This window comes from Miniopterus schreibersii (assembly GCF_964146895.1).
Source record: "Miniopterus schreibersii genome assembly, chromosome: 2".
Classification (NCBI taxonomy): domain Eukaryota; kingdom Metazoa; phylum Chordata; class Mammalia; order Chiroptera; family Miniopteridae; genus Miniopterus; species Miniopterus schreibersii.
In genome coordinates, this window is record NC_138102.1 from 162,892,090 (window position 1) to 163,036,268 (window position 144,179).

Genomic DNA, 144,179 nt, shown 5'->3' on the forward strand with positions numbered 1-144,179 from the left:
ACTAGCATGTGTGCACCAGACACTGCTAACTCCTTACCTGCTTTCTTCTTTCTCCTTAAACCGAATCTCATTGTCTCCTTGTCATTGTAGTTTTACCTTTTCAGACTCAATTTGTGGTGAGCAAGTGAGTCATCTCTCACTAAAAACTGAAGCCTTTGAATGAAACTCCCCCAAATAAAAAAAATAGATTTTTATTGTGAAATGTAATTAAGTAGAATAAAAACATAATTTGTACACTCAGTTTAAGAAATAATTAGGAAGTAAGCACCTGGGCAACCATACCTATCAGATTTTTTACATTGTGTTTGGAATAGACATCCATGCTCTTTTTGGTGGTGGTTGTTGTTAATGCTCGCTCAAGGGTATTTTTTCCATTGAACCCAAAACCCTTCGACCCTTCGGTGCACAGGCCAGCGCTCTACCACTGAGCAACACCAGCCAGGGCAATGTTTTTCACATAGCTTTAGTTTATTTCCTTTTGTTATAGCAAGGTGTTCCATTGTATGAATATACCCAGATTTGTTTATTTACTTTATCTACATATAATTTGTTTCCCATTTTGCTTCTTATTACATTCTTATGTGTGTATGTTGGCACATAGAAATCATTACGTGCACTGATTAACTCCTATGTTATATACCTAAGAGTGGAATCGTTGGATTAAGGAGCGATCCTTAATTAGATGATATCAACTTGTTGTTCCAAACTGAAAGTGGTTGTCAGCAGCATTGATGATAACTCCTACTGCCCTGCATTCTCATTATTAATTGGTGATCTGGCTGGTGTGTAGAAATAGATCATTATTATTTTAATTTGTCGAATTATTGGTTTGATCACATTTTCCTAGGTTTATTGACCACATATTAGTTTGCTAGAGCTGCTGTAACAAAGTTCCACAAACTGGATGGCTTAAAGAGATATTGATTATTTTATGGTTCTGGGGGTTGGAAGTCTGAGATCAAGGATCAGCAAGGGTGGGTTCCTTCTGAGGGCTCCGAGGGACAATATGTTCTGTGACTCTTTTCTCTTCTGGTAATTCGCTGGCAAATCTTTGTCTGATTTCTTGCTACTTTAAGAGGAAGTTTGAAACCAACATTAAAAAAATTACCCGTGGAGCTCCAAAGAGCAAAGTAATTTGCATGAGAAAAATTGTCATTGAAGATTCCTAGAAATATAGCTTTTGCATTATTAAAACATTACAGTATTAAAGCAATGGCTTAAGAATGCAAGGGTCTCTTCCCATGACAGGAATGAAAGAGTTTTCTACCAGCCCCAGAGGCCTAGATTTGCTTCATTAGGGAGAAGATTCCAGAAAAGTGAGTGATGATTTGTGTTTGATTCCAGAAGCAACCAATCACCTGCTGAATGACTGTGCCACTGAGCAGGGGAGTTTGCTCCAATTTTTTCTCTTTTCTCTAAGCTTCCTCATGAGCTTCCAGCAAAGGGCTATGGAAAACAGCTCGCAAATATATATTGATTTTTTTTTGGTCTGAGGCCTCCAGTTATTTCAAACTGATATGTTAGCTGAATTCAGCTTATTAAATAAGTGTAGGCACCAATCATCAAAATCTACTTTGCAGTCAGTGTAGAATCATCTACAACTGGAGTAATTTCTCTTTAAATGCCTTTTCTCCCCTAAAATGGGAAATTATTAGGGCTAATTTTATATACAGATTCAGTAATATCAAAACTCATTTATTTATTCATTCATTTAAAATCTATTTAAAAATTCATTGTCTGCCTATTTTCTGCCAGGCATTGTTCTCATTGCTCCTAATACTCTTTCCCAATATAGACATGACTCACTTCTTCAGCTACTTCAAGTACTTACTCAAATTTCACTTTCCCGGTGAGACATTCCCTCGCTCTTTGTAAATTGCAAACTACCTTACTCCTGATTCCCTTTCATGTTTTATTTTTTTAAATATCCCACCTATTCTTTAATATGCTTGGTAATTACTTTTTTAAAATCGGGTATCCACACATAAGAATGTTTGTTCTTTGAAGAAATATATGCTTGTATGTTTGGGTATTGCTGTATCCCAAGGGTGTGTGTGTGTGTGTGTAATAGATCCTGTGAAATCTTGTAGTTTATTATAAGGGTCTTGGAATTAAACCTATTTAGATGAAGAGCCATTGGAGAGTTTTGACCAAGGAGTGGCATGATCTGAGGTATATTTTAACGGGATCACTCTGACGGCTTTACTGAGAATAAGCTGTGCAGCATCAGAGTGAATAGTTAGAAGGCTGGAAAAATAATTTAAGGAGAGAGATGATGGTGGTTTATACCAGAGTGATGATGATGGATGTGGTTATCAGTGGATAGGCTTTGAAGGCAGTGCCAACAGGCTTGGCTGTGGGGTGTGGGACAGAAGAATTGGCAGTAGGGCATAAGGCAGAGGAATGAAGGGTGACCAGAATTTTGTCGAGTGCAAAGGGAAAGGTGGAGTTGCCATTCGCTGAGATAGGGGAGGTTGTGGGTGTAGAAGGTGTAAAGAAGAAGATGAACAATTAGATGTTGAACACGTTTTTTAAAAAAATGTCATAAGATATCCCGGTGGAGCTATAAGTAGAATATAAAAGTCTAGAGCCTGCAAGGGAGGTCTGGGCTGCTGTGGGAATATTCAGAATAGAGATAACATTTAAAGTCACGATGCTGGATGAGTGTAGAAAGAAGAAACCAGGTGTAGAGAAGAGAAAAGTTCTAAGAACTCAAGCTCTCAGTTGCTCTAAGGATAAAAATGAGGGAGACGAAGATCCACCAGAGAAAATGTGGCCAGTGATTTGGGGAGAGAAACAAGGATGCGCGTTCTGGAAGCCCAGGGAAGAAAGTGTTTCGGGGGGACAGAGTAGCTTGAATAGTGCCAATTCTGCTGCAGGGTAAGCATGCTGACGGTTGGCCGTGGTTTGGGCTTAGCAATATGGAAGTCATTGAGAGAAGACTTAGAAGAAAAAGGGAGAGAGGAAATAGCGATCACGGGGAAAAACACCACCTTGGGAAAGTCTTGAGAGAGAAAAAATGAAGCAGAGAAATAACATTTTATGTGTAGAGTGTTTAATCATCTTCAAAGTGATTTCTCAATTCTTTTTTTCCTTTGAAACTCTGCGTAAGACAGGGCCATGATTTTCTACTTCATACTTATAAAGTTAAATCTCAGGGAGGCCAAGTGTCCTGGATGTTATTATGCAGCTTGCAGGTGACAGAGCTGGGGACAGAATCCAGTTCGGACTTCCAGTCCACACTGTCTTAGAATGCACAGTGCAGATGCCGCCCCCGGTGAAAACAGACTCCGCTGCTTAATGGCCCTGCTTGGGCCTGTGCTCAGCTGGGTTCATTGTACCTCTCAGTCCACTAGCTGATGCTTTGCAGGTTGATGAAGTAATTTGTTTGTTCAGTTCCAGGAACCCTGTGGGTGTTCAATATGTGTTAATTCATTGAATGATTTCTCGGAGGAGAGTTGTAAATCCCCGCATGTTGTCTTTATTGATGAACATAATCACAATTCACACACAATCACTATAATCACATATTTACTCCGCAAGCTAAGATCCTTTTGATTTTCTCAGTGACAACTGGGGACCTCATTTCAGTTGGTGCTTGTGGTGTAGGATCATCCAAAGGCCCATTATTGTCATAACTAGCATATAAATTTAATTTAATGTTTATAGCCTGCAGAGGAAGTTATTCAAACACATAATATTCTTCCCTGGCCCCATGCAATTTATTGTTACAGGAAACCAGTTAAGTCCAAATTAATGGCCATCAGAGATGGAAGGGATGCTTGCTAGAGATATGTATAAATGTACATTTATGTTCTTATGCTGCAAATGAGGCATTTATGAGAGTCTGTCAGACCACCATGTGAAACTGCTGCCTGAGTTTTCATGTTGCTAAACTCCAGCATGGAGAGGGGAAGCAATATACTAATATACTCTTGGAACAATGGGGTCAGTTACACAGGAAAAATGTTTAAAAATGGTACACAATAATGCTATAGAAAAATGAATGGAATTATCCCCAAATCTCCCCCCCACACATACACACACAAAAAAGTATGGAGAATAAAGGATTAGAGAGAAACACAGGCAGAGGGCCTGTAATGAGCCTATAGGTTCTCAGGTGCTGAGATGTGAGGTAGACCTCACAGTGTCACACAGATGTGTAGTCTATCCAGAGAACCAAAGTGGAAATATTTTAAGGGAATTGCAGTATGAGCGGGATCAGAGAGCTGAAATCAAAGTGGTCTCCTCAGCCACTAAGTGGTTGGAGAGCTAGGAGAGTAGGGATTAGAAGTCTGGCACACAAGTTCGGGAAGAATTCCTGACCATGAGTGATGTTCATGACACTTAAAAGGGAGACACATGTGCTTGAAAGGATTTCTAAGGTGCACTTGTAATTAACAGGTGTGATGTTTACGTTGACTCTATATTATATATATATATATATATATATATATATATATATATGTATATCTACAAGGTGCCCCAAAAAATGTATACACACTTTAACAGCTGATAGCTCAATTTTGAAAAGAAAATGTATTTTAATAAACATTACCTTTATAATTATTCAAAGTGTGTGGATACATTTTGGGGGATACCCTATATATGCATATATCGTGTAATTATGTACTTCCCCGTTATATGTATCTCTTTATATTCACAGTACTTGTAGAGTGGGTATGGGTTTCCTGTGCAAGAACTGTTGCATTGCCTCTTTTCCTGAAATTAATTGAAATCTAACTCTAAGCTCTTGGGCCACCAATCTTTCTCCCTAAACCCTGAACAGTTCCCCAGGGTTGTGCAAAGGACCTGGCGTTTTATGTAAAGCAAGTATTTGAGAAGGCAATTCCAGCAGGGGATCCACAATGGTTCCTGTTCAGATGCCCATTGTTTCTAGGCCCTCATGGCCCTTTGAAGTCCAGGGCCCTGGTGCTCCTTTACAGGGTGCAGCATGGGGTCTTGGCAGGTGCAGAGCCCCGGGGCCTGGGGCACCCCCAAAAAGCAGCGCGTTCCCGTTGCTCCCGCTTACTGTGCTCTATCCTCTCTCCACCCTGGGGAGACTCTGGGTTCCTTCTTCTCACCCTTGCTTTCTTCTTGCAAAGAAACTGCTCCTTCTTCCCTCCACGTTCTGGAAGCACATGATAATATCCTTAATGAGCCTGGGCTTTCATGAGGCACAAGATTGATTGGCCCTTACAGTTTCCACCATCCACCAGTTCAATTACAAACTGCCAGTTTGGAGGCAAGGGGAGATCAAATCCACACGGTAGAGAGAGGAAGAGCATCGTGAGTCCAGAGTAGCAGATGTTCTAGAAATGCTTGGTGAGATTTCCAGGTGAAAGGAATATCCCAGAGGCCAGTTGTGGGCTCTCTATGGCAATCATATTTGGCTCAAAGGCTGCTGGTTTTGTTAATTCTTTCCCAATAACCTTTACTTTTTTCTTTGGTTGTTTGGTATGGGGACAAGAAAGGGAAGAATTCCAAGGAGACAGGCTGTGAGCATAGGAGAGGGAATGGTAGGCCACAGGGAGGTTTTGTGTCCACTGGCTGGCAAAGGGCAGGTGGAGAAAATGCAAAATGCTGTAAAATTAGAAGGTGAGAAGATAAAGGTTTCAACCTCTCTAAGTCTTTTGGAAAAAAACGTGAGCTGTCTCTATAGCCTTCTTCTACCTCCTCCCGCTTCTCTCCCCTCCTCTTTCTTCGGCTACACACACGCACACACACATGCACACGCACATGCACACGCAATCTCTCTTTGCTCAGATCCTCCCTTTTGCACTGCTCTCTGTCTCTGTCTCCCCTGATATCTAGAATCTTCCAACGATATTAAGTATTCATAGTTTTACTGTGATATATCTCTGAACACGAAACTGAAAAAGAGAACATAAAATAAATTATTATCATGTCGAATTCCAAATACATTCTCTATTTGCTATGCTTTGATTTCAACGAAATCTTTCACCACGTGGACAAGAAATCCAAATATAAGGACCCAAGTGTTTCTGGGTCTTTGTTTTATTATCTTACTGACAGATAAATTAGCATACTTCCTCCTTGGAGAAGAGAAAACTAACTCCAAACTAACACCGACCAAAAGCCAAATGTGGTTGAGGGAAAGGCAATTCTTCAGTTCGTCCTTAACAGAGCAATTTCTTGTTGGTATGTATTGAACCACTACAATCACACTGAGATAAACCCGACTGATTTTAATTCACTTATCTTTATTTTTGAATTAGAAGATTTTCCAACAGATTTCACTCAGAAAAATGTGTAACACCATTATATAAACATTGTATTCCTTATTTCTCTTAACGCTTGCTTTTTCTAATGCAAGCAAATTCACTAATCTTTTTGAACATTTTTTTAAAGAAAGAGGTCTTATATAATCTATGAAATGTTTGACATGAAAAAGTGGGAAAGCAATTTTATTATAAACCATAAAGAAATGTAGGCAAAAGTCAGTAATGCATGAAAATTTTATTGAAGATCATGATTCATGCTGGGACGCAAGAGCATTGTCATTTAGGAACCTAATATATGTTCACTTTAGTTTAAATAGCATTTCAGGCAACACAATTAAAGAAAGCAGTGATGGTTGGCAGAATGGTGATGAGGAAATTGGCCAGGTGGGTGGGGAAAAAGTAGGTGCACAGAGCTGGGTGGCTGGCGTGGGAAAGAGAACATCAGTGGGAGGGAGAGCAAATTATCAGCTAAGAGAATCAAAGTTGTGGAGTTGAGCGTTTCTGTGCTTATTTTATCCCGCACCAATTCATACAATAAATTTCAGGCAGTTTATAGAGAATATATAATATACATAATATAGAATGCTTAAATTATTTGTGTAAAGAGACAAGTTTCTGTCTCTTCCTCTCTTCCTCCCCTTTCCCCTCTGCCTGCTCCCACCTTCCCCTCCCCCCCACCCCTCCTCTCTTCTTTGTTTTCCACACCACCACAGTCTGCTACTTTTGAAAAAACAATAAAAAAGAATTACCAGAAAATGAAATATGAAGAAAACACCAAACAAAGCCTCTTCCTTTTTCAGCAAGATGAGCTCACTGATTACATGTCAAGTTGCTCTCAGTTCTAAATGCCTACCATCAGTGTCTGCACGTGTTCTCTCATGGACCATGCTCTTAAGCAGCGCTGTACTATTCAAACATTAATTAAAACAGACAGAACAAAGCAAGCCAACAAATAATAAGTGCAGCGCCCACAAAGCCACATGTAAGAACAGGAAACGTTCCTGCTGAGTTTGCTCTTACACTTGACCCTGGGGTCTGTTTGCATTTATCTAGATCCTCGCACATGAAATGTAGTAGGGTCACTGTTTTCTGGTTTCTAAGTGATAGAAACTTAAGTTGGAAAGGTATTAGTTTACATAAATCCTAAGAAGACTGGAGTCAGAAGTGATTTCGGAGATCCTTGGGACCTCGCGAGGTGGGTGTTGCATAAGCTCCATGTTCCTGTCTTCAGCCCTCCTATGCAAGCATCAGAGTGTTAGGGCGGGGAAGCAGGTGCGAGGAGAGCCTGGCCATTCGGGCGCAGTTAAATGGGAGCTTAGCCAGTGTTTGGCCCTGTGCAGGGTAACAAGGGTGTGATGAATTAGAGGGGAGTGCACCTGAGAGCCTCCACACCCCTCCCCCGTAGGTTCCAGTTTCTGAGATGTGAGGAAGTTGGATCTCACAGCTCCCTGTAGAGGTACTAGAGGTTTGGAGAAGGGATGGGATTGTAGGCTCGTCAGGGCTTGGGCATGTGCCATAGGAATACAGTGGAGAGCTGCTGCAGCAGGGTGACAGCCAGCAGACACGGCTGAATGTGACAAGGAACTGCCAGTGCTACCACCTGGCCCCTGCAGGTCACGGGCAATGAGCTAGGACATCAGATAAGGATATGACTGTGGCCTGCAGAGGTCGTCACAGAGGTGAGCATTCTTGACCTTTCCTCAGATCTAGAGAGGAGGGAGTCAAAAAAAGCAAGAAGCCCTCCACTCAGAGCCACGTGAGCCACAAGCGCCATGTGGGCTGGTGGGGTGGGCAGAAGAGGTGAACTGGGAGTGGGGGTGAAAGTATTCAAGTGAGGAGGACTGAGTCTTAGAAGCTGAAGGAGATGAAGTGATAAAAAGTGACTAAAAACTTAAGGAATCAGGAAGATGCTACCTAGCAGGAACAGTGGCTCAGCAACAAAAGAAAGCCTGCTTTCTGTTTAGATCATAGGAGTTGAGACACCTTCACAAAATGGTTACATAATTAATCACTGTGGCTGCTATGTTGAAAGGTTGAGAAAGGGCCACCGTGGATTTGGAGAGGTCAGTTAGGGCACTCTTTCAATGTGATTGTGTCCCAGACAAGAGTTAGTTATGGGGATACGAGAATGGATTTGCTGTGTAATTTGTAGATAGAATCAGCAGGACTTGCTAAAATATTAGGTGGCCAAGATGAAAGGAGGGAGAGGTCCCTCTTGGTTTTCTGGCTTCAGAGAGGAGGTAGGTGATAAAGCTTCGTAAAGAGGTGGGAAGGGCTGGAGGAAGAATCTGATTAGTGCTGAGGTGCTACAGTCAAATTTTAAACCTGCTAAGACAGAGATGCCACCATGGCCAGTGTTGCTCAGTCGGTTGGGTGTCATTCCTGCGCACCAAAATGTTGCCAATTCGATTCCCTGCCAGGACACATGCCTGACCGGGTTCAATCCCTGGTAAGGGATGTGCAGGACTCAGCCGATCGATGTTTCTGTCTCTCCCTCTCCCTCCCTTCCTCTCTCTAAAAAAAATCCAAAAAACATAGAGATGCTTACAAGGCATCTGAATGTGGATATCAAGTGTTCAGCCTGATATTGAGTTCTGCCTAGAGCCCTGGCATCTTCACTCCCAGGTACGTCATAAAACTGCAACCATTCTTTGGAAGGGTCTGAGCCCACTTGGATAAAAGTAGAAAGCTTTATACTTCCCTCAGCCTGTGCTTTTTTAACTCCTTTCTGATGAATTATTCTTTCCCCCTTCCTCAATGGGGGGATCTCATGGGGTTGTTTTTTTTTTAGATCAGTATCAGACAACATAAAACTTCATTGTAGTTTTTGAACTGTTGAGGTTCTAGATGCTCATCATATTTGATATCTGTGCTCTTCCCATCTGTCCCATAGTTGGACTCTGAGCCCCACAGTGGGACCCGCCCTCAACTCTCCCAGTACCTTATGGTTGGTCTGGGTCTCTGCAGGATTCCAAAGGGCTCAGGAAACAGAGGAAATATAACTGGTATGACTGAAATGCACCACAGGTGCCCTCTGGGTAAGCAAAAGTGAACAGCTGCTATACTCTGAGCCAGTTTCTACAGAGGTCACCTCACTCATGGCAGGAAGTTCTCCTGAGAAGGACCTGTTTCAAGACAGCTCATAAAGTACACATTTGACACCTGGAAAACATACATCTTCACTCTGATGTATGTTTTCCAGGTGTCAAATATGGACTTCATAAGCTATCTGCTGTCACGTTCATCTTGCCATGACATCTAAGGTGTTTTCTGTTATTGTAGACTTCTTGGAGCCTGCAGTCTTTCCCCCATGTTATCTTTAAACACAGTTGGTCTCCTGATTCTTGTAAAACAACTTGCAACTCTCTCTACCACCACCTTTTTTTCTCTCTGTCTCTACAGTTCATGAGTCCTTCATGAGAGTCTGATACTAGCCCTTGTGTGTTTCAAAAGTTGTCCTGGTAAGCACTAAATGGTTCTCACAGACCCTGACTCAAATGACAGGGGAGTGTCCCCAACCCTAATGGCTGAGTGGAGAACAAGGGAGAAATCTATCCACAGTGACAGTTTCCTCCAAAGAAACCCATACTGTTGACTGCTGCAAACTCCCACAGACCCACTGCCCTCCTTCACAGACCCTGAAGGCAGGGAATGGGCTAACGCTGGTAGTGCTGGTTTCACAGTGCCCCAGCGTGACTTCCCCAGGTGGTTTAGCCTTTTCTCTAGGGTGTGGAGCTCCTTGCAAAGCATCGTGTTGTTCTCAGTCTCTGGGGCCTGGCAACTTCACAGTTCTCATAGTGTTTTTAGGCATAAGCATCATCTGAGCAGATGTAGCATTTAAATCAAAGAATTGCCTGAGGAAATTTAGAAAGAGAGACAGAAAAAAGAGGGGCCCATTTAAGGCTCCATCTAAGCAGTGCCAATATTCAGAGGTAAGGGAGAGGAGGAGCCTGCAGAGTTCAGGAGGGAATGAAGACAGAGATGAGAGGAAAAGTAGCATCTCATCAGAGTTACCATCTAGATCCTTCCTACCTGAGATGAAGTTTGCTTTTGCAAACATTTATGTTGTTCTTTGACAGACATAAGTATCTTCGTCAATGTTGGGGATGCACTGTAATTTATAAGATTAAAAGCATTGGTGAACCCAAATATGAAACAGCCTTTAAGTAAATTGCTTTTAGTTCATTTGATCAGTAATAAAGTCTAACCAATAAAAAGCACCAGGGAACACATTTTAGTTTTCAAGTTTTGTAGGATAAGAAGAATTGAAATAAAAAGGCAAAAATGAAATGAAAATAAAAACAAACAAAAAAATTTAGGAAAGCAGCCAGAATTCATTTTCATTCTCATATCTAAACACTAGAACATAATAGCTATATTTTTATTTGGTTTTAAAAGTTGACATTTGAGCTGAGACACCCATTTCTAGGCAGAAGTAGAATAAACATATTGCATACTGACATTTTTTACTGTTCAACTACATTTAAAAGAAATGATCTTTAAAATGTTTGTCTGGCACCTGGCATGCGTGAATATATAGATAAATTAAAGAGTGTATGTAATATGCACTGTTGACGTAAGAACTTCCAAACCTGTGGAAGCTTTTTTATAAGAGTTTATTTGAACCAAAGAGAGGGTAGGCCTGGAAGCAAGATCTCAACAGACTGAGAAAAAGTCTTCCCAGAATGACAGTTGGCAGTTTCTTTTATGCATTGGGACTTAAGGAGGGAACATAAGGAAGATTACAGGAAGGCGGGAGAAAGCAAGGTGGGGACTGGATACAGGGTAGTTAACAAGATTATGTGCTCTCTTAAAGGTGGTTGCTGCTTCCAACGGGTCTTAAAGGAGGAATTTCAAAGATGTGTTAACCTAGATGCACAGGAACAGTGAACAGAGCTTGTTTAAGGCAAAGATAAATCTTTTACTAAAGAAGTTATATGCGTGGAGCATGACTACCCACCATGATCTGCTCAGTTAGAAATTTATGATCAGATCACCGCGAGGTTACTTTCTGTTAGATTTATTACAGCACCCCCTTTTAATTACAATACAATACCCCAAACAACACAAAGAATTTGAAAATGTGTGAAAAGTCAAATTAATATTTCTCCTGCATTCCAAGCAGGGCATCACGTTCTAGTTAAGAAATATGCTAAAACTATTATAGGTGGAAATTAGGCTCTTTCACAGGGTCGAGAGAAAAGCATTTCGAGGATCCATGTGTGAGAGATTGTGGTGTAGCAAGATGATTTGTTTGTGATACAAAACCAAAATGTTTCCCTCCTGGGCTTCCAATTTCCCATCTTCCTCCATCCCAACATAGAAAAACTCCAGCCACGTTTTCAGCAAGACCAAGACTAAGGCCAGTGTCCAGAGTTTCTCCTTCATATTAAATGTAGTCCTTTTGGAGCCCACGTGGTCCGCCATGGCCCAAAGCTGCAGTGACTGTGGGTCATTGTGGGGGAGGACCTTTTGTTCCCCTGGGGTTTTAACCAGGAGAACAAAATAACCAATCAACTTCCCAAGTTTTCAAGGCTTGCATTGGGTTCACCCCCTAAACAATGATCTTTATCCAGGGTTAGACTGACAGGCCTTCATGGTCAAGCACCTCCCCCTGCCCCATTTTGACTTCTGTTGCACCTGTGCCCCCCTCCCCCTGCTCCTCCTGACCATCCAGTACCAGAGGGGGGAAGGGAGAGGTGTTAATCCGTGGTGAGGCAGGCCAACAGGCTCACGCTCCCCAGCCCTTAGGCTCAAGAATGTTGGACTTCCTTTGCTTCATTTCTTTCATTAATATTTAGCTAACTATGGTAACATCTCTTATCCTAATACAGTCTATGCTCTAAAGAGCTCTTCATTATAAATTTTGTTTTGACTTTCTAGTTCAAATTATTTTAACTTCTGGTGGAGACAACAATTGTGAATATAACTTTAAAGGGACATTTGGCAGTTAGACTTAAGAGTTAATTTTTCTATTTGTTTAGTTGCAGTTTCTCCCTGAAAAAAAGACTCAAAAGTAAGACAAGAGGACTTGAATAATATTTTCTGCATCTCTTGAACAAGGATTATTGTCTGTCAAGCAATTTGGAGTAAAATATAATTTTTAGCATTTTCTGAATTCTAGTAAACAACTTTAAACATTGGAATCGAGGAATCTCCACTAGCACATCGGCTCTCTTCCTGAGCAGTGGTAATCAGAATCTTGCCAAGTAGAAAGGGGCTTTCTGGCACAAAGGTGTGCCTTCTTGATCATTGAAAGCAGTCATTATTTTCATTAAAGACTATTTTTAAGTTGCTTGCACCTGCTTCCACGTTTGTGAAAACATGGCCACAGTAAAGCTTGACCTAACTAGATAACTGGCATAAAAATTACAAATGATTTGCTCTGATAAACATGAACAAAAAAATGTGAATCCTGTCTTCTTTAAAATTCTTAATCATAGGAATTCACGTTTGAAATGTCGTTATCCTTTGTTCTCAAGTTACTGATTTCCCAGTGGTTCATCTCGGTTTACGGCTGCAGATTTCCACATGTGTGCTACACTGGGCCAGTCATCCAGAAAGCCTGGCTAGACTTTCAGTCTCGAGAGAGGAGACCCAGGCACAAGCAGTACATTTGGGGGGGGGGGGGTTGGTTGGTGCTTAGTCCACCTGGATGGCTCAGTTGCCAAGACACGGGGAAGCAGAACCATGCTAAAGAGTTGTTTATTGGCAGTGGAATCAGGGTCAGTGTCCCCTAAGATTGCCAGGAGTTTCAAGCCAAAGAGAATCAGGAATGGTATACTTGCAGGCCACAAGACAGCCAAGGGTGTGTGTAGGAGTTCAACACTAAGGTTTTCTCTCCAACCTGGAGAAAGATTGCCAATTCTCAATGGGTTACTTCTGATCACTTTTTGTAGTTTTACTTAAATTTGAAAATTTTAATAGGTGCAAAATAAAATAGTCTAAAGATATAAATAGGTAAATAATGAAAGGTAAGTACTTCTTCAAGTCTTCAGTTCCCTTCCCCAGAAAAACAGTGGTACCAGCAGCTTATATATTCTCCTTCCAGAGGTAGCCTATTTGTGCATGAGTACATGTGTGTGTGTACAAAGACATTAAAATATGCAAATTTTATCATATCGGTTTGTTCTTTCTTTTCTATTCAATAATTTATCTTGGAGCTCATTCCTTATCAGTACATAAAGAAGTTATTTATTCCTTTTAATGACTTCTGCTGTCTTTTAATTCTGTTAGGTGGGGCTGCAGCTTAACTTTATTTCATCTAACTCATTTCACTTAAAGAATCTTTGCCTTCTATTTAAATTAAATCATATGCATTAAGCATCTAGAGAAATATCTGGCATGGAACAGGTTCTTCTGCTTCTATTTGTGCGACATTAAGGAACTTATTCAGTTTCTCATCTGCAGTTCTCTTATTCAGTTTAAACTGCAGTTTTCTCATCTGTATAACAGGGATACTGTCTACCTGGCTTTTCTGACCAGTATGGCTGTCTGCCTATCAAATGTGTGTTCTTTCTTTCAAAGTACAGAGTTATTTCTTTTTTTTTAAAATATCTTTATTGATTTCAGAGAGAGGAAAGGAGAGGGAGAGAGAGAGATAGAAACATCAATGATGAGAGAGTCATTGATCGGCTGCAGCCCGCAACCCGGGCATGTGCGCTGACCGGGAATCGAACCCCAATCACCTGGATCCTAGGTCAACGCTCAACCGCTGAGCCATGCCTGGCCGGGCTAAAGTACAGAGTTATTTCTGGGAAAGGGATATCCAGCCAGAGGCTGCATTTCCCAGCTCCCTATATGCCTAGTTTTACCATGGAACAAAGTTTTGCCAATGGAAGATAGGAAGAAGTAGTAATATGTGTCAATTCAAGGCAATTAAAACTATAACTATACACTAAACATATCATTGCTGTAAAGGTTAAATTTAAAATGATAACATAAAGAAAGCATTAAGCTATAGTAGTGCTAAGTAGTATCTATTATTAATATTGTGACTCATATATGGCTTTCCATGCGAATAACTTATAGTTTTTCCCGTATCAAATTTAATTATGACTCAATAGTTGGCCATGTGCTCCAAGTTAAAAGGCATTTCACAGAATCATTAAGGAGCATTGCAGATTTTAATTGAAAAAATAGAGTGAATTTACATTGCACACCTACCTCATAGCAAACAACTTCATAATAATCTCCATTAGGTTTTTTTCTCCAAGCGTGATTCTTTAGCCAATAGGTGTACCATCCAATAGTCTTCTTTTCTTGATATTTCTCCTATAAATTATTCACTAGTGTGCCCCCAAATTCGGATTCCACCTCACTTAAAGAACTACTCAGGGTAACTGGACCCACTCTCTTTAAAGGGCAATTGATCAACAATCCATTGTACTCAATTTGCCTTTTAAGAGAGTCTCAACTCTTTCCTAATCATATTATTAAAATAGTCAACTAACAAAAGTGAGTCTTTACCTAGAAGAGGATTTTTCTGTAAAGAAAAATAAGATCCATTTCTCCCCCTTCCAATTTCACTGGAATTATAAAGAGGCTTCTCATTTGACTAGTTGCATTCAGGAGATTGAAAATACTCTCCTCTTTCAGACTGGAACAGACAGTCCCAGAGAAGGCTCTCAAGGGAAGCGCTGACTTACCCCGTTAAGGCAGCGCCTGTCGGTCAGCACACCTCTGTGCCACAGCTGTTCTGAGATTCACCATAGCCTTTGCTAATGACCCTCTCTTGGCAGCCCTTTACCCTCCTCTGTTGCATATAGGTCATGGATTCTGTCCCTGCACATGCAGAATTTGGTCCCAACAACATAGTCCCCCTTCCTTTCCTGCCTTGGGCAACTCTGGTTTGTACCCTTGCTCAGGTTCACCTCTTCGCCCCTGCACTGGAATTCAGCCTGCCCGTTTCCCTGGACTTGTGGAATACTTGATTTCAACCCCTGTCCCCTGACCACCAGCCGTCTCATGTAGTTGATGAGTTGGTTCTTTCAGTGTTACCGCCTTCCTAATGTCAAATGTATCTGGATCTATCAATACATTATAGGACACAAAAGATAGGTGGGAAGACACACACTGTGTCCATGACTAACCAGGGTTAGTATCTGGTGTCTGTACCAGGAGAATGGGAGTGTTATACGGAGAGTGGCAGGGAAAAATAAGCTGGTACAGTATTCTAGAAATGCCGTTATCAACGGCTGAATTCCTTTTTTTCTTGATTTTTTAGAAGATATTGTTTCAAATGAGGAACAATGTTTTTCCAATAGCTGGATTTGCACTGGGGCAGCGATCTTGGCCTGCCCTGGCCTGCCTTGGCCTGCCTTGGCCCCATACCTCAGGAGTTACTGCCCTCAAGATTGTATCTGGGATTTCCTAGAGATGTTTTTGTTGCCAGAGTTGAATAGGTTCACCTACCTGTAGGGCGTAGGCCTCTTCTGGAAGAATCTATTCGGCCAGGGGCAAAGATTATTTCTGCCTTTAATTTGCCAGTAAGTCTCATTCCAGGAGCAGATGAGGAACTCGGGCACATATGGAAAGCTGTGTCTCAGGTACGTTTTTCCCATTTCACAGTCCGAAGTTTGGAGAAATGGCTTTTGTTGGGCTTTTCCTGAAACCCACATCATTAACATCTTTTCACGAGGCAGTTTTGTCAATCTGGTATTTAACACAAGGTAAGTGGCTGCTGTGTTGATTAAGAAGTCAATTAGTCTGTTGCCCACAGCTAGGCTAGGGTGACCCAGGGTCCTGTGGGAGTGATGTTGAAGGAGCCCTTGAATTGTAATGAAGGCCCTGGATGCCATCACTCTAGATCACTCTCTGTGATCTGGGGCATTTGTAGTGCATTCTGGCTAGATTCTCTGTCCCAGATCCTAACTTAGGGTCAGGCAAAATTTTTTTTTACAATGTCCTTGTTTGCAATAGGCGCATTGGTTGGGACTTCATTTGGGGCATCCTCTGAAATTGGACCACTTAGGTTGTGACTGAGGGGCATTGTTATTTACCTTGTTTGTCGTCGTCTCATGTCATCCTAGCTTCCAAGTGGTAGCTACGTTTGGATGTAGCTTTATTTCTTGTCTCTATTCCTTCTTGGAAGCCTGGTTTTTGAAGACCTTGAAAGCAATTTCTACTAATCGTGATGTAGGCATCCCATAAGCCCCCTCAACCGTTTGGAGTTTGCTCTGAATATCTGAAGTGGTCTGAGTATAAGGTCATGCTAACAACCTTTGGAAGCATCAGGATCTAGGTCAGTGCACTGACTGTGGCCCTCACATATCCACTCCAAGAATTCTGATGGATTTTCCTCGGCTCATTGCTCGAGCATTTGAACTTCACTGAAATTCTTTTGTTTAGGTGCTCCCTTCCTTAACCCGGCAAGGATACATTCTCCGTAATGTTCAAGTTTTGGTAAATCCCAGCCATTAACATTCCAGCTGGAGTGGGTTGTGGGGGTGGCCACAGAAGCTTCAGCTCTAATTGGGTCCTTAGGGTTCTCATTGTGTAGGTCACTAGCCTCTCCTCTAGCTCTTTCTAAAACGATCGGCTGCTCTTTGGCAGTAAGGAGAGTATTCTATATTTGCTGAATGTCTATCCAAGCTGAATTATGAGAGGTGAACGTAGAGGCAAAAGGCTTTTTATCCTTTAAGGGTCCTCTCTATATGCTGGTTCAGTACTTCCCCAGTTCAGGAGGTCTGAGGTGGAAAGGGAGTGTATATCCATGCATTCCTGCCAGCTGGCCATTTGCACCCAGCCTTCGTATTGGCATCTGTCTTAGAAGGTATTGTGTGCCTGGATTGGAGCAATTATTAAGTTTTAGTTTGATGATGTGACTTAGCAAAAGTGACTCCATTTTGGCCTGTTTTTTCTTTTCTTCTTTTTTTTTTAACATTATTAACTTTGTATATTTAGACAAGATACTCTTTGGGCCTCACCTTCTTTATCTCTAAAATTAAGCTAATTGTAGAGTAAAAGAAATTACAATATCATTAAAGTGCTATCCAAATGTTAGAGGTTATTCTTTTTATTCAAGTGGGCAATATGAGGTTGATAATCTGGTTGTCATAGTCTGAGGTTATCAATCAGCTGGAAGTTTATAACATTATAATAAAAGTAATGTATCTCAGCGACTACTTTCTATAAACTCATTTCCTGGCTTGCTCACCCTGATACGCTAGGCACAAGAGACAAATCACTTATTTTTATTCCTTACTTTAAAAATGAGGAGAATGCATATCTGCCTCCCAGTTAGGTTGCATAAATTAATTCAAGTACGTGTGTCAGTTCATCTATACTAAGATTTTTCTTCTCTGTGGAGCAAGAAAGTGTCCATGGTTGGAAGAAACAGGCAATTATTTTAATCTGATTGTTACCTGTGTTTTAGATTTTAAGCCTGCTGTTTTATATCAAAATGTAGAAATAACTTTAACATTTTATGAAGTTTATCTAACGCAGAAATGAAAACTCAAAATTAAATCGTTCAGTATTTGTTCTTGCTGTTAATTAATCCTTGTTATTACTCTCACGAGTAAGATATATCCTGAACTAAAGCAACATAAGCATATTGTCACAACATATTAATAGAAAAACCTTGTAATGGTTTTTAACTGTACGGGATAAGCTTGAGGATACTTCTGTAAGTTCATAAGTAGCTCTAAAGTAAAGGTCACTTTGCTATAAAGTGAAGGTTTAGGTTAGTAATGAGCAGTGTCTTCCAGGAGGCACTCAAATCCCAAACTCTTTTTATTCCAGCAAAATTGCTAGAGACTTTTCCATCCCTGATTAGCTTCCCTCACCATAGCAATGAAAGGGAGGGTGGAAGACCTCCCTCCTCATAACTGTGAAAGCTTCGTGGAAATAAAATGCCCCAGTCTTCTAAGACTCAAGGTCATTCCTTAAAGAATGTTTCAAGGTAATGGAAAATGATGAAAGTCAAATTTCAAAAGTGCTTCTTGAAAGTTGGTGTTAAAAAAACAGAATTCAACTGAGTAAATCTTAAAGATCTTATTTGCTGTACTCAGCAGTTCCTGAATAGGACGCATCCCAACTAACAAACAGAAAGGAGCACCAAGGAGCTGTACAAGGTGGAAGACTTTTATAAGCAGAAGGGAACAGAAAGAGGAAGTTAAACAGGGGAAAAACAGATTGGCTGTGTCAAAGTCACCTTTCTTTAGGGATGGCAGGGGTCTACCAGGCAGATTACCTCACTAGTGCTGGCCAGGTAATTTCAGATTGACTGGTTTAAGATTTCATTCCTGGGGGAGGCTGAAACTGAAACCAAGTTAGGTATTAAGTCTTCGTTTGGTGATGTGGGGCTTAGTATAACTGACTCCATTTGGGGCCTGTTGTTTCTTTTTTAACACTGGAGATCCAGAAATATAGTTCTGTGAGGCAATAAGCTAGGCTAAGGCTCTGGACAGGGCCTCCCTGACTCCAACACAGGGGGGAAGGATGGGCACTCTAGACACTGTGTCTGCAGGATACACAACTCTCATACCGTTTTATAGATTCAATAATTATTTAATATGTGTGGATATTTTCTTCAATAAGTCAATCTTATGTTAGTAGTGTCTCTGCATAATAAAAAGTATGCTTATTTAAATATGCCACAGAAAAGGAACAATGCTAAAGTTGGTATCCCAACCTTTACGTCATGGGGTGACCACAACAAGGCTCCTAGGTACACAAGCAGCACTGAGGAGTCCCGTGGAAAGCTTGGGAGTAAGGGAAATAAATTCACCTTCTGCAAGTTCAATTAGTGAAATCTGCAATAGTAAATAATGCATGTGATAAGAAACCAGTCGATTGTATATAACTGGATGATGATAGGATTTTGAAAAGTATTTTAACTCCAAACTGGGTATAGAATTTGATTGTAACTTAATGTCAAACTGCCTAATCAAATTTATTGTGTCCTCTCCAGGGAAAGAGAACAGAAGAGAGTAACGGAGAGAAAAAGAGAAGCTGGGTTCTCTTTACTGGGTATGCAGTACATTTTAAATATACAGGGAAATCCCTCTTATTGCATATGCACAACTGGCACATATTTCTCAATTTAATAAGAAAGTAATGCAAAAACATAACTAAAAATGAAAAAGAAGCATAATTTGCCATGGTCTACTCCAGAAAAAATGTTCCCTTGGGCCAATTTTATATTATTTAGAATCCTAGTGAATGTTATTTTGCTCTCTAGATATACAAGAAAGAGAGTGACCTGAATGGGGAACTCAGACTTTCTGGTCACAGGAAATTAAAATTTGTCAGCCTGATGTACGTACTTCAGTATTATATAAGTTTGAGTAATGTGAGTCAGCTGAGCTCAATCAATTCTGAGAACTGAAGTCCAAGAACCAGACCATGGCTTATTATGAAGTCTAAAGGTAATGCCACCCTTAGAGGCCTCTTCGTAAGCTGGTAACTAGAGTTCTTTTGATAACACCCTTATCTCAGGGTCCTCTACCTTTTTTTTTTTTTTACCTTTATAAACATGTGAGTGGTATTCAGATTCTATTACATTCACCAAATACCTGACACAAATGATCAAAGACATAGATAATTCACCAATCTGAACTAAGGCTCCTGCTCTATCTCTATAGAGGAACACAGGTTGGGAAATACTCCCAACTTCTGTGTGGTCTAGAAGAGCTACACGACAAGAAATGGCTTCTAGTTTACATTCAAAATCTGCCCATGGAAGTTTGGATAATGTAAAGCTAGCTCTAACCATCCCTGCCCAATTCCACTGCTTTGCCAGTCTACAGCCATCTCGCCAAGGTTGGGAATGCTGATCTGACCATTTGAGATTTCCCAGTTCTTGCCCTGTTCCCAGTCTATTGGAATTTAACACCTAATGTGCCTGAGGCAGCACCCCTATCTCACAACTGAGGTTCTGGTTTTGAGTTTGAGCATCAGTTCAGACTTTCTCATTCCTTACGGTGTTTCCTCTCAAGAGTCTGATGAGCCTTACTTGCCTTTTCAGTGTATGGCCTCTGTGAGGTCATCCCAACATATCAGGCAGCTTCGGTAATTTTGAACTTCAAAAGGCATTAGGCCTAGCTCATAATGCAATTCTTCCCTGAAGGTTCAGTTCCTTCTATTTTAAATTCATGGATGCAAAGACACCTATAGGGAGACAACCTTTATATTCCTGAAGGACAGTAACTAAACCTCAGGCACTTGACAAGAAAAAACAAACAAACAAACAAACCAATGAATTCCTCCCCTTATATTCTTTCCCTGAGACAATGCCTTGGTTTCTAATAATCAAAGGGCCTTTCAAGTGGTTCTTCCTGGAACAGAAGGAATCTGCCCCACTGACGTCTCTAGAAATAGAATACTATTACCAACTTCTACCCCTCCAAAAAAATTAAATTTTTATCATCATTCAGAAATCAGTCTCATAACTTACCTAATGCAATCCTTACAAGAATCTTATAAAACAAGCATTGTCATCATTTTACAGATATAACAACCTATAGCTCAGACACACAGCTATTAAGTAGACAAGCCTAGATTACGACCTAGGCCATTCCTCATTTTATTCATGATGCCATTGTCCCAATTAACAACTGGCAGGAATTAATTTATCAAATTGCTCTGTCACTGAGCAAAGAGCTAAGAAATTGAGACATCAGGCAGGTACATTTGATGAAGGTATAAAATGAGGGAAGGAAGACCGACAGAGATGAGCCTGCAGGTATCCTGCTCAGAAAACACAGACTCAAAATACAGCACGGTGGACTTGTGCATCTGGGAGGAAGTGGAAAAGTGGATGGAATTCCTAAAATGAACAAGTGTCCAGCAGATGCACTTAGCTCGAGAAGTTTTGCAGTACGTTGTCTCTGGGTCCCAGATTCTTGTTTCCGTATCTTAGCTTTAATAAGACCTGCCTCTCTGTCCCTCTCTCTTTTGAAAACTCCCCAGGTTCAATATCTGCATATTTTTTACCTTGTCTTGTCCTGGCAGGTCTATGTAACCCCAATCCTTACAAAGGTTTTTTGGTTGGAGTGGAAAATCAGTTAATACCAGGCCACTGCTTCCCCAGGTTTTTGTAGAATGCTATAAGAATACGCACATGCACAATATAAGGGCTTCTCTTCAGGTTCATTCCTCTCCCCTTCTACCAGCCAGGATCAGCACACTTCGAAGCCTCTAAACAGCCAATTGGTCCTTTCCTGCTGTGCATTCATCAGAATATATGCTGCACAACAACACAAGTAGTTTGTAGTTTTTTAAAAGTTTAAAAATAGTTTACCTAAGAGGTCTGCTTACTTGATTTGCAGAATCTTAACAAGATGACTGGTGCGGTTTTACTTAGTCTGGTTCTTTGAGGAAGTTCTTCACTTGAGACTTTGAGGCAGAAACAAAAATAGGTAATCTGAGAATTAGTATTTTATGTTGTGAACTCAGGAATATTTGCACACATTTGCATATATTGCACAGAGTCTTTTGACATTACTTTGCAATTTATTCCTGTTAGAGAACCAGTAAAGGTCTTAGTGGTAGCTTGGCTTAGGAAAACCAGTTCTTTGCTCCTTGGTTTCAGATTTATTACATAATCTACATTCTTCTGCCCGTATTAGGTTATTCTTCTTCCATTGTCAGCTGTGACCACCACTTCTTTGTATCAAAATTAAAGAATTCTCAGTTCTTGAATTAGTTTAAAGTTTGATACAATTTTAATTAGCTAGTTACTAATAATAGGAAAGAAACAGGGAAGGCCAGACATTATAGGCATGTCATTTGGGCAGCTTCACCTGGAAGCTGCAGTTTTGCACTCCCCAGGGAACCACTGGCTTATTCCCTGCAAAACATTGGGGGAAGGGGACCAGACAAAGGAAAGAAAGATACAAGTCCGGAAAAAAAAATAGCTTAAATGTTTCCTGTTCCTTTGATAGTCTTTGGGAAGTCATTTCACCTGACTGAAACTCACCCCCTCATCTGTGAAAGGCTGGTAATTAGGATACTAGTGCTTACGTCAAGGGAGGTAAAAACATCAAATGAAATGAGAGGTGAAAGCAGGTCTAGCACAGCAGAAAAAGTAATCATCTTTGTTAGGTTTGGAGCATGACTTTGGTTCAAATATTGTTAGTGCTGATCTTGCACGGAAAATGTAAAGCTTTCAGAACTTTCTCAAATATGTAACAAGAAATTTCAGTTGAATTCAGCACGTATGTCCCTCCTAGCATCTCTCAGCTTCCAGTTCGACCTGGACTTCATTTCAACAAGATACTAGCTTTGGACAAGCTGTCGATCCTCTCTTTCAGTTTTCTCCTGGGTACAGCGGGGGTAATTGAACAGCCCTCAAAACGTCCGTTAAAGTCAGAAATCGAAAACACCTTTCATGCGCAACATTCTTAGTAAGGGAAGAGGTCCTTGCGCGAGAACCTAGAGGCTGGGAGCGGAGCGAGGGGAGCGGGGAGCCAGCTCGGGCGCGGCGTGGAGAAAGCGGACGGACAGTCCACTCTCCAGGGGTGAGGCGCGACCCCTGCCCAGTAGGGGGCGCCCAAGCGTCGCACTGCAGCGCCGGCGGCGGAGCGGGCTGCGCTCGCGTCCTGCCGCAGTCCCTCCGCCGCTAGTCGGGGCGAGCGCGAGCGCGAGCGAGGCGTCTCCCCCCGTCCGCCCGTCCGCCCGTCCGCCCGTCCGCCCGTCCGCCCGCATTTGCTGCCGTTGCTGCCGCCGCTCCCGACCGCGATCGCAGCCCAGCAGCTCGGAAGCGCAGCCCGCCGGCTGGGCTGCAGAGCGCGGGGGGGCTTCGCGGCGCGCGGGACTGATCCGAACTTGCGGGGACCGCGCTTCTCCCGGCCTGGGGCTTGCGAGCAGGTGAGTGTCACGCACGTGCCCAGGTGGCTCTTTCGGGACGACTCCCCGCAGACCCGCCCGTGTCCCTGCACGCTCGGCTTCTGGGTGGGTCCTCCGGGTCCCCGGCCCCCCAGGCCGGCCCGGGGGGTCGCTGAGAAGGAGCTGCGGGCGCGGGGAGCCGGACAGCGCCCCCCTGCGAGCTGGGGCGGGGACGCCTTTGGCTCCGGCCGCGCTCCTCTCTCGGCTGCGGGCCAGTGGCCTGCGGCGCCGGGGGCTGCGTGTGCCCCGGGCTACCTGTTGCGGCCGGAGCCGCGCCCTGGCCGGGGCCTTGCACGATTGTTCCCGTCGCTGCGGGTGCTGCGCCCCCAGACGGGGGAGAATTCCCGGGGATGAGCCGAGGAAAAGTCGATTTCAGAGCTTGAGCAGGGGCAGCCCAAGGCGAATCTCATTCCCACGCCGGGCTGAATTCCTTGCTTTCCTGAACAGCTGCACTTTATTTTGATGATAAATACAGAAGTTCGTTAGAAAAACGATTACCTTATAAAGAGGCTTTTTTTTTAAGCCAAGAGGAAGTGGGAAGCATGGGCCTTGACAAGTAGTCTTGGGAATGATTGATTATGAATGAAACCTTTCTTTAAACGTTATTTAAGTAAGGTTATTAGTGACCCAAATGTCATAAGTCTGACAAATTGTAAGCTCCCGGAAGGTGGCCACTCTGTTTGTCTATGCTGAGCATAAGTGTGGGATGAATCGATTAATGCATTAATAATAACATAGGATTTGGAGGCTATCTTTTTTTTTTCCTTCTTTCTAAGTTTTCTTTTAGGTCTTTTAGGTTTAGAAAAAAATCACCAAACCTATAACCTCTCAAATATCTATGTGTGAGTTTAGCTTTAGGAGTGTTAGGAACTCAGTTTTTGTCCTAATTAAGCATGGTCTATATAAAAAGTGAATGGCAGCTTTTCGGCTCTGCCAGAATATTTCTGCACAACCACATTAAAACAAATGTTTTTTTAGATCCATGTTATGGACTGTCTTAGTTTATGAATTCTTTTGAACATCAGAAATTTGGCAACAGCTCACTTATTACCATGTACACGTTTATCTTTGTTCTCTAACTTTGTCAAATGTAACTTTTTACATTTTTATGAGAGATATAAAATATTGAAGGACCTATCTCATTTTGTGTCTTTAAGTCATTTTTTTAAACATGACATAAGATTGACTATAACCAGCTGTGTCTTTATTAGGTTATAAATGAAAAAAAATCCCAACAGTTTCTCTTTCTTATGTGAAAATCCTATTCCCCTGAGGCCATTTGGTAGTTACTGAAATATTTGTCTTAACAAATGTTTGTTTTTTAAAACACATTTGATGGTTACTTTCGTGACACATCAATCCAATAAGTAATTGCATAGATTTTCTGTGCATGGGAATGAACAGTTTTGCCTGAAATAACAAATTGTGGTTTATACAGGCTCCAGACACTTGCATGGTCTATGTTTCAAAGAAATGCTTGCCATTCTTGTACAGAATTTACATGGTTAATGCATCTTTTATATTATGCTTCTGTGAAACTTATGTGATGAAGCACTAAACACAGAGCCTCTTCTTAATGAATGCGTATACAGTTAAAATAAGAACATCCTATTATCTTTTGCCAAAGAGTGGGACTGGACAAATTACAGATGTTAAAGCTTCTGGTTTGGTACTATCAATGATTACTAAGAAGTTTTTTCATCACTGGGGATGAAGGAAGCAATAGCTATTGTTCCTTTTGACCTTTCCAGCCTGCAGAGGAAGCTCTGGCACTTTGGAAACCAACAAATACAAAATATATTAGGTACAGGTTGATGCTTTAGATGCATAATGAAGAAAACAATTACATATTGATGTCGTTAGAGAAATACTTTTTCAGAGGATTTTTACTTTTTTTACTTTTATCTTTCACTGGAGAAGCTGTTTTGGGAAATTTGTAGATGACAAAGCGCTGGCAGGAGCAGTTTACACATTTAGATAACAGGTTAGTGTTTCAGAATTCTCTTTACAGACTGGAAAACTGGATGAAATGAAGATGGGTGTGATTAAGTTTAACAAGGATAAAAGTGAAGTCTTGTATTTAGGTTTAAGACATTGGCAGCGCAAGTTCAGAATGGGGAAGTCTGAAGCTCATGTAGAAGATGTGAGTGCCTGTGTGGCAATACAACCACAGTGCCCAGATAAGGAACAGGGAAAATCTCAATGAACTTGTATTGGGTCAGTTTTGTGAGGTCACATCTCAAATGGAGAATGCAGTGGGTGCCACATTATTAGAGTGATTAAAATGGCAAGTGTCAGAGGAGAGAGCTGCATATGGTGAGGAGGGAAGGTGAGAGTCCAAAAGAACATAAACTAGACCCTATATCCAATGACAAGCAAGGGAAGAAGCCTTCTTTTACCTAGAAAGTGGAGCCTAAGGTGGGGCAAAAGTCCTCATAGCTGCTGGGCTACGTGAAGGGTCCTGAGTGAAAGGAAAGAAAAGAAAAGGCTGACTTAATGCTGCCCTTTCCCCTCCACACCTGAGAGTGGTAAGTTAGACGCAGGATGGTTGTTGGACGGTTGTCTGACCATAAGGAAGGATTCCTGCAATGGCTGGAGGATTCTTTGGTTTACCCCAAGGCTCTTTTCAACTTTGCATTTCTATGGTACTAAGAACCTAGGTGTCTTTTCTAAAGCATCCCCCTTACCCCTTATAAAATGTGCTTTCGTTGTATGTAATATAATTTCCTGTGTTAGGACAATACCATAAACTAATTTACTTTAAGTCGTCATAGAAAAGGAATCAGAAGTCAGGGCATGGCATTTCTTTTTGGGTATCAGGCCATTGGGCTCAGAAAAATACTAAAATATGATCTAGATATCATATATCAATTCTTGGAACATGTGTATCTATCACATGACTTGATCATGTCATCTAGTGTGAACTGAGATAAAATTTAAACCTTGAAATGCCAATTCAATCGTATTACATTGGGATTGACTAATATGAATGTATATCATTTGGCCCAAAGGGAAATAATAGATAAAGAGTTCCAAATGTGACTCTCCCATCACATACATTTGCATCTTGGATGTTTACAGACACACCATAAACACATGTAGTCACATACTTCAAATATTTGTTCTATTACTGACAATAAAACAATGCCTTCACGAAAATATTCTTTGAAGAAGTACTTTACACAATGCTATTGTGAGTGAAAATATGCATGTTTTAGAACCAAAACAGATCCAACGTTCAAGTCCTGGATCTGTCATTTAATAGTTGAATAGTTCACGGTAAATTACTACAGTCTCCTCACAGGATTGCGGTGAAGGTCAAAATAGAAAATGCTGATAAAGTTGAATGGTGGTTGGCATAGAAGAGATACTTAATAAATATTAATTTCTCCAGTCACTTATGAATTCCCAAATCTCTTTTGTTTAAGGATTGCAGATTTGCAATGATATGGTGAACCCAAAGGCTGGAACTGAAGCGATTTTCTTAGCTCTTTAGTTTGAACGACAGTGAGCTGTCTACCACCACCCAGTATGGCTAAAAGTGCAGAGGTCAAGTTGGCAATATTTGGAAGAGCAGGCGTGGGAAAGTCAGGTAAGTTTTGTGGTGGTTGTTGGGGCGTGTGTGTGCGTGTCTTTGTTATTTCTTCCTGGGATTGGGCAGGAGGGTGGTTGGCATTTCTCATATTCCCAGGTATTTTTCTTTTAGATGAAGTCTCTTTTTCTTTATCTAAAGCTTTAATTCTGCATAGCCAAGTTTTATGTGCTCTTTTTGCTTATTCATGAAAAAGTAGCTTTGTTGATAATACATAAGGCAATGGATGTATCATAGGTCTTTGTATTCTGAGGAAGGATATTAAACAAACCTCTAAAGAAATCAGATTGCGGAAATTAAAAATCTATTTGCTTTTTTCTCTATATGAAATCCTAAGGGGCCAATTTTATATCTCATTCATCTTAATATTCTCAGCAACCAGCCCAATGTCAAGGGTGTGTTGGATGCTTAATAAGTGCTTGTTGAATAAATATATTTTTATAAGAAACAATTGCATTGTTGTCCAATACTTCTAAAATTGGGGAGGACTGGTGAGAACTTAGAGTGACCAAGCAAGGCGACTATTGCCAGGGCCTCTGGGGTGAATTTAATTATCAAATTCTGGCTCACATTAGAAAATTCTCACACAGTTATAAAGGCTTATTTATTCTCCACCTGAGAGACAGCTTACAGACCTTCAAAATTAAGGGTAGAATGGTGGAAGTGACAATGTATCTAATCCAATTTGAAGAACATATCTCAGATCTTGTAATTAAAGAATGCTAAAGTAGGTGTTGCTAAAATGTGAGGGCTACATGGCTTTTCAGATAATGTTGCCTTGATCTCTTACCAGAGAAAAAACCCATGAATGACTTTGCACATGGAGCTTTTGGTTCTTAGGAGAGGACTTTTCTGGGAGGAGGGCGTGTGCAGAGGGAAACCCATTTGGATCAACCAATACAATAGGTAATCCACATAATCTTAAACAAACACACATGTGCAGCTTTTAATTTTGTGACCCACCTCTCTTTCCTCGCCTGTTCTCTGGTTTAATTTCAGCAGTAAATCTTCCCTAGTCTATGGCTTTCTTTTTTCTTTTAATCTTATCTGATGTCACTCTTTTTTTTTTTTTTTTTTTTTACTTGCTGCTTACTCTTGCCTCTGGCAGAAACCAAGCAAAGAAAATAGATAGTTGGCAAGGCTGAGAAACTGCCAGCGTTCTGGAGATGAGATTGAAGATAGTTTAACTCCTCCCCATTAATGTCCTCAGTTTCCTGGGCATGAGAGCCTATTTTCTGTAGCTGGTGGAAGGATCTGGAGAAGGAGGAAACTGTGCCAGTGAGTGGAGGCTGGAGGCAAGGGAGTGTGTGGGAAGGCCTGTGTTCATCTAAGTCCTTGGCGACTGAAGGGTCAAGCCAGGGGCTGACTGTTTATTATTCATTCGTTCAAAATGTGTCATAGGCAATAAGGGAAGGCGATCTATTACCCTTATGTCATTTATCAAAATAAGTTCCACATGGTTTGGAAAGTTAAAAATAAAAAAATCAGTTGGGAGAACCACTTAGCTGTATGTCTATTCATCTCAGAGCAAACTGTGTACCTCCCATCAAGCGAACTCAGCAGCCTAAACTTAGACCCTAGTTTTCTTTGTGTCCCCCCAGAATTGTTTCAGGTATTATCTCAGTTACTTTCCTCATTTCCACCCATCGCTTTTCTTAATCATTTCTTCGTACACTTCTCCATCTTTTTCTTTTCTCCAAGCTTATTGAATGTAGGCCCTGCCCTGTCTTAACTTATTTTTTTTTAATCTCCCATTCATTGCTTAAAGCATGGCAGACATGCTACAGAGACTGCTTTTACCAAGGTCGCTATTGATCAATAGCCAACAAACATGATGAACATTTCCCAGTTCTGGTCTTCTGTGACTTCTTGTTATCACTCAGCACAATCACTTATTTTTTCTAAAACTTCTTTCTTCCCAGGCTCCCAGGGCATGACACTGGTCCCTAACCAGCTGCCTTCACGGGCCCACCTCTCAAAAACCGGGGTTCCCAGGGCCCTACGTACCATCCTCTTGTCTTCTCACTCCGTATACTCTCCCCGCAGCTGAGGTTAACACCTGCACACAGACTACAAGTTCTGATGACCTCGGCTTTATTTATGTAAAATGCAGAAGTTGAATTTGTTCACTAAGGCCCTTGCTAACTCTAAAATCCTATGGTTTTTTAATTAATGAATCTTCTTTAGACTATTACATTCTGTCACTTGTATTTCTTTTCATTCAGGTTAAAATGACAATGATAGACCGCATGCCTTTAAACAGTTGTCTTTTGTCTGTCACTCATGCACAGTGTTTTCCTATTTCAACATTAGACTGTTCTCCTGAGACCTTGTAACCACACCTCACATTTCAAAGTACTGTTGGTTTGAATTAAGCATGGGAGAGAATTCTGAAACCTTTACCCACAGTTTAGTGAAAACAACCACAGAATACTTCATATCTATCAAGTTTATTCTATAAACCTTTGTAAATATAATGTCTTTGCCTATTCATTATACCACATGTTCACCTTCCTATTATACTGGCTGTATCAGTCGTATTAGTAACTTCTTTTTTTTAAGGCTGCAAGAATGTAACTGCAGCTCCTCACTTATTCATATGCCTCCCAAAAATGGACATGATCTTCACACAGGCTCAAACTAAGTGTTTCTCTCTAAACACCCAGCGCGGGAAGTATTCCTGGGGGAGCCAGCTTGGGATCTTGGACGGATAGAAGCTGAGTGGCTCTGGTTTGATTTGGGTCCGTGTGAATTGTTTCAGAGGCCTCAGATCTTACCTCTCCCATCCACTTTCCCCACACTCAATACCAAATTGAGTTTGGGGTAAATAAGACCATCTTGTCCATTTGCTAACAGAGAGAGTAGCATAGCCTGGTGTCGAAAGCATGAGTTGTTAGATTTGACTCCCAAACCTGCACTTGATTAGCTGTGTGAACTTGGCAACTTTGGCAAGTTACTTAACTTCTCAATTTCCTCAACTATAAAAAGGGTATAATAGTGCCTACCTCAAAGAGTTGTTAGGATTGAATAAGTTATTACACACAAGTTTATTAGAACAGCACCTGGCACATAGCAAGTGCAAGTGCTCAAGAGTTAGATTATGTTATAATTTTTTGAGTAATGTTTATTTTAATTTGTAAGTTATTTAGTGAAACATACAAGATATATTTACATTCAAGTGGTTTTCAGTAAAAGTCAGAAATCTTACAAGACAAAGGTTCTCTATTGCTACTCAGCACCCCCCACAAACACACACACACACACACACACACACACACACACACACACGCGCTTTCCCTTAAATGGAAAGTCTGGATAATGTCAATTACAGCTTGACAACTGATGATCAGAACAATACTTCTCATGGCTTATATCTTGGAAATCTTGGGAGAACAGCCAGAAATAAGTTAATGTCATTAATAAATTAACACCCTTAAATTTGAAAGTGCTTCTGCTCTGTGGTAGACAGCTTTCTAATCCCAGGTAATATATGTGCCCTCTATGTTTAAAACAGAATTTCACGTTAACCAGAGTGTTTTGCTTGGTGAGTTGACCAAAGAAGTGTCCTTGTAGGCAAAATTTAATAATGTCTCAATTACTAAGAAATACGGATAAAGCATGTGAGGGGGGGGTGTGCACATAGGGCAGTATTTTACACACCTGGCTGCATTTCCATGGTCTTTTGTGTTGGGAGATTATTCTTTCTTCTGATTTTACCTTGCAGCTCTGTCTTCTGGTGAGCTTGCTTGTTGACTTAGGGGGCTTTCTGACTCAGCACGGTGAGCACTGTGGGGTTACTGCAAAGCACAGAACCACGATTCCAAAGCCCATTTCGTCTTCTATCCGCTGGCTAAGGGTAAAGTCCTAAAACATGACATGTAGGATATAGATATCCTTACTTGTGTGTGTCAGGCCTATACGTTGACACATTCCAAGTAATTAAAGCAATAAGATTTGCCACATAACCTGGAATGCACACCATATTTATTTAAATGGTTCCTGGATTCATATTATTCAAATTTGTGGTAAGTGTGGGAGGGGCTGAGAGAAAAACAACTGAACTTTCAAATTTAGTTTTACAGTTGACATTCTCATTGTAGAATTGAAATAGTGTGTGCCATAGCTAAATATATTTCTTGAAAGGGCTAGTCTCAGAGTTAATTGAGTAATGCTATCCTCTAATTCAAAAGCGGGCTGATGCGCTCATCCGTGAAGACTGTAGCTCACGGATTCAGATTGCTGAGCGAGAAATTGGGTGCCAAACACTAACAAGCCTGTGGAATTTTTCCCCTTGAGAAAAGAGAAGTGATGTACTTTTTCTTCCTTTTTCTTGCTCTTGCCTGTTTGCTTTTTGCTTTCTCTCTTTCTCTCTCTCTTTCTCAATTATAAAAAGTTTTGAAAAGTATTTTCTTCTTGTTTTCAAGTGAAACAGGGATGATTTTGATTTTACATGCGCCTTTTCTAAACACGGCTTTAACATATATGTGTACATTATGGCTGGAGTATGTGTATGAGACATTATATTTTCCTATATGTATTAAATATACACAATGTCAATAGCATCTTGGATAGGTCCATTTCCCTATGCTATGGAACTGACCTTTGTGTTTTAGAAACGTTTCTCTACTTTCAGTAGCTATAACCTAGTTCTTTCCCTTCACTTCAACTTAACGGTGTAGTATGATGCTTCTTGAACCTTGTTTTCAAAGTACTTCTAAAAGAAGAAGAGAAAGATCTAGGGCATTTAGGGTATGTAAGCATCGCATTACAATCATGTAATTATTTTGCATGCCTTATTAATAATATAAAATGTATGTAAAATTTAATATTAACCCATATCTATGTTTGTTAGACTATAAAAGTGATTTCCCCCCAAAACCAGTGACTAAAGTGGATTCCTTCAGGAAGATATAGCAAGTTGATCTGCAGCTTCAGTAACACCTGGACTTCAGGTCCTGTTTGATGACCACAGTCTAGGAAATAGCTTCAGGGTGGCACGTCGAATAAATGTCAGCACTGACAACAGTCCTGTACTTTTACAATTTGTGGTCCTAATCAGCTCTTCAAGTTCTTGGTCATTCCTGTTCTAAGATTATATAATTAATCCTAAAGCTAAATTTTATTTAAAATTTGTCTAGGTAAGAAGAGGGACAGATTATGGTTCAAGTGGGTATAGAACTTCCATAGCTCCTGGACATGTGTGTGTGTGTGTGGGGGGGGGGGAGAAAGCCCTTCCTAGGTGGTGGTTGAAACTGAAGGATTACCAGAAAAAAGGCCCATTGTTTCCTTGTGTGGCTGGTGGTTAGAGGAATAATTGTTTCTTAAAGGATTGGACTGAAGGGAGGAAAGTGGCCTTGAGACAGGTTTGGATGGGGCTAGAAAAATAGCCATTCCGTTGTCATAAAATATGGTGGTATGGTTATCTGAGACTTTTCTTTACCTGCAAAGATAGAAAAGCAAAAAGAGGCAAACAGCCTAGGTGAGTTGGTTGTCATTTGTTTCTTTCACCCCAAGAAGAATACGAGGGTATTTTCAGATTGCAGGAGTATCCTTTGGATATGTGTAAAAGTCAGACTGTGCAAGGTGTAAGTCGCACTGACCTTTCTTGCATTCCCAGGAAAAGCAAAGGGGAGGAATGATGCTTATGCTGGCTTAGGAAAAAAAAGGTAAACATAAGGAAGAAAAGGAAGAAAAATTAAAATCATGAAAATCAGTTGTATCCTGGTGGGTAAACATTTTATAGATTGGTAATGACCAATTCTTAGGCTCTTCTCTTAAGAAAAATATGATTATGGAGGAAACAGTACTGAAAAACAAAATCAAGAACTGTTTCTTCAAAACCAAAAGGACATATATCTCTGTCTCTGCTATTTTTCTATTCAAATATATTATTAAAATTTATTTGTCCTTTATTTTTAACTGATGACTAATTTATTCATCGAAACATTTTCCTGTAGTTAATTATCAGTCATCATTCATTTCCATTTTGATCTTGACTTGTTTTCTTGGCAACTGACAAGACTAACTTTGAGGGAAGGGAGTGAAGAGAATTGTAAATCATCCTTGTAATTCCCCTTTTTATTTCTGGTATTTTTCCAACTTATGGGTTTGGGGAAACGAGCCAAATTTTCAAGGTGGTACTGGCCTTGAAGCCAAAATTCCAGTGCAAAAGCACCTCTGTTGCTACAGCTGCCTTTGAAAATTGATGTGGTTTCAGAAAAACAGCCATAATTTCTTCCATCCCATTTAAAAAGAAAGTAGTTATATTACAAAGAAAGGTAATCTGAAATATATATATACACGTATATTTGAAGTATAAATAAATATATATAAGATATGAGAGAAGTGTATATGTGTGTGTGTGTACAGTATATAAAAAAGAAGAGAGATGCTTACCTAGATCACCCAGCTTCTTGGTGCCACAGCCAGGTCTTGAATCACTGCTTATGACTCTAGGAAGATTCTTGCAACTTTGCTACTAAATGTTTTCATTTTGTATCGCTCCATTCTTCTCCGTGTCCTTTCAAACGCCTTACATTAGGAAATGAGATGATCATTAGAATTTTATAATATGAACCTTATAAAACAGATGAGTTTTGTTTTTATGAAAAAATTCCAGTAATCAGTGAATAAACCGAGGCATGGCCCAGCTTGGGAGTCCTGGGTGTGCTTCCCGTCAATACAGCTGAGATTCTCAGCAGCCCGTCTATATAAGAAAGTTCTCCTGCGATGCAGTATTCCATTTCTTATGGCTCTGGATCAAGTGTAAAGAAACTGATGAATCATGTCCTACTTAAGAATAACTTTCTCATTGTTATCAAAAAAGAATGCATTGCATATGTCCTGTCAATATGATATAACAGTTAAAACTTTAAAAAAGTACCAACTGTCCTGACTGAAAAAATTAGGGTCAAAACTTTAGCTTTATCTCATTCATGTCTCTTTCCATTTGTCCATCAAATGATACATTCGTTTGCTTATTTATTGATTTATTGATTTACATTGATGCAGGTAGGATGGGCTTTGAAGGTACTTTGAAAAATTACAACTGTGATACAAATGTGGATTTCACACTCCGATGTCCTTGTTATTGAAATTTATGCATTTCCCCCCCTTTGTTCCTTAACATTTCTGTTTGGAAAAGCAGTATGGGGAGCTCTTTGTCTGTCCATTGCTGGAGGCCAGTGGAGCATGCTCAGTCCAGCAGTCAGCTGTTAGTGTTCACCCACTGCGAACATAACATTACAGACTCTCCGGGGAGTATAGTTTCTGTGCTTTATAATTTGATCTTTCAAATATGTACAATGAGTAGATATTGAGTCAGGGTCTTTTTTAGGATCAGTAGGTAAAAAAGAGTCTAAACTACTTAGGTAAATAGTTTAGACTTCTGCTTTATTGGAGAAGGAAGGGTGGCTTGTTATAGAATTATTTGATAATCAAATCTTATCCTTATTAAAAAATTAAAGCTTTAAAACATTTAAAGATTTTTGATAGAAGTATTTCTTACATAATATATAAATATATGTATCTGTATATTTCCCTATAATCTTAAACTATGTTTTTATTTATTATTCAATTATTCATTCAACGTGTGTGTTGAGCACCAACTTTGTGTTCTGGAATAGCCTGCACATAGTACAGAATTCATGTACATTCCAGGAAGGCAGAGCAGTAGCTATTTCTACTCATTGTTATAGCCCCAGAGCCTCACATAGTAATTAACAGAGACTGGATCCTCAGTAAAACAAATAAATTGAATTAGACTATGTGATCTGTACATGCTTTATAATTTGATTAAGAGCCATATATTTTAAATGGACTCCCAATTTAACCAAAGTGGTTTCCTCACCTTCACTTGAGTATCTTCAGTGACAGGAACACAACATGACTAGAAGTAGACCATTCCATCCTCGGACAACTGTATCAGTCACAGTCTTCCAGAGTAACAGAACCGATAGGAAACTGTCTGTCTGTGTCTTATCTATCATCTATCTATCTGTCTATCTATCTATCTATCTATCTATCTATCTATCTATCATCTATCTATCTATCTATCTATCTATCTATCTATCTATCTATCTAATTTATCATCTATCATCTATCTATCATCTATCTGTATCTATCTGTCATCTATCTGTCATCTATGTATATCTATGTATCTATCTATCATCTATCATCTATCATCTATCTATCTATCTATCTATCATCATCTATCATCTATCTGTCTATTATAGAGCTGGCAAGACTGCACTCCGTAGAGAGGCTGGCAGGCTGGAAACTCAGGTAGGAATTATGTTGCAATCTTAAGGCAGAATTTCTTTCACTCTGGGAAACCTCAGGGTTTGCACTAAAGGCCTTCCAGTAATTGAATGAGTCCCACCCACATTATTAAGACTAATCTCCTTTACTTAATGTCAGCTGATCGTAGATGTTAACCACATCTACAAAACACGTTCACACTAACCCCTACATTAATGTTTGGTTAAATAACTGGGTACTATAGTCCAGCCTAATTGGCATGGAAAACTATCAAAACCCTTTCTGTTTGTTACTTTACCTTCTTTGGAACCAAAGGCTATTCATGCATTTCTACTCATTGACTTCAAGTTTAACCCCTTAGAATTACACAGAGCACTTTAAATCTCTTTTCCTTTTGACAGCCCTCAACATATTTGAAGATAGCCAGCATGCCTCAACTCATGCTTGAGTTTTCTCTTCCAGAATCTGGTTAATCATAGTCACCAAATTTGCCCTACGGAGGTCATGGTTTCTACTCACAGCACCATCCTTATTTCCCCCCTCTACCCGCACTGCATAAAGTGTGGGGCCTGGAAATGAATGCAGTCTTTCAGATGTGGGATGCCCAGACCAGATCAGAGCGCAACTGTGGTTTTGCTGTTAGATACTTTGCTTCTGCTAAGACATCCTAAAGTCACTGTTGCTTTCAGGGTGACAGTGGATGCAGTGATGGCTGCTGGGGAGTTTACTGCATATATATAGGGTGTCCCAAAAAATGTATACAGACACTTTGAATAATTATAAAGGCAGTGTTTATTAAAATACATTTTATCAAAATTGAGCCCTCAGCTATTAAAGTGTGCATACATTTTTGGGGGAACACACTGCTTATATGCTGTTGCTGAGTCACATCTCTTCTCAAACCTGTACCTGAGTATGTGTATTTTAACCCAGGTGTAGAGGTTTATTTTCATCCTTTTAACTACTGTTTTGTTAGATTTAACCTACCCTCTGGCCTGCCAGGAGCCTTTTGGATCCAACATAAGTATCGTCCTCCCCCACTTTGTGTCACCTAGAAATCTGTTGGTTTTGGAACATTATAGATCCCTGATGCTCTCATTGAATCATAGAATTTTCCACTTTGGTATTATTTAGCTCATTGAAGTGATGAAGAATCCCAGTGAGGTTTTGGGATAATAAAGCTAGTAAAGAAAAACAAAGGCCTTTGGCTCTTGGTCTGGAGGCATTAACATCATATCACTTCCTTACTCATCAAATAAGTTCTGTTTAGATTTGCCATAAAAAGGGTGACTTGGGAAGAAGCCTTACAGTTATAGTCCCTTGTTTAATATTTTATTTAACATTTTTTGTTTCTGTCTCACATTCTTGTCTTACGACTTAAGTTACATTGCTATGTAAAGTGCAAGAGTGAACCTTTTATTGGTCCAAATATCTATTCTGTACATAAAGTCATTTTCCAGAGACTCATTCCCAGATATGTATGTATCTTTTGTACTAGAATGGCTGAATTTATGGGATTTGGGACTGCTGCTGCAAGTCAGAGCTGAGTGCAGGAAAGGGTTTCCTTCATTGGGTTAAATTGGTAGATATCAAACTTTAGCCTGCCTTGGACTCACACTGAAGGCTTATTAAAATATATGCTTCAGGACCCCAATCCCAGAGGTTCTGATTCCGTAAATTTGTGGAAGGGCCAGAGAACTTGTATTTCTAACAAGTTCCCAGACGATGCTTGTGCTGCTAGTCTGGGGACCACATTTTGGGAACCATTGCTAAATTTGCTAAGTACTCAATTTCTGCTTGAAATAGGTGTTTTCAGCTTTGAAAAAGCATATTGCTTTTTGTGAGTTGCATATAATAAACATGGAGAGCCAGGCACTGTCTTGGGTACAGATGATACAGTGTAAAAAAGAACAGACACGCTCTCTGCCTCCATGAAGCTAATATTCTAATGGGAGTAGCCAGACTAAATGTACCAAAAACTACTCTGGGGGCAGAGCAATGTGAGGCTTTTCTGTGGTTCCTTAAGACTAGAATTTTTCATTCACATCTTAGTATGGTAAGCTTTGTTAAAAAAGCAAAGTGTAAGCCTCAGCGACTGTGACACGCTGAACTTTGGTTTTAAGATCAGACTTTGGGCTCTTCTGCAGTAGTGAGGGTGAGTTGGCCTAAGCTACAGTATTAAGTGTCTAGGGGTTAAACTTATAGTCTAAGACCATGGTACCAAATTTTTTGCTGAGAGATGCTAAAGTAGACCACATAGGAATTGAACCCATAACCTTGAGTTTATTAACACCAACATCCACCCAGTCAAGTTAAGGCTAATGTAGAACCTAAATTAAAGTAAGTTAGTTGTTCTTTCTGCAACATTTGGAAAAAATGATTTTAAATTGCTCTTTGACAGTGGCATTTATAAAATTGAAGCAGTGATTTTGTAGAAAGAACTGCAGCATTAAGAAAAGTTCATAAGTTTCCACTGTTTGGCGTAGAAAGATAACATCTTTTTCTCGATGATGCATTTCCTGTTCTTTTAACAAGTATTTTCAAAAGTTTTCTTTTGTTTTATGCCATTGGGCAGTAACTTGGGAAGTAAAGCCAGAAACAAAAGAGTTAGAGTAAAATATTGTGAATATTTATCTGTCTGAAAAGTATTTGACTTCTTTTTGTACTAAGAACCTTATAAATTACAACGGAACCCAGCAACTGAGCCAGCTTCGTAGTCATTTGGCAACAAATGTTGAGTTAGATGTTTTAAAGGAAGAATCAACCACACATGGTAGTATGAGTAATGCTTATCTGTTCCAATGCCTGGGACTATATTTCCATTCAAATATTTTATATCTTGAATCTATTTTTCTAGCAGTGTTCCAAAAGAGGTGAAATGAGGAGCATAGTAACTGTACATTTAAATCTTTGAGTCACAAAGTTTAACTCTTTATTTCTTGTCTTCCACTTAATTTACAAATATTTATGAACTTTCTCCTATGTTCCCAACTCTTCCACCCTCTCCATCCTTCCACCCAATGCCCAATGCAATGTCAATATTTGTGGGAGGAGCCCAGAGAACTATATATGACTGTCCTTGTTTTCAGGAACTATATAGTGTTTTGTTGGGCATGTATGCCTCACAATTAGAAATTATCCAATGATAGTTTTTGTTCCAGCAGAATGCTTGTTTTTTTTCCAAATTTTTATCTTGAATTATTTTTAGAAAATTGTCAGAGTTGCAAGAACAGTACAGAGAGTTCTTTTGTACCCTTCACCTAGCTTCCCCCAGTGATAACATCTTTGTTACATAATCAAAATACGTTATCAAAACCAGGAAAATTGATATGGACACAATGTCAATTACATGGCACGAATACAACTAAGCTACAGATTTTAGAATGGACTGAGCTTTGACTCAATTTGGGCTCAGGGTCTATTTGAAAAGACAGTTGGGGAAAGAATTGGAAGGAGAACCTTCAAGAAAGGATAGAGCTCATCATGAGTATTCAAAAGCTAAAATCTGATAAGCTACTTCTTGTCAGAAACTTATATGTTGAAGCATGTGCAATTTAGCATTTTAGATCACACATAAGGCAGCCTTCTAACATTTTAGTTCAGGCCATAAATGCTATAGGAATCTGTGAGAGGAAGAAAAATCAGTGGGGAATACTTGGGGAGACCTTGAAGGAAGCAGTGAGAGTAAAATATTGTAAGTTCAGTGAGAGTGTTATGGTGCTAAGTGGACCAAAGTTCCCTCTTATTTTTTTATTTTTCAAAATGTCATTAATGTTGGAATTAGAAGGGGGCAAGGACAAATGACAAAGGAAAGGGGTAGGAACTAAGTGGTGGTTAGGAAGGAAGGAGAGCTCTTGGGATCTTGTTGATCCAGGCACAGGAAAGGCCCTTTTGAAGCTTCCGAGAGCTAGCGCATCAGTCCCCATTTCCTTTCAATGGGTTTGGAGTCCAGTCTGACTCACCATTTATTAGCTGTGTGCATGGTGAGCTTACTTAACTTTGGTGCGCTCCAGTTTCCTCTTCAGTAAAACACAGATGATAATAACCATGTCTCCCTCTCTCTCTCTCTCTCTCTGTCTTTTTTTTTAGAGAGAGAAAAGGAAGGAGAGAGAGAAAAAAAAATCAATTTTTTTGTTCCACTTATTGATGCATTCATTGGTTGATTGTTGTATGTGCCCTGACCAAAAATTGAACCCACAACCTTGGTGTACTGGGAAGATGCTCTGAGTGGCCAGAGATGATAATAACCATCTTATAGCAGGGCTGTTGTGCACCAAACCCAAATGATATATAATAAAATCTGCAATCAAAATAATTAGCTAATGCTTATATTATTGACTATAAGCCAACCACTGTTATAGGACTTGACACATATGAACTCATATAATCATCTGTAATCATCACAACTACTCTATAAATTTGGCCCTGCTATTATCCCTCCTTTACAGATGAGGAGCTTGAGGTCCAGAGGCATTAGGTCAGTAACTTGCCCAGGGTCATGTAGGTAGTGACAGGATTTTGGCAGAGCTAGGATTCAAACCCAGACAGTTTGCCTCTGGTGCCCGTGATTTTATCCAGAATACTCTCCAAATTTCTAACTAAATGCCATGCACAGTTGTAGGTGCTTAACAGATGTTTTCTTCCCCTCTCCCCATCTTGTCTTTTCTCCCTTGTTACTCAGGAACATTAATTTAGATTAATCAGTATCTATGAAAAGAACTTTGCTTGAATCATACTAGAGAAAATGAGGAAACAGAACAGAGGAAACTGATTAAACTACTAAGAGATCTTATAGGCTTATATTACATTTTTATTCAGCTCAGTTTATAATATTTCTATTCCAAATCATGCCTATGATGTAATGCTAAAACCTCTTAGCTGGCTTTTGAGACCCATCAGTATGTGAAGGAAATGGTCAGGGAAGAGAATGGACATTCTAAAGAACGATCGAAGAACTTAACACGTAATATATGAAAAATGTGAAGTTTGTTAAACACCCTCAGTGGAAAGGGAGAGTACATTCATAATTTGACCCAGAAGAATCCCAGAATCAAAACTCAGAAGCTTTTAAAAATGTGAAAGTCCTAGCATGTCAACATTAAGGAAAATATATAGTCAAGTGAAAAATTTTAAATGATGAAATGTGTTAAAAATATTGGATTACAGAGATTTTCTTCATTATTTATCACAATAGGAGGGTGTGTTTTTTTTTTCCTTCACTGAACTACAAGATGTTCTTGTGAACCAAAGAATCAGGCTTCTATACAGGGAAAATGCCAGAAGGCTTCAAACATTTTATGAGGGCAGATTGGGTAGGATCGTATTCCATCAGATAACTAGAGATCTTTTATCTGCCATGAATAATTCATGATTAATTACTGCTGTAGACTTCTAGGTCAATAAATATCGTTAAAGGCTATGTTGCTTCTTCTAAATGCAAAGGACCACTAGCATCATAGTTGAGGATTGCTTTTGATTCCATAATTCATTATTCAGAATTATATTATGCTGGTGCTATTTTGGAAGAATAATTGGCATAAACAGACTTGATGGCAAGTGGAAACTTTCAATATAGTTTTCTCAGGTCATATTTTAAGATTCGGTAAAAAGGTTTTTGTTCAGTACAAATTTAAAAATTCCTCAAGCTGACCATCACAAGAAAACATGAGCTTTTTGTTAAATCATTTTGTAAATGTGTTCTATTTAAGGTATCATGAAACAAGAGTTTTTAAATTATCTTTTGTTTATGAAATGTAGCATTGCCATAGTAAGTAAACACTTTTATCTGAGTTGGTCAACACAGAATATTCATTTTAGTCTAGGAAATGCCTTTGTCAATCTGCTCAGTCAAGTTTATTGTAAGTCCTGTGTACTTTGTGCCTAGTTCCAGCATCACTCACACTATTAATAAGTTTATTTCTAACATGTTCTGGTTTGAATGACCCAAAATTTATTGTAGAGTAATTTTATTGCAGTGAAAGGGTTTCATTTTATTGAGGAACAAATGCAAATAAAAGTAAAGAAATTTCCAAGAAATAGCAAGTTCATTTTAATTATGGAACACTTTATCTATAAAGTCAAAAATAAACCAAATTCCTCAAACTCCACATTTTAAAGATAGTGGACTAGCCATTAGATTGAATTAGATAGTTTTTACATCTCCACTGTTATTTCATGAATGTGTGCATGTGTTTGTGTGTGTGTATTGGCTAAGAGAATCAGAACCTAAACCAACTATGAATGGTAGTGTTTTCTACATTTTAAACATATGGAGAATTTTGAGATATTAATGGGCTTAATAGTTAGTCTCTATTTAGTCTCATGTTTAGCTTTTTTATTCCAACAGCAGTTTAGAATATTGGAATATAAGAAAAACATGTGACTAGCTCTACCCTAGGAGTAAAGAGCTACAGTCAGAATGAGAAGATTGAAATAGTGCATAGTAGATATCCTGGGACAGGCAGGAAAAAGAAAAACAACAACAAAGCAAGCACTCGTGATCATTTCAATAAAGCATTCCTCACAGTGCCCTTACCAAAAGGAAACATTTGATAAAATGTTGTGTAAACAATGGAAATAACAAAAATTGAATTATTTCAAAACACTTGCATTAGAAAAAGTCTACCTTATGTTGCCACCCAGAGCCTTACTCATACGAGATTTATGTTAGGTAGATAATGAGATTTGGGACTTTGGAACTCATGAGGTTTAAGCTGAGATTTTAGACTTTGAGTAGATACAGTAATGGGTTGGGAATATTGAGGATGCTAGGATGGCATGAGTGTGTTTGCATGTGGAATTAATTCCCTTTGGAGGCCAGAGAGAGGAATGTGATGGGCAGAATAAATTACTCCAAAGACATTTGTGTCCTAGTTTCCAGAGCCTGTGAATATGTTACCTTACATGGCAAAAAAACGCCTTTGCAGATGTGATTGAAGTTATGCGGAGATGGGGAGACCTCCGCATGAAATGGGGAGACTATCCTAGATTATCCAGGTGAGTCCAACCTAATCACGTGATTCCCTAACACTGAAGAAACCTTTCCAGGGAGGTCAGGAGGAAATTTGACCAAGGAATGGTCACAGAGATATAATGTGCTGGCTTTGAAGATGGAAGAGGGGACCATTAGCCAGGAATTGAGAGTGGATTCTGGAAGGTGGAGGAGGCAGGGAAATGGATTCTCTCCTAGAGTCTCCAGAGAGGCCTTGCTGACCTGTGTCAGACTTCTAACCTACAGAAGCATGAGGTGGTAAATGTGTGTGGTTTTAGGGCACTCAGTGTGTTATCATTTGGATTCTTATGCATAAAACTTGAGGTAGCTCCCAGAAGCTTTGTTTTCATATAGCAAGAGACTGCTGAGAATCAACATGCTCTTACAGAATAAGGTCTCTGAGTCTGTGCGCACATTTGCCGCCTTCCTGTGAGTTTCAGAATAGCCTGTGAAAACTGACTCAGACACGGGGAAGACCAAATGGGTGGGGGTGACCAACATCTTGAAGAGTCATAGCTAGGCAATTTCCACATCTATATTTGATCACATGGAGTGGTCAGTGGAGTGAGGCATGGCCTGAGTGGACTTGAGTTCTGCATCCCTCTTGGTAAAGAAGCAGGTGCCTTTGAGAACCATACACATAGGAGAGAAGGCTACTAACAACGGGTCAGACCATACGGATTTACCAATGGGCACAGCCTCACTGAGAGAGAGGATAGGAAAGCAGAGAGTAAAGGAAATAGAGCCCAGACTTTGTGAAGGAAAGAGAACCAAGGCACCAGATGTGGAGTGGCCAGGTCAAGTCACACCCTCATGGACAAAGCAGTTTGGGATCTTTGCATGTTTGCTTTATATGGGCCCTGGGTAACCTGGCCATTCTGAGGGCAGAGACCTAAAGGAAGCAAAGCTGATGACACAGGATGAAAGACTCAGGTTCCTTGGTAAAGGTCGCATGGTGTCAGAGGCAGGCTCAGTGGGGTCCCTGAGTAATGCAGGGCCGTCTGCCCTTCTTCCCCCCTGCACTGCCTAACCCCGTGTGCGCACACACTGAAGACAGGAGGCTACAGAACTCCATTCTGCTTCAACCTGTATAGTCAAAAATTTATAAAGTGCATGTCTCACAGTCCTAAGAAAACTCAAAATAGCTTCTGGTGTTCTGTTGCCTGGTTTGAGGGCCCATGAGCAGCAAATAATAAAAATAGTTTACTTTATATAATAACACTGGGCACTTTACGAAGCCTTGTATTTATAATATCTCAATTAAAGAGCTCACCAAAACACAATAAATTAGGTCTTATTATAATTTCTCTTACAGATGAGGAACTCGAGCCTCACAGAGGTTTAACAACTTGCCCACAGCATATGTGTAAGAAATGGCAGAGCCAGAACTTGACCCCAGCAGGGCCAACTCCAATGCTAGTAGCTCTTTTCAGTTCAAGCCCCTGCTCGTCCTTTTCCAACTGAGAAGAGCTCCGTCTCAGCACTCCAGTAATATAAATCACAGAATACAGATATCCCCCAGTCGTTTCTCATTTACATACTTGTGGTTTATGAGATTCTCCTTGGTCTGTCTCAAAGAGGCTGTATTTCATGATACCTGCTAATAGCTATAATAATTTTACAGCTCAGTAGCCAGACTTCTTGGATTCAAATTCTGGCTGGGCTGTTTCCTGGCTGCCCTGGAGTGTGAGTTACAGAATGCAGGCATTTTTGTGTGTTTTGATCAGTGCAGTAGTCCGAGCACCCACACTAGAGTTTGACACATTGTAGGTGCTCAGTAAATATTTGGAGAAGAATGCCTCAGTTGCCATTGTAAGTATTAAGTGGGATAATCTATGAGCATACTTAGAACAGTGCCTGGCAACTAATAAATGTTCGGTCGATGTTAGTAATTGTTACTATACATGAGATTAAAACCCCTGGTCTGTGATTGAAAAGGCCTGTGGTCCCTTGAGATGCCAGTGATGAGGTTTGGTTATTTTAGGACAGAACCTTTCTCCCTCATTCCTGGCCTGTCTTGTTTTTCTTCTCCTCGCCTAGGACATTTGGTTTCAGTGGAAGCAATTCAGAAGGATTCAACGGTACTTGTAAAATATAAACTGTACGATGAATGCGTAAGAATAGCCTTTCCTCTCTAGTCTCATTATGCATAAAATACCTTCCTCTGAATGAATTAGTGACAGTAATTGGGGAATACACAATTTCTCACCCTGAAGAGGTGGCATGGGTTTCGTTTTCAGTGTAAACTAAATGCTCACCAAGAGTGAAAAGCTTTCCCTTCATTCATGTGTTTACTGGAGTTGACTCTTCATATACTTTTGGTGCAAGGCCCACGGTCCTGGAAGCAGAGGAGTCCTGATTGACCTTCACACCGAGACTTTAAACTTGAACACTGTTGCTAATATGAAGCCCACTCTTGGGGCTGCATCAGTCTGAGAAATACTTCCTCGGGGCCCAAGGATGATTAAGACAAGGTGTCATTTTCTAGCATGTTTGTACCAGCCTCGTAATAAGCTGATAATGTTCATTATCTCTGCCCAAGAACCTAGGTTCGTCCCTTCTGTCAGAAAAGCTGAGCCTGGGTAGAATGAAAGGTTCTTTTTTCATGTAAATAAATAAAAGCTCTGCATCCACACCATTTCTCTGGGATGGGCGACGTGCTCATTCCCACATATCTCTACTGCAAGGCTGCGTTCTCATTGGTCTTATGATGAATCCTGATCAACAGATTGTTGACTAGATTGTCGTGTAAACTTGTGAAGGAATAACTATCCCTTTCTCATATTTTAAATGTCCTGGAAGGAGGAGGGAAGCTACCGGATCATGCTCCTCAGGTAGTCGGAAGTCACTCAGCTTTGGGGATGTCGCTTTGGATGGAGCCTGCGTGCAGCCCATTGAGCATCAGGGTAGATGGCTATGTCCCTTCTGCATGCTTCTCCATTCAGCTTGCAAAGTATCTCAAGATGCATGAAACACAAAACCATCCGACTGAGTTTCATACATCTGATTTAAACCACGATTCAGGGACAGGAATGTAGGACGGGAACTGAAGCTGTGAGCTGTCTGGGGAGGAAGATGAGCTATTAACAGTATATTTATCATTAGTGATGCAGCTTCGAGGTATCTGCTTGCCTCCGTTTGGTGCCATATGGCAGCCCACACTGTTTTCCTCCCACCTTCCTGAACTGCTTTTCTTTTGACCTCAGTTCAATTTGAGGCAAATACATGCTAATAGATTTAGGTAATTAACTAGACCAACAGGGGGAAAAAACAAAACAAAACAGCCAAGCTTGCTGAGCATTAACAAGGTAAGTGAAGATTTTCCATGGGTGGTTACAGAACCGGGGTAGTCAATCAATCACTGGTCGAACAGGGTGAAGGCCACCTACTTCGCAGGAAGAAAATGAGTGGGCAGAGAAGACTGAGAGATTAACAATGAGCTCCCTCTGTTGATCCAACTCTTGTTTTCCTAATTAAGCACCCTCGGCATTCAGGGCAGTGCCACTTGTGTGTGAGGCAGGAAGGGAAGATGAGGGGGTCCTACGGAGTTTGCAACTCATTCCATTTCTGCCAACTTAAGCTCATCCTCAGCCCCACTGGACCTTACCCAAAGCAACTCTCCCAAAGGCAGTCTGGGAATCCCCTGAATTCTGCCACTTTCTCTAGGTGGCTAATTAGCATCTTTCCGTTTCAGCAGTCATGTGTTCATTAGCCGTGACTGTAATGATGTTCCAAAGAGCTTAACTCAAGTTACTTTGCTAGCATTCATTTGGTAAGCTCTTTAGCTTTCTGGGTAGTCCATTGTTATACTTTCCCACAAAGCATACACTGGAAGACAATGCACGTAGATGTTTTTGAAACAAAACAACCCTCAATTTCTGCTGGACGTGAAGGGGTGAAACCTTGATATAAGTTACCTCATGCCTTCTGGCAACCTGGAAATTGGTCTTATAGAGAGAGTGGATGTTGAGATGGTTGTGGAAATCGTATCCGAAGAACCTAGCACTACTGGTAAGATTTTCTCTGTGGCTTTCATCAAGTTCTCAGTGGTCAATTATCCTACAGCGACCAAAGGGTGAAAATGAACACAGCAAGAGATCTTGCTGTTGTTAACAGGATTGCTTTCAACCAATAAAGCAAAATAGAATGTCTTTCTTGGCAACTGCACCCTGGTCATCATGTTAAGCATTCCTGGAGGAGATGGGCTCCAGGCTTTTAAACAACACCAAGACTGTGTATATAGAGTGTGAATCTGAGATAATGGAATGCTAGTAAAAGAGCAAACCATTCCTAGTACAGATTTCATCGAACACCGGCCTTTTTCAGGAGCTCAGACTGCTGTGGCTTCTTTTTTTTTAATTAAAAACATTGAGTCTAATAAACCCTATTTCAAAAGTATAGGTGCTGTGGGGAGAATGTGTATATTTGGGAAACTGGGGAACAGCAGGCAATATGTGAGAAAGCAGGACAGGAGTGTGTCAGGAGACCAGTTTCGGGTGACTTCTGAGCGATCATTTACCATGATACGTGAATGTCTTCGCCTTTGCTCCCTAACTCACACCTGGAGAGTGCTGCTGCAGGGAGTCCGTCTGTTATCCAGAGTCCAGCCTGGGTCCCATGAATGTGTGTCCAGCAAGTGTAGACATCCTCCAGCTGCACACTCTTTTTCTCACCCCTCACATAGGATTTAACATAATCTCTTGAAGGTTCTCAAAACAGGGAAATCATCTCAAATCCTTGCAGAGCTTGTGAGTCATTGTTTTGATTGTTCTTGTAAAGGTGCTTACTTTCCTTCCTCCTGGCAAAGTGAAATCTCAGAGTCAAATCCTTGTGGGGGAGGGGTGGGAAAGTAGAGAATGAAAAGGAAGCAGCCTCCTTTTTATAGCATAGTAACCTGAGTCGTTTGCCTGCCACTGATATTTGGGAACATGAAAATGCATGCAGGGGAAATAATAGCCAAGTGTGCTGAGGTGTATTTCTCTCATTCGCAATGATATTTATAATTTTCCTCTTACTTACCATACCTTTTCTATCCAAACCAGACTCAGAGTCAAAATGCCAGCTGATCAGATTGTCTCCCAGCTCTGACTTTAGCTTTCTCTCTGCTATAGTGTGTTGCCAGGTGTCCATCATTATGTCACAGACACACGTAAGTTTCTAAAACTGTCGTTTTAAGTTTCTCTTTCTTTGAGGGAAACAGAAGAGAGGACACCAGTGTGGAAATGGGTGCGGAGCTAAGACTATCACAGTGTTCAGAGAGGCAGGTATAATTAATTCTCCAGTAAAATGAACCATAATTTCTTGGAAAAATGATTGGTTCCAGGGCTGGGGCAGACAAAGGAAAGATGAACATAAAACACCTTGTAGTGCCAGAAAGTAAGGACGTTCTGACAAGGAAGACAGAATGGAGGCATGTCTACCACCTGAAAGGGCTGCCAGTGGCCTGAGTTGGAACAATGTGAGCAAAATAACATAAACCCAATCATTGTATTGATTATAATCTAAAGGAAAAAATGGATATCCTTGAGTCATATTGACATAAACAAAGAACTGAATAAATAAGTAAAAGAGGAAGAAATGACAAGTATTCCTTATAAAACAATTCCAATTAGTAAATATAGAATGAATGAGGGAAATATAGCATGAGAGCACTGCAGTAATTACTGGAGGCAACCATTAATGGGGTTAGCAGGTAAAAGTTTAGCAGAAACAGGATATTTGCATAATCTCAAAATATCTCCCCTTAAAATAAACACTATTAATTATGAAGGGAAAAATAACTACAGTGAAGAAACCTGTCAGATACCACCTTAACCAAGTACCAAGGCTTAACATTACTAGGAATAAGGCATATTGAGACAGTGATATGAGGCACTGAGAAGGGCACGTAACCTCTGTGGCATTCTTTCCAATAATGCATAACATCAATCCAATCATGCATTAACATAAGAAAAACCCAAATCACAGGACAGTCTACAGAATAGCTGGCCAATGATCCTTAGAAGTGTCAGGGTCGAGAAAGACAAGGAAAGACTGAGGAGACCAGGAGGCATGACAACCAATACAACATGAGTTTCTGGATTGTATCCTGGGAGTGGGGGAGGAGACATTATTGGAAAAACTGGTGAGATCCAAATAAAATCAGTAGTTTAGTTAATATTATTGTGTATTGTACCAATATTAATGTATTAGTTTGGGTCAGTGCACTATGGTTATATAAGATATTAGCATTGCATGGATGTAAATGAAGGGTATCTGGAACTCTCTACCATTTTTACAACTCTTTTCAGTCTAAAATTAGCTCAAAATAAAAAATATTGCATAGGTGATACTTATCTCTTAATACTTCTCAACAATGGAAAATAAGTGATGTATAAGACATCTGGGACAGTGGCAAGACAGCTGTTTACAATAAAACTTGGAATTTGTTCAGTGGCTACTCAGCAGCTACTAGGTCAAATCACTGTGTTAGTCTCAGGGATTTAACAGCTAACAAGCCAGACAAATCCCGACAAAAGAATAAGTGCCAGGAAAAGGAAGTACATGGTTCTATGGGAAAACACAGAAGCAACATTTAACTTAGGCTAGGGGCATCCTAGATCACAGAGAGGAAGATGAGTGTGAATTAGCCAAGCAGGGATTGGCTGGGGAGACACAGGGTGCAGAGGTGGGGTGGGGAGTAGGGAGATGTTTCAGGCAGAAGAAACAGCATAGCAAGAGTGGAGGCAAGAGAAAACACAAACTTTTATGGTTTCATTATGAAAACCATAATTAATTTTGCTGGATCATAGAGGTCAAGGGGAGCTAGAAAGGTAAGCAGAATACAGGTTAAGTTGTAACTTAACCTAAATATGAGCTAGTAGAGGGCTCTAATCAGGTAGTGATGCTATCAGATTTATGTTTCTAATCTATTCCCGTGAGGAATAGATTAGACAGAGGGATGGGGCAGAGGCAGAGGGGTGGGAAGACCAATTAGAAGGCTAATTGCAGTAGTCCCCTCACCCCCCCACCCCACCCCCCACAAGGAATGGTGATGGCATTGACACAATGGGGAGTGCTTTAAAGAGAAAATGGACAGATTTAAGAGGTTTTAGGAAGGTATAATCTACAGAAGTCAATGTTTGATTGTTTGAGGGTGATGAGGGAGGAGGGAGATTTACTGTTTAGAATGTTTAATTTCACATCTAAAATCTGTAAGTCATTTCTCAGCCTACACATAGACCTGTGCTACAATGCATGGCAGTGGCCTGTGACTCAGCCTGATTGTCTGGAGAACTATGATGATGCTTATGTGTGTGTGACAGACACCCTGAGAGGATGCCTAATGAGTTATGTCCCTTCCCCTGGAGTTTAGGCAGAAACTATAACTGGCTTCTAACCAATAGAAAATGGCAAGAGTGATAGATGTTACTTCTGTGATTAAGTTACATTATATAAGACTGTCTTAGCAGACTGGAGTGCCAGAGAGCCTGTTGCTGGCTTTGAAGAAGTAAGGTGCCCATGTGTGAGAGGATTACCTGACAGTGAATTATGGCTAACTTCTAGGAGCTGAGAGTGGCTACCAGCTGACAGCCAGAAAAAAAAAATTTTTTTTTAATGAACCTTAGTCCTACAACCATGAGGAATTGAATTCTCCTAATAATCTGAAGAGGCTTGGAAGTTGATCTTTCCCAAGTCAAGCCTTTGATGAGACCACAGTCCCAACTGACACCTTCACTGCAACCTGGTGAGACTGCTGGCCCAAGAAACTATGAAATAACAAGGGGTGTTCTGATACACTAACTTTGTGGCAATTTATTATGCAGCCACAGAAAATGAACATAATTGTTCCATATGCCTTTGTTCCCTCTTTTGTATTTCCTCTCTTTAGCTCTTTCCATGATCAGGGGCTTAAACTGGGGGTCTTTCTTCTTGCTTTTATCTAACCTGTGTATTAAGCTATTTAGCCTGGGTGTTCCAAATATCAAAAACTTTCTTTGGGCCTACCATAACTGGATTAACTTACAAATTAAGAAATATCTTTGGTGTGTCCATAACTCATTACCAATAACATTTGCTTTCAGGTGTTGGAGCATCCAAAGGTCTTCCTACTGTTTAAACCCACTGTAGACCCAGCTGGCTTCCTAAGCTCTCCTACGTCCCTTACCATAGGCCCTTGGACTTAAGGTGCTTTCAGGCTTTATTTAAGCTATCATCATCTGCTTAGTTCTTATAGTTCTTTCAACACCCCCCTATTCTCATCCCTAAAGTGGACTCTAGAGTGTATCCTCAGCTCCTTCCTGTCTTACTGTTAATAAGAAAAGTAACATCTTAAATTACTATGAGAAAATGGATAGATAAGTATGAAAATAGCATATTTGGAGATATACAGAGTCTAAAAATTCATACAGATTTCTTAATTTCAAGCTCTCTGGTTATATCCTTGCTAAAATATGTGATAATTAGGAGGCTATGGCTTTCTGCCTTTTCTATGAAGTTTTGAGTATGGGTTTCACCAGACTTTCCACTTCTTAGCCCCCTTAGTGAAGGTCTTGCAAATTTCTTCCCAGAGGCTCCTTCTTCCTAATACTCTAGTTCTAGCTGTAGAACTATTTATTCAACCAATGTTTGTTTACCACCTACGATATGCTAGACACTTTCCAAGGCTCTGGGAATATAGCAATGAACAAAATAGTTAAAAGCAATGGGATCTGCATTCTAAAAGGGAAGACTTACCGGGCTTGCTTGCAAGCTGGATCCCAGTAGGGGGCGTGACTTTCTCATCACTGATGTTTCTCTTTCTCCCTCTCCTTTCCTCTCTCTGAGATCAATAAAAACATATAAAAATAAATAAAATGGAAGAGAGGCGAGAAGGAACCTAATATTTACAATGCACATTATGTCCGAGATGATAGCAGTAATGGAAAAAGTAAAGGGAATAGAAACAGTGTTGAGGGCTGCAATTGTAAACAGAGTGGTCAGAGAAAATTTCAATGAGAAGACTGCATGTAAGCAAAGATCTGAAGAAAGTGAGGAAGTGAGTCATGTGGTTATCTGAATAAAGAGCATTCCAGGCAAAAGTCCTGTGTCTGCAAGGACACCAAAGAGAAAATCCAGTTTAGTTGGAGAGGAGTGGAGTGAAGTGAGTGGAGTGGAGGAAGGGAAAGAGGGCAGCGGGATTCTTGGGGGTGGTGAAACCATATAGCTTCTTATAAGTCACTATAAAAACTTTGACTCTTGCTGGAGTGAGATGAAAAGCTATTGGAATATTTTGAGCAGAGTTGTGACATGATATGACTTATGTTTTAATAGTACTACTTTAATTTCTATGCTAAGAATGCAGTATGGTGTGTGTGGGGGGGGATTGAAAACAAAGGTAGTAACAGAGTCATGTTAGGAGACTATCTCAATAATCCAGTTAAGACAGCACAAATATAGAACATTTCCATCATCACAGAAAGTTCAGTTTGACTTATTGGGAGGGGGGACAATACCTAGGCTTCCTTTGGTGACTGATATCAAGAGATTAAGGGATCTCTCTCTACTCTGAAGGGATATGGCGGTCTGGGGTATTCTCTTAACTCCTGCCAATGAAGAATGAAAAGCTGTAGAAAGGAGTCATAAATTTCTCCTCTCAAGTAGAACATTTATTTTTCTCTAAGAATTCTCATTTTGGCTGGAAAAGCGTTTTTAAGAAATAGCAAATAAAATCTATTATTGAGCACCCATTATATGCTAAATACAATTTTAATATGATATTAGTATAAGCACACATATGTACACCTATTATGTGCTAAATACAATTGAAATGTTATTTCATTTTTATCTTCACATTAAGTATGTAAAATATATCTCCATTCACTGGGAAAGCCAAAGTTCAGAGAAGATAAATGGTATGTTCCAGGTTGGAGTTAGTGTTGGAGCAAGAACAGGTCCCAAAGACCGTTCCCTTTTCATTGATAAACTTTATACTGCCTCCTTTCTGGGCATTTCTTCACGCATGATGATCAAAGAAGAATGTTAATAGGCTAGAAATCTTTGTATATGTGTTTGTGTAACTTCCTTAATATGTCTGCAGAGACATTATGACCTTCTCTAAAAAACAGTGCTTACCCAAGCTTGGATCTTTGAGCAGAGTGTGCTTTCTTATCCTTTGTCAAAGCCTATTCTATTACAGCGTGAAAGATAAACATCTCTTCACCAAAGGGGCATTAAAGCTGGCCATGTGAGAAAGAACAAACACTGGGGGAATACATGAACACTGCATTGAGTGGGGGTGAGGGCCAGAAGTTATGGTCTTGACTTTGCAAATAATTAGCCTTGTGACCTTGAGCAAGTAGGCAATCCATCTCTCTGGATATCTATTCCTTAGCCTTAAAATAAGACTGCTGACTCTTTAAGAACCCATTCTAGCTCTGGAGCTCTACAACTCAGCTTGGTGTTCTCTCATTTACTCTGGTAGGAAGAAATTTTCTAGGTTCGGGTTTTGTTTTTTAATCTGTATTTGTTTATTTCCTGATAATGCAGAGGAAAACCATATATATTTGTATAAAAGTATAATCAGGTCTTACTTCAATGTAATTCTCCTAGTACAAATCAAAAAAAAAAAAAGTCTCCAAGTATTTTTGCTATTAAAAATAGCCAAATGACTGAGAAGCAGTAAATATGTATGGCCTCAGCTCACATTTGTACTTAAACTTAAGAGATAACAGTGTTATGACCAGTCACTGAAGTATGAGCACATTAATAATAGGGCTAAGACCCCAGATCTAAAGACTTTTCTGGCTGCCAGTCAAATCGTTTTTAAATTTTGTATTAATATATTCATATTTAGCCTTTGGTTGTGCTGAATACTACATTTATTCTTAGGTACATTGTAAGCTTTGCTCTCCGGAAACAGTGGTGTCTTATACTTGGATTTCATCACTGCGCCTTCACCTACTTGTTGACTTGAATGCTGGTTCTACCTCTTGAAAGCTCAAATTGTATAAAGCCTGTTCTTATCCCACTTCCACCGCCATAAAAATTATCTTGGCTCCCAGTTTAGCCTGGGATAGTGGAAGAATTTTATTCATAGTTAAGTGATTTGAATAGAGATGAGCTAGACAGTTTATCTCTGGAGGAATCTTAATTGAAACCAATCTATCCCAGTGTCGTGTTTTTTTAATAGGAAGAAAAATAAGAAACGAACCAAGTGCCCAAGTCCATTTTCTGCCTAATAGTGAAGTGAGCAAGAGGCTTTTCCTGGGTATTATTCATTGACTGGGATCATGTTGGCTGTCCCCGGGGCCATCGACTCTTCCCAGATGCTCCATTAATCTCTGGGAAATCCCCAGCGCCACAACTGTCACTGTATAATTAAATGCTCTGTTATTTTCTCCATGGCCCTGTACTTTGGCAGCTTATTTTCACTAATAGCAGGGCCTGTTCTTTGTCACTGATCCCATATGGCTGTGAAGAATCTTCCCTCTTTTTTATTCTCCTTCTGAATCAAGCAGTGTCTTCCTCCTCCTTCCCCTCTCCTTCTCCCTCACCCCTTTGACTCAAAGCCAGATTTTCTAAATAATATAGTAGAGGGACAGCAACTATTTTTATATCCTTTCTCATCTCCTCCTACTCAGGAGAAGACTTAAAAGTTTAGAATTAAACCTGCATTGCTTTTTAAATTTTTCCCCCATAAAGGTTACTCTTTGGCTTGAGTGTATGGTCCAGCGAACATTCAGACACTATGGATTGCTATAAAAGATGAACAGGGAAAAATTTTAAAAATTCACTTCTTGATGTTATCATGCTAGTAATTTTATAATTCCCAGACCCTAATAACACAGGAAGATATTTTAAAATCAATATTTTTTTCCCCAGAGAGTCAGACCTCAGAATTTTCCCTTATGATACCCTATTGCTAAAAAAAAAGTTTAAAAAATTTTTAATGATGTCTCTTGACACTAAATGAGGCATCTTCTCCTACTGGACAGTGGTGTCATCCCAGGTCTAAGGGAGTGAGGAGTTCCAGGAGCAGATGGTCACTGAATTGATTTACAAGCTACCTAAGGAGCTTCCTACCCATTTTTGCATCCCCTGTCCATTGATTCTCAGCCTTTGGGTACACATTACAATTAGGTGAGGAAGCTTTAAAAATCCTGACGTCTAAGCTACACCCAAGAGGGGACTGGTGTGGGGAGAGAGCATTAATTTAGTAACTCCAAAGAAAAAATTACTGAGAAGTGGCTACAGGTTCCCACACTGGAGGCCGGGTTATTGCACAGTTATAAGTTTGGCACCTGCCTGGACATCCCATTTTGTCCTTAAAGGGAGCAATATAGTGGAGCAGGCAATCCTTGAGCTCTGGAGTCAGACTTAGATAAGAACAGGCACCGTTGCCTCAAACCTGGAGCAATACCCTTGACCTTTCTGAGCCTCACCCTCTCATTTGTAAATGGGAATAAGTACACCTAGCCTATATGTTTGCCATGAAGTTTAAACAAGAAAGCACTTATAAAGTGTTCAGACAGTGTGGCACTTCTAAGAATCCAATACATCATTTAGGTGCTTAGCATGATGACTCTGCTCCACCTCATTTCTGTTCCGCACTTCCTCTGCTCCCACAAACCCGCAGTGCATGGTCCATTACTCACAATTCTCTTTCATGCATCCATAGTTTTTTACATGTTTTTCATTCTCACAACAAGAAGCTATCCCCTTTGACAGTTTCAAGGCTCAGCATTCTTCAACTTACGTAATCAGACTCAGCACTCCTTTGGTAACTTTCTCCTGCACTTTTTACCCACCACGAGAAGGCACAAAGCATGCCAATAGTTTGAAGTCCCATCTTTCCTCTAATTAGACTCTAGTTATTAAGGGAAGGAACTAAATCCCTTTGTTATGTATCCCAGTGCCTAACACAACACCTAGAACAGAGTTGGTGTTAAGTATTTTCTAATGAATGAACAAATGAGTTCTTTTAATATCTCTTTCACAGAAAGGTTGGCATTGCCCAGAACACTATCAGGAGTCAGAAAAGAGAGGAAGACACTGAGAACTAGTGCTGGAGATGACCTGGTAGTCACAGAAAAGAGGCTGGGAAGCTGAAAAGAGGATGGTTGAATGCCATTAGATTAGCCTCTCAAGGAAAAGTGTCGTTGTTATTGAGGGTTCAAATTTAATTCATTAAACTGAATTGAATTGCAAGCTTCCTGAGGAGCTTTCTTTCCCAAGTTGTTTCCCTTATGCGACTTGTGGGTGCATATTGGAATTACCTGGAGGCTTTTTAAAAATCCTAGGCAATATCCTAGACCAGGCCTCAGCATTTGTTCAAGTTCCCCTAGTGATTTCAGTGAGACGCCGAGGTTGAGAGTCATTTCCCAGCACAGAACCTAGCTTAGTCCCTTGCCCACAGTAGAGGGTCAAAACTCTGTTTTCTAATTGCATCACTCAACCTTTCATTCATTACCTGACTCCCTCATCATAGCTGAAAATGAGAGCAAACAGCCGTGTTTTCCAAATACTGAATTAATCAGCCCTATAAGTCTTCGAAACAGACAGGAGCAACTCATTTGTAGCTTTAGGGAATGAGTCTTTGTTATTACTAGGTTTTTTGTGTGCTCATTTTTTTTTCTGTCAAACTAATATATTATGTTCTTAGAGTGGTAAGACAAGTCTAAAACTACTGTGGCCGAAAATGCTGTTTCAGGGAGGGAAAGAGAATGACGGAGCCTCTGCTTCTGCCAGTTGACCATTCAGGTATCTTGTCATCCAAGCAAACAGATGATTCTCCTAGGCAGACACTGGCCTGCTCCACGTACAAAGACTTGTAGGCATTCCCCAAAGCTGTCATTCTGAATTTAATTGTTGGTGTCAGTGTAGAATCGCACAGCACAGATGGTAAAGGGAAGAATCCATGAGGATCAAGGTAACCATCACTCCTAGAAGGAAGAGAATGTTTATTGCACGTTGGAAGACAGGAGGGCAAGAAAGAGAGGAGAGAGGAAGATTTAATTTTAGACTCTGACTTGCCTTATCATTTTGGAAGTCAAAAAATACTGATTTCCAGCCAAACTTCAGAGCCTATGGATTCATGTTGAAACGTGCAGTGCCCATATGCTGCTGATTGCTTCTGGAACACTTGCATGCCATACAGAGAAACTTTTAAAAGCTCGTCTTTCATCAGCATTCCCTAAGGGGGTGGACAGGATGTTTCTTATGGATTGGCACAGATGAATATCATTGCCTTCTCCTTGTTCACAAGTGCATGACCATAGAAGAAGCCTTTTAACTATTTAGTCTTCACAGATGTTTAATGTAGTACCTTGTACCTTGTGTGCTTAAGACCCATATATTATAAAGATAGATGATATTTGTATTAGTTTTCTGTTGCTGTGTAGCAAATTACCACACATTTAGCAACTTAATACAGCAGCCATTTATTATCTTACCATTTTCATAGGCCAGGAGCTCGGGATCATCTTAGCCCAACCCTGTACACCCTTCCCTGAGACCTTCCTTGTCTGCTCAGGGGTGAAGTCGATGTTGGGGAAAGCACATGGAAGCTACTTCTGCAGGGCTTAGTCTCTGACAAAGTACTGGAGTTGCATTTTGGTCACTTTCCATCCTGGTATTATATTAGGTTAAGGGAAGTTTAGACATTATATCTAAAACAATGTCTTTCTTTACGTCTGCCCCCACTCTTTCTTGTGATATTTGAAACCATGCCATCTAAGAGAGACTTTAGAAGTACCTCAGTTCGTATTCTGAAAGAACTCCTGAGGGGTGGCCTTCTTCAGAGGTAAGAAGTACAGGAAGATCATATAGTGGCCCCCAAAGTTGACTTGGTAACATGCGTCTTTCACAGGTCACCTCTGACTGCTTTTTGACACGCCCTCAGTGATTATGACTTGCGGTTGCTGCACACTATTAAATTCATCAGTTCAAACACACTCTGTTCCCAGGTTTACAGCTTGGGATAGTGATTTGGGTCCCGTACATTCCTGATAAATTAAGCCCGTGTGATCACGTAGCATGCCTGGGGGAAAACATTTACTGGATTCAAAAATTTCAGACTTTCTGGTTTCTCGTATCTTCTCTAGAAAACATTTTTTGTAGGTCATTTTTATAGGTCATATTTTTTCTTTTTTTAAGAAGCAAGCCAGAAGTTTAGGAAAGCAAACAACCTCCATTTGAGGATAAATAAGACTTTCTTCTGTACAAAACGAGTGTTATATACAAAGGAACATCTTTCTCTTTTGTTTGGACTAGGTCCATTTGGATTAACTACCTGTCACTACTAAATTAATAATTATTCACATTATTTAAAAGTATAAAATGTAGACTTTTTTTTAAATGAGGTTAAAGTTAATAAAGAGCGACATTCACATTTGCTCCCGGCATCCCTTTGGAGATGACCGTTGACAGAAGAGGAAACAGACTAAAAGGCACTGAGTGGCTCCCCAGCTCTTCCCTTCCCCAGTCTGTGCTCACCATGTGTTCACTCATGAGTGTCGTTGGGTTTGACATGTGTGTCTGTTGGTTGCAGAAGCTGGGGAGTAACTGCGGTGTAGAGTGGGTTTCCATGAATTCACATCGCAAGTTTTACTTTTAGAAAAGTTACTTGGCTTCCTATAGAATTTGATAGGAAATCAGAGATACTAAGTGCTTGCTTCCAGGCTCCTCGTGATACTCTTCACAGAAGATGAAGAGATACATAGCTCTGATAAACTTGGGCATTGTTCCCAGCTGGATTTATAGCAGGCGAATCCTGAAATGTGTGAGCTTAGGGTTAATCAGGATGAGCCTTTGCTTTCCATGCTATTCATGGGCTTGTGTAAGAGCTGTGATTTTTATGAATTTAAGATAAACTGCAATAAAATAATTTTTCTAGAATAATATATGAAGGCCAGTTATTTAAAAAGAAGATAATATACTAATAGTTTTCTAATTCTCTGACATCCCAGAATGACAGATTGTAAAATAAACATGCTGCAGGCACAAAACTTTATATAACATCAGGGGAATATTCTTTCTGAGTTAGAAATTATATACCTGAGCTAGAAGTTTGGATCAAATACCATATGTCATGCCTTCACTGGTTTGCTTTCACTGAAAATTGAGATAAATGCCTATATTTTTCAGCTGCCAAAAAACAAAAAAAAATTTTTTTTCTTTATCAGTACATATTTCAAGAAGATGTTCATTTTTGAGTTGCAAAAATGGTATAGAATGAGTATACCATTACACATTTAAATTTATAAACAAAATTATTTTTATTTGGCATTTACTTTTTAAAATTCTAAACTAAGTTGATTATGCAATTTTAATATTCTAGTACTTTCTTGATCACAATTATATGATCTCCTGCATGTCTCACAGGTTTATGTTAAAAATGACGTCATGACTGAAAGGACATTTTCTAAACCATTAAAGATGATAATGAGTTATTATTACATTATTATTATTACATAATATTATATTATTACATATAAAGTTATTATTTTTACACTCATTGCAATTCAATACACATATCTTCCATCCCACCTTTTTATAATGTTGGACAGGAATTTCCCATTAATACCTTCTTTATGAGGTAATGTCTGTGAAATATTTGGAGGTCATTAGGAAGTGAAAGATCATTATTGTTAAGTCAGAATATAAAGAGGAACAGCTTATATCACTTGTCGATGTCATTCTGGAATCAACATGTATACGTAGAAAGCACATGTTTTGCAATTTAGAAATTGGCTTGTCCTTTCTAGAATTTATATATATATAAAAATATATTTAATTGCTTTAGATGAGAGAAGAAAGAAGACCTGTACCAATGATGTGATCTTGAATCTATGAGTCAATATTTGAGTATTTTTAACCTCTGAAACTTACTAGCTAAGTGATCCTTTGGTCCTGTTGTGTTTAAGACTTGTGTGGATGGATAATTCTTTTAGCAAGAAGCCAGCAGACCCTTTTCAGGCTTAACCTGTCAGCTGTTTCCTTCTTCTGAGATAAAATTGTATCATGAACTGCAATTTAATTCTTGAAAGTATAAAAAAGAAAGTGACTGAATTTCCAGATGGCTCCTGCCAGTGGCCATCATGACATTCTTCCAGACATTGCTCTGTGAATATCAAAGCCATTGAGCCACGCCTTTGTGAAGACCTCACGGGGCATTTCCTACCTGTATGTGTGATGTCATTTATCCCCTCTTCTCCATTTTCTGCTGTGTCCCCATGGACATAAATTTAGAGGGCCACCTCACAGGCTTTAGTCTTTTTCTCTCTTCCTACGTGGGATGGAAAGTAGGTTCGCCCAGACATAATAATAAAATCTAACATTTATTGAGCTCTTCTGATGTTCCAGGAACTGTTCCAAACATTTTACGTATGCTAACTGATTTCTTAACAGCCCTATGAAATAGCTAACATTATCCCTCCTTGCAGATGAAGACATTGATGAGGAGAGGTTAAGTAAGTGACGCGGCCGGGATCTGAAACGTAGCAATCCTGGCTGCCCGCGCCCTACACTGTCTCCTGACAGTAACTCACTGCTCACTTAGTCTGCAAGGCCCAGCTATTAGCAGTCGTGATGAACGGGGTATCTGTGAACACAAACAAGGAAACAAACCCCATGCCAGCCTTTGAACTGAATGTGGAATTTCATAAAAGTGTGTTCCAGCTTCATATTTCACATATTGTTTGGATTAAGATTCCTCAGGATGAAGAAGAAGACTAGCTTGCTGGCTTTTGGGTTCCTGGGTTTAATCCACATGACTCGGTCACTTTGGGACTCACTTGGGGCCTCCACCATCCTGGGAGGATTGAGGGCTTTATTTGAACTGCTATAAAGTCCAAATAAAGACTGCTATAAAGTCTTCTAAGTGAAACCAGAGTCTCGTCTGCAAAAGGTGAACCAAAACCAGATTTTTAAAGTTATTGATGTTTGCGTTCGGTTTGTTCCTGGCTAAAGGATATTTCCCAGGGAAAAAGAAATCAGTGGAAAAAATGAATGTCTGGACGCAATAAAATTGTCACCATTAATCATTTGTTCATGTTGGAAGAATCGAGGCCAAGAACATGTGAAATATCTTTATATCTTACAGCCTGCCTATCAACCAGAAGCAACCTGACTGTGTGGTCCTATTCCCCAGTTTGGATAAAGATTACTGGAAAATTCTGCTTTCCTCCCACAGAGCTGGGAGCCCCTCCTCCCACCCCTTACCACATCAGAAGGGGAAGCTAGATCCCCATGGAGTGGGAGTGAGGTTTCTATCCTGTGAGTGAGGCTGACATACCCACCTCAGAGATTTCTTTATCGGTAGTGCACAGGATCGATGGGGTTTGGAATCGTCCAGTTCCTCGCAGATGGGAGGACTGCACCTCATCCCTGTTGGCTTCAGCCAGCATGACTTCAGTCTCGAAGCCTGTGCAGGGCGCTGTGGATGATTAATGGCATTTGCCGTAAGGGCCCAGGGTTTTGCATTTGAACATTCTTGGCCACAGTCTTGGGAGCTACTGCTTGCAGGAAGCTTGGCCGTGGGGCCTGTGCAGAGAGGCAGGCCTCCTTATGCCGGAGCCTCGCCAGTAGTTCAGGCATAAGCGCCCCAGCTCTCTCACCTTAGTCCAAGACAAGGACTCGTTTGAAGACAGCTTCTGGGAGACCCAATGGCCCAGGGCAGGGACTTCCAGGACCCACCGTGCATGCGCCTCGGGGATCCATTTCACATTGGAAATAGGACCACATGTTTAGTGTTTGATTTTATACTTCAAACCTTGTTCACTTCCTATATCAGCCCTTTGCAGTAAAATTCTAAGGTCTCAACTGCTTGTGCAATAATATTAGTGTGTTTGAAAGGAAAGTATTACATGACATTTCTTGACTTTCCAGTTTAGAAAACAAAACCAAACCAAACCATGCTAAATTCTTAGCTAAGGAATAATGTTATCCACTTTTTTCCTTTCGGTTTCCTTCACTGGAAACCTCCCAAAATAAGTTCACATGTGTGAATTTCATGTCTCCCCATCTTCTTTCTCAAAACTGCTAAACTCAATCCACCTGCTTTTCATTACAACTCTGGCCCGGCCGCTGACCCTGATGATGTGTGTTCAGGCTTGTGAAGCGCTGTTCCATGCACTCGTGCAACAGCCAGATAGGGTCTTTTGAAGCCCCCGCAGCGCAGGGGAACAAGCCGCGATAAAGCATGACCATAACCGGAGCTGCCCACACTAGATCCCTCAGCGTCTCCTTGTGCTTTCTCTGTTGATTGGTAATTTTCTCTGTGCAAAGCAGTGACTCACTCTGTTGTGGCTTTCAGGGATGGCAGCTGGGATAAGAAAACCCACAGGCATTTTCTCACACGTCTCTTAATGCCTTGATATTTTTGGATGTTTCATAGCAGCAAGCAAACATTTCCCAACAATTTTGGGGGGGAGAAAGATGCAGCTTAAATATGGAAGATAATACATTCAGGAGAATAAGCCAGATACTTCAAAAAAATTGTAGTGAAATTCAGAAAATCTACACATTTAATTGCAGCTCCTTGGGGCGGGAGATTGCTTTCGGGCAGGTGCAGAACTCTCATCCTAGACTTGGAGCAATGACTTGGAGCAGAGATCCTAACGCAGCTCCACAGTTCAATTTAGACGGATAAAAGCAGTGCAGAGCCCTAGGTTTCAGACTTTCTTCAAACTGCACTGGCTTCTGAGATGCTTTTGTTTCAAACTACCTTTGAATTTGCAAAAAGTTATGGCCACTCACATAAAAACAAAATCACTGCTGTCTTTAGAAACAATTGTATTAATTAAAGGACAAGTTTAAGTTGGTCCCAGGGTAGCTAAGAAGCATAGACACCTTCACTCCTGACCCTTACACACATGCACGCTCATTCCTACCACCCCTCTTCCCCACCCCACATCAACACACATTCTCTCTTGCTCCCTCACTTCCCTTTCCTCTTTTTCTTTTATTTCTACGTTCCTGGTGCCCAAAATCTTTGTTTAACTGGGACATGGGAAAATAATTGTGTTTTAGGCAACACATCAGCTACAGAAGGTAGTAAGTTATAACTTCATTGCAAACTCTTAGCAATAAATTAAGAGGAACTTTTAATTTTTACTGTAGGAACTCATTTTTTATAACTGAGATAAAAATTATAGCTGACTTTTAACACAGCTATTACTCCAAAAAAGAGTTATATGCTGATAGGGGAAACCTCTCTAGGGAAGCAGATTTTTCCACATCTCCCAGTGCTATGATCCCTTTACGGAATCTCCATGTAGATTGAGGAGCTTGGAGAATGTTGCTGTGTATGGGTCCTAGATGAATGCCTTGGAGCTTTGCAAGAGTCAAACTTTCCTTTCAATGCAGTCACTGAATTCATGTTTATGATTTGGTCCTCGCCACAGGTTTCATTTTCTGCTTACAGATAAGGCAATTGAGGCTCAAATACGGTAAGCAACTTGCATAAAGTCACGTAGTGAGAGATGAATCTGGAATGTGAATCTAGAACTCCATGAATTCAAAGCATAGTCTCTCCCCAAATAAAACAGTGGTCTATAAAATTACTGAGAAAAAACACACAGATGTGATTTTCAGTGCCTTTCTTGATAGTATATTAATCATTTCTGATAATTTAATTTTACAGAGTATGGATGAAGTCCATTCAGTAATGCCAAGGTCCTAGTATTTATGTTTTTACTAGAAACCCAAAGAAATATAGAATAATAAACATTGCAGAAAGTGCAATGATGTCATTTTAAGTGGGGTAGAAAGATAGCATGTTTCAGTCAGAAGAATGGTTGAAAGGAATAAGAAAAATAGCCATTTCTAGAGAGCTTAGACCTACTCTTGAAGATATTTCATTATAGAATCATGTTCTTAATACGTAATCAAAATGAGAAAATTGCACAGTATTCATTCATCTTTCCCAATTATCTTTCCCCTTTCCTGCTCCACTTCAGCAGTAAAAATATGAAATGTGTTCCTTTAGCCATACAGGGAAAGGTTTCAACCTATTTGGGAAAAATGCCAAAAAGGAGAGATCTGGAGATTATAGCATTTAAATGTCTAAATGTAGGCTTCCAGCTCCCTTTGTTCCATGTAATCTGTGCTTCTAGTTAATGCCACAAATGGTAAAGTATAATATCATGGTTATAAGCAGCAAAAATAATTTAATAGATGGTTCAAGTTGAAAAGAGATGGGAATTAGAGAGATCACAATTTTCATCTCATTTTGTCTCTCACTTTGTCATTCTTCATGTCCTTCACAGACTATATCTTTTAAATTTTTTTATCTTCTGTCTTTATAAAATAGAAAGTTAATAACAAGTGTTTTTTATTAAGCTAATAGCCTAGGTGTCTTTAAAATATACTGTGATTATTTTTACTGCTTTTCATGTTCAAACATGGAGCCATTGAACTTATTAGAAAGAAGTAATACTTTGAGTTGTTCTATTGTGCAATGGTATGAATTTCAGAAGAAACTCATAAATTAGTTAGCTAAATTATACAAGAATTTTTATATGTGTTTTAAAGTTTTTAAGAAATTAGAACTTATCATGCCAAAATTTGTTCATAAGTTTATTGGAAAGCCTGGCTGGAGTGGCTCAGTGGTTGAGCATCTAACTATGAACCAGGAGTTCATTGTTCGATTCCTGGTCAGGGGACATGCCTGATTACAAGCTTGATCCCCAGTAGGGGACATGCAGGAGGCAGCTGATCAGTGATTTGCTCTCATCATTGATGTTTCTATCTCTCTCTCTACCTTCCTCTCTCTGAAATCAATAAAAAACATATTTTTAAAAAGTTATTGGAAAGTAAACACAGGATTATAAATACCTGTATATCATTTAGATATAGAAAAATTGGGTGAGGAAATTTTCAATAAAATCAGTGGTTTTCGTATATTATGATAACATTTTAATAAAATATCAGAAAGGTTTAGTGGTCGAATAAATTCACTTACCCTTTATATATATATTTTTTTAAGTGTGTGTATGTGTATGTGGTTAGTCAATGAGAGTTCTTTTATTGAAAGATCAAATTTTATAAAGGTACTGTAAGGTAATGTATTTTCCAATGGAAGAAGAAATCTTACATTATTATCTTTAAGAAAAACAAAATAAAATACCAACTAAAATGTTTTATACTCTGGTGTTTTAAATTAGATTCTTATAGTCATGAAAGATAGATGCATTTATTTTCTTTTTATTCTTTTCTAAAGTATTTATAGGCATCATAGAAAGCAGATGTAAAGATGTGTTTCAGCTGACTAGCCTTCTAGCCATTTTCAAATTCCAGTGTTCTGAAGTACCTTATCTCCAATAGCAAAAAACGAACCTATTCAGCATGTTTTACACTTTTAATTATCCAGTATATTACTTCAAGCTGATAAGAATCTGTGTAGGTTTACATATTCAAGTAGATGTGTATACTGATAAACCACAGCAATATAAGCATAATACCTATCACAGGGGAGATGAAAAGGTCTTCCTATGTTATGTGAAGGTCTGTGTTTTGTTCTGAGTACCAAAGTTAAAGGCATAACCAAAATAGGGGAGATAAAAAGGAGGGTCACTTAGGAAACTGAAACTTGTATCTAATATGAGAACCTATGTAATATGAAGTAGGAAGATTTAAGTTTTTGCCATTTCGTAATCCATGAATTTTTAACTGAAAAATGAAATCACCTAAATAAAGTAGATGAAAATAAAGGTGAAGAATCACTTATAATGTATGAGAAGTTTCAACCAAATTCCATTTCCCTTTAAGAATAAATAATGGTAGGACACTTCTAGAATGGTAGAATAGGACCTCTGTAAATTCACCCTTCTGTAAAAGCCAAGAAAACACTGGCAAAATCATCAAAACAAACTTTTTAGACCTCTGGAAATTAACCGAAGTCTTGTAACAATCTGAAAAGCATTTATTCAGGGAAAACTTATGAACCTCATTAAGAACTATAGGATTTCTGGCACTTTAACTTGGTCTACTATTGTCACTCCTTCCTAGCTCTTCAGTAGCCTGGAAAAACAGCAGCCTCACAACCAGGGTAGTTGTGAAAGATGGTAGCCCTGCAGTCATGGAGTGTCAGGCAGATTGGATTTGGAACTCCAAAAAAAGTTCTACCTTCAGAACATTGTCACTATTTGACTTATCTCACAGCCTCTGGAAAAGCCCATTGAGGATGCTGTTGCTATTTGTTCTGACTCAGAACATCTGATGGAGAAAAGTCCCTATCCCTAGGGCATTTGTTAAAAAAAAAATCCAAAAAAAAAATCAGTAATGATTGTTTAATATCAAATAAGAATCTGGCCAGAAACCTAAAAGGAAGATAAGGGAAATATGATGCCCATAGGATGGTTAGAAAACCTCAAACATATTCCTGGGGATCTAGAAGGCTGTACAAAGCTGTATGTATGCCCAGGAAATACAGGAGAGGTTGCCAGTCTCTCACCTCTGGATGACCCTGAATCTCAGTGCAAGCAAAAAATAAAGTCTAAGGGAGAGTAATAAACTGACTAAGTATTGAAATCAGGCCCCAACACATACACAGAGCCTGACAGTAAAGATTGGGAGACTTAGTTTTTCAAGACATTTAAAGATACCTTTGAGCAGCTATTAGCTGATTAATAAGTTAACTGAACAGACTTAAGCAGTTACACACTACAGAGAATATAGACTTTGTAAGATTGGCCCAGGAACGTTACAATACAAACAGATAGCAGCAGCAGCAACAAGAAGAAAATAATAGCAACAATAACATAAATTCAGGAGGGGATGATCTAATTTCCAAAGTTTTCATGATTTATTATTTGAAATGTCTAATTTTCAACAAAAAATTATGAGACACACAAAAGAAAAACAAAGTATTATCCATGCACAAGAAAATAAGCAGTCAATAGAAACGCTCCCTCAGAGATCCCAGATCTTGGACTTACTAGACGAAGACTTTAAACCAGCTTTAAAAATTTGTTCAGAGAACTAACGGAAAATGTGTCAAAATAATCAAAGGGAAGTAAGACAATGATAGCTATAAAATCGAGAATGTCAATAGATAGGAATTATAAGTAATGAACCAAATAGAAATTCTGCTTGTGAAGATATAAAAACTAAAATAAAAAAATTCACTAACAGAGCCCAATTGCAGATTTTAGCTGGGAGAAGAAACAATCAGTAAACTTGAATATAAATCAATTGAGATTATCTAGTATAAAGAATAAAAAGAAAAAAAGGGAGAAAAACAGATCCTTAGAGAACTTTGGGACACCATTAAGAATACCAACATATGGCCCACCCAGCATGGCTCAGTGTTTGACCATTGACCTATGATCCAGGAGATTGAGATTCGATTCCCAGTCAGGGCACATGCCCAGGTTTCAGGCTTGACCCCCAGCTGGAGGCATGCAAGAGGCAGCCGATGAATGACTCTCTCATCATTGATGTTTCTATCTCTCTCTCCCTCTCCCCTCCTCTCTCTGAAATCAACAAAAACATATTATATATATATATATATATAATATATAAAGAATGCCAACATATGTATAATAGAATCCCAGAGTAGAAGAGAGAAATAATCAGAAATATTATTTAAAGAAATAATGGCCCCAAACTCCCCAAATTTGACTTTAAAAAAACCATTAATCTACATATTCAGGAAGATTAAAAAAAAATCCATTAGGATAAACTGAAGGAGATCCACATCTATACATATAAGAGTCAAACTTTCAAAAGACAAAGAGAAAATCTTGAAAGCAGCAAGAGAAAAATTATACATCATATATAATAAATCCTCAGAAGAAGATTAAGAGTAGCAGCTAACTTCTCAGAAGCCATGGAGAACAGAAGACAATGGGAGGATATAGCCAGTGCTGAAAGAAGACTGTCAACTGAGAACTCACTATCCAGCAAAACTATGCTTCAAACATGAGGGTAAATTAAGACACTTCCCCCAAAACAAATCAGAAAGAACAATATAACCTTAACCTACACAGATAGCTAAGATTGTCTAAGGCTTCTTTAAATTGTCTGCAGAGCTTTATACTCACAGGTAGTAAAAGGAAAAAGTAATTTCTGCTTGCTTTGGTTGTTAGGAAAGTGATTTATACTTATAAAAAAAAGTGGTTGTTTAGGTTCATTTTCTCTCTGGGGAGCTAAAGTAGTTAGGAGGCAGAGTGTATGGGAAAGCTGTGGTATCTTCAGTGAGAGCTGGAAATGGTATTTTGACCCAGAGTGCCACTGCAGAACTTTGCAGACTTCCTTATAACATGGCTGCCCATTATATGTTCTAAAAAAACATGTTCATTCAGACCAAAGGTCTGTGACCATTAGCTAAACTACAGTCTGGCCTCCAAACCAACATATTGTTTCAGATATGAGAAGTCATTGACCTCTGCATGTTTATAAAATACACTTGATAGCAATGATCCTGAAGACTACAACTACAGAAAGTTTGTCTTTTTTAAAAATTATGAATATAACTTTTTAGGTTCACAGCTAAAGTGAGTGGAAAGTACAGAGAGTTCCCATATAATCTCCTGCCCCCACCCCCCCATCCCAGCCTCCCTCACTATCAATATCCTACACCAGAGTGGCCAGAGTGGTACATTTGTTACAATCAATGAACCTACAGTGACACATCATTGTCACCCAAGTCTATAGTTTAAATTAGGGTTCACTCCTTTAATATTTCTTCTTAAATAATTTAAAGCACTAATTTTATTTAAATAAAATTGTATCTTTATGTTAAAGTGATCCTAAGTCTTATGAGTAATTGAATTCAGTTGTGAGTGCCATTTCTATATATGTGTTTCTAACTTTCTTTAAATTTGGTGAGGTTAACAACAATTAAAAATACAAAACACTTTGCAAGTTAGGTCTTAACATCTGGTCTCCCCAGAATTCCTGCACTGTATATTACACACACACACACACACACACACACACACTTTTAAGTGGATGATGTGTTGATGTGTGCCCTGCTTGTTTTATTGCTAATGCGGTGTCTGGCTTCTATTAATGGTCCCACCTCCTGCTCCCTATGGAAGTGTGGGTTAATCATTAAAAGGGGAATATTAGTATGGTCCAAAGATTGGTGTCACATGAATGCCTGGCTAAGAATGCATAAAAATAAAATATATACGCATTTGAGAGGGAGCCCTTTATAGCTAGAAGGAACATGACATCTGACTTTATAGGTTGCCTCTTATAGAATCTGTCATGAGTTGAAACCATTTAAACTTCACCACTTCAAACCTAATAGGTTTGTTTGGGTTTATGGTTCATTTCACTGGCAATCCAGAGAGAACTTCCATTCTCTTGTTTTACTTCCCTGCCTTGGAATTTCTTTGATTTGTAAATCAATTCAAACATTTTCTTCCCAAAAGTTGTTAAAATAATATTCTCATATGAAAAAGACACATTTAGTGTATCAGCGGAACACACCATTTTTTTGCCTCTCTGTCTGTTTGTCCATCCATCTATTCATCTACCTACCTTCCTACCTACCCTCCCACCTGTCTATACACTTAAATTTAGTTTTCTAGAAAAGAAACATCTTAAGGATGGAAAGATCATGGACTTTTTGAGAGGGCTAAGTTCTGCCCCTCACTATATACTTGGAAAGACAGTAAGAATCTGCATCTTTGTTTTCTCATCTGTAAATTGGAGGAAATAATATTAAGTGTACAGGATTTTAAAGGTAAAGAGAGATCGTGTATTTGGAAGTGCCTTTATTACTTATAGCACAACAGAGAAATGGTAGCATTATTGTGGTGGCAAATGGATGTGGAGCCATCATCATCTCTCATCTGTCTCCAAGTAGGAACCGTCCACACACATTTGAGATACTAACTGGGAGCAGGAGTGCAACCTGTCAGCATGGACCAAGGCCCACTACCAATCCATCACTGTGAATACGCTGTGCCCATATGTGACACCAAGAAGGAGACCTTGCTGTTCTTAAGGCTTAACAGTTTCCAAAAGTGCTCTCACTTATCCCTCATTCTTATCTGGATAATCAAAACAAAGCCCTCTGAAGTTGTCCAGGCACAGATTATTATCCCCATTTTACAACTGAAAAAGTCTGGAGAGTCCAGGGCCTCCTGGAAGTTCTAGAACCAATAGGCTTTAAAGATGGATGGAGGCCGAGTCTTCAGACTCAGAGCAGGGTGCCCTCACTGCTCGGTGGCTAAAAAGCCACGCAGAGCGAGTGAGGGCAGAGGCTGGATGGACCATGCTGACCTTTCACTTCTGGTTTGTGGTGGGTGATTGAAGCTACAGGGGATGCAGCCACATCATTAATATTAAACATGAAAACAACACATAAATCTCACATAATGGAATCTTTTTAGGAAAGTAGGGAATTGCACATGTTTTTGTTATGACGGAATGTTCTATTGAAGTGGAGCCTTGGAGCTCTGAGTGTGACAACGAAAAGACTAAGAGCTTAATTGCTTAATTATATGAGAAGCAATCATAAACCAGACTTGCAGGTATAATGAAGGGAAAAACTGAGGTCTAAAATTGACCTTACCTTCTCACAAGGCATAATTTCTAATTATTTTTCAACTTTCAAAGGACAAATTGTAAATTGGTGTTGCCAGTCTGAAAGCTTTTTGCCATGATTTAGGCAAAGAACCAATTATAATTTTATTTACTTTTATAGCCAGAGGGGTGGGAAAAGATTTAACAAACAAACAAAACAGATACCAAATGATTTTGTGTCTTTATAAAAATGTTTAAAACAAATCTCACATAAAAAAATATTTATTTTAATGTAATTTATATAACTACATTATTTTTAAAGTTTATGCACGTCATCCAACTTTTATAAACACCTCTTTTTAGTCCAGCTTCCATTAACACCAACTTACGAGACCACTTGTTTTTGAGATATTTTCAGGGTTGTTTTAGATACCAGCGTATGTAATGTCTCCTCCAGAACAGGGAGCCTCAACATGTGGTCCTCAGATCACCATCATGAGCATCATGTTGGAAATGCAACCTCTCAGGCCCCACCCTAACCCCACCTAAACAAAAACTCAGCAATCTCTGTGTTACAAGGCCTCGAGGTGATTCTGAACTTTTTAAACCACTGCCCTAGAAGATTCAGGCATTTTTAGGGTGGATGAGGTCCTTCCAATGCAGATCCTAAATCCCCTCTGATTTCATTGTGGAACAAACAGGGAGGGCCCATCTAGGGGGCGGATTTATCCCACAGCAACCCAGCAGTCACATTCAATCCAGGCTGGGTCTCATCTCAGAAATTTTGGTGTACTTTGGCCTCCAGGTAGGCCCAGTTGGAAAATCCAAGTCAGGTTACCCCTTAGGAATATTTACACATGCTGTACACTTGGTAAGAAAATTATCCTCTGCACTTGGCAGAGGGGATATCCAAGGCTTGCTTATGCATTATCTCCTTAATAAGCCTTGTCTTACTTGTATGACATTATATTCTCATTGGTGTTTCAACCTTAGATGATGATGAGGGTCAGGAGGATTCTTAAAAACCATCTAGTGCAGCCCTTTGCCAGGCAGTATAGTGGTTGATTATAACATTCTGAATAATAACATTAATACTACTAATAATAATACTTGCAAAGTACTATACCTTTTATAATTCAGTAACTTAATGTGATTTTCAAGTAACCTACAAATTAGGAAATGTAGCTGTTATCATCATTGTCATCATGATAAGGAAGCTGAGGCTCAGAAAGGCTGAGTAACTTTCTCAGAATCCCAAAGATAAAGGGGAGAGTTGAGACTGAAATTCACATCTCTCCCATCCTCTTTGCATCACACCTCCATAGGATCAAGGAATTAGATTAAGTTGGATGAATTGGATGAATATGTTTTATTTCTAAAAATTCTCCTTGCAAGCCCGTGATAATGGATATTCCTTTTCAATATTTTTCAGACTGGGATCACTAGCTATGTTTCCTTGTTCCTCTGCCCTTGGCAGCCACTTTCTTTCATTGCCTCCATGACATGTCCTTCCCGAGAAAGACAGCAAGACAATCTCTCATGCTTTTCAAAGGTTAAAAACCATAGAAATGTCTTTGGAATTCTTGCTCAAATTAAAAATGGTAGCTTCTCATGGAGCCGAGTCCTTCTTCGCCCTGCATACAGAAATGAGTATTTGGAATTGTCTCCAGTAGTGATGATGATTACACACCACCTACACATCCCCTTCGACTTCCTTTGTAAATAATGACCTACACCAGGAGGTGGTCAGGGGAGCTCATGAGAGTCATGGAGCAGACTGTTTTCTAAGCACCTCCTTGCCTTTGTCTTTCTTCTGTCTCTAAAAGATTGAGACAGAGGGTGGAGAGGATAAGGTTCTAAGATGAGCAAACTGCAGAGTAATTCTGGGAGGTTGGAACGAGGGGACAGGTGATCCCTGAGCAGAGTTAACTTTCAAGGAACCCTAAAAATGTACTGTGCTGGGAGTCTTACAGTTATTGTTGTTATTTTTTTACCTTCTTGGATCTCCCTGGTAGCAATGCCAGGGCACCATGACCTCACTTTTTAAAAAAGCACTCTGCTGCCCAGAGCCTGCCCAGTTCATCTGGTTAGGGCTGTTATTTAAAGCTATTCCAGTGGCTGCATGCTGTAAGCAGAGGTAACTTGTACATGGTAATTCCTACTCCCACCTATGACAATGAAATAATTGGTGCAGGGGCCAGCAGTGCATGAAGGAGGGCCAGAAATCCCACATCTTCCACTCTGTGAGTCCAGTAGGGAAGCACAGATTGTATATTTTCAGGAAGTATAGTTTATTATGTTGTTTGAAAATGTTACTCTGAGCAACAGATGTTATTTTTGGAGCCCAAGCAACTTTATTTTAGTGAAAAAAAGATTTGGCAGAAGTTAAAAGATTGTTGGCTAGAAGAAGTGGCTGGTATGTGGGGTTCCAATCTAGTCCCTTTAGTTGCACCGTGACAGTTTACATGCAGAGACAGAGGTCCGTAATTTGCAGTCCTGGAGTGGCTGCCGCCCTGCGATGACTAATGCCACCAGGGCTCAGCAGGGGAGAGGCAGAAGGAAAATGGCTGAGCCGTGTCCTCAGAATCCATTTGGGTTTTGGTTACACTTCATGCCCCCTCTTCATCTGGCTTGAAGTCTGCTCTAGAGGAGCCGTTTGAAGCCTTGAAGAGAGAGCTCAGTCCTCAGTGCCAAGGAGATTATTTTCAATTTGCTCTTCCATTTAAATGTTCAGAGTGGCACTCTGGCTTAATGAAGAGAGCTCTTCACTGGAAAACTTCAGTAACACCCTTTTTTAGATTCTCTCCAAGGACAAAAGGTCAAGTTTGCAAAGGAAATTTGGTTTTATTTCTATCTTATTCTCATGCACCTTTCACTATTTTGTGCTAATTAACATCTCTCATGGGTGGAAAACTACTGAGGGACAGAGAAGGAAAATTCAGTATGGCTGCTTAGTGGACTGGGGGCGACAAGAAGCACAGGACTCACACCAGTGGTTCTGTTGTCCCCAAAGCTCATAGTCTACAGATAAAGACATGGTGCCTTCTGGGAAATTCTTGTTGACCGTATCAAGGGGGTCCAGTCTGGTGAGTAGGGACACTCACTGGTGGTGATGGAGGACATCTCATAGATGGCTATACTCAGATTCCTGATGATTAACTCACTTTGGATCAACACTCTGACCCAAAGTTGAGTGTTCAGGTCTTTCTCGTGTCCCTTGGAAGAGAGAATTAATAAGAGCAACTTGGGCTTTTGGGTCTCAGAAAAATTCAGCAGGTCCAGAGTAGGCTTTTGTGGTGAGCTGGAGGTTAGCTTTGTGTTGGCCTGAACACTTTGGTTGTTTAGGGAAACTCCAAAGTTTGGCAAATAGACAATGAGTTTGAAGCTTACTTCAGAATCACTAGATAGGAAGATGGACAGTCCAGACCTCCTGGCAGTGGAGGTGCTAATGTAAAGTTTGCTTCAGTCAGGATTGTCTCAGAGATCAGTGGAGCAGGATCTGCTGGTGTCTGACATCATTTACTGTGAGGTGTGCTGGTTAAACAACTACCTGAGTAATTTCTGATTTATTACCGCCCCTGTCCTGTTCTTCTGTTTCAAATGGAACTACTCTTCCTAGGCTCCCTTGTCCTTTGTCTTGTCTTCCCAGTATATTTCAATGTGAGGCAGAAGATGAAAGGACAGGAAGGAGGAAAAACCACAGTATTTTTCTCTCTTTCTTTCTGTTTTCTGTGGTTTCTCCTGTAGTAACAGCCCTCCTCTAGAGTTCTAATTACCTCAAAAAAGACTCTCCCTCAGTGATCCCCTCTCCCACAAGGAAGTCTTGATTGACTTCAACTTCTTTTGGAAGGCTCCAGATGCTACGCTGTGGTTACTGACCTCCTCCTGTTGTCCCTTCAGTGCTAGTTGTGGTTTTGCTTTCTGCTGTTGCTTCCCCATCTCACTTCTTCCATCATTTCGGATAATAGTTTTCCTCTATTAAATGCTCCCTGTTTGAAAGACCTAGAGTGGTTTGTTTCCTGGCTGGACCCTAGGATACATGTCCACTGAGCAGATCTGGAAGCGCATCAGAGACCATTAAGTGACTTCCTCCCCCCAATTCCAGATTTATGTCCTCTCATCTGTCTCAAACATTTCCCCTTTCTAGCCCAATTCTTCTCATCCATGTTGAACTTTAGTTTTTCTGGGTCATCATTCCTTTTGTCTCAAATCTGTATATTGGTTTTAAAATTCACTGGAGCTGTTTGAGATACAATCCAGGAAAAAATGGTTCTATGAGTCACAAAATGAAATTATTAATGTTAATTCTCATCTATTCTTCTTCCATCCAGACTGTCACCCATTTTTCCTGGCATGTTATTCCTTTATCATTTCTGAATATCAGGCCCAGCAGGGGTAGTATCTGCTTAGGGTTGCGTGGTGCTTCCAGTATTGTTGGCTCACAGCAAAGGAGAGTGCTAATGATCTCTACCTACATCTGTCATGTTTCAACAAAAGGCAGAAATGCCACGTCACCATGAAGCTAAGGATCCTCATTAACACAGCCAGGGTCTTAAGGGCTTGCAGTGCTTCAGCAAAGCTTGTCAAAAGTCTTAAGTCTCTATAAAGTTATTGTTAATGGTAGCAATTTAAACTGTTCACAATACCGATGTGTATTATAGGATTCCAAGGTCTGGTGCTACGTTGTAAGGGTTCCATGCTTTACAGTAATTACTTGTGTGACCACAAACAAGGCTTTTGTTTTCGGGTCCATTTTCACCATTTACAAAAACAAGGGAGTTGGACTAATAATCTCTAAGAGCCCAGAAATATATAGCTATATTTATATCAAGAAATGTAAAGTTATAACTATACAGTAAACTTGGTTATGATTATTTTTATTCTTCATGCTATATTTTCCCTACTTGAGAACAAAAGAGATTCTCATGAGCATAGGAAGAAAAACCTTCCTCTGCTCTTTTTTCCCACTGCAGTACTATTGGGATGGCTAATTAGTCCTTTGTTCTAGAAGCAGTGTGCTGGCAGTTGGCTCTAAGAATGGGAGAAAAGACTCGTGGGATAGCTGGTTCTGGATTTTCGTTCGTTGCTTAATATTCATATACCCAAGCTCTTAGCTGGAGGATGAATTTGGTAATTTGAAAGACTTGATCTGATTTTTTCTTTATTCAGATGACTCATCTCATGCTTTCTGCTGGTGGCAGTGCCCCGTGAGGGCTCTGTATTGGCCTTGGTCCACTGCGCACGTAACCAAAGTGGGCAGCCTACATTTACACAGTTAGCTTTGGGCTCTTCTGTCCTCCCATATTTCTCTTCTCATTCTCCTACCATTGTCCTGTGTAAGAACCCTGGAAGATTCCTAAGGAACTCAATATTTTTCTTTTTATTAAATTTATTGGGGTAACATTGGTTAATAAGATTATAGAGCTTTCAAGTGTAAGGCAGTTTCTCACTTTTCAGCTCTCAGCTTAGACACACTTGCTCAGGAAAGCTGTTCATTTCTGCCCCAAGTGTGGGCTAGAATGTGTTTCTATTTTCCTTACCAGAGAGTACAGATACCAGAGCCAGACTGGCTTTAAATTCTGCCTCTGCCGCATACTAACTATGTGGAAGTTACTTAGGCTTCACAAGACTTAGTTTTTAAAATTGTGAAATGGGAATAATAAGAGTACATGTTTACATTCATGTTCGTGGGGAGGATTTTTCATGTAAAACACAACAGTGCCTGGCAATTTGGAAGTGCTCAACAATATGGTTTATTGTTATTGCTATGATTGTTATTAACATCATTGTTTAATTATTTGTCTGTGTCATCAGACTCTAACTACATGCAAATAGAGAATGTGTGTCTCATATGAATGGCCAGCATCCAAACGCCTAACATGGCTTGATACAGAACACATGCTTCATAACTACTTTTGCATGAATGAACAAAAGAATAAATGAATCTCTAAAATCTCTTCCTAAAATGCATGTATTTCTGGGAGAAGTAATTGAGTACATAGGCCATTCACGCCGAGTGAAGGGAATCTGACTAGCTCCTGAACAGGCAATAAAAGGGAAGTAGGTGGAAGGGAGGTTCGGAGCACATGGAAAGCAGGTCTGTGTACTGTGCAAAAAGCTTTAGTGACTAGCTTACCCCTGAGACAGGAGTGTGCTTAATGGACGACCAATAGGCTCCAAAGAACACATTTTCATTGGCTCTGGGCTTTTCCTCACATAAAAGTTTTGCTGTGTGATAGTTTATATATGCCAGGTAGCCCTAAACATTCAACCATGTTTCTGCTTGTAAGAAACATTATCCCCTAAAGTTTTAGTGCCCGTTGAGTATTCTCAGATACATATTTTTCCAACTCAGTTTTTACATCTCTATCTATATTATACTACCATCCATATGATGGGGTAAAATAGATTCTTAATATCCAACATTTATGCCATGTCTTTGGACGAAGTGTGATCATAGTTAATATGACTCTTGGTTACATGCAAAGTATTTTACTATGCAGTATCTCATTTAATTATTATAGTTCCTTTTGGATAGGTATGGTAAGAATTATCAAACCTTTTGAGAGGTGATGAAATTGCACTTAAAAGGTTGAATAACATATCTAAGGTCACGCTCCACATTCTGCATACTGTATGATTCATTTATGTATCATTCACAGATGGAACACTTAAGAAATTTCCAAAGATGTGGGCTTTAAAACAACCACATTTCAGTGGCACCTGCACATCTTTGGCATCTTCTTCAGTCCTTGCGTGGTTCATGCTGGCTCATGAAGTGACCTGGGCCAGACACCATTACTATGCTGTGCTACCCAACAAGGATCGTACTGAGAATCTTTGAAATCAACACAGTCTAACACTGTTTCTTCAGTACAGCATCAAGAAAAGTATTTAAAGCAAAAACAACATAAATATGCTATGCTATAATATAGAACTCCACAAATTAAAACTGCTTAACTACAGAGAAAGTGTATCAGCCATGATAATGAAACATATTTGCAGTTTTATACAAAAGAAATTTGTCATAGATGCTAAGTAGCTACCGTCATTTTACTCCCTGCCCATTTTCCTAAATTTAAGGTGATCCTCCCAGTGCTCTCTTCCTACTTATACGAACAATGAAATATCAGGTGTCGTCCATTGTCTTAGGCCAGCAGTCACTAAATCTCGTCTTTTCCATTCTCAGGAAGATAAATGTGGTTAGATTTTGTTGTTTTGGTTTTGTTCTGATTCATTCTTGTTTCAATAAATATAAAGTAATGTCTGAAATCAATAACTAACATAAAGAAAACGAAAAGTCTTAAAAAGCCAAATACAAATTTAAAATACATATATATAGTTAAGTCAATCATTATTCTCCTCCTATAAAAGTAAAAAGGAATGAAATATTGTCATGTTTTCAACAAATTATGGGGGCCTGTCTACAGGACACAGAAGCCAGCCTGAAGGCTCTCCCTGGCCAATTCTGAGACAAAATTAATATTGACAGTAAGGGAGTACAACTCACTGACTAAAGGAAGAATATATGAGTCCATGTCTATATAAACAGTAAGTTACAGAACAACACCAACTATTAAATGCAGAAGGAATTATAGATGTAGGAAAGTACCACTTGGGGGAACCACCATAATACTAATTGAGTCGGGCAGGAGTCATCAGTGGATGCTGACTGAAGATCAGGATATTTACATAGTTTCAGAGTATGTCCTAAAAAATTATTTATTAAGTACACATGGGAAAATAGCAACTTTGCAGTGGAGAAACCTGAAAAATGCCACCTTAATCAAGGGAATAAAATGAGCATCACCAATGATAGGGCAAACCAACAACCTGTGCCTTCTGATATAATTTACTGAGAAGGACACACTATCATTTCTGTGCCATTTCTGCCCCCAAATGCATAAACTGAATCTAATCATGAGAAAACATTAAACAAATCTCATTGAGAGACATTTTAGTCTGTCCCTCTTCAAAAGCTGTCTGCTCTTCAGGATGCCTTGTACTCTTCCAAGTGTCATAGTCGTGAAATATTTTTTTTAAAGACTGAGGAAATATTTCGATTTAAAAGAGAGTAAAAAGATATAACAACTAAATACAGTGTTTGCTCCTAGATTAGATCTCAGAACAGCAAAACAACAACAACAAAAATCTATAAAAGGCATGGGACAGGCCTGGCTGGGTTGCTCAGCTGGTTGGAGCATCGCCCCCCAAACCAAAATGCTGCGTGTCTGATTCCCAGTCAGGGCGCATACCTAGGCCTCAGGTTCGATCCCGGTCTGGGTGTGTGCAGGAGGCAACCAATCGATGTCTCTCTCTCTCTCTCTCTCTCTCTCTCTTTTTCTTACCCTCTCTAAAATCAATAAACATATCCTTGAGTGAGGGTAAAAATAAAAGGTATGGGACAATTGAAGAAATTTGAATATGAACCGTGGATTAGATAATATTGCATCAATGTTAAATTTTCTGATATTGATAACTGTACTGTTATTATAATCCAAAATATCTTTATTATTAAGAATACATATTGAAATATTTAGAAGTAAGGATGTATGCTAGCTCCAACTTATTCTCTAATGGTACATAAAAATATGAAAAATATACATAGAGAGATGATAGATAGAGAAAATGATAAAACAAAGAGGAAAAATGTAAATAATGTGTGGATCTGGATAAAGAGTATATGAGTTATTTATGCTATTTTCATAGCTTTTTCTAAGTTTAACAATACTTTCCAAAATAGTGAGCAAAAAATATTGGAAAGCTAAATTTCCCCAATTATTTGCTTTTCACTGGGATAAAAAAGAAAAACCCAGCTTCCCGAAATTAGCAGCCAAAGCTCTCATTTCCTTGTCGTCAGTTATCTTTATGTCTTTGTGTGTTTTGGAGTTGAGTTGTTTTCATTTGGGGGTCGGGGATTGCTTCTCTTTCCTTTTTTTTTTTTTTTTTTTTTTGCATTTCTTTTTTTGTTTTCTTTTTGCATTTTTATGTGTAAAGTAGGAACCAAAAAGAATAAAAATGATACAGTTAGCTGTAGCATTCAAGCACAGGAAGCAGTTGATCTGTTTTAGCACCATATTTTATGAAACACGAATATGGTTGTTTCCCAAGAATGGCCCATAAATCACATCCTTCAAGTCAGCACCAACTGGTGGGAATTCATATGACAAATTACTTGCTGGTTCTCAAGCTTCCTGCACGTCCCTCATGACATTTTGGCAAAGCGAAACCGAGGTTGGCTGGATTGTAAACTATTTCCCAAAATTACGAAATATTTTAGAGCTGATACCAGACCTACACTGCTATCTGCTGACTACAAATAGTTTTAAGCTATTCTGGGATGCCTGGGCATCTACCTTACAGGCAATCTAAGCGGCCTCTCCTGGCTTCTCCTGCCTTCTTGAAAGAACAGACCTGGGGTCCAGACTGAAAACTAGCCTATCCGCTGACAGGGAGAGTTTGCAGCAAGTTGATGAAAAGCAGCTGAAAGAGAAGACAGGCTGAGAGATGACTGACAGATCTGTCCTCAATGTATCATTTTATAACAGGCACTGGATTAGCATTTTAACGTGCGTTCTCTCTTTTAGTCCCTTAATATTTCTGAGATGAGCACTATTTTTATTCCCACCTGGAAGCTCAGATAACTAAAGTTTGGAGAAGTAAAATGGCCTGCCAAATGTGAGTGACAGGGTTGAGATTTGAACAAAGTCCTGCCCAACATCAGTCTCACAAAGCTTCAACTCTCCTGTTTTATTAACTATATTGATCTCCCTACTCTACTTCTTTTCCCTGAGGACTTATGGTGCAAAGGTAATGCCATTGCACACTCTCGTATAATTTGTTGCAAATCTTGGTTTAGAAAGAGTATATCAACAACTATTACAGGTTTTCTGAACCCAACAATTTTGGTAGCAAGCATTCCTCTAATCTACAGGACAATAACATACTTACAGTGTTACCTCTTGGCACACTGTAAGATTTTGAAGTGACTTCTGAGTCATCAGAGAGAGAGAGATTAAATTGAGGTTTTTGAAGTTGATAATCATAATACAATTGCTAAACAGTGATGAAGTATTTTATGGGTAAACCTCTGTAGCAGAGTTCTTAACCTCAGCTGCAGACCCACCAAGGAGTCTATGGATTGATTTCAGGGGGCTGTGAACACATTTCATCTTCATTTTCACTAACCTTTAAATTTTATTTAAGTGAAATTTCACTCTGCCTCCCACGATGAATGTAGGTACAGATCACAGTATTGAAAGACATACGTGGAACTTCCTTACCAATAGAAGCCACAGATTTTTCAATCATATCAGTCATTGCTCATATTTCAAAATGTCATTTATACTCATAATTAAGATTATGATAATTATTAGGCAATTATTAAACTTGTGACTAGATCTTATTTAATACATTAACAGGGAAGCACATAATTGCTAGATCACAAATTTGGTTTTTAACATATTTTTATAACAGTATGCCAATATTTTAAAATATTTTAATAGTGCAATTTCAACCTAGTTGGTTTTGTTTGTAATTATATGTTTATGTTATATATATTAAGATATTACTCTGAAAATTGGTTTATAGGTTATGCCAGAATGGCCACAGCACAAAAATGATTGAGAATCCTGCTCTGTAGCATAAACCCGGCACAGTGGGAAATACCCTGGCTTAACAACTGGCTGCTTTCAGCATCCCATGGGGTACTGCAGTGACCCCAGAAAGGGAGAAAGGCTCTAAGTGCTAGAAGAAGAGAATTGTTAGATACTACAAGCACGTTCAAGCCAGTACTTCTCAATCAGAAGAGGGAGCTACCCTCCCCCACCCAGCCCAACCTCTGCCAGGTCCCAGAAGGTTGGGCAGTTATTCTGCCCAACCCTACTGCCTGTTTTCCTCCCTCCTCAGCTTTAATGAAAGCATCTCTTCTGGCAGCAACTCCAGGGCGACCCCAGTGCTCTGGGGAGCTGGGCCTGTGTTAGCAGGCCACAGGGGTGGATTGGAGCCAAGACTTTTGTGATTCTCTCCACCCTCATTTTCTTGTGAAAACACAGCCCGGGACGACGATGCTGGAGGGTTGATCAACTTAGCTATATGTTTGCTTTGCCGGAAACTTAAGTTGTCCTTTTATGTGTCATTTTCTCGAATTTCTTTTTTTTTAATCCTTTATTCTCCAACAGGCAGATTCTGGTCACACCTACACAGGTGGCACCAGGTGTGTGCATATTTTTCTGATAGTTACAATGCATCATAGATCCTTACTGAAAAATGAAAGATGAAAAAAAAACTTAGCGGTGTTAGATTACTTTATATATTCTAATACCATGCCTGCTTTTTTATTCCTTTTTTTTTTTCACTGCTTGCATTATATACTTCATTGAGGTTTTCTTGTTTGGTCTTTTTTTTTTCAGTCTGAATATCTCTTAACTGATCATTTTATACATACACTTTTCGGTTTCTTTTCCAAGTCTCTTTGTGGAGTGAGGATCAACACAGTGTAATTTCAGAGTCTAAATGCCTAAGCATGTGTCATTTACATTGCAAAAATCTGAAAAGCTATGGTACTATAATCGCATATAAATTAGCTTCTCTAAAGCTCCTTCATCAAATATCAGGGCAGGTCCATTCTGGAGTTTAATATATTTAAAGTATTTTAATTATAAAAATTCTGTTTGCATGATAGTTTTTAAGTCCTTCTTTTACGCAGGTAAAACACAAAGGCCATGTTTATAAGCACGGCCTTGCTGAGTATGACTACGGAAAACTTTGACATTGACTGACCCGTTGGGCAGGGGACCAATGAGCTGCCAGATTATGGAAGCACCAGAAGACTGGCTATGTTCTTTGGCTCTCAGTGGAAGTCCATGGTCACTTCTTGTAATTCCAGTGTTTTGTACATTCTGCAAAATTCTCATTAATCAGATGACTCTAGCTATTAGGCGAAATTTTCCTGGAAGGAAATGAAATAAAATCAGCCCTTGATTTTTTTCTGGTGATTGGGGTCACTGCTGCCTTCATGAGGAGCAATAACTAAAATAGAATTTGTTTGGCTTCATAATGCAATGTGTGAGTGTTTAGAACAGATTCACCCTCCTAATTGCTTTGGTCTGGCAAATTTTAAAAGGAACTTGCTTTGTGTGGATGGCAGTGTGAGATGGTCCAGAACCAGATCAGGTGGTTGGATCTAAGGGCAATCTGGACACAACTTCTGTGGTCTGTTGATTGCCAGGGAGCTTCAGTGGCTAAATGGAAGGCCAGAAGACAGGGATTAGGAATATAGATCCATCTTTGTTTCCTGCAGCTACCATAACAAAATGCCACAAACAACAGAAATTTATTCTCTGACAGTTCTGGAGGCTAGAAGTCAGGGTGTCAGCAGCACAGTTTGTTCCTTCTGGGAGCTGTGAGGAAGAATCTGTTCCAGGCCTTTCTCCTGCTTCTGGTGGCCTCAGGCATTTCTTGGCTTGGTGATGTGTTCTCCCTGTGTCTTCACATCATTTCCCCTCTGTGCATGTCTGTTTTCTCTGTGTCCAAATTTCCCCTTTTTATAAGGACACAGTCTTATTGGATTAGGGCCCACCTAATGACCTCATCTTAACTTGGTCATCTGCAAAGACCCCATTTCCAAATAAGGCAGCATTCATAGTTACTGAGGGTTCGGATTTCACTATTAATACCAATTTAATCCATAACAATATCTATCTCAAAAAAATCACCAAAGAGGATAGTTTGTAACTATTAGTGAAATTTACATAAATCACATAAGATGCCCTTAGTGACTATATTTATTCTAGATATCTTATTTAGATGATAGGATGGCATAAGTAATGCACCATGAATATTCTTTTTCTGTGAATTATAAAGGCTTTTCAAGTATTCCTATATTTCTTAGGGACTGTGGCTCTCTATTATTTCTTCATAGACCTTGTTGGCATTTTCCCAACTTTCATTGTTTCTCCTTCATTTATGAACACCAGACTTTTCCTCTTTTATGTTGGATAAGCAAATATCTAAAGATTGGGGTAAAAGATCTCTTTTCTAAACAACGTGCTTGTCTGGGATTCTGTTATTTAGTAAATATAATTTAATTTTATTCATTTTAGACATTCAAAATCTATACCACTGGTTCATATTTTTCACTGTTCAGGACAGTAACCTACACAGTGGTTTGTTGGGTTCTTTTAAAGTAGCAGACAATTCTTATAAAATTTTAAACTAAACACTCGTCACAACTCCCCCCATCCTTTCTTTCAAGAAAACTTAAAGAAACCTTGGGTGACACAAGGGCTCTGTGAAAGGGCTGGAAAAACACTGCTCCAGAAAGCAAATGTCCAATAAGTCACATTTTTTCCATTACTTAAGGGAAATTGTGGTGTTAATTTTTTTCTTAGTCTTTGGACTAAGTGTAAATATGTGACTCACCGTAACTAGCTTATTCTTGACCATAAATATTAGGAGTGGTGACTTACAAGGAGGTCATGTTGATGTATAGTGAGTAAATGCTTGTCTGCACACATTAATTTAATAAGAAAATACCATTTACCTAAGTAGCATAACATAAAAAAGTAGAGAATTCAATATAAGTAAAAAGCAGTGTCATTTTTGAAGAAAAGTTATTATGACTAAAGAATCTTTTTTTGTCAAATAATAATGTAATTGTATTAGGCTTTAATTCCTAAGAACATGTATTCTGGGTCTGGTTTCAATCAAAAAAGTTCTATTAGATTTCAAACACTATGTGAAAATTAACTTTAAAAAGTATATTTGTTCGTAGCAAATTTCTCTTCCTAGTACATGGAAAACCACAAGGAGGTCTTCCAGCTGGACTGGTTTCCTCATTTCATGTTATCGTTGTTCAATTCCACTCCTGGGCGCTGCTACACGACTGGAATTTTCAGGGCACAAATGTGGTGGTGCCATGTGTTCTCCGTTCTTAGGACAAACCCTGTCCATGTCCAGGATCAGGCAGGACAAGGTGAGGGCCTCAATCTCCAAGAGATGGCTTGCTTCAGAGTCTACTCTGTTAGAAAGGGGAAAAAACTATGGACAACAGCTTCAGAAAATATGAAGACCCACCTTTCCAATACGTGGGACAGGATATTACTTGGTCTTTAAAGCAAGCGAATTGGTGCATTTAGAAGTTTTCCAAATCAGTGTGGGACAGCCAGAAATATTAAATTAAATGAAAAGCATTCCTTTTCTTTAGTAATGAAATGTCTACTTCTGTGGCTTTGCTAAGGTTGGTTTCTGCTTTCCCTCTGGGCCTTCCTCAGATGGCTTTCCACAATGACTGTGGCCAATATTGTCATCACTGACCAATAGTATTTAGAAGTGAAAAACAAAATAGCATCAGCCTTCTATATTTTATAGTTCCTAGGTTATTTCACGTGCCTTGTCATTGTTTCAGAGCCATTTATTTATCTCCAACCTACAGGCAAGAACATGGTCTTGTTATTCATTTATACCATCATGGTGACGTGTTCAGTTCTTATCACATGGGAAACACTGAACATAGTAAAATAACTTCTTTACAATCAAATGGTTACATGAATTGAAGGCAGTCATAACAGTAAGTGTAACACATTGACCCCTTCATAAGGAGGAAAAACTTACCCGATTTATGCAGGAAAAGCAAGCGCTATGAAAGCGGAATTCTGTTGACCTCATCACATTAGCTTTCTCTGCTTAAGGGGCTGGAGTGGATTGGGGTGTGGGAGGTAAAAGGGATGTTGAACTTTTCCTGAGGGAGTTTTGTATATAGTACCGGTAGTGCCCTCTTGTGGATTGTCACAAGTCTCTTGCACCACTCAATTCCTGGACGTTCCATTTCACAGGAAGGCTTTGTACTTTTTGCTACCACTTAATACTTTTTTCCCATCTCAGGATTAATAAGGTTTTCCTTCAAAGTCACTTGGGGTGCTAAAGTCTACAGAATTCACTGATGTGTGGTTTGTAAGAAATATCTAAAGTAAGTTCGAATGAGTATCAGCTTTTACCATTGCCTTTCGAAGTCCTTCAGTTGCCAGTGTGGGTGCAATTTAACTGTTGCGTGCAAACACTTGGCTTGGGTGTGTTTATGTAAATGGTTCAAAGCTGTGGACTATGTCTGGCAAGCTACTTCTAAGAAACAAAGGAGAAATAAGCATGTTTTCCATTTAAAAGACATGTGGTTCTTATTGCTGTACAGAGATTGATTTTTGTTTTCACTTGATTTTCTTTTAAAGTCAGTTTTCCACTGTGAAGTAAAGCATGTTCATTATAGAAAATGTTGGAAATACAGAGGGGAAAAAAAAATCACCCATAGTTCCACCAAAGCCAAGACTGGTTTTGGGTACAGCCTCACAAGGTAGACTGTTTTCCTGGAGTGTATTCTCAGGAGCAGGCTCTAATTGACTGAGGCTGAGCATGTTGCTTACCTTCCGTGCAGCTGTTTTCTCTATTTATAAAGAGCAATGATAATACTGCATTTATGTACTTCCATTTCCTGGCTCAAATTAGGTATGGTAATTGCATAATAATAGTAGCAGCCATTCAGCACAGAATTTCAAAGCCTACCCCTAGAGCTGCTGGTTGCCTCCTGCAGAATAGCGATTTAGCCCCACACTCAGTTCTTCCCTGTAACCTCCTACACCTCTGCCAGCATTTGTTCTTGTAATAGTAATGCCTGCCATTTATTAGGTCCTTGTTACACAAGATAATGCAGTGGTTAAGTATGGAGCCTGATTGTATTTTAATTCTGGCTTTCCCCCTCTAAATGGCAGCGTTATCTTGAAAGTCTGTGCTACAGTTTCCTCTTTTGTCAAATAAAGGCCCTGCCCACAGGGATTTTAAAGAGAAAAATTAAGTCCCTAGATCAGAACTGGGTACGTGGGACACACTCTATAAAAGTTAGCTGTTTTTATTACTATATTAAGATGACATGTTAGACATAAGACTAAGTTCTTGATATTTATTATGCCATTTAACTGTCATAACAATCCTATGAGTTGGATGTTCCTATCCCCGTTTCAACTAAGGACAGTGAAACAGCGATCCTCAGTGACTTGTGCAAGGCACCTGGCACATTACGCCTTAGAGCCCAAATCCTAGCCCAGATCTGACTGTCTAGAAAGCTTGAAGTTCCCCCATCTTTGTTCAGATTATTCCAGCCTGAATTTAACTAAAGACTCTTCCCTCAAATATCCATCCCATTTGACTTGTAAAGACCCAGTTTTAGTTAAACAATGTTGCAAAATGTTTTTTGCTTAAAGCAAATTTTACAATAGGAGTAATATTCATTTTCAGGCCCAGATTTTAATCTTTTTGATTTATCATATTAACTTAAGATCACATAATTTTATAAACCAAAGCCAGAAAGTCTTTATGGTCACCATTATAATTATAACTCTCATCCAGTGTTTACCAGGGGATAGCGAATTCATTCTGTTAAAATGAGATCTGGCATAAACCTTTCCCCCAGGCTTAACAGAAGCAAACATACCCTTTTGTTTTTTTGAGGGTTCACTGAATTAGATTTATAAGCTGGACACAATTAAAATCTTTAGAATGCCAAGAAAAAGGCATATTTGAGGGAGATGTAGATTTTTCTTTTAAGAATTTTTGAATAAAACCCAAATAAAAATAAAACTGAAGAGATGAGTTGTTAACGTAATATTTTGAGTTGATTTGCTTAAAGCTAATCTGCATGCTTTTGTACTGCTTGCCAGGCCAATGCAAAAGCCAAACCAGGGAAGGTAAACAGGATTTGGGAGGCTGCCTGCTCAGGAATTCAAGGCTAAACCTTCACCCTGCTCTTGACTTGCTGCTGTCAGTCTAAATGGGCCCCATGCTCGGTGCTTCAGAGAAAGTGCTCCAGTTTTCACACACATCATACTACTGTTCTGCAGATTAAAAGAGTAATATTATATCTTATTCATTCAGACAGTGGATAGAACAGACCTTTTAAGTTGAGGGACCTAGATTTGATTTTTAATAAAGCAGCGTGAACATCTGTGAAATCACAGGTGAATTATTAAAGCCACTTAAGCTTCAGATACCTCACCTGTGAAAAAAATAAAACTACCCACTTTATCTTGCAAGGGGCAAAATATTACATATTTTACATACATTACAGCACTCGGTCATTACAGTGGTCTCGTGAAGTACATTTACTTGTCCTTCTTTTATAAGTAAGGGCATTAGAGCTCAGGGAATATAATTACCTTGCTTGAGATTCTAGGGAAGGCAACAGAGCTAGGATTCAAATTCAGTTATCATCCAAGTACAGTGTTTTCTATTTTCCTACATCACAGTTTCTCCCAAAGAACTTGTAAACAAGTTTTCTACGCAGTTGTGGTCTCACGTGGTTGGTAAGTTTCTCTTAAACAACCTAATTTTAATGTTAAGTCTTCTTTCATGTTCTGACATGAAACTTAAAATAGTTGATGTTTATGTGAGTTTAGTCCGTAATTTCAGAGGCTTTTTAGGGGACTAATGGTCGACCCAGCCAGCATAGGGGTCTGCTGCCACCTCTGTGCTCCCTGTCGTGGGATAAACAGATGAGGGCATATTCATCGAGCGCTGGGAGTTCTTCACCACTTGTCCCTCCAGGGGTCTGCTGGCATTGGTACGCAGGTGGCCTTTACACTGTGAGCCATGCACTGATGAACTTGAGCTCATCTGCTACTGAAATCCCCTGTCAGACTGTAGGACGTGCCCAGGCCCCCTGGCTCTTGATGGCACACCTGTGGCACTTTTTGAGCCATAGAGCAAACATTTGGATGTGCCAAGCATTTGGACAGTAGCTGTCTGAACTGTTTGAGGTTTATCTGCCTGGTCATCTGACGAGCTGCCCCTACTGTCCCTCCTTAGTCATGAAGCATTTGATGAGGGCTCTCAGGCCAAGATAGGCTGAGGAGGAGATGTCCCCCCATGTCCTAAGTTCCCTAAACCTACCTAGAGATTCCTCTGCCCCTTTCTTCTTCTCTAAGCCCACACCACTGGCTCAACCTAGGAGGGAAGGGACATAGGTCCACATCAAAATTGCTCTCACTTGCTTTTCTTTCTGACCTTTCGCTTCCTGAGCCAGAAAAAATGTTCATCTCAGGTGCCTTAGGATGGGGGTGTTTAAGCGTTAGGGGTAAGAAGGGGGTTCTGACTATAATCTAATCTTTAAAACCAAGGTCTTGGCCTCTGGAATGCTAAAATCCAGGAATAAATGTCTGGTTTCTCTTTCTGTTTGTGCTCTGGCCTACCTTCCCTTGGGGGAGTAGAGGTCAAGGTCTAGTTTAAATGAGAAAAGAAAATGAGGAAAAAAATCCAAGAAATGTCCTGCTTAAAAAAACACTGAAGTGACTGCTTCGCCAATTATCCCCACTCTCATGCTGTTCTGGTCTTGGTTCTGTAGCGTGGCACATTTAAACTGGATGTGCTACACTACTAAACAGTCGCTGAGTATACGTCTCACTAAACTCGTGTGATTCACAATAGTGTCGTCAAGCAAAATTGTAAGTAAATCGATGTTTCAGATGGGGGCATTGCTGAGAACTGTTACGTGATTGGAACCCTTTGTAAGAGCTTAAAAGCCTACATTGCTCCTCCTTTCCTCACCTCTGTATCTCTCGAGCCCTCTCCGATTAGCTGTCGTCCACACCAGTCCATTGATTTGCCAAGGATTTCACACAGTTCAATCCAATTCTCAGTCTTCTTACTTTTTTGCAACATTCGAAACAGTGGATGAATTTTTCTCCATGAAAAGCTTTCTTTGTTTAGCTCCCGGGATTCTAAACTCTCTTAGTTTCCTCCTGCTGCGTTTTCCCAGCCACCGTCTCTGATTTCCCCTCATCAGCCCCACCGCCGAAAGGTAGAGGCGCCCGGGGCCCAGGCTGCTCCTACAGGCACGCTGTCTCCAGGTGGCCGCATCCCGTCTCGTTCTTTAAATACCATTTTTACACTGAGATACTTGCAAGTTTACGTCTCTAGCCGGGACCTCTGCCCTCGACTCCAGGCTCTTACACCCCCTGCCTCTTAGCATCTCCATGGCACGTCTAAAAGATACAGGAAACTTAGAAACTTATTTTGTTCAAAACTGACTCCTGACCTTTCCTCTAAAATCTCTCCCCGCAGCCTGGCCTCACCCCAGGAAATGGCATGTCATCCTCCCAGTTTCCTCTTTTTCTCTCTCGCTCGCCACAGCCCGTCCAGAAGCAAATCTGTTCCCCACCAGCCACTGCTGCGGCCCGGTCCACGCTGCCGCGACCTCCGTCATCACAATCACCTCCTCCTTGCTCTCTGCTGCTTCCCTGGCCCTCACCCGGATAGTCTGTTATCTACACAGCAATCGGATCACAATGCTTCTTTCCTCATGGTGACCTGATGTTTCTCTGCCTTCAATCAACATCCTTACACCCATCTGTTTCACTGCTTCCATTCTTTCCTTTATTCTCTCTACTCTGGCCACAGTGGCTGCCTCCTTTTACTTAAACATGCCAAGTGTATTTCTGCCTCAGGGCCTTTGCATGTGCTCTTCGTTCTGCCTGAAAGACTCTCCCCATATTTTTTTTTCTTTTTTAAATTTTTATTTTTGTTTAAAGTATTACAGATGTCCGTTTTTCTCCCCAATGACCCATCCCCCCCATTCCTTCCCCCTCCCCAGTCCCTCTCCCCACCATTGTCCGTGTCCTTGGGTTGTGCATATATGCTGGTGGGAATGCAGACTGGTGCAGCCACTATGGAAAACAGTATGGAGGTTCCTCAAAACATTAAAAATGGAGCTGCCATTTGACCCAGTGATTCCACTCCCCATATTTAGACGGCTTACTCTGTTACCCACTTTGGGTCTCTGCCAAGATGACATCTTATCAGTGAAGCATCCCTTGATGACTGTTCTTAAAACGTACACCATCCCAACCCCTCCACTCCTCTTTCTTCTGCTTTACTTTTCTCCATAGCACTTATCACATATAACACACTGTTGACTTGTTTGGGGGTTTAAAATTTGTCTTTCTAAAGACCATAAAACTTCAGGGATGAAATTTTGATCTGTTTGGTTACCTCTCTAGGTCCTAAAGGAGTCTGGTGCATTGCAGTTTCTCAATAAATATTGAATGAATGAATGAATGAAAAACAACAAAAACCTCAGCAACCAGCTCAGTGCCATGCACACAATAGTGATTAGTAAAGACCTGTTGCATGAATGAATGAATGGATGAATAAATGAATGAATGAATGGGTTAAACCTACAAATATTTGTCTCAAACTCTAAAGTATATATCCTTAATTTATCTTTTCTCTAGTTGTTCTATGGAAGGAATCATTAATTACTGTTGAATTCATCTTTAGTGGGCTTAACTACATTACTGATATATATATTAAATGCACTTGGTAATAGCTACCAGGGGTGACCTGTCACTTGAATATACCACCAAACCCCCCTCCCTCCCCAGAAGAGCATGTACCAAAGAAAATCACTGAGCCAAATCCCTTGGATTTGAAATAAAGGTTCTGTGAGGACACTCTATTCTTTCTGTGTCCAAATATACCCCCTGCTATGGTGCAGATTGCTTTTTTGTCCCACACTGTGAAGAATGAATGAGTTTGGAACAGCTAGAAGAGAGCTGGTTAAGTTGTGTGATTTTGCCACCATATGCATCAAAATCTGTGCCAATTACTCCAAAAGCGGAACATAACAGATGACAATATGGCTTCAAAAAGTGTGTATAAAGATATGCCAGTGACTTTTTTTTAGGTGATTTAATGAAAGAGACTGGTATTACATTTATTTCTCCTCTCCTACCCTTTCTTTCTTTTCTACCCTTCTGAACCAAAATGTTATTTTTATCCAGGGAAAAAAATGCTAAAAAAACAAAACAGAAAAAGAGACTAATTGATAAATCACTACTAATAACCTATATTTGACATTCAAATCACACCACATGAGCCTTATCAACCAAACATCTATATAAGGATCATGTATGTAATAAATACATGAATATGGCAATGATTTGGTGAGCTTTTAAAATTATTTTATTTCAGAACAAAAGGAATACAACAGATGAAACATAAAGTGAAATCTTCTTATAAAATACTCCAGTGAGGTGCATGGAAACATTGCTCTGAGTGAAAATAGAATTACATAAAATTCTCAGAGAAGCCAGAAATGAAAAAAGGAGAATAAGAAACAATAACTGCAACAAGTAAAAAACAATTAGAAACATGGCAAATATCAATTCACTTATATCAATAATCGCTTTAAATGTGAACAATCTTCATACATCAAATAAAAGAAATTGACAGAGTAGATAAAAAAACACATAAACCAACTATACATTGTCTACAAAAAACAAAACACCAACAACTTTAAATATAAAGACACAGGTTAAGAGAAATATTACAAACCAAATCCAACAACCTATAAAAATAATTATTCCCCATAAGCAACTTGTATTTATCCCACATATGCAAGCCTAGTTCAACATTTAAAAATAAGTTAATGTATATATCATATGAACAGACAGGAGAAAAAAGAATCACATGATTACACCAATAGATGAAAGAAAAAAAAAGGGCATTTGACAAAATCTAACAGCCATTCATGATAACAACTCCCGAGCAAACTGGGAATAGAGGGGCACTTCCTCAGCCTGACAAAGAACAGCTACAAAAATCTACAGTTAATGTATCCTCCTCATCAGTATTGTCCTGGATGTTTTAGCTAGTGCAGTAAGACAATAAATTAAATAAAATGTGTACAGATTGGAAAAAAAGAATTAAAATTACCTTTGTTCAGAACATCATCTACGTAGAAAATCTGAAAGAAAAGACAAAAAACACCTCCTGGATCTAGTAAGTGACTATATAGCAAGGTTGCAGGATACAAGATTAGTATACAAAAGTCAATAACTTTCCTATATATCAGCAACGAACAGTTAAACTGAAACACTATGTCATTTTTATTAGTATCCCCAAAATGAAATACTTAGGTACAACTCTAGTAAAATATGTGTATGACACATATGAAGAAAACTACAAAACTCTGACAAAATAAATCAGAGAACGATATAAATTCCATTTTTATGGATAGGAAGTCTCAAAATTTTCAAGATGACATTTCTTCCGAAGTTAATATATAGATTCAGTGCAATCCCAATAAAATCTTAGCAAGTTATTTTGTGGATACAAACTGATTCTACAGCTTATATGGAGAAGCAAAGGTCCAGAATGGCTAACACAATATTGAAAGAGAAGAAGAAAGTTGTAGATGGTCACTACCGGACTTCAAGATTTACTGTAAGCTACAGTAATCAAGACAGTGTGGTATTTGTGAAAGAACAAATAGATCAATGAAATAGAGAGAGCCCAGAAATAGATCCACACAAATAATGTCAACTATCTTTGACAAAGGACCAAAGTCTTTTCAACAAATGGTGCTGAAACAACTGGACAACCACACATACAACACAGAGAATCTTGATGCAAAGTTTATACTCTTCACAAAAGTGATCTTAAAATGGATCATAGACCTAAACATAAAATGTAAAACTATAAAACTCCTCAAAGACAACACAGGAGAACATCTAGGTGACCTTGGGTATGGCAATGATGTTTTAGGACAACACCAAAGGCATGATCCATGAAAGAAATAAACTGAACTTCTTTAAAATTAAAAGTGTCTTTGTGAAAGACACTGTCAAGAGAATGAGGAGATAAGCCACAGACTAGGAGAAAATATTTCCAAAAGACATTTTAATAAAGGACTATTATCTGTAATATACAAAGAGCTCTTGAAACTCAAAAATAAGAAAACAATCTAATTTTAAAATGGACAAAAGATCAGAACAGACAAACACCTTACCAAAGAAGATAAAAATACAGATGCCACTTAACTGTATAAAAAGATGTTGCACCTCCTATGTCACTACAGAATTGAAAACAATGAGATACCACAACACATTTATTAGAATCGCCAAAATCAAAACACTGACACCAAATGCTGGCTGGGATGTGGAGCAACAGGAACTCTCGTTTATTGCTGGTGGGATGAAAAATTGTACAGCCACTTTGGAAGAGAGTTTGACAGTTTCTTTCAAAACTAAACTTACTCTGACTGTACAATCCAGCAACTGTGCTCCTTGGTATTTACCCAAAGGAGTTGCATACATATGTCCATACAAAAACCTGCACATAGAAGCTTTATTCATAATTGCCAAAGCTTGGAATCAACCAAGATTGATCAACCAAGTCCTTCAGTAGGTGAATGGATAAACTGTAGCATATCCAGACCCTGGGATATTATTACGTACTAAAAAGAAATGATCTATCAAGCCATGAAAAGACATGAAGGAACCTTAAATGCATATTACTAAGTAAATAATAGATATGATTCCAAATATATGACATTCTAGAAAAATGCAAAACTATGAAGACAAAAATACCTTTGATTGCCAGTAGTAATGAGGGAGAGAGGGAGGGATGAATACGCACAGGGTTTTAAAAGCAGTAAAACCGCTCTATATGATACTATAATGGTGATTATGTCATTATACATTTGCAAAACCCCAAGAGTGTACTGCCCCAAGAGTGAGCATATTGTCAACTATCAACTTTGGGTGATAATGATGTCTCAATGTAGGCTCACCAGTTGTAACAAATATACCACTTTGGTGTGAGATGTCAATAGTGAAGGAGGCTGTGCAGGAGTAGGGGGTGTAGGGGTAGGGGGTAGATGGGAACTCTATTTTTTTATTCATTTTTCTGTGAACCTAAGATAGTCTATTTTTTTATTACTATTATTATTATTTATGGCTTTCACAGAGAGGAAAGGAGAGGGAGAGAGAGAAACATCAATGATGAGAGAGTTATTGATCGGCTGCAGCCCACAACTCGGGCATGTGCCCTGACCGGGAATCGAACCCTCATCTCCTGGATCCTAGGTCGATGCTCAACCACTGAGCCACGCCCGGCCGGGCTAAGATAGTCTATTTTTAAATAATGGGCAAAAGATCTGAACAGACACTTCACCAAAGAAGATATGGATGGCAAATAACCATATGTAAATATTACCAACAATCATTTGTCATTAGAGAATTGCAAGGAAACAAGATAACAATAAAAACCTATTACAATGGCAAAAAACTTCCGCCCAAATCAAAACAAAACTGACCATATGAAATGCTAGAAAGATGTGAAACAACAGAGACTCACTCATTTCTGGTGGGAATGCAAAATGGTACAGCCACTTTGGGAAACAATTTGACAGTTTCTTATAAAGCTAAACATAATCTTACCATATCCAACAATTGTGCTTCTAAATATTTATCCAAGCAGTCTGATAACTTATGTCTATATAAATACCTCCATGCGAATGTTTACAACCAAAACATAATTGCCAAAAACGGGGAGCAATCAAGATGTTCTTCAGTTGGTAACTGGATATACAAACTGTCATATATTCATACACTGGAATATTCAGCAGTAAATAGAAATAAGCTCTCAAGCTAGTACGTGACATGGAGGAACCTTAAATGCATGTTGCTAAGTGAAAGAAGTCAGACGGAATCGACCACACACTGCATAATTCCAATTACGACTTGACACATTTACTAATGGATAGGAGTGAAAGAGGAGCCATTCTGTCTTACTTTGTTGTTCTTTCTTCTGTAGTTTTGGAATAGCTCCTTAATAGCTCCTCCTGTCCCTAGCCTTACCTGCTATAAAACAAAAAGTTGATCATGTCATCTTTATGTTTGTAATACTCTAAGGCTTCTCATGATTTTAAGCATAATTATAAGTTTCTTAGGTTGGTGTATAAGCTCTTCATAATGTGGATATTTTTCCAGCCCAATCGCCCCCAATTTCTCTCATTTACACTATTATTTTACCAGGTTAAACTTCTCCATACATACTATGAGTTTTGAAGTCTCCATGTTTATTTTATGAGGTTATAAAGATATCAGTAGGAGTGGTGATGAGCTTGCAAATAAAGACACCCTATTGCTAGTAGTAACCACCCACACCCCCAGGCTGGAATCTTAGGCACAGCCCGTAAATCTATATGTGCCCAACCATATGGGCAGGAAGCAAAATGAGTCTGGAGCAGAAGGTACATATAAGCACAGTGACTTGTAAGATCCTTGGTTCTTTATCAAAGAAGGCATCCAGTGATATGGGGTGATATGAGGTATTTCTATGCTTCTCTGGGATACTTAGTCCCTTTGTGTCACTTTTATGCCTCAACAAAGTCCACGTATTTCCAGTTGCCAATTTCTTATGTGCTGTAATAATATAAACATTGAAAATAATTCAGACATTAACATACCTGTTTTCTCTTCCAGAAAAAAGTAAAAATTACAAGTCCAAATTTTATATCCAAATCTTTTAAAAATTTAGAAAATAGTTAATACAGTACAAAAAATTTTATTTAAATATGATACCTTGGTGTGAAATAGTATTTATAATTAAAATGATAACAAATTATAACTTACTATATTAAATTTAAAACTCTCATTTGCGAAATTTAGTAATATATTTGTTAAGCTCACTCATAATTTAAGTGAATAATAATTTTCAACTTATATAAAACTGGTTTGAATTCTTGGGCACAGAATCCATAGGTTTTGATTTATTAACTTTCAAGATACAAATGAAAAGACAAAACAACGTCAGTTGATGACTATATTCCAAATTTAATTCCTCATTACTTCTTTCAATAGAAATCCAGGAAGAATTTCTTTTCATTCAATCACACAAGTTAATTTTTTAATTTAAAATAAAGTTTTTTCTTGATTTTACATTGTTTATAAGCATTCCGATACCTCTGCTTCCTATCAGACATGTTGGAAATTGCAAGTCATGGTCCTCCCAGTTTTCCCATTCTCATTTGTCATCCCCACCAGTTGTCACTATGAAATTAACCATCACCTAATATATATACAAATTAACTATCACCTTACCATTCCATAGCAAAAAAGTCAATTTTCAGAACTTGAAATGACCTAAGCTAGACTACCAGGTTAAGTTTGCAGAGACAAGAGTGCTCCCTAATAATTATTGGAGATGACACCATTTCTCTTTAGGAAATTCTTTGCGCGGAACAGTGACATTTATTCTGTAACTCTTTCACAGAGTGGTATTTTTGTCAGATGCAGGATAAGTCAAAATTTTCTGGCTCAAACAAACACAATAATTTAAAAGCAATCCCTAGGCCCCCATCTGGAATTGATTTACTTCTCATTTTAACTTCTGGCATTATAAAGCATCCACTTTTATATTGCATTAATTTTAAATTTCCATTAAGTTGTTCAATGTCTGTGTCTTATGGGGCTTGAGGGTTTCTTATGCCAATTTATTTTGACTCGCACAAGAATAGAGTGAGGGAGCAAGTGAGGTGGGGGGGGGGCTACTTCAGAAACTACACCTATATGAACAAATTTTGGTTCCCTAAGAGATCTGTTAATTTTTTTAATTCGCCTAGAAATTTTGAGGAGTTGAGGTGGGGAGGACATAGGAAGCAAGGGAGGTCATCATGAGATGAATCTGGAAATAGAATTCTAACTATCCACATGAGACATCTTATCCATGCCCAGCGCGTTTATCAGTTGCTAGAAAGTGTCACTCTGGCAATGAATGCATGAATGGAAGGACAGAGGATACATGGATAGAAAGATGGAGAGATGGGTAGATGGTATTTCTCTACCTGGAAGTTTTCATTAACGTCTCATGTTCAACAGGTTTGAGTCCAACCTTACTTGACTTTAAAATCATTTCCCCATTATATTCTACCTCTGAGAATAATGATATACCCAGAATTTTATTCCATCTGGGCTAGTCTGTCTTCCTTACTCTCATCAATGAATAATTTTTATAAGTAATCAGATCCAACTGAGCCATCCCCTTACTCAGAACTCCTGTGTGCCCATAGACTTCAAAGTAAAATCCAAGCTCCTTAATGTGACGTAAAAGCTTCTTCAAATTCTGGGCTGTGAAGAGCCTCACAAACTATCCCTCATGTAACTCTACCCACACATCACTCAATCTGCCCTAAACAACATGTGATTCCTAACTGCTCCAGGCTCTCCCCTGTCTGGGCCTAACTGACCTAGGCTCTCCCCTGTCTCCCCTGTCTAAGCCTTAGATGAGTGAAAGCTCACTAATTTAGGAAGAGCATGAGATGAATTCCAACTTTTGCTTGGAATGCTCTTCCTAAATTAGTGAGCTTTCATTCATCTAAGACTCAGCTCACAATGTAGCTCTAATATGGAGTCACTTCTAATATACTGCTTAGGTAATTCTCTGTCTTCTTTCTGGTGCCTAGTACAGTGTTAAATGAATATTTATTGATTAAATGAATGTGTGTGAAACTCATAAATATGGGGAGGAGGGAAAGTCTTTATGAGAGAGCCGAATGGATAAGCATTTGAAAATTATTAATTTAGATATCAGTTTATCTACCTGAAATATGATTTCTGTACACACATCTTTGCTCTGAGTCCCTCTCCTTAAGATCTGACATTTCAAGTCACACAATTTGCTGAGTTCTTTGACATCTCGTTTCCAGTCCAGCCTATTTCCATCCCCTTTTAGCCCAGCCCCTCAATTCAAAAAGAGCTTCTACTAGGGATCCTGAAATTCCAAAGTGGCACATTCTTGGTCTCAAACATCGTTGACAGCTGTTAAGCCAAAAACATCAAAGAGCTGTCCAGGCCCCCACATGGTCCATTAGATCAGGTCTCAGTGCTGTGGTCTCCTCACTACACTCTTTGGCTTGAGGCACAATGGCCTATGTTTCTTGAAGGAGGCTAGAGCAGTCATAGAAAAAGACAACTGCTAAAAGGAAGAACATGAACTTTGTCGTTGGTGGTTGAGGAAAGACCCAGAAATAAGGTATGAAGCACTGGAAGTGTTGGACCCAGGGCGGGGGAAGAGGGAAATTGGATTTGGAGGCTTGATTTGACAGGGGAATGATAGTGGCCCAGGTAAGGCGGGGGAAGAAGATGAAACTGAACTCCCTCTTACATTTTAGGTAAACCCTCTGGTTTGTTGTCTCTAAGATGCCACAGAGTGGTCATAGGATAGACACTTCATACATATCACTCTTATTTTGTCTATTACATTTCTCTTCCAGAAAACACGTGTGTGTGTTTTTCTCCCCCTGAGGCACTAAAGCCAGTTAGACTCACCTCAGCCTGGCCTTCCTTCTTTTAGCTAGGCATCGTAACAGGACTTAAATAGGATAATATTCTAAATTACCCATGTACCTTTAAATTTTTCCCAGAACATGCAAAGATGCAGACTCTCAACTGCTTGAGAATAGGAACTGTACCTTATTTTCTTTGCTGTCTTCCTTGTTGCCAGAAATGGTTCCTGACATCCTGTTTGGGGTTGTTGAAAGAATGGGTCTCTTCTTAATGACAGAGGAGACGAGTGAGGAAATGGTTGCTCATTACAACCTACTTATGTCTGTATCATTATATTCTCATTTTCCTCCTTTGCTGCATCCTTGAAGAACTTTTCAGGAGAAAAACAAAAATCTTATTTATATAAAAGTTTCCTCCCTACTCTTTGAAATTCATATTCTCTTTCTGTGTTTCCATGGTTTCTGGTCATGGATATTCCCTCCACTAAGGATGAAGAAATCTAGTCATGAACCAAAGTGCACTTTTCAAAGCATGCCTCTCCCTAAGACGAATGTTCATATGGAAAACAATTGCAGCCATTCAGAATTAAATGGTATTCACAGAAACATTAAAATATAGTGGTAAGTAGTGGAGAAAGTATGAGTTTTAAAGTAAACAAACCTGGGTTCAACCTCAGTCTGTCATTTAACTGCTCTGTAAAACAGACAAATTTATTTACTTTTAAGGTCAGGTTTTCTACTGTATAAAATAGAAATAGTAATTCCTACTTTTAAGAGTGTTTATGAGAAATAAATAAGCTTGTAGTCAGCATTCAGTACAAACTCGCCTGTGATATTTAGCATTCCAGAAGTTCCATCAGTGTTTTCACATGTATTTAAAACATAACTAAGCCCAGCCGGCGTGGCTCAGCAGTTGAGCATCGACCTATGATGACCCAGGAGACTGAGGTTCGATTCCTGATCCTGGTACATGCCCAGGTTGTGGGCTCGATCCCCAGCTAGGGGCTTGCAGGAGGCAGCCAATCAAATGACTCTCTCATCATTGATGTTTCTATCTATCTCTCTCCCTTCCTCTCTCTCTGAAATCAATAAAAATATATCTTTTAAAAAAACATAACTAAAACCTACCTAATGGTATTTTCTAAGAGTATATATACTTAAACTCAACAGCTAATATGACTAAGAAATGGATATTTAATTCCACAAAATTATTTAATCAGAAATAAACTACCACCAAAAATCTAAAATACAATTCCCTTAACACAAGGTGGGACAAAAGTAAGTTTAAAGTTGTGAGTACACAAAACAGAGTTTATCCTTGTATTACTATTTTTTAAATATTGTATTATTTATTTTCCATATGAACTGCAAACCTACTTGTGCCCCACCCTGTATTTGTAAGTGGCTTATTTGTGCTTCTCTGAAGCCTTCTGACCACTAGAGGGTTGGAGTGAAACCGGGCTGATGGTCGTATGAGGCCCGGGAAAGTGGTCCCGCTCTGACCTCAGAGAAGAGGCATAGCGGGGCCTGCCCTTCGCCGTCAGTTTGCAAGCTGGGGGTACCAATCAGGCTGTCAGTGGGCATTGGAACTGGGCATTGAACCTGAGAAGTGGTGATATATAGTCAATGGAAGTTCCAATTTAAAGAACAAGTTTTTTAGCCCTGGTTGGGTAGTTCAGTTGGTTAGAGTGTAATACCAATATACCAAGGTTGCGGGTTCAATCCCTGGTCAGGGCACATACAAGAATCAATCAATGAATGCAGAAATAAGTGGAACAACAAATCAATGTTTCTCCCTCTTTCTCCCTTCCTATCTAAAAAAAAATTTTTTTTAATCCATTTTAAAACTTATTAATAAAAAAGGACATTTTTTTTCAAATAATAACAAAAACACTACAGTACAGACCTGAGTAGTAATATGGGAACTGAATAATTTATACAAATTTAAATTTTTTCCTCTCATTCCTCAAATATTTATTGAGCACCTATCACATATCAGAAAGTGTGCCAGCCAATAGAGGTAAAGATGAACAAGGCTTAATCTCCAGCCCCAGATCATTCACAATTTGTAAGACATATGGGAATATAAATGAATATGTTGTTAATCAGATCATTCGTGAATTGTATAAATGGAAAATAATGAAATAACAGGATTTTTTTTTAGAAGACGAGTCTAAAAAGTAACATTTGAAAGTCATTCTGAATTTCTCAAGTATATCAAATTTTTTAGTACGAATACCATGTGTTTTAGTTTTAATTTACCTTGAAAAGTTCATGTCTTTCTAAAAGTTGATTTATTTTACAGGTCATATCCAATAGATTTTTATTTAAAAATATTATTCTGGTGCTTCTGATGTCTGCCTCTTCTTGATAATGACATCAGGAAGTATTTTGAATAACTAGTCCAGACCTGTTAACCTTTAGAAAATAGCATGCCTCCTTTTAATGTAGAAATCTTGTTTTTTAGCTCTTGCTCATAAATAGAATATTATTTTATTGAATTATTATATTGATGTCACTTGCAAGAATATTTCCATGGATTAAATTCTACTTAGTGAATTTTCCATTTTTTTTAGAAGCTGGCTTTTACTGATAGCAATGAAATTCAGTGCCAGTAATACCAAAAATAAACCACATTTGAGGAAGAATTATCCAAGTAGGTTATAAATTAGGCAAAATGAAGAAAATGTTCTTCTCTAGACTTACCATTAGACACGCTTGACTTATTTAGTGAAAAGGTTTGGGTTTTCAAGGCTATGGAAAGAAAACCAGGTAGTTCAGAATGCAGAGACTTAACTGTAACCCATCAAATATGTTAAATCTTAAAACTTCTGGAGAAACTCCAGTTTATATTAGACTCCTTAGGGAAGTAAAGGGTGTCAATACCACCATCTTATTTCAAAAGAAAACCTTGCTCAGAATAGTGGGGATGGAAGGGGCAGGGCATTCAAAAGAAAATTAGATCAAGTTTATAATAACTATTTTAATATACTATAGAAGTATAATTTATATAAGAATAATGAAACAGCCAAGGCATTTCAGATTATATATTTTTGTAACCTTTTAAGAAAAGGTAATAGAATGATGGCATGGGTCTGCTGTGAATTCTGTTGTGTTAATTTTTCTGCTGATTCTCTCAGTGCCTGCTTATTATGTAACATCACAGAGAGTAAGCTGTGACTTGGATTGACATATCTTTTTCATCTATTTAGCAAATCTTTTTTAGTCTCCTGTGTGCCAGACAGGCACTCTTCTAGATACACACTAGAAAACAGTGATGAGTAAAACAAATTTCGTGCCTTCATAGAATATACAATCTAAAGAAGGAATCAAGTAAAAGAACAATAAAAAATAAGCATTCCAGTTGCTTTCATTATTATTACTATTGTTATTATAGTGGTGGGAGGAGTAGCAGTGCATCTGGAGGGCCTGACTGGGAGAGGGGCAGGAGGTGACCTCGCCTCCCGCTGCAGTGGCTGTGCCCTCTGTCTTAGCCACACTGGCCTGCGCGGTGTTCCTCGAGCACCTATATCTGTGTGAGAGAGATAAAAACACATCGTCAAAGAAGAAACATATGACATCAATTTTTTCCAAGTGGTTTTTATGGTTTTTAATGCACTTGAAATAGATCAAATTTTTAAACAAATGTATGATTCTGTTGTTAAAGCAACCATCAAATAATGATGTGTGTCTCTTAAAAAAGAATATTAAAAACGTTAAGCCCAGCAACACTACCCTGCTGGAAGGGGGCTGTCTAAACTGAGCCAATAATCCAGAAGTCAGCAGGAACCACTTATCAGCGACAAATGCCGTATCTCAAAAGGTGTACCAGAATCGTGTTCATATCCACAAAACAAGTTCCTTAGGATGAAACCCCAGAGCTAATTTACTCCAATATTAGACAAAATTCTAACAAGTTAGTTATTGTTAATATGGCTTATCAGTCTCTGGAATAATAAAAGTAACAAGTAGAGGAATAGATAGGTTATTAGAGATAATCTCAGTGACTGTGGCAAAAAGAGAAAACGGTATTTGAGGAAGGAAAAACTTTATATTTACATATATTTTTAAAATATACATATATATAAATATATACACAAATATAACTAAAACTACTCAGAGCCCTAGCACTCTAGAGTTATTTTGCCTCAACCACTCTACAGCTCCTGAAAGTATTGCCACATAACTGCACAGGGCACTAATCAAGGTTCCTAACTGAGACCCAGACATTTAAAAATGATTCAGTTCTGTTCAGTATTCTCAGTTGTGAAAGGCAATGGAGTGTCTAATACATTATAGAAGCATTTCTTTGAGAAATGATTAAAGTTTTAATAGTCCTGCAAATGGGGTACTTCCAATGTTATTTTAATAAAGCATTGCTTAAAGATGCCAGATAAATGCATTTTTCTAGGTTGCAAGCTTTAGAGTTAAAACTACATATTCTAACAAAAGATGAAACTCTTTGACTACTGCAAGCAGTTATGTTTACTGATGCTGCTGATTTAAAAACAGAAAAAGGACCCTCCTGGAGATGCTGGGGCATGAACTCAGGGCCTCATACATACAAAGCAAGGGCTCTACCACTGAGCTACATAAAACATATTTATATAACACATAGACACACACAACTGTGTGCGTTTAGCCAGAGAGAAAGGGAGGTGGGAGCTAGATAGAGGGGGGCAAAGGAGAGGAAACTGGGGACCGATAGAGACTTTGCTTGGGGTGACAGGTGCACAATGCAGTGTGCAGATGATGATTTATTGAGTTGTACACTTAAAACCTGTATGGTTTTGTGAGCCAACAGTCACCCCAATAAATTTAATTAAAAAAAAAAAAGATCAGTAATAAGACTAATTAATCAGCCTTTAATTTTTTTATTTTATTTTTTACTTGCATGTCACTAAAAACATTTTGGAAAACTACCTTACCTCTTGCGTATTTTTTACTTTATAATTTTTTTTTCTTGTGAATTTATTAAATAACTACAAAGAGTGTAAAATTCTGATGTCTTGTAAATGTTGACATTTTAAAATAAGAGTGTCTATTTTACTCTCTTCAATGTATCCAACAGACTCTAAATGACATATGTATTTGATATTCAACATCCATCCTTTTAAAAAAACATATGAATAAACTCTTATTCAACAGTTGGAAAAAAATAGAAAGAGAAAAATATCTGTCTGGTGCTTACTTCTTACATGCAAATAAAAGGACTCAGTCTCAAGAGAGTGACGAGTGACAGGCTGCAAACTGAAGATAAAAGGGCAGTGCGCGCACTGTGGGAAGCGTTGTGGGGTCAGTGGCCTGCTACTTTAGGCACTGCAAAAATTTTGGCTCAAATCCAGCCTTACACTCTGTAATTAGAAACAAATTGCTACTTTTAGTCTCCAGCCGAGCCACATATGCTTGTGGTCTGTTTTATGAGGTTCCTTGCAATTTGTACTGTGATCTCTCATATAAGACACGATGGTTGTAGGTACAGACCTGTTGATTCTAACACAAGCAATAGAGAAAGGAAAGGTTGACAGTAACTTTCAACTAGCTAGTCTTATTTCTTTAAGGGGTATCTTTAGACTATTACATACAAGGCATTTCCATAAAAATAAAAATACCCAAATAATAAATATATTTTAAAGTATAAAATACGACAGACATTGATTCTTTTGTGAGGGTCAGTGGGATCCCAGGAAGACCACCCAGGGTCTTAAGAGGGCTCATGAGCTGCTGAAACTGTGTGCATATCAATTTTTCCAGGGAAAGGGTCCAGAGCTTTCACTGCATTTTTAAAGTGTCTATGACACTGCTCTCCAAAAAATTTTCTTAAAAACTTTAAAAACCACTGTTTTCATGTAAAATGCAAGTATAAATAAAAGTTCAGCATGTTTCCCGTCCACTTTTAAAGACAATAGAGTCCACATATCTCAATACTTCTCTTTCTCCAACTCATCTTCTAGTTAAATATTATCCAGATGGCCTAGGTTTTAAATTCATTTTAACACAATGGATAAATTACAGGCTTTGGAAACAGACTTCTTGGGTGAAAATCCTGACTCAGCCACTAACTAGCTAGGTGAGCTCAGTTAAATTAAACTCTCAGAGCCTCAGTTTTTTTACCTGAAAGATGGGATCAATCCTAGTACTTGCCTCCGAGGGATGAAGTGAGGGTTGGGAGATCATGCAAGTGAAGTGCTTGGAACAGTTCCGGATCCTGACCCCGACTTTCTGTATTTCAGCAGCATTACTATTGATGAGCTTTAATGAGTCACTAACAAAACCCTTAATTTGGAATATATTTTATAATATAAATAACCAGCTAGTGGTCTTTTCATTACAGGAAAAATTATATCACGTTTTAGACTCGCGTTTATCAATCATGATCAGTATTCAAACCTTAGACACCTATACTGTGATGCTTCATGTGTGAATTCATTGTTCGGCTAAAAATTTTACATGTGAGCATTTTCACATTGTGATGTTTTTTATTTGTTTTTAACCCTGTGACTTAAAAAAAACAAACAAATCTAAGCTGTTGATTAAATCACAATAAACCCAGCAAAACATTACCTCAGGTTTTAGGCCACAGTATAAAATTGAAAAAGTATTTGAATAATCATAAATAAATGTATCGGGTTTGTATACCAAGGAAATAGAAAATACATATGGTTTGATGGGCTGTTTCTTTTGCTTGCAGGAATAAACACTGTAAGAAAATTAACCAATGTGTTTGAAATGTTGCTCTTCTTCTCCACAGCTCTTGTAGTGAGATTTCTGACCAAGCGGTTCATCTGGGAGTACGATCCCACCCTTGGTAGGTCAAACTTCCTTTCCTCCTATGCGCCAGTCAAAGTTTATGACCCCAAAGAGAGAATGACATTTTCTGTTGCAACATTTTTAAGTACCTTGCCCCTATGTCGGAAGTGCTGTATTGAATCATGCAAAAATTCCTCCGAGAAGGCAGGCGTGTGCTGCATGCTCTCTGTGCTCAGAGCCCTGCGGGACTTTAATGCCTAGATGGAGAAATCCGGTGCAAGTGATGCTCTTCCATTAAGAGCGTCGCTCCGTGGTGGAGAGGCCGCAGCGGGCATGGCTGCTTCGAGGTGGGGTAGAATGGGATGCTGAGGAGGGGGTCGCCGTAAAAGAAAACATGAATACTGATTTGGGGAAAACGAATAAATAAATTGTGTTCCTTCCCCTCCTATCTCCAATGAATCTGCTTTAAGCCTATTTAAAAAATACAAAAGCAGCAGCAACAATTGATATATGTATCTCGAAAATAGCAATAATGTTGATGTATGAAGTGGTTATCACATGTATTTTTCATAGTCCAAGCCAGAGTCTTTCTTTTAAGTATATTTAGTTATCTTCAAAATAATGCTAAATATCCAGAGACTCTAAGTTAAGCTTCAGGTCTTACTCTGAATGAAGCCTTTGAGTTTTTGGTTGTTATGCTTCAGGACCCCAGTTGGTCTCCTAAAGGCGACAACTTTGAAATCCAGAGGAAGAGGGAAAGACACACATTATCTCACTGCCGGGCCCGGTGGCCCAGGCCCACTGGCCTTACCAGGTGGTGAAATGGGCAGAGGTGATTCCTGGGTGCTTTTGTTTTGGAGCGGGGGGGGGGGGGGGGGGGTTGTCTTGTGTTGTGTTGTTTTGCTACAAATGTTCAGTTTAAAAGGGAACTTTCTCTCCCCTGTGCCTTCTTTCATTGCTTTACACATTCATTCAACAAATGTTTGTTAAATGCCTCCTGTATGTCAGATTATTCTAGGTGCTGAGGATAAATCAATAGGCAGCAAAAGAGAGCCTCGGGTTTTTTTGAATTTCTTGTCTAGTAGGGAAAGAAGAGTCAATAACGGAATAAGCGCATGTCAATAGCGATCGGTACTGGGAAGGGAAATTGAACAGGTGGGGACAGAGTGATTGTATTGTTGGTTTACTTTTAACGTTCTAATCTATCTGGAACTTGTTTTAGTGAGGAGTACAAGGTGAAGGCCTACCATTTTTCCCAAATAGCTGACTAGTTTTTCTCCCATTATTTACTAAACAGTCCCCACCTTTCTCCCTACTTTCAGCGCTGCCTTTTATACAGTCAGTCATCCTTGGTTATGGGTGAGGGGTTGGTTCCCTTGCGTAAAATGACAGAATAGTGGCGTATAACCTACACATCCTCCCATGTATTTTATTTCTAGGTTACTTGTAATACTAATACAATGTAATAGTTGTTACGCTGTATCATTTAGGGAATAATGACAAGAAAAGAAATCTATATGTATTCAATACAGACCCAGCTGTCGCAGTCCTAAATATATTGTACATGTTAGCAGCACACAACTTTTTTTTTCAAGTATTTTTGACCCACAGTTGGTTGAATCTATGGGTGCAGAACCTGCAGACACAGGTATACAAGATCGTTTGCTCCAGGATGCGGCTCTAGACATGCTTTTCAATCCTACACCAGTACCACTCTCTTGATAACACTGTGCTCTTTAGAGAAAGTCTTCCTTCTTTACTTTTTTCAGTGTTATCTTGGCTACTATCTCCAGTTTATTTTTCCAGGTCAATTTTTAAAACTGTCATAACATGACATCATTTTGATTAGAATTACATTAAAACTATAAATTACTTTGAGAAGATTCACATCTTTATGATATTCAATTTTTTTAATCTAAGAGAACTTTACTTCTCTGTCTTTGCTTTTAAGTAAATTGTTTTCCAACATCAATAATTTTTAATATGTTTTTAATATCGCCACAATCTAATCTTAAGATGATGTATTTGGATCTAAAAATGCATTTGGTTTAAAAAAAATCATTCATTATCTATTGTTGTTCCACCTAAGTACTTACTCTCTTCTTATATTTTTATTACTTATGTAAGCTTTACAAAGTCCCTGAGACTCTTAATGATTTACAGGAGCTCACTAGAAAAACACTGATTTTATTTAGTTATACCAATACATCTTAACAAAAGATGAAGCTTATAAAAATGATCTCATAAAAATTTTTAACTCTCTCTGTATATGTCCCAGTAATTAATGTTACTATTTGTAATTTCTTAAGTGAATCATTTTTCCTTTTGCTTCTGTTTCATTCATTCTGAAAAATAACTGCTATTAATAGAATTCTGCCTGCATCAGTTATCTGTAATGCAGGCTTCCTTCACTAAGAATAATGAAACTTTATTGAGTGACCTTGTACTGTACTGCTCTGAAAGGGCCACAGCTGCTAAGCAACAGGAGAGTTGATCAGATTTCAAGAATATCTATTATATGACTCACTCCCAGGTGAGGTTTCATTAACTCCTGATGGAAAGTGGATGTGTGTGTGTGTGTGTGTGTGTGTGTGTGTGTGTGTGTTTGTACACATATCTGAGAAGTGTTCTAGCCTAGAGGAGTTCCCAATCCATTTGATCAAGAGCAGCTGGCATTTCCTGGACTAACCTTCACACTGTCATAGAGTTTCAAATCCACCACCAAAAGGGAAGGCTACATTAAAAAGCAAAGGTGGGTACTTGAATTATCAGGGGGATCACTTTGAAAATTATATAATTGTCTAACTGCCATGCAGTACACCTAAAACTAATGTAAAATAATATTGAATGTAAACTGTAATTGAAAAATAAAATTTTAAAAGAGCAAAGTGGAATATTTACAAAAAATAGTCTTGAATTCCAAATTCAGTGCCTTCCTTAGAAATATGGGGCAGATTTTTCAACCTGTAACAGAATTATTGCTCCATGAGAAGCTGAAGACCATGAACATCACTCAACATATTAACTAGAAATGGAATATTTACTGCTCTGAAATAATTCTATGAAGGAAATGTTTGCTACTACAGTAGCAAGTGATTCCCAAACTTTTAGATTTCAGGATCCAATGTTTTTGCTTTTGTTTTGGTGTTTGTTTGTTTGTTTGTTTTTTATAGAGAGGGGATATCAGAAGAATTACAATTAGGGATATAAACAAGGGCAGAGGGTAAGGAAGAACTAAACTTGTTCCCTTGATAGGCACTTGCATTTCATAAAAGAAGGGAGTAATTTTAGCATTCAGGAGTTTTGAAGGATATAATAATCTAAGAAAACTGTTCAATCATTTATTTACATTGAACAATTATAGTTTTCTTTAAATTTTTCTTATTTCTTTGTGGATCAGTAAAATCTTTGTCAGAGGCCAGAGCTGGTCAACATATAGCATTTGAAAATCACCACTGCAGCCTGTGAGATCTGGGACTTAGAGCATCTAATCAGAAAAACTTCTTGATAGTGTTAGCAGCAACTTTCTGGTTGCAAAACAATAGGATCCATGTTCTGATTAGATCCCAGAAGAGAACTGAATCTCTCTGAGAGTCATATTACCCTCTAAAAATGCTGAACATGGCAGAGAATACAGATAAAAACTTAGATCATGTGCAATTGTGTGTGTGTGTGTGTGTGTGTGTGTGTGTGTGTGTGTGTGTGTCGGGGCATTTGGAGAGATTGCATTTCAGCACTGACCACCACTTCTGCCCCATTGAGGCGCCCTGCTCTGTGTTTGAATGGATCCTGGTGTCTATCTGGTTAGTAAAAACTCAGACAAGTATGAGGGTAGGAGTTGAGAGACGTGCTAAACCCAGTGATGATTTTGTTTTGTGACTGGTTCTTCCTGCTTGTGTTTCACACAGTTCCCTGTGCTTGGAAAGGCTCACACAAAGAGAGGCACACACCCAGAACAAAGCTCTCAACTGAATACTAAAGCAGAAATACTTTTCCAACTTGAAGAACTATGGAATAGTTCTTTAATATTGGCACATTTAATCTTGGCACAGGAAGGAACTTTGAGATCGGCATTTAACAAATAAGAAAACCAGTCCAACCACGTGAATTTATCCACAATTAGGTGGCTAGTTTGTGGTTAGACCAGCAATAGAACTCGAGTCAGTACAATTTCCACTCCAGCACAAATCAATGTTACTAACTGTTGCTGTCACTGTATTGGACAATGGTCCATAGTAATATGTTAAAATTTACCAAAAAAGCTAAATTAGTGAAAGGGTTAATCACACACAACATCCCATTAAGCATCAATTTCTCTTAGAGTATGTTATACTTCTATTTATAAAAATGTTACTGAATGTAGGGTTTAAAACATGTATCTCTAATATACAGTGTGATCCAGAAGTAATTTCTAAAATGCCTAATTCCATATTAAAACTAATATTGGTCTTACAGTGTACAACATTTTGGTTCATTTAGAAATATCTCTTAAACAATCATCCCCCTGCCCCTCATAAAAAAAGACTCAAAACGTCATTTTCTGTTAGTCTGAGCAGAATGAAAAGTGTTTTCTACCCTCCCGCACACATTTTCTTTAATGTTCTAAAATGAACAGCAGAGGTTAGTTCGAAAAAGTACCTAATCCATTTTTTCAGAATTACCTGTAGAAAAGCTAATGCCTGGATGTGCAACCTTTTTCCTCCTGGGCAGCTCTTCCGCTGTTGCACACGTGCAGTCAGGGCTCCTAAGGAAGGAGCGAAGAGGCTCAAAGGAAAACTGCTCAGGGCGTCCCGAGAGTGGCGCTCAGCTTGGATGCAGGCGCTGTCCCCCGGCTCCGCCGGTGGCAGACATTCCCTCGTTTCCTGCGTTTCATCATTTGCGTTTCGGCTGCTAACAGCCGGAGAGGCGCACAACTTCATACAGTTTTCATTATCCTCTGTCCCCCGCTGCGGGGCCCTGCGGTGGAAATTCATGTCCTATTTATCGTGGAAGCTGCGGAGAAAAATGGCCCTGTCTGTCGGACTTTTGGTGCAAAGGGATGGAATAGAGCCCAGAACTGTTTTGCAGGCCCCAGAGCTGATGCCAGCCCCTTTAGGAGGGAAGGCGGCGCAAAGATCACGGGGAACAGTGGGGAAAACAGAAAGGGGAGACAGGGCCATGGGCTGCCCCCCGGGCCTCCCCCAGCTGGAGCTCAGGGACGCAAAAGGAGATCAGTGAGAGCCTCTGACGCAGGAGCCGGTGCTGCAGACGCATGCTGGGGCCGCACAAAGCAGTCATCTCCCGTCTCACTGAAAGGAGTAGGGGGTGGAATGTTCCAGAACTGAGCATCGGACAAACCGTGTATGGGTTACACGTTCTAGGAGAATGACGGCAGTGTAAAATGCACTCGTTAAAATATATTGAACATAATCTCGTTTTTAAATTTTCATCTTCAGAGAAGACGTCAGCCATGTGCGGCCCGGGACAACAGTCATTACGCAGGGCTGGTGGCAGGCTCTGCTGCTTAGCTGGGCCTCCTTTCTGCAGTTTGTGTTTTGGGTAGATTATATTTACAGCAAAGTAACATAAAACTGTGGTCAAGAAAGAACTAAAAGAGTTGATGAGATAGAGGAATGAAAGTCAGAAGCATGAAATAAGTAGGGAAAAATCTAAAAGTACTGGCTTACCGGCTACGCTGATGGGAAAGAAACTCCTAGGTTTATTTCGTTTGTTCATTGCTGAGTGATCTGGGTAGTTTAGATGCGAATAATTGAGCTAATTAAATTAATACTTAAGTTAATCGTACTGCTCTGGTCCTGGCACTGGGTCATATGTACTGAAACCTTTATTTCGCTTTATTCTTCTGACCCCACTGCCCTCCTCTCTCCCATAGGTATATAATCTAATATGTTTGAAACTTAGCATAGTGGTTAAAAGCCTAAATTTCTAAAGCCAGTCTTCCTGGATTCCAATCTCAACGCTACCACTTACCACTGTGTGGCCTTCAGCAAGTTACTTGGTGCTGCTGTGCCTGGTGTCAAATGGAGCTAACAGTAACACGTACGTCATGAGATAGCTGTGAGAATTAAATGAGTTAGTAGGAGTAAAGCACTTAGAACAATGGTAAGCAGTGTGTGCTAGCTAATATATATATATTTTTGAAAAAAGCATTTTTGTTATGCATACATTTTAAATTTTATCTTGCTTTAGATCTACCTATAGAGATAACAGTGTGATTTTCCCCCCTTTAGTCCTTTAATGTGTTAAATTGCATTGATAGATTTTAAACACTCTTTGCATTCCTGAAATAAACTCGATCATGATACACTTTTTTATTACAACTGTTGGATTCAGTTGAATAATATTTAGAATTTTTGAATCTATGTTCAAAAATGAAATGAGCCTACAATTTTCTTTTGTCTCTTATTTCTCTTGTAACACCTCTTTTCTTATGAGAGTCAGCATAATGCCCCATAAAAGGGATTAGGTAGCTATCCTTATTTTATTTTCAAGAACTTGTTTAATGTTTAAATCTCCTATAAAGCCAGTTGGATACAATTGCTTTCTATGATTAGGAGAGAGCTACAATTAACATTTAAATATAGTTTCTGGCTATGACCTGGTTAAGTGTTCTATTTTTTACTGCTCCAATCTATGCTTTTTTTCTCCCAGAATTTAATCGAGGTTTGAAATTTTTTGTTATACAGTTTATATTATATTATTTTATTTTATTTCTTCGGAGTATGTAGCTACTTCCGCTTTTTGTGCTAAATTTTGTGTAATTGCACCTTCTCTCTTAATTTACTAGGTAGCGTGGCCAGATTTTTACCTCTCCTCCTACCTCTTTTCTTTTTAATTTTTTCAAGTGCCATGCTTTGGTTTTTGCTCTGCTTATCTAACTTTTTTCTGCTGTTTTCTCTTGTACTTCTTTTCTCATATCTTCTTGGATTTGTTCTGCTTTACTCTTCTGATTACTTAGGTTGAAAATGTAGCTCTCTCTTTTCTATTCTTTCTTTTTATATCATTCCACCTTCCAGAATAAGACAAGCACATTGAAACCTACCTCTGGTCTCTTCCCCCACCTCCTCCCCTCCCTGACATATTGGTATTATCTAGAATTGTAATTCTGGGTTGGTTTCCATGTAGATTTGTTGCTTTGCTTCACTCCATTGGGATCTTGAATTCAGTTTTGCTGGCAAGAAGTACGGTGTCCATCTGAGTCATGTCCTTTTTTTGTAGGGGATGTGCTTTTTTTCCTCTAGATCCGTTAAAATTTTCCTCTTTGTCATCAATATCCTTACATTATTCTGTAATGTGTTGAGATACTGGAATTCTTTCCTCGTTGTCCTGTTAGTCCTTTTGTTCTGAAGTTTTTCAATAACTCTCATTCTGGGAAACTCTCAATACCTCAAATATTTTCACCCCTTTATGTACTTAATTCTCTCTTTGAGGTTCATTTTATAAGAGATAATAGCGTGTGTATTTCTTTTATCTATATCTCTTATATTTTATTGCAATATTTCCTTCTTATCACTTACTGATATCTTCTGGGAGAGTTCTTCAGCCTGACCTTCATCAACTCAATCATTTGTTGAGTTCTTTATTTCAGCTGTTCTAGTTTTCATACAGAGCAGCACCAGCTGATATTATTTCAACCTCTGGTTTCCATTTCATGTGGTAAGGAGCACATTCAGAGCCACCCAAAGCTCTTGTACCTGCTAACTTCTCACCCCAGTAAATCTTGGGGACCCCTCTCCAGCTGGTGCTGCCTTGAGTCGGCAAGATGAGCAAGAGGACTCTGCTTTGTTGCATCTCCCCTCTGCTGCCGGACCCTCCTCTACTTTTCTCACCAGTTCCCCAGCCACTGGGGTCCAACCGCCTTGTACTGCCACAAGGGTTTCTCATAGTTTACATGGTCATTTTTTATATAGAGAACCATCACCTTCTTCTAATGTCTATTACATTTCTAGGGTTGATGTCTAGAAAAAATTAGCAGCTCCTGCTTCTATGCCATCTTGTCGGGAACAGTAGCTAACAGTGATTTTCAAAAACTGGATTTTTGTATCAAGGTAGAATGCATTTTGTAGGAATAGCTTTCTCATTTTAGGATGTGGTGGCCTCAGTTTAGAAGAAAGAGGGCATCAGGAAGCTGGCTTCATAGGAGAATAAAATGAACAAAGAGGCAAAGAGACTCACATGTTCTATACCCTACAAGTCTGTTACCTGTCACTTCTGGGAGCTCTGAGAGTATAAAGATGGCACATTCTTGCACAGCCACGCTTCCCTGCCTAGTGTGCACATTCCCTTATATTACACAACAGGCATACTCCTGTGACGAATTTGTAATTTTAAGTGTCTAATCAAACCATGATCTTATTTACCTTTTCATATTTTTCTGCTCATTCCCTCAGAATCAACCTACCGCCACCAAGCAACCATCGATGATGAAGTTGTCGCCATGGAGATACTAGATACTGCTGGTCAGGTGAGTAAGGAGTTCATCTAAAATATTTCCTGGATCAAATAAAAATCAGATGTGCATAATATGAACAAAAGACACTTTCCTACAGTTCATGCATAATACGTAAAGTATTTATGTATTAACATATTGGCGACAGCCTGTGTATGCATCCTTATGTAAATTACCCAGTACTTCAAGGGGGTTTTGAAAGTACCATAACATTCACATTACTCACCTATGTTTTGGGAGATTACAAGATATTAGTAGAATTTCATGGTTAAAAGTGTTTGAAATGCTCCAATAAAGTTAAACAGATATCTTTACTGCAGAAGTTCTCAGAGCCTTTATTTTACTTATGAGTAAGGTGATTCCCTAAGGGATTTAGTATACATTATATTCCATACTTATATGACCTCAGAACCTTTTTTCAGAATATTTTATTTTAGGAATCTCTCCTGCGATATTCTTTCTAGACCTCATCACCTCTCACTGAAAATTTGAGCCAAATCATTGAACAATAACAATTTATTTTAAAAAGAAACTAATATAAATTCGTTTTGAGGTCAGTCAGTTCTGAGATTACAAATGGGTTCATAGATACATTTAGTTCTCAAAGATAAGAATGACCACTGGGAATGAGAATGGGGAAGCTGGAGGATTTCATGGTGCTTATCAGTGACCTATGACCCCAAGAAGACTGGAATTAAAGTATCGAATCCAAGAATTGTTCTTGCAAGTATTCTTTCTCATCGCCACCTGTTTCCTATGTCCCACTACCCAGAACTGATTCTAGAGAGAGGCAGCAGGGAAATACATGCCTGCAGAAGTCATTTGAACCATGAAGGCAATGCATTTTCAAATCGCACAGGCTCCCTTCCAAGGAAGGAGTGATCACCTCCTTTGAAAACCACTTCAAATGAGTTTCTATCATTATTGGGACTGCATAATATTTGGGGGGTTATTGAGATAGAGGAGAAAAAATCCAAAAGCCCCTGGCTGTGAGTTTAACTCTCTATACAGTTACTCATTGTTTCTGCCCTGGTGACTATTTGTCCACAATCTGAAGAATGAAGAGATAAAACAAAAAACAAACACACAAAATCAAAACCATTTCACAGTACTGTGCCTCTAAATTCTGATCTCTAAGGGGTGAGGGAAAGTCCACTTTGTGACCTGCTGGCTAATTCCTTGTGATGAAAAGCCTCAGGGGCAATATGCTCAACCAAGATGATACTTTATAGTTCTTGTGATTAAAGATGTAATGACGTGGCAAGAAAAATTAGAAGCAGAAAGTTAAGTTCTATGCAGACAGAAAAATCTTAGTTCCCTGAAGTACCTGGCTATGGAGAATTAACGCTTCTATTCCCAGCTGATTGAGAGGGTAAGCTCTTACAGGCCAAATTTCAAGACCTTTTATAGACACCGAGTAGAAGGAATAGTAATTAAGGGATCACTACTAACATCAGCAGCATCTATACATTTTTCTCACCTTCAGGAAGACACCATTCAGAGGGAAGGACACATGCGATGGGGGGAAGGCTTCGTGCTGGTCTATGACATCACTGACCGAGGAAGTTTTGAGGAAATGCTGCCACTTAAGAACATTCTGGACGAGATCAAAAAGCCCAAGAATGTGACTCTCATCTTGGTGGGAAACAAAGCTGACTTGGACCACTCCAGACAGGTTAGTACAGAAGAAGGGGAGAAGCTGGCCACGGAATTGGCGTGTGCTTTTTATGAGTGTTCCGCCTGCACCGGGGAAGGGAACATCACGGAGATATTCTACGAGCTGTGTCGAGAGGTGCGTCGCCGGAGGATGGTCCAGGGCAAGACAAGGCGACGCAGCTCCACCACGCACGTCAAGCAGGCCATCAACAAGATGCTCACCAAAATCAGTAGTTAGGCGGCTCCATGCTTGCCAGGGCCCTACCGAGGTGGGTCGGGTCATTGGAAACACTTTCTTGCCCCTTTGCCTTTTATATCCCCCCTCCCCCAAATAAAAGAAAATACTCCAGCCCTTGTTCTGACTCTGGGAAATGTCTGAGCTCCCCCCTTGTTCCCAGCTTCCTGTATGTTGAGAAGTTATCGAGTGTTTTGTGCAATTTCAGTGCTGAGAATTACTCCCTTCCCTGCTTGAATAAGGTACACTTTATTGCAGTTTGAACATGTAATCACCAGAGATTCTGAAATGGCTGGGTTCATATAAAGCTATTTTTAGGCATCTTCACTTTGCTTCTGTAGGTTGAATTCTTTTCAAAGGCTTTTTTAAAAATTCCATTTCTTGTCAAAGTCTACAAATGATCACCTTAGAAGTTCAAGATAATAGAAAATACAGTACAAATGCAGGAAGAGTAGCTAAAATATTGGAGCAGAAAGGAGCGTCCTAGTTCCTATTTGAAGCAAGGGTTTTCTGAATTATCTTAAATTATCTAGTTTTTCTTTAACCCTTATTTTGTTCCTAAATTCAAGCATGTTCTCACAAGGTTTTCCATTGTGGAATAGAGAATTCCATTTCAATTTGAGTTGGTTCTCTCAATGATCTTTTTATTGATCATCTCACCCTAATTCTTCCTCTGTAACTCCAACAAGATTCCCTTATAACAGAGGCAGCAGGACCCCTCAGTTCAGAACTGAATAGTCCCTTTCCCACCAAGATACTAGGCATCTTTTCATCAAACCCTAACAGAGGGTTTAGAATTAGAGATGTCTGATTCGTTTCTCTCTCTGCCTATCATCTTAGCAGAAAAACAAGTCTGAAAAGCAGGAAAATTAAGAATTAAGCTAAACTACCCTTATGTTGGGGATCCCAAGGCTCTATGCCAGACACAGTAAGAAAAATTAGCCTCTGATTCATTAAGGTGGTTACGTGAAGTCATGTAATACAGGGTGGAGCAGAAGTAGGTTTACAGTTGTTCATATGGAAAATAATACAATAATAAATAATAATACAAGAATAAACTCTGTGTTTTGCATACTCACAACTGTATACCTACTCTTGCCCCACCCTGTATTTTGGATAAATTAATTCAATTAAGAGAATTCAAAAAAGACGGTGATTAAAGTTCATTATACCATAATAAATGTACATAAAACAGATTCTTATATTGTGAAAATGCAGTCTATAACTGATAAAACTTTATGATTCTTTTTTCTCCTAATTATGCCCCCATATAGCAAGACTTGGGCACTTTATTTTAGAAGAAAATATATATCTTTTACATATGTGTGTATTTATAAATGCATAGATATATGTATAAAAATTTGTAAGAGTTGGAGGCTTTAATTCACCAATGCATTTGGACAACCTAATGTAACTATTTTGTGTGAATATAATAAAAAGCATAATTTTCACCTTATCTCACATTAGGGCAGTCTTTCTTGTGATAAGACGAAATGGTTGTAATTTTAAGAGACACTTGAGGGGACAAATTTCAGAGTTGATGAGTCAGTGAATGTGATATAAAAAAATAAGCTTCGGTTCATAATAACAGCTACTATTTTCTGGAGTGCTCAGGTGCTGTTTTAGGCACTTTATATGTTATTTCATCAAATCCTTACAATAATCTAATGCAAGAGATAGTGCCACGATTACAACTGCAGGGATGAAGATACTGAGCCACAAGAAAAAAACAAGTTTGCCTAGCTATTTAGAGGGTAGAGCCAGGATTTAACCCAGAGAGGCAAGGAGCCCATACTAATATTCATAGGATATTAACAGACTAAGATATGACTCATGATCTTGAGCTGTGGGGGTGACACAGGAAGGAGAAAACTGGGGAAAGACTTGCTTCATTTATGCTTTCATTCATTCAAGAACTAATATTTCTATATAAGTTGGGCATATATCTTGGCAGAATATAGTTCATTTAATTGTGTCTGAGCTTAACCTTAAAGAATATATACAAGTTATTAAGGGGGGAAAAGACAGTGAAAATATTATAGGCAAAAGGAGTAGCATGAAACTAAAATGCGGAGCTACGAAAGGTAACTGTGAGTGTAGGGATTGAAAGCAGTTTAGAGAGCCACATATATCATAGTTTAGAATAAAACAGAAGGGATAACAGAGAGAAAGAATTAAAAGGAAAAAATAAGGGATTTGGAAGTAAGAAAAAAAGGCAAAAATTCATAAAACGGCAAGTTTACATAACTGTATATTAAAGGACCTAGTAGCCGACTTAGCTGTGATTAATTTTCAGCACTGTCCACCTTGACAGGGTAGGGGAAATGAAAGCAGAGTAAAATTATTTAAGTGTCGCCATCTTTTAGAATTGCAGCCTATTCCATTCTCTCCTACCTATGCTTGGGGGTGCAGCTCAGCCAGCTCCTCCTCCTAAGAGCAAGCTCCTGAGGAGACATAATGAAGTACCTGGGTGCCCTCTTAGGGCGACACTAAGGAGGTGAAATTCACAGTCCCCAACACCAGCAACTTCCCTTAACATAGGCCTGCAAATCCAGACCTGTTGCAGAAGCACAGACCCACTGGCTTAAGTCCCAACTGGTAATTACACGAGGACATGAGATTGCACAAATATAAACTACTTATTCCTCTCATGCCCCAGGCTCTTCCACAAATGAAGCTTATAAACAGTTGTGGTTTTTTAAATAGTATTTTAATGATGGAAACCTGTGTGTTCTTGAATAATAATGATGGGTTGTTATCACCACACTGTCACAGCCGGTGTTTGCTGTTTGTAGTTGCTTTCGTTTTCTTTTAAGATGCAAAAGACTTTATTCCTAAATGTTGTGTTTGTACTCAGATGCCTCACAGCACTGAGGGAAGGAGCCCATGATTCAGGGCCTTCCTTTTAAGTAATGTATAATACTTACACGTATGTAAGTGAGTGCTACACCTTGGATTCTAAGTGTAACACCAGCCAAGCTTTCGTTTTAAAACAGTCTATGCCCATTTTGAAGACAATAAAAAAGTAGCCAGTTCGCTGGGTCAAAATGAATCAGAATCAGGTTGAATTCAGTTGTCCTGAGCTAATAATCTATTGGGAGATTCTGAGAAAAAATAATGACATAAATATATTTTCTCCACACATTTGAAATGCTACATTTAGCAAATTCTGTATTCTCATATATATAGTTCTATTTTTATATTAAACTACCTGCTTTTAAGTGCTTATTATAAAGCTATACTAATCAAGATAGCATGTTGCTAGTGTAAGAATAGACATATAGTCCTATGGAAGAGATAGAAAGACCAGAAGCAGAACCACACTTATGTGGTTGATTGATTTTTGACAAAAGCACCAAGAAAATTCAACAGGGAAAAGGATATTCTTTTCAAAAAATAATGCTGGAACAATTTCATATCCATCTGCAAAATAAATATCAACCCATACTTTACATCATATACAAAAAGTAATTCTAGATGTATCATTGGCCTCAGTATTAGCACTAAAACTATAAGACTTCCATAAGGAAACAGGAGAAAATCTTTGTGATCTTGAGTTAGGCAAGGATCTCTTAGAACACAATAAGCACAAATAAAAGCAAAGTTAAAAATTTTTCATTTCAAAAGGCTAAGAAAATGCAACAGCAAGCCAGACTGGGAGAAAAATATGTGAAAAATACATATCTCACCAAGAACATATATAAAGAATACATAAAGAACTCTTAGAACTCAACAACAAGATAAATAATACAGTTAATGTATGGGGCAAAAGTTTTGAGTAGACAATTCACCAAAGATATATAAATGGTAAATAATTACATGAAAAGATGCTCAACATCATTAAATATTAGAGAAATGCAAATTAAAACCTCAGTGTATTACCAGAACATACTCAGTGTAACGGCTAAAAATAAAAAGACTGACAATACACATCTACATTCTGGAACTCTCTTACATTGCTACTTGGAATGAAAAATGGCACAGTCATTTCGTAAAACAGCGTCAAGTTAATTATAAAGTTAAACATATATTTAACATACAATTCAGCAATCCTGCTCCTGAGTATGTCCCAAGATAAATGAAAATCTATGTTCACATAAAGACATGTCTGCTAACATTTACAGTAGCTTTACTCATAATTGCAAAAAAACTAGCAACTCAGGTTTCCATCAATAGGTGAATGAACAAACAAATTGTGGTGTATCTGCACCATGAAATACTACTAACCAATGAAAAAAAAGCAAACTATGGGATAATTCTCAAAGTATTACGCTAAGTAAAAGAAGCCAAACACAAGATGCTATATATGATAATATTCCATCTGTACAAAATTCTAGAAAAGGAAAACAATAGTAAAAGCAGATCGGTGGTCACCAGTCTGAAGGTAACAAGTGAGACTAAATCCCAGAGTGGCCCAAGGGAACCTTCTACGGTGAAGAAAATATCCTATATCATGATGGTTGTAGTAGTTATATGACTCCATGCATTTTCTAAAACTCATCCATTTGTAAAATTAAAATTGGTTTATTTATTGCATGTAAATTGTACCACAAAATGCTGATTAGAAAAATAAACATCTGTCAGTTAGGATTTCAGCAAGGAGGGCCAATCCAAGAAAGCCATCCTGAAATCTATTTAAAACACATGTTCGACATGTCAGAATAGGTTTTTAATTTGTGTCATTTCTATGTTTAATAAAGTAACAATATTTTATTTTGAAATAATAGTGTCACTTAAATCCTCCATGTTCCTAAACCATTTCAGGCTCCCTGGCTAAACTACCTGCAGTCAATGGCGACCCATTGCAAGTGAATGTGTCATTGTGTTCTCTTGTATATCCAAACCATTTTATTTAGGAACTGTGAACAAGTGTTTGGGCTTTTTCAGTTTGGGAGTGTATGTGTGTGCACATGTCAGTCTAATCCTTACATGTTTTACAAGAGAAGAAAATAATTTGGATTGTTCTATGAAAGAGTATTTTTAAGAATAAAAACCTCACTGTTCAGCAACCTAGGGAAGTGCTTGACGATGCCTTCTTGATATTCCTTCATGATTTATGAGATTCTATAAACATTGCCATAAAATTTTTTTATTTCACCACCCTCTTCATCTTCACTGCTTGGGGAAGCAAGGGCTTATTGCGAAAAGCAAGGTAGGACATTGAAAAAAATACAGGATATTGATTACTTCTATTTCCTGAGCTTCTGAGTCTATCTATATATTGGTAGTGTCCAACTATAATTTATGTTCCTAACATTTGCTTATAAATTGGCTTTGGGGGGTGCTGAATGCAATTTCACTGGAAAACAAAGTTATAAATCATATTTTGTTTTTCCAGCAGGTCCCTAGAAGCCTGTCTAACCCATAACATAGCACTTACCTTGGTGAGGAATACATTAAACATAACATCAAAAAGAACAAATTTGTTTTCAGCACCCTCTCATCTCTCCTCTGTACCTCTCCCACCCATGCTGGTGACCCCTCTCCTTGTCCCTGAAACCCTTGACTCTATACCTTCTTTGGGGAGTGGGGCAAATTTGGAATTTTTAAAAGAGGATGATTGATAAAACAAACACATGTGCCTGGTGATATTTCAAGAAGCCTAGAAAAGTGAAAGAAAATATTTTCTGTAGACTGGAGAAAGGATTTCTTTTTAGAAAAGAAACGTGCATACACAGAAGTAAGTGCAGTTTACAGGAGATGAGTCCCTATAAACTGTCCATAAATACACAACTGACAAAAGGGACTTGATTATTTAATCCACCAGCACTTCCCAGAGTGACTTTTTTGAGTCTATAGAGTGCTGCTAGTTATCATTTAAGAAAAAAAAAAAAATCTGTTTCAAAAGAATTTGGGAAACCATGGATTAATGCAAGAAAAGCAGGTCTCATTACTGACTTCCCTGAGCTTCATTGTGCTAAAGGCTGTGAATCAGTAAGACGGGTTCAGTAGCACAGTGTCGCCTGAGCTCTGGAGCCCTGGTGATGCACCTCGCAGGACTAGTGTTCGGTGAACTATATCTTAGAAAATAATGTTCCCATCCTATCTTCAAAGAATTTTTCTACGTCATCAGGGCGTACCTTGAACAGCACCAGGGATGGAGAGTTGTCCGCTTCAAGAGGGTTCCTTTGTAGGATACTCTATCTTTTTAGAGTAGAGCTGCCCAATAAAAACACAATGTGAGCCGTATGTGGAAGTTAAAATTGTCTATTTTAAATTTATTAGACTATTAAGTTTCTAAATTTAAATTATTGAAATTAAAAAGGTTTACATTTATGGTAAAAACAAAACACATGGAATTTATTGTAATATGTTTTATTTAACCCAATATATCTATGATACTATCATTGCAACATATAGTCAATATAAAGATTATTAATTCATAAAATATTTCACAACTATTTTATTAAGTCTTTGAAATTTAATGTGTACTTCACACTTATAGGGCATCTTAATTTGGATCAAACATATTTCAAGAGCTCGATAGCCACATACAACTAGTGGCTACTCTATTAAATGGTAGCTTTAGAATATTTTCACATCTTTTGAGTCTAACTCTTCCTTTATTTTGAACAAATACAGTCACCAAAACATTGAAGTTAGAATTCTAAATGTCAGATGTGAATGTGTTCTTAGAAATCACCTAACACAATCCTCTCGATTTTGTAGCAAAGTAATGAAATAGCAATGGGACTGGAATGCAGGTCTCTAGGTGGCTGAGTTACATTCTCCTAGCCCCTGATATACTGCACTGCTTTAAAATTAAAACATTAGGATTGAATTTATAAAAGGAATTGCTAGCTTTACCTTTAAAAACAATCTTTACAGAATTTCCCTTAAAAATTGACCACTACCTATTTATCTGAAGAAACCCAAAATACTAATTTGAAAGAATATATGCACCCCTATGTTCATTGCAGCATTATTTACAATAGCCAAGATATGAAAGCAGCCCAAGTGCCCATCAACAGACAAGTGAATCAAAAGCTGCGGTCCATATATATAATGGAATATTACTCAGCCATAAAAAAGAATGAAATCTTACCATTTGTGACAGCATGAATTGACCTAGAGGGTATTATGCTAAGTGGAATAAGCCAGTCAGAGAAAGACAAATACCACATGATTTCACTTATATGTGGAAACTAAAGAGCAAAGCAAACAAACAAAATTGAAATAGATGCATAGACACAGAGAGTGGACTGGTGGCTGCCAGAGGGGAGGGAGGTTGGGGAGCTGGGTGAAAGAGGTGAAAGGACTGAGAAGTACAAATTGGTAGTTACAAAATAATCACGGGAATGTGAAGTAAAGCCTGGGGAATATAGTCGATAATATGGCAGTAGCAATGTCTGGTGTCAGGTGGGTACTGGAAATATCGAGGGGAACACTATATAAAGTACATGATTGCCTAGCCACTAAGCTGTACACCTGAAACCAATACAAAATAATATTGAAAGTAAACTGTAATTGAGAAATTAAAAAATTGTCCACCTCAAGAAAACTTAATATGTTATTTTTTTTAATAAAAATTCAATTTGCCGACACATTTTCCAGATTGCACCTACTGCATAAAGTGATGCCACCTGCTCACTTTTAGAGCCAAGCCAAAGCCAGGGCATCTTTGTAGATTAAAGCGCAGCGCCTGTCTGTTGCCACATTGTCTCCGGATGAAGTACTTACGCAGCAGTGTAAAGGCACAATAAACTCAGCTGCCACGGCCAGGGCAGTAACGCGCTCGCCCGTCTCCGCTTCTCTCAGAAGGACATCCAGCTTCCATTTCCCTGCTCAGTTTTCGTCCCTAAGCCAAATAAATTACAACTTGAATTTAAAAATTCACTTTGCTAGTTTTTCTAGTCAACATATTCTAGCCAACAAGCTCCAACTTATAGGACCTTGGGAAAAAATAGCAATAGGCAAAACAGATTTAATTATCTACGCAACCTTTTCCAAACTATTTTTCTATGGAAAATGGGTACATTTCGCATCCATATTGACTTTTTGCAGAAAGCGGGCCTCTGGCTTGCTAGATTAGTTTATTACTCTAATTTCAAGTTAGTAGTAAATATTATGCACCGAGTCAACTAGAGTATCGAATGAATGCTTTTGTGGGAGAAAAGGAATACAATATAGTCAAAGATACGTGGGAACAAAACAGGCCAAGCACTATCCATCCAGGCTTCTCGGGGGCAATGACAAAAAACAAACAAGCAAGAGGCACCTGCCGTGTTTGTCTCCGCACTTGAAATTCACAGTGAGTCAGCATCCTGCCTCCAGGAGGCACCTTGGCTAGAAGCAGTCCATTACAATCACCCCTCAGAGCGTGAACAGAAAGGATGGAGAAATCTAGGATGCTGATAAATGATCTGGTCATGACCATAAAACATCATGAGCAATTAAAGCAGACTGGAACGCTTCTCACCAACTGTTATGACTGGCCACCAGCCAGTGTTGCTGTATCTGAATTCTGCGTAGCCTAAAACTAGCTATACTCTGGACTGCCAACCCCCCAACGTGACTTCCATGTTGCAAATCATGTCCTTTCTAAAGAGTCAAGGGTAAATCATGAGGGGGGAAACCTGAACCCATAATAAATAGCCCTCTCTCTTGGGACCATCTTGGTCTAAATCTATGAGGAGCACACTAATAGGGAAGCATCACATCCCATCTGTACACAGCTCGTGGGATTCTAGGAATCCTCAGGCTATCCCGACACAGCTGAGCACTCTGTTCCCTATGGAAATGTTTCTCAAAATATGGCCCATGGAACACTTAGTAGAGTCATCTGGGACACTTGTTTAAAATTTAAATCCCGGACCCACTGCAGACCTATGAAACCAGAATACATGGGAGTAGAATCCAGAAATCTTCATTTTAACAGGCTCCCGAAGTGATGATTAAATATATCAAAGCATTACAACCTCTTTTGTAGGACCAAAAAGACGGAATGAGAAACCTATATCAGATATATCAAGTATCTATTTTCTGAACAATCTATGAATCTTGTGAGGTGGAAAGTATCTCTAAATTGTTAGTTTTCTGCTACCCTACACACGGATACGCCAGGTCATCACAATACCGTGCAGGAGCCTGGCTTCTCTGATGTTCTTAGAGTTGTAAGAACTTTAACTGAAGCTTCTGGCTCGTTTGTATAGCTCCTGGAGAAGGGATGAAACGGAGCTTCTAATGAAGCGTTTCACCTCCAACTTTATAATTATACTTGTTTAACTAAAATGGTGTAGAAAACTCAGGCCAACACTGTGTACCTGAACAACAACGTCTCTGTCATCATCTTGTTGTTTTATACCCAGAGCAGAAACTATCTTGAAATAGCCTTGGCATCAATTTATCAGGCTCCTTCAGTGGGCCATCCTCACTTAATTTGAGCAGAAATGCATCCAAGGCATGGGGAAAGGAGTTAGGTATATTAATTTTTGATGCCTAAGGCAGCATCCCAAGAGGTTACTCCTCCTGGTAGCCTGTGGATAAACAGCTAAACGACTTCAGTGATGTCAGAACAAGCATAAGGACTTCTGAAATTTGTCCCATGGAGACAAAAGAGCTTGTGAGGAGATGTGGAAACCACATCCTGCCTAGAGAGGATGATGATTTGTGCTGGAGCCTGAAGTTCTCAAAGCAGAGAGTGAGAATTGTTCAACCCAGGTGCTGGACAAGCCATGGGGAAAGAATTATAATGTTATTTGTAGCTTTTTCCATCTCAAACATCTGATTATTCTATGTCATTGGTGGGATCTTGGATCTAGGCATCAAAGGTTCAAAATCATAAAATCTAGAAAGTGTTGACCATTTGGAAAGAGGCTCAGACTCAATACTCCTTAGTATACAATAAAGCAAAACAAATTTATAAGCACTTTATTGGAAGTGTAGAGGAGAGATAAACCTAAATATTTCCAGCAAGCAAAGAAGATCATATAGAAATCAATTAAAAGATATTCATTGAACAAAAGCTTACTTTATTTTTTGCTCCCTCAGGTGAATCTTTTATTATTTTAAACTGAGACTTTTTTTTCAAGGATGGTCGCACAGTCATTGTCACAAGCATGTTAATATGTCTGTTTTGCTATAAAGAACATCCCACAGGTCGTGCTCTTCTTATTTTCAATAGCAGTCTGCCAAAAATTAAAGACATTTCCAATGGTGTCAAACATTTAATGAACAGCAAATTCATTTTACTTTCTGCTTTTGGGTAAATAAGTGTCTTTCAGTGATGTGGTGTGAGGGGTCCTTTTAACACCTCCCTTCGGTTCAATAGCCATCGGCCCCCTCAGTAACCACTGAACTTCTGCATTATTTTCTGTGGTTCCAAGTCCACCACAGCCAAGTTTTCAAGTTCTTTTTCCTGTTCCTGTCAGCACTCCCTGGTCAGCCCCGTTCCTTCCATTTCCCCGCATGGCAGGGCCTCATCTGCTCCTCAGAGTCATCATGGAAGCTGGAAATTTGGCTGACTTTCCTGTACTGACGGGGCTGACCCAGCTCAGCCAGTCGGTCACACCAACTTTTTAGATCCAGTCAGAAAACACGGTTTCTCTTCTCTTATCCCCAGTTCACATCCTTCTCAAAGGGCCTTTATTCCCACCAAGCACAATGGTACTCTGGGAAGAAATTCTTCCCACTTAAGGTCAGCCCATTTTCTTCCTCACCCTCAAGAAAATTGTCATCCATGCTGCCTTTTCGCTCAAAACAACTGCTCTTTATATCATTTCCCTTGAAGTCTAGCTTCCGCCCATTTTCTTTAAAATCCTGCAGGTCCTCCTGCTCCTACCACTTCCCTTGGGCTCCTTCCTCACCCTCACTAAAGTTTACTTTAAAAATCAATAGCACTTTATTTACTCAATGTTTCATTTGTTTGATCTTTGTGAACTTAATACTCATAAGTGTATTTGACTGTCTAGTCTTGTTTTTGTTACTCAGGGTCCCCGAACTTGTCCAGGGCAAGTTCCTCCACCATGAGGGTTCTCAGGAACTCCAGCCTCATGGCTCAAGAGGGAGTAGGATGTATTTTACTTTCTCCCTTCACTGTAGAGCCTTGCACATAAATATTGCCTCTTCTTCAATAAACTCATTTCTGTGTCACACAAGAAATACATGGTCCGTATTAGTCGGTATATCTCCAGTCGTAGCTGACAGAAACTATGCAATCTGGATTAAGCGTGATTGGGAAGGTCAGGGATAAGGGCTTCAGGCATGGGTGGATCCAGAGAATTCAAGTGCGTATTAGCATAGGATCTATGTGAAAAATCATCCCTACGTTTGCGGCCCTCTTTCTAGATGCTGATTTTTTCAGTGATTTTTACAGCCGGGGAAATAGCCTGCCTGAGATGATGCTGCTACTGTTCCTGGAACACTGTTTCTGTACCTGCCCCTTTATTCCTCCAAATGTTCACACTCAAAAATCCATTTCCAGAAAACTGCTTTAAGCAAATAAAAAATGCAGCAAAGCCCTATCAAAGATATTAATTTCACTGTTAAGTCTCATCACAACAATAAAAAACAAGTAAACAAAAAAGGGCACTTACATGGCCAATTGTAAGGGATTTGTTTAAAATTACATTATAAACAAATACATTGCAATATTATTGACAAAGTTTTTAAAAATATGGGAAAGTGCCTGTGACCTTTTTAAAAAAGATAAATGGAATATAAATTATGCAGATAAATCTCAACCAGGAGATATGTAAATTATGTAAGAACTATGCACAAAAAAGAAAAAAAGACAAATAAAATGTTAGTGTGTTATCTTTTACTGGATTATGGAGGACTAGTGTAGGTCTGCCAAATAACCTGTACATGCATAACTTCTAAGATAATAAAAATACACGATAGCCAATATTAAAAATAGATACTATGTAGTCTTAAAGATTCAGTTTAAATATCACTTCCAATGAAACTTTCACTGGCATTTCTCCTTTTCCGTCTTTGTTTTCACAGATTACTTGGTTTATAATGATCACTTTTTAACTTGCATTGTGGTGATTTATGCTTTTGTCAGTCTCATGAACCAGATCATCATTCATTCGATTGTAGGAGTCATGCCTCATTTTGGTTTTGGTTTCAGTAGCCTCGAGGACAGGGTCTTTTAAAACCTTGATTTCATTTGCTGTAGTTATATTAAATTGAAAACATAAGAATAGAAGTTCTCTTGATTTTTAGCTACTACAACTTCTACCTTCTATATTTATGAGTTACTGAGGATGCAGCTAAGGATTTTTAAAAAAATAAAACCAGCTTCTAATCCATAAATAAGAGAAATCTGACATCAGCTACCTGGACAAATTCAATCTCTGGATGAAAATTGCCATTGTTTATAGAAAAGAGTATGGGGAAAAGAACAATGTATCAGAACTAGAATTATAGCCCAATACCAAAGCCAAAATTTAAAATTTGGGAGCACATACTCTGTGATCTTTGTCCAAGATAAAAATGTCATTTTTTTATTTGACATGTCTGCACCCACTCAAGCTCGGTTTTGATCACAGTCAAGCGTGGTTTTGATGCTCCACTCCAGTTGTGACTACGGAGCCAAAACCACCAGCTTCAAAATGTCCAGTCAGTAAAGCCAGTCATTTGTTTCCATGGGACCCAAAATAACCCAGTTGTTAAGAATTTTAAAATCTGAGGTTAGCAAATCGATCTGTGGTCTTGCCTTACCTAAAATATGACTTTAAATGTGAACTCTGGGTTGTTGAGGATAGACACAACTCATATTTCAACCTGTCAGAAGTCTGAAATAAGCAGCTTCTCTTACTCTCCCTCTCTTCCCCGGTTCAAATCTACTCTCGCTTTCAATTTCTTGTTCATTCTCTCTCTTTTCCTCTCTTCCCCCCCTCCACCCCCGTCAATCTCTCTCAATTGCTAGCTTATCACAGTTGGCTGTAGAGCAAATGAATAGGTTCAGAACTCAAACCTAACTTCAAAATAATAACTTCTTATTTGTATTTTCTTAATATTTTAAAGGGAATACATGATTTATAATAATACTTTTTAAAATGACCTTACTTGGCAAAAGGGACCGGGCAGACGTCATTAAGTAGAGGACCTTGAGATGGGGACTGCCTGGATTGTCCAGGTGGGTCCAATCTCATCATGTGGCTCCTTAAAAGCAGAGACTCATCTCTGGCTAAATTCAGAGACAGAGATGTGACAACAGAAACGGAGTCAGAGATGTTGACTAGGCCCACCCGTGCTGCCTGTGAGGAAGGAGGAAGGGAACCATGAGACAGGAAACGCACGCAGCCTCCAGCAGCTGGGAAGGACAGAGGCGCAGTCCCCCTCGGAGCCTCCAGGAAGGAACGCAGCCCACTGACACCCTGATTTTCGCCAAGTGGGAGCCCTGTCAGACTTCTGACCTCCAGAACCAATAAATGAGTGTCGTTTAAGTCACCAGGTTTCTGGTAATTTGTTACAGCAGCCAGAGAAAATGAATACAGGGTGCAGTTAATTAGTGGCAGAAGGAATAGAATCTTATTTTTACTCATATTTGGGTACTGCTATCTGTCTGTCAATATTAATCGCTTTAAATATATTAGAGTTAGTCTATAAAAATAACCCATGAGATAGATATTATCCCTATTTTTCAGGTAAGAAAAGTAAGACTTGGAAATGTTAAATTATTTGCCTAAGTTTATGTAACTACCGGTCAAAAGAGCTGCCTTTGCTAGTGACAAACCCATGTTTCCAGCCTCCCATGCTGCTTCATGGCTCCGGGCTCTGGACCTCTAACAGAAACTGCCTGCAAGACTCAGCCTGTTCCAACATGGGGGGACCGAGAGGGTAATTATGCTGAGTGAAGCAAGTCAGCCAGAGAGACAAGTACCATATGACTTCACTTATATATGAAATATACAGAACAAAATAAATGAACAATGAAAGAAAACCCCCCCAGACTCATAGATACAGAGAACAAACTGATGGCTGCCAGATGAGATGGTGCTTGGGGGGCTGAGTGGAAAAGGTGGAGGGATTGAGAAGTACAAATTGGCAATTACAAAATTGTCATGGGGATGTAAAGTACAGCATAGGGAATACAGTCAATAATATTGTAATAACTATGTATGGCGTCAGGTGGATACTAGACTTATTAGGGGGATCACTTTGAAAGTTATAAAAATGTCTAATCACTATGCTGTGCACCTGAAGCTAATATTATATTGAATGTCAACTGTAATTTTAAAATATTAAAATTAAAAAATAATCTCTCACCATATTAGCACAATTATGAACCGCATGAAGTTTGTTCCAAACATTCCCAGGTGTGCAGTGCCTTTAAGCAGCCCAGAGATCCTCTGAAGTAGGACTTCAAACCCATGCATGCTGTTAGGAGCTGAATTGTGTCCCCCCAAAATTCATGTGTTGAAGTCTTAACCCCAATACCTCAGAATGTGAGTCTATTTGGATGTAACACCTTTAAAGGAAGAATTAAGGTAAACTGAGCTTATTGGGGGGTGAGGGGAGTCCCTAGTCCAATATGGCTGGTGTCCTTAAAAGAAGGGGAGATTAGGAGACAGACAACACAGACAGAAGGATGACCATGTGAGAATACAGCAAGAAGGCTGCCATCTGCAAGCCAAGGAGAGAAACCACAGAAGAAATCGAGCTTAAAGACACCTTGGTCTCAGACTTTTAGACTTCAGAACTGTGCAAAAATAAATTTGTATTATTTAAGCCCCAGCCCTAACAAACTAATATGCATGCCCCGTAACAAACTCGTACTAATCTTCCAGAGATGGATTTAATTGGTCTGGGCAGGGTTTGTGTATGAGGTTCAGGTTTGTTTGTTGTAAATTAGATGAGTGCTGTTTGCAGAGAATACAGAACTGGTTCTTCATAGATTAATAAGATTTTAACAGATGGAGAAGAATCATCTCCAATAATTCAGGTGTGTTCACAAAATGTTCTTTTGCGTATGATGTAGGATAACATTTGCTTATCAAACAGCTGGAAATTAGTTTTATCTGGTTTCCATGCAAATATTTCTACTGGACATGTTTATATATCTGAGTTATGGAAGGCACTTAGAGGAAATTATGGTAGCTTACGAGCCGAGGGCCCAGTCTGAGTTTTGGCTCTCTGCTCTCATCTGCGTGAGCTTTGGTCTACCTAATTTTCCTGGCACTCTGTTTCTTTCAGAGTTATATCCTCACCATTTCTTGAGAGTTTAGACAAAAAAGCCTTTAGTAATAGTCTTCTATGGCTATTCTAAAATCATTAACTACAACCTCAAAATTTCCTATGTTGAATTTCACAAGAAGAGCTTGCTTCCTTCAATGAGAACATGAAAATTTTCTAGCTCCCTTTATTGCCTAAAATTCTATAAATAGGAATCACTAAACATTATTTTAGTAGCTTTTTATGGCAGTTGTAAGTATGAAAAGTGGTACTTCTACTCTGGCCTGGGTAAATGGAAAAAGAAAAATTACTGCCTTTAGGAAGAGAGGGTAAGGAAACTAGAGGTTGCCACTTGAATGATGCCAGGTTCTTTGCTTGGTCAAGTTTAGCTACTCTCATCCTGCCAGGAACATGGAGGGCAAAGATTCCAATAGCTCCATGCTCCTCAATGTTTTACTATCTTCCCAAGGGGAAAGAGGGCTTTAAAAATTCCCAAAATGTGCCTACTGATTCTCTAATTATTTAGCCTTAAGAAAAGCAATTATAAAATCGGTAGCTATTTGGATTTTTCAAAATGGTGTTAGTTAATGTCAGTCATATCAATCACAATGTCTTCTAATGTTCTCAGAGCCTTAGTTACTTCAATCTTTTCCCCTCTCTGTTCCTGTGCCCAGAATTTCCAGAAAGCAACTTCATCCCATGTAGAGCAAAATGACCCCTGTGTCTGAATAAGAGACTCATAAATAAAAAGGAAGGTTTTTTATTGTGCCATTTGTTTAACTGCACTGCCAATTTGGCTGCAGTTTTTCGAGCACTTGGCATGAGAGCTTCCAAAGAGTTGACATTTGGCATATCAGCACTGAGCACAGTGTACATGGTTTGAAGGCCCAGATAGCAGGCACATTCCAGTCGCCACCTCTTAAAGTCTTTAAACTTTTCTGTCATCCACTCTGCACCGTAATCATGCATCCTATTTATTGTGAATCTGTATTTGTATAATTAATTGTCTTGTGTTTCTTTACTGAACTTTAAATTATTTCTTTATATACTCCAGGACTTACTATAGTACTAAGAATAAAGTTGGTGTTAAATATTTAATTTACCTGAAACCAGAAAAATGCTGGTCAGGTTATAATTTTTATGAAAAAGTTAAGATGTTTGGTTGTTGATACTGTAAGGTAGTATGACTTCAATAGGTAGTGAACAGAATTAGATGGCAATAAGCATTAATAAGTAATGAACAGCAGAGGGAAGACCCCTTTCACTGGAAAACTTTCTGATCATTCTTACATAATAGACTTTTATCTGTAAACATCACCCCTTATAATTCCTTCCTTTTTTCCTGACTAATTCAACACTACGGGCAGCACTATTAATAATTCAAAATGTAATTAGTATGATGTGAAGTCATTTTTTCCAGAATATAAACAGTCATAAGTTTCCAGTCATCACTGATTGAACTGGTGTCACTGAGATGCCACATCTTGTATTTCATGTCATTACACCTTCAGTGTGTCTATCGGGACCCTCTTTGAATCAGAGGCTAATTATTTGCTGAAGTAAATGCTTTCCAAACATTTTAGAAACTGTAAACATACAGGAAGTCAGAAAATGTTTACCACTTATTTCTTTAATATACATATAAAAAATAGCTTTTTAAAATATGGTTGACACTAATAAATAAGGTGACCATGTTTACCATTCAGACTGAAGCACTTCGGAGCAAAGGACAGCATCATTAATGTTTGCCAAGAAAACTGCCATAAGCCAAGACTGTCTGCCCCAGACAAAACGGCATCTGTGGTCATCCTGCTCATGATTACACTTTTGTCATAATATCAAGGAAAGGTTATTTGTGTTTAAAAGTATATGATTGCTCTAAGAGTACCATGATTTTTATTAAAATTTTGAAGTCTGTTGCTGTCTGCATCATTTGCTCCTGCCTGCCAGAATCCAAATGTCAGCTCAGTGCACAGAACTCTCAGGGATGCTGAGCAGAAAACTTAAAATTAGAGCTGCCCAACATCAGATGTGACTCCCCAGTGCTGCACCAGTTCCTTCTGCAAGGCAGGCAGCGGTCCACAGACACAGGGTGCCAAGCATGGAGCTCATCCCCTTTCAAAGCTCTATCCCACACTAAACAATGGAGAGAGAAATAGAATTAATTTTGTCAAGACAGGATCAATCAATGTCAAAAAATGAACAAACATCAAGACTAATGGTGAGAAAATAAACTTGAAGTGCTCACAATTAACTAAATTGCATGCACATCACCATACAGAGAAGCTCAAAATTAATGTTTAGGCTTTGCTTCTGCCTTCAAATTATGTGACTGTTGTAAATTCACAAACCAACCTCTGCATATACAGAGCCCTCAGAAAGCATTCTGATTCTAGAGAATTTGAATCTTTTTTGAGAAAGAAATACAATTTAAAAAATATATTTATCCCACGTGGCTGAATTTAAAGCACAAATCTTGTTTTATAACAGGAAAAAAAAAAGAGATGAGTTTGAAATGCTTTTGCTTCAAGACCTTGGGGACAGGGCAAGTTATTTCATTCATTTTGGAACTGTTCTTACTGAACTAATGTGCACAGGCCCCAAGAGCTAAGGTGCTCCTTGGGTACAGAGAGGGTAACTGCTCCACTTTCCTATGCAGCCTGTGAGTGATGATGATGGAGAGAAACTAGACCCCAATCTAAATCAGGCACATTTAATATCTTTGTACTAGACAAGGCATAAAAGACTGATCAAGGTCAATTTCTGGTTTTTTTACTAGTGTGTTATTTTTCTAGGGCCTGGCTGATGATAGAATCTTGTAACAAAAGCTTCTGGGGGAAAATGTTGCTGAATCGCTAGAGCTTAGTTAATTTTCTTCATAAAAGGCTAAGTACTTTTAATTCTGTAGTAAGAGGATTTTCATTCTAGAAAAGCTGAAAAGAGCTTGCAGAACAGGATGGTTACCATGCACCCTTCCTAAGAAGAAGCTTAAGTACAAATAGATTTCATGGTTAACCTAAGGTCACCCAAGTGGGTGGCAGAGTTAAGGGTGTACAATATGAGTGCCTTCTGGTTAGTTATGCTACAGGGCAGTGAAGAATATTTTAGGCATTTCAAGAACAAAGTGTTCCTGCTGTGTTCTTTGCAAAGAACACTTTGTGTTTTAATGCATCACCTTGATTAGTGGTTCACAAAGTGTGGTTTCTAGATTGGCAGCATCAGTGTCTCCTGGGAACTTGTTGGAAATGCAAAGGTCTTGGGCCCCACCCCAGATCTACTGAATCAGAAACTCCATGTGGAACCCCCAAAATCTGTTTTCATAAACCCAAAATCTGTTTTCATAAACCCAAAATCTGTTTTCATTTCTTTTCTGCTAACAGTTTTAATAAAAGTACTTTGAAATCAGTGTGTGTATGATCATTTATTGGCTCTAAATGATGAAGAAATAGCCTAAATTCATTAATTTATTCATTCCCTTCATTCGAACTGACCAATTATAAACTTTATAAGTCATTTGTCTGTGTTTTTGAGATGGGAGAAGAAGAAACAAAATAAATATAAGGTATAATTCCATCCTTGAGAAGCTCAAATATACCAAGAAAATCAGAAACTGCACTTAACAGTAGTTTTAAAGTGGTACTTAGTAAATGCTATGATTATCTTTTTATTAATTGAGACCCTTCCTGCTGTCAGAGGCAGGTAAGATATTTCAGAATTCCCATAGCTTATGGAAGTCTACAGCTCTTACCAAGATTCCTAATCATTGTTCTTGCTCTCTCTTTTCCTTGATCTTGTGGTCTCGATGTGAAACAATCTTTTTCAATTCTAAAGATCAAAGTAAAACAAAATACAAAACACTCACCCAAATTATTCATGAATGCAGTCAGTCTCAACTGGAGATCTGAGGGTGATGATAAAGGTTCTATACTGAAGCAAGGCAAAGAGATTCCAGCCATAGAAAGGATTTTCCTGTACCTAAGAAGTCTTTATGGTTTCCCTCTGCCTTGATCCCTCACAGCAACCAGCCCTCCAGGCTCCTAACTCCGCTTACCTCACTCCTATCCCTTCTTTTGCAGAGCCAACAGCCTCATTTGTTGCTATCCTCTCTCTTGCCACCATGCCCAGGAGCTCCAGTTTCTAAATCTGAACAAGGTTTTCTTTTTTCTGTAAACAGATAAATCTTCTCTAAGGGACAGCTTTGTGCTAGATGTTTATAATAACATATTCACCTCTTCTAACCACAAAAAGGGCATCCTCATAATCTTATTCGTGGCTAATAGAACATTGTACTTGAGATAATAATAGACTTTCAGTCAGACATGACTGATGAGCATTTACTCAAGAAAATATTTATCAGCTGTGTCCAGAGCACTGTAAAGTCCACACAGATGAAGGAGACTCTGCCTTTGCCTTGACAGACCTAATAAACTAGTAAATCCTTGTAGGGGAAGAATTTGGGAGAAGAAATTTTCATAGAGGTTGGGCAGATCGCTCTCAATTTTCTACAAAATAATAACAGAAATATTCAGCTCAGTACTATTTCAATAATTCCATAGCTTCCAAGAAGCTGATATTTGAAACATGGCCTTGAGAGAAAGTTTAGGACCCCAGCTCTAGACCTCTTCCTATATATTCCGTTGGCCACGATGCTGTCCACATACAAAGATAAACAAGGCAAATGTCTGCCCTCAGAGTTCAGTCTCCTGGAAGAGAAAGACAATTTTAACATTTCATTAATACTGATATAGTGTTGTGTTCTGATGGAGGTCATTGTTGATGGAGGGCCTACCCGCACAGCAGGGTGGGTGTGAGAGCGATGCAGAGCTTTGTGGCCGAGAATGAGCATTGGGACTGCATCCCGAAGGCTGAGCAGAAGAACCAACTCAGTGGGGCTGTTTGGAGGATGAAAGGAGGGTAAATGTTTCAAGAAGGATCATGCAAAAATCATGCATAATGAGAATGGTAGGCCATCTATCATATTGTACGAGTTGGGAGCAAATAATAGGTAAGTATAGGCAAAGCCGGTCTGGCATAGAATTTTGTTATTGTTAAATATAAGTACAGCACGTCCTCAAAAACATTGTTTCATCTAACGTCATTTCATTATAACGTTGATGAGATGCCAGCAGAACTTAACTCTTGCTTATATCAATTAGCTTATGGTGAAATTGGTTTCATTACACACCATTTCACTTAAAGTCACAGAACCTATCAACAGCACTAAGTGAAGACTTACTATAGTTATTCATGAAATGATATAGATACACACGTCCACACTGGTTAGCAAAACCAAAACTCTAGCATAATATGCTTATAGCGGAATACCTTTAGGATGCTTTGGAAATTTGCTGCTCTCTATCTTCTTTTAAAAACCTGTGATAGAGATTTTGTTCTCACATTACGCTAAATACTCCTTTCATCTAGATATACGTTGTAAAGTACACTTCTTCATAAAGTCAGAGACTTCAAGGGTCCTACTCATTATAGTAAATTGTGATGCAAATATTGAAGACTATAAGGGCATGGAAGAAAGGATGAGCACTTTCATTTCTTCCTAGGTAGTCATTAAGATTATACCTCTTAGGAGTAGTTAACCTGAGTGATCTAGATAAAGCTGCATTTGGGCTTCGCCAATAACAGAAAGCTACCCACCAACCACGGATCCTTCTCATGTCCCAAACCAATTTATTTTAGGGTTACACATGTGTCTTTGTATTTGATGGAAAGCTGTTTTATTCCTAAACAGTGTGGAGAAAATAAACGCTGCTTTTTTGAAATAGTAAAAAGCAGTACAACCTACCAGCTATTTTTATTCACAACAACTTAAACACAAGTCTCTTTCCATTCCTATTTCAATCTCAATTTACTCATTAGTCATGTAAAAAAGTTAACACGCCAGAATGGATAAATAAGAGAAGGGCACTGTATAAGGGCAGGAGTGAGAGGCATTTTATACTTTAAAATGATGAAACACTTCTATTTAAGGGCTGGACATCGCTGCTGGGGTTTAGGATATTTTATTTCCTTTTTCTATAAAAGTCACCTACAGTAGTCACCAACTCGAGGCAGAAGTTGGCTCTTAGTTACATTTTATATCTGTAATTAACTACACCTGACGATCCCACTTTCAGGATTGATAAATTTTGTCATTCTGGTTTGAAAAGTTGTGGTTTTTACTTAAAACAAAATTGGGAAAGGGATAGGATAAAGTCTAACATATTTAGCTTATTTTTCCCATGCTCTTAAAATTTCTGACACCAATTGTCACGGATCTGTGTAAATTCAAATGATCTCAGTTACGAGCAGAAAGAGAAAAGACAGTTTATCAGTGAAATTCGAAATGTAAGATTAAAAACCAGAAAGAATCATATATCATCTAGTTCAACAACCTTAGTTTATAATGAAGGCAACTGAGACCAGAAAGGATATGTGACATTCCTACAGGTCACAGTCATTGAGTCAGAGTGCTGGATGGTTCCATAACCTAGTCTTTGAGCGAGCGCGCCCTGGTACACGCATTAGACTAACACTAGGCTACAAGTGTGTGGGTTCCAGTGATGTTTAGCACTGCACTTACTCACTCACCATGCTTTCGGTCCTTCAGAAGGTTCCAGTGACATACACAGTCATTCTACTAAGGGGGAGGGTAACAAGCACAGAAAAGTCTTATATGTGAAGGCAGTAAGACCAAGTGTTCCTCACTTCTTTTGGTACCAATATCACCTAAGTCTACCCTTTAAATTATTTCAATCGATTGTTCTTTCAGTGTGCAGAAGAAGTCTAATGCATTATAGTGTATCTCATTTTAGTGAATTTATTTACATCTTCCACTGAAGTTCAGAAGTTCCCAATACCTTTCTCTAAGAATCTCACAGGACTCCACAGAGTCTTAAGGAGAGTGTAAGGATTAAGCAGTCAGAACAATGTGGAAAATATTGCATATGTCTCTTATTTCTGAAAGCATTATTTTTAATAGCAAGATTTTTTTACCATCAGAGCAAAAATAGACAGTTAGTACGATACTACCTCAGACTTAATTTGGGATGGTTTCTTTTAGCAATAGGTAGAATACATCTGGTTATTTCCAGCTGATTTGATTGAATTCATTTCAATATACAAAATCCCATATGTGAGTGGTAGTAATGTCAGCATCAGACACTCATCAACAGGCTATAATTTTTATAGGAAAGAAACTTCAGTTTCCATTGTAGGCAGTCAGTTATCTTTATGAGTCCTTGTGATACCAATAAGCCTATGACTCCACCCTTGAGAGCTCATGTAACAAGGTTGACTATAGTCAATCTCCCCCAAATTAACTGACAACCAAGGAAACATAAAAGCCAGTCTTTTCAAATAGGACAGTTGAATACATGAATTTTTAATTTTATTTAGCATGTCATAATGAAAGGTCAAATTGTGTTCCTGGACCAGGAAGTAGGAATGAGTATTGTTAGACAGTAATTTAATCAGTGAATTAATGGACAAATAATTTTGCCCATTATGGTAACTGATTTCTCTGTGGCCATAGTGAAAACAGATTTGCCTGAGCAAGTAAAAGCTTTCATTTTATTTATACAGCCTGGGTTTCATATTTTTTAAAGTTGAAGCATAAACAAGCATTTGCTGCTAACATTTTCAATGTTTGCTGTTGAGATAAAGGTACTTAGGATGTCTGCAGCAATGGTGAACATTTGATTAAATATTGTACACTGCGGTTATTTTTACCAAAACAATAAATAAGCACATATTAAACTACAAAGCACAAAAATTTCAAAAAAGGATCCCAAGCTATGTTTCTGAATCTGCCAATATTAGAAGCAAATTTGTATGACAATGTATCTACCTGTAAAACAAAGACTTTGGATTAGATTTAGATAAGAAAAAAGATAAAAGCCATCCAGACAGGTTACATAGAAAAAGCATTAAACTTCCACATTCTAATGGCATCTAAACTCATACTACTTAAAATATGTATACAGGGGTAGGTAAAAGTAGGTTTATAGTTGTTCATATGGAAAATAATGCAATAATTAATAAATAATAATACAAGAATAAACTCTGTGTTTTGAGTAATCATGACTGTAAATCTACTTTTACCCACCTCTGTATATATTTCCTTAAATTAAATTATATAAATATATATTTAAACATATATTATATTATATATATATATATGTGTGTGTGTATATATATATGTGTATATATATATATATATGTAATAAAGGTGAGAACTGATAAATGCTATAGCAGTGCATGACATTTTTAGGCTATGGGGTTAGTTTGAAGGATACTAAATATAAAATTTAGAACAAATTTAGAGGTTATTAGGATTCATAATAAGATTTATGCTATGGATTCAAGGGCTCCCATCCCTTCCTCTTTTAAGTAAATTTTAATGGACTGTTTAGTAGAACAAATTTTATTTTAACTGAAAGATGAACTATTTCTTAAAATGGTGGGGGAGATATGCGGGAAAAAAAAAAGAGAGATTTTAAAAAAACAGGAATGTTGAAAACTTTGCAGAATATCGGGGATACTCAAGTCCAGAAGAAGAAAGTGAGGATCCAGAAGAGAGATGAAGCTGCAGGAAAACTGACATAAACAGTTTTTTCATAGGAGAGACCCAAAACACTTTCATTATTTTACAGATAATGCAACTGAGGTTAAAAAGGATCTGTAACTTCCCATAGCAATTCAGTTTACTGCCCAAAATAGACATAGAAGCCTCGCCACACAACCCTTATTTGAATGTGCTTTTAATTATACTGAGTAAAAGTTTCTTACTTTCTTAATCCCCGAGACAACACTGCAGTGTCATGACTCTACTTCTCAGCAACTTAACAACTATATCCTGAAGCACTTTTCTTAACCAGGGTTGGCTCTAACTACAACTGATAAGACTCTTAAAGACAGAATTCCTTTGAAAGGCAAGTTTTTCCCGAGTCTATTTCAACCTGAAAGGAGTAATCGAATTTAAAACTGCAAAGATAATGCTTCTTATTTAAAGCTTATTCCATAAAGAAATTATCAGATTTCTCAGTCAATTTTTTCCCCTGAAGGAAAAAGTGTGATAATCCCATGAAATGAAACCAACTAGAGTCATTAAAAAGCACAGTTTTTCCATGTTCAAAAAAAAATTGGGAGAAAATATATGGGCTCTTTAGAATATAAGGGGGAAAATCATGTTAAGAAATGGAGGCAAAGCTTGTGATCCAACTATAGCATAAGAATTCAAATTTTTTATCAAGCATCAATCTAGAAATCAGGTAAATATGAAATACATTTCCTGTTTTTACAGAACTTGGGGAGAAGCTAAACAATCAATTAAGTAATTAAAATAAAGGAGGATATATGGACACATATATTAAGATACCTGACAGGGTAATAGTTAGTTTCACTGCACATCACTAGAACTTGTTAAGAAAATGCAGGTAGATGCTCCCAAATCCACAATTTTTGATTTAGCAGGTCTTAGATGAGGCCAGTAAAATTTTATTTCTAATAGTTCCCCAGATGATGCTGAAGCTGTTTGTCTAGACTTTGAGAACCATTGCTCTAGGGAAGCAAACAAATTCTCCTAAAAGTTTAAGCTTAAGTAATGTGATATGAGAAAGATAGACAGAAAATTTGATTAAACACTTATTTTAAGCTGTTAATATTTAATAGGAAAAAAGTAGTCCCAAAACAACCAATGAGTGAAACTTCTGTTTTTGCTCATGAGAGATTTCCACTTCTACTCATGATGATATAACTGGTACCGAACTGTTTTCAAAATAAACAACTGTGAAATGGGGGAAAAATACGTGAAGAATTGATTTTCAGATGATAGGCCACAGGCATCATAGGACTGTGATGTTCAGAGGAGACATCCCTCAGGGAGATGAATATGGGAAGTGAGGTTTTCCAGAGAAGAGATGCTGGGGGTCTAGAGCTGAGTGGAGACTCTAGAGCTACACAGAGAGACATAGAAATTCTGATCAGCCAGAAGGAAAAACCCTTGATGTGTATACAACAGGGCTAAATTTATAGCTACTCCAGAAGCACTTTTAAAAGCTTGAAAACAAACTTCAAAAACTTCGAGCCCAGCCGGGCGTGGCTCAGCAGTTGAGCATCGACCTGGGATCTAGGCGATCGGGGTTCGATTCCTGGTCAGGGCACATGCCCGGGTTGTGGGCTCAATCAATGACTCTCTCATCATTGATGTTTCTTTTTCTCTCTCTCCCTCTCCTTTCCTCTCTCTGAAGTCAATAAAGCTATATTTTAAAAAATTTTTTAAATTAAAAAAAAAACAAAAAAACTTCGAGCTGATCTACCAGTAAACTAATCGCCTGCCAGAACAACATAGAGGGTGATAAAATCCAGATATTTTACTACATAGCATCCAGAATGTGCAATATTCAATCAAACATTACTTGACAGTCAAATGAGCAAGAAAATGTGACAGTCGCCAGGGAGAATAAAGTCACATATAACAAATGAAACAAAATATTGCCAATAGCAGACAGTGACTTTAAAACATCTATTATAAAAATGGTCTAAGGCTTAGAGAAAGAAAAAAAAGTTAATCCATTCAGACCAAAAATGAACTTTCAGCAGAAATAAAAATGAAAGCTAGTTTTTAAAAGGAGAAGAAAAAGAAAAGAACCAGAAGAAATTCTAGAACTAAAATTGAAAACATTTGAAAAGAAATAGTCACTCAGTGAGCATTAAAGTAGACTGGAGAAAGCCAAAGAAAAGGTTAGTAAAATTGAGAAGAAAACAATAAAAATCTGGGGTAAAAGGGATTAAAAATAGAGCCTCAGTGACCACGGAGTCCATGGCAAATAGTCTAATATACATGCAATTCGAATCCCAGAAGGATTGGAGAGTGTAGGGAAGGAAAACATATTTGAAAACAGAAAGGCTGCAAATTTTTCAAATTTGATAAAGAACAACAACACAGAGACCCAAGAGTCTCAATAAACTCCAAACAGGATAAAGACAAAGAAAACCCCAGCTAGGCACATTATTGACAAACTGCTGAGAATACAGAATAAAGAGAAAATATTGAAAACAAACAGATACATATATTACATATAAGAAAACTGATATGAATTACAGATGACTTCTTACCAAAAACAAAGATCTCCAGAAAGCAATGGAATGACATTTTTCAAGTGCTGAGAGAGTGGAGAAAAGATGGTGTGAGGCAACCCTGTATCGCAAATCCAGTGAAAATATTTCACTCTCTAAATAAAGTAGTATTAACATAGAGAAAATTGAGAGAATTTATTGGCAGCAGAAAACTAATTTCTAAAAGAAATTCTCAGTATATGGTATTAACATTGAACCTACAGGTAAAATAAAAGTTGCAAGAGTGGTAAAAATGTGTGTAAATATTAAAAAATACTTTTCTTTTAATTTTTTATAAATACAAATAACTGTTTCAAGCAAAAGTCAGTTTCTATTGTGGAGTTCAAATGTATGTCTGTAAAACATGACAACAATAGTAAAATGGGGATGGTAACTAGAACTTCACTATTAAATGTTTCCTGCATTTTATGTAAAGGGTTTAAAAAATATCTCTAGCATGCTGAAGACCTTGAAACAATCATTAAAATATAATGACACAATTATAAAAATATAAAAAATTATAGAAAGAAGTATAGCTAAATAGCCAATGGAGGACTTAAGATGAAGTTTTTTATAAAAAAAATTGACTTAAAGCAAGACAGAAAAAGAGGTTATAAAAAATGAAAACAGATGACAAAATTTTTTTAAATACAAAATGGTATTAAATGCAACCATATCAATAATTATGTTATATGCAAATGCCTCTCCAACTAAAAAAGGAGAGATTGTCAGACTGAATGAAAAAGCAAGACACAACTACATGCTGTCTATAAGAAACACGCTTTAAATATAAAGACACTGACAGGTTGGAAGTAAATAGATGGAAAAAAAATGTGTTATGAAAGGAGTCAGCATAAGAAGTCTGGAGGAGCTATATTAATAGCACATGAAGCAGACTGACTTCAAGACAAAGAATATTACCCAAGATAAAGAAAGTTACTTCATAATAATAAAAGGACCAATTCAATAAAAGTCATGATAAATTGTAAGTTCTAAATGTATGTGTGCCTAATAACAGAGTTTCAAAATATGTGAAGCACTACATTGAAAATTTTAAAGAAAGAGAAACGCACAAAAATCATTTGATATTAACACTTCTCTCTGAGCAACTGTTAGAACAATTATACAAAGCCAAGTAGTACAAGAGAGAAAAGATTTAAACACCATAAACAAATTTACCTAATTCATATTTACTGAATGATATCTACACTCTTTAAGTGCATATGAAATATTCACCAAAACGGAGCATATGTTGCATCATAGAATACATTTAAATAAATTTTAAAGACTGAAAAATCATGAAGTACACTCTCTAAATACAACAGAATTAAAGTAGAAGTCAATCAAAATAAGACCTCTCAAAATCCTTTTGGGTTTAATTTACTCATCTAGAAAGTAGAAGAAAGGAAATAAAAAGCTGGAATCAATAAAATAAAATAAAACAGACAGACAATATGAAATTTAAGGCCAAATTGTTTCTTTGAATTGATCAATAAAATTGGAAAATTCCTGCAAGGATGTATCAGGGTGGAGGAGGGAGGGAGGAAAGGGGAAGGAGAAAGGAAGCCAGCGTGAGAGGGAGACCAAGGGGGAGGGGGCGGGAGGGAGAGGAGGGGGGCAGGAGATGAAGAAGAGGGAGCAGGAGAAAGAGGAGGAGCAGTAACAGCAGCAGGAGCAGGAGAAAGGGGGAGAGAGAACAGAATTTACCAAAACCATAAACAAGAGACAAAATAACTGTAGATGCCACAAATGTTAAAAGGATCATAAGGGTATCTTATAGATAACTTCAGACCAATAAATTCAGCAACTTAGATGAAATGATAAATTCCTTGAAAGGCAAAATTTATGAAAATTGAAACAATAGAAAATAGAAAATCTACATAGACTTATTTTGTTAACGTAATTTTTTTTTAAAGTTCCACAAAGAAAGCATCAAACCCAGGTGATTTCCCAGTGAATTATATCAAGTATTTAAGAAAGTCCTTCAGTAGAAGGGAGGTGGGTGGAATACTCCCCAGATTGCTTTGAGGCCAGAATAATTCGGCTACCAAAACCAGACAGAGAGATCATAAGAAGAGAAAACTGTAGGCCAATATGTATTGTGAATATATACGCAAAAATCCTTGGCAAATTTAGCATATTGAAGTCAGCAATTCATAACAAGAATAAAACTTAATGGCCAAATGGTGTTTATCCTAGGAAAGCAAACTTGGCTTAATGTTTGGAAATCATTGTCAGTCAGCACAGTAACAAAAGTCATATGATCATCTAATCAGATATAGAAAGCATTGTGTCAGTCATGATAAACATTCACAGCAAATTAGGAATAACATGGAATTTCTTCAGTCTGTTAGGATGTAGTCATAAAAAACCTACGACTTACTTAGTGGTACAACACTGAACACTTTTTACCTTAAAGTCAGGAACAGAGCAAGTATAACTACTTTCATCATTTCTAATAGATACCATATAGTATGTCTTATACAGTGCAACAAGCCAAGAAAAATATAAACTGCATAAAAATTAGAAAAATTATCTATCTGAAGATAACATGTTTATGTAAAAATATCTGAGTAATCTATGAAACAACTAAGTGAATTTATGAACCTCTCCATGCAAAGTCAAAATGCAAAATTACTTTATTTCCATATACTTGTACTACACAATTAAAAATAAACTATAAAAATTTTATTCACAGTAACATCAAAACTAAATAGGAATAAATTTAACAAAATATCTAAAAGTCTATATACTGAAAACTACAAAGCATCACACAGAGAAATTAAGGACTTAGGTAAATGAAGGGATGTATTAAGTTCATGGACTGAAACACTCAATATCGTTAAACTGTTAATTCTCCCCAAATTGACCTATAAATTGGAATACAATCTAATTATAATCTCAGCAGGATCTCACTAAAATTAACAAATTATTTCTAAACTTTAAATGGAAATGAAAAGAGCCTCCACTAGTCAAAACAATTTTGCCAAATCATTGGAAGACACGATCATTTCAAGACTTACTATTAAGCTATAATAATTAAGATATTGTAATGTTGGCGTAAGGATCAAACAAAAAAAATGGTCCAAGGACAAACATGGGTATACAGTCAACTGATTTGAAAAAGGGTAAAACTATTCAATAAGGAAATAAATGTCGTTTCAATGAAAGGTGCTGAAACTAGCTATACACATGGAAAACATTAACTTCAACATCTGTGTTACACCATACAGGAAAATTCACATTCATGGACATAATATAAATACTAAACTTACAGACCAAAATGTAAAATCTAAACCTATAAAGCACAAGAAATATATCTTTGAAACCTGGGGTAAAAAAAAATATTTCTTAGAATGCAGAAAGTATTAACAATAAAAGA

General features: G+C 38.6%; 1 protein-coding gene across 2 annotated transcripts; it reads left to right on the forward strand.

The window, feature by feature from the left end:
- Nucleotides 1-22,754: 22,754 nt before the first annotated feature.
- RERG (RAS like estrogen regulated growth inhibitor) lies at nt 22,755-117,953 on the forward strand. Of its 2 annotated transcripts, XM_081130748.1 has the most exons (5): nt 22,755-23,060; nt 26,507-26,670; nt 104,224-104,280; nt 112,613-112,686; nt 114,158-117,953. In XM_081130748.1, exons 2-5 carry the CDS (start codon nt 26,610-26,612, stop codon nt 114,563-114,565), a joined length of 600 nt encoding a protein of 199 aa, XP_080986874.1. In that variant the 5' UTR covers nt 22,755-23,060; nt 26,507-26,609; the 3' UTR covers nt 114,566-117,953. The 2 variants fall into 2 exon arrangements, with proteins under 2 accessions (XP_080986874.1, XP_080986875.1); XM_081130749.1 differs by lacking the exon at nt 104,224-104,280 and having other exon boundaries at nt 22,812-23,060; nt 114,158-116,720.
- The last annotated feature ends 26,226 nt before the right edge of the window (nt 117,954-144,179 follow it).

Bases quoted from the DNA above. Each gene is read 5' to 3' on its own strand.
- RERG (XM_081130748.1), top strand. From the start codon at position 26,610: ATGGCTAAAAGTGCAGAGGTCAAGTTGGCAATATTTGGAAGAGCAGGC. The intron at 104,281-112,612 runs GTAGGTCAAACT...TCATTCCCTCAG, and splicing joins GGAGTACGATCCCACCCTTG to AATCAACCTACCGCCACCAA. The intron at 112,687-114,157 runs GTGAGTAAGGAG...TCTCACCTTCAG, and splicing joins TACTAGATACTGCTGGTCAG to GAAGACACCATTCAGAGGGA.